The 144179-nt window shown below is 38.7% G+C and overlaps 1 protein-coding gene across 1 annotated transcript; it reads left to right on the top strand.

The window, feature by feature from the left end:
• The first annotated feature begins 26867 nt into the window (after positions 1 to 26867).
• LOC149302953 (synphilin-1-like) lies at positions 26868 to 127117 on the top strand. Its single transcript, XM_089481720.1, has 11 exons — positions 26868 to 26924; positions 34118 to 34190; positions 45978 to 46789; positions 49531 to 49710; positions 54217 to 54330; positions 55215 to 55340; positions 56820 to 56989; positions 57659 to 57751; positions 59065 to 60127; positions 125185 to 126564; positions 126926 to 127117. The coding sequence occupies exons 1-11, from the start codon at positions 26868 to 26870 to the stop codon at positions 127115 to 127117; spliced, it is 4260 nt and encodes a 1419-aa protein (XP_089337846.1).
• The last annotated feature ends 17062 nt before the right edge of the window (positions 127118 to 144179 follow it).

Raw genomic sequence — 144179 nt, 5'->3', positions numbered from 1 at the left:
AGCATACGTTTCGGCTACCAGGATACTATTGTTTGTTGTTACGATTTATAATTTATTTACAGTTTATAATTCTAACAAAATCTTTATCATATTTTACTCATTCGGAGAAGAAAATATAGCATCAGCTGGTAGAGTGCAGATCTGAGTTGCTCTCCTGGGATGACAATCAATACCCTCAGATTAATTGATGATGGAAGAGGATAGTGGGGGGTTGAAGGAGAAAACCAGTTCTCCAACAGATAATTATCACCTCTTTTAGTGATACATGATGATGAAAATGGCCATTGAGGGTGGGGTACCTCTAAACTGCATTACTTCTGACTTCTTTAACAAGTGAGTAGCTATGAAGACAAAGAGGCATTTAAAATCCAGCTTCAACTCAAGATCAAAGTACTTCTTACCTTTGCATTTTGTTCACAACTCTGATAATTTACCTTCTTTTGAACACAGGCCACTTGGACCAATAAAAACTAAAAAAATCAGTTTCATTTAATTGCTCTGTTTTATGTAGAAGAAATTTATGTTTATGTTGTAATATGCAGTGTTGAAAAAAACCTCGTAGAGATGCCGCAATTCTGGGGTCGGATGATCACGCAAGCATCCACCTGATCCACACTTAATTCTAGGATGTGAAAGCTCTACAAGATCCAGTAGCCACGTCAGCTTTTTTTATGTTAAAGACCTCATAGAGATGAAAAACCACACTACCATATTTACCAACATTTCCTTCCTGGATCCTGGGGAAAGGGGGTGGAGCCATGTCCTTCCTGGATCCTGGGGAAAGGGGGTGGAGCCATTTCCTTCCTGGATCCTTGGGAAAGGGGGTGGAGCCTAAAGAAGGTGGGGCCACGCACTCTGCGTGATCCCGCAGCATTGAGCTTTAGGCTGCCCAGTACAGATACTAGGTCGTTTGGAGCTTATTAACAAGCATTTAGGCTATGTGTGTGTCTTAGATATACACAGTTAAAACACAATACCGTAAAAAGCCTGAATATAAGACGACCCTATAGGAAAAAAGTTTTACCAGTAAATGTTAATTCATGTAAACTATTTTTTTTTAATAAAAGCTATGATTGAGAAAAATATTTTGGTTTTATTTCCTTCTATTTTCCAACCTGCCCCCCAGTTATGCACATCTGCCCCAGAAATGCCTTATACCCCCTATATGCCACTGTGCCCCATGATATGCCTTTTAACCCTCTAAATGCCACTGTGCCCCATGATATGCCTTTTAACCCTATATGCCACTGTGCCCCATGATATGCCTTTTGACCCCCTATGTGCCACTCTGCCTCCAGAAATGCCTTATACCCCTATATGCCACTCTGGCATTTAGAGGGTTAAAAGGCATATTATGGGGAAGAGTGGCATATAGGGAGGTTTAAGGCATTCAGGAGGCAGAGTGGCATATAGAGGGTTAAAAAGGCATTTCTGGAGGCAGAGCGGCATTAAGGGGGTTAAAAGGCATTTCACAGAGCACTCTGCCTCCAGAAATGCCTTATGCCCCCCATTTAACACACCCCCCAACTTACCAGTGCTTCTGACTTCCCTGTCATGTAGCCAGGGCAGCGTGTAGATCCCACGCACTTACACTGCAGCCGGAAGGAGGCGTGGCTAGCAGCGGGGGTTGTCTGCGTCCATCGCGCAGACCTTCCCCGACTGTCAGAAATCAGGGTTCCCCGACTGTCAGAGATCAGGGTTCCCCGGCACCGGTGTGGGGAACTCTGATCTCTGACAGCCGGGGAAGGTCTGCGCGATGGACGCAGACAACCCCCGCTGCTAGCCACACCTCCTTCCTGCTGCAGCGGAAGTTGTCTACGCGAAAAAACCTTGTCTTATAATCGAGCAAATACGGTATTTTTATGCCAGGACAGACCCAAATTTGACGGGACAGGACCTCCAAAAAACTGGACTGTCCTGGGAAATTCGGGACTGTTGGTGGGGATGCGCTACAATACGTATACTTTTTATCTGAAAAAATAAATAGCTATTATGAAATCTTAAAGCTAACGTCAGTTCTAAATTATATTTGTGAAACGGTATATTCTCTTTTTCAATTGTTTTATATTATAAAAAATGCACACATTTTGTTTCTATAGACATACATTTTCACAGTGCTTACATCAACCTAAGGACCATTCATAGTCTACAGACCGTAACGTCAGTAAATTACAGTCAAGTCAGTATCTATAGCTACATATTATCCATATGTAGCTATAGATACTGACTTGACTTTAATTTACTGTTGAAAAAAAGAACTACATTTAACCCTTTTGGCCACTTATATTTTTGTTGCGTGAGATTGAATGAGTAAACTAAAGGTGTGCAGCTGCTTTTTAACTAAGCCCCGGAGAGTTTGGGCTGTATTTAGTAATTCATATAGTATTTTAGGAGTAAAACCTTAGCACTATTTATCCTTCACATCTGTTTGAACTTTAGAGGGAAAAAGACATCTGTGCTGTAAACTAGGCTTCATTTCAGAGGTCAGAAAAACAAACACTGTAAGATTATAATTATTATTTCAAAAAATATCCTCCTAAAATCGTGTAGAGTTGAGGTACCAATTAAAAAAATCTAGCAGCTGTTTAACCTGGCTTTTGAGAATGTTGTCTTGGGATTGTGCCTGGAGTTAATAGTGCTGGTGTTAGGAACAATACAAAGATTCTTGGTATACTAAGGAAACTTTGACTCCTGACCACCTTCCACCATGGGTGCACCTAGCAATTCTAATTTGACTTTCTTTTTAAAAGTTGCATTTGGCAGGCCTGTGAACTCTTGGGTCATATTGTATGTTCCATATGTGAGAGCCGTATTCTTTGCTCGGTTTGCTGCCAGGATGTGTTACGCTAGTCGCAGCCTATTGGACTGCAAGGAACGGTCTCTTTTGTAACTGGTAAATCTTGTAATATTCATGATCTCCTGTATAATTAATTATAATGTAGTTTTATATTGCAGCCGTTTGGAAATTCAATCAAAATAACCTTTTCACAGCTATTGAATTTCCAAGCTTGCGTCAGCAGCTCGTTCTGCTTCTGGAAGTGGAGTGAGGTTGTTTCAGGGCTGCTTCATGAGACAGTTTATGTCTGTGATGTCTCCTAAGCCAAAGACTTCTTGCTACTGCTCTTGTCTGAATATGTAAATGCTGAAAATATTTAATCTTTGACACTTGTCTTAATGGCAAAATATTAACCCCTTCACGACAAAGCCCGTACATGTACAGGCTCACAATACATTGTCCTTAATGAGTTAAAGGACAACCCGTCCTTAAGGGGTTAAAGGAGACAAATCTCAAAGTCCTAGTGAAGTGTACATGCTTTCTTTATTGCATTATATTTTGCAAATAATTTGCTTATTTCAATAACACAAGTCATGTGTCTTTGGCAAGTGATTTATAAATCAAATAAACCATATGGTAGCTGTAAAACTACAATAGGTATAAAAGATAGGTCCCTGGGTACACAGCTGTCTGCTTAACTTGCTTAGGCCCAAATCCAAATTGCTTAGGCCCAAATTCTCCTTGATAATGTAACTTTTAAGTCTCATCTACAAGTGGTTCTAATGCATAGCAGGAATTCACAGATATATAGGTGTCCAATCAGTGATGTATCCTGGCCTTGGCCAACTAGGTTGCACTGCTGACAAACCAGGCAACATATTGCCCTCTTAGGTGATCAACCCCACCCCCCCCCCGATCTCCCCCCCCCCCGATCTCCTGCTGCTCAATGGGCCTGTTACAGGGGAGATCTTTGATCTCCCCAAACAGCCCATTTACACTATGGAGGCTGCGCTACTTTAAGATACGGAGCACCTGTATATGCGGTGCAGACATCACTCGAGGACAGGGAGTTGCCCTAGGCCCAATTTAAAGGTAAATATGTTGCTGTGTCCATTTGCTTAGTGTCTCTAAGTTTCCGTTCTGATTAGATCATGCTACCCACAGCACAGCTGAGTAGAATAACGATTTGTTAAATATTGGATTAGCTCCAGCAATAAATGAATCAAGTATGATCTTGTTTTTGGGGCCTGTTATGAATTTGCCATAAATTTCATAACAGTTATATCTGTGCTTTTGGCTACATACTTTGTGTATATTGATATGTCTACCAGTATAGGGATACTACCCAGTTCTATGCTGCGTCTACTGATTACTTCAGTTCATCTGTTGTCAATCAAGACTTTATTTTTTTATGCAATGCAAGTAGATGAGAGAATCATAAGGCTTGCTTGTATTTGGAAGGCTTGTTTTTTTCTGGCATACAAAAGGTTAAAAACCATACTTAGTCATTCCTTTTTCAGCTAGTCCACACATACCACTTTGTCTCATAAGCATTTGCATGTTTTAGGCTAGGTTTCCACTTGGTTTTTTTTAGCTAAAAACGCCCATAAAAACGCCAATAGCGCCACCTGGCGTTTTTTTAGTGAAAAAACGCAGCAGCCAGATGTTAGCTGTTCTTCAATAGGAAATCGCAGAATGCCATATCCACTTGGCGTTTTTTTGTTTGGCGTTTTTTCAGTCCTCTTTGGCGTTTTTCTGCTTTTTTGGGCTCTGTGGCAGTTTTTCAAAATCGCAGCATGTTGACACTCTGGCGTTTTTTGCAAGGAAATCTTGGCGTTTTTCTCCAATAGAAGTCTATGGGAGAGAAAAAACGCCATGAAAAAGCCATGTGGGTTTATTGCCTTGGCGTTTTTTATGGCGTTTTTTCCACAGTTACAATGCAGAGGATGGACCCAGTATCTGTGTGTCCTACGAGAAATAGGCTGGAAACAAACAGTTTCACACAAAACAAAGTTCATATTGAATTCTACACCATTTGGAACAAACATGCCATTACAAACAAACATACGCGACACATCAACTGGATCCTGCGTGCCAAAAGCAACAGCAAACAATTTGCACCATCATTTGGGGCCAATCTTCCTAGAGGAGCAGACATTCGGAATAAAGCATGCCTTACAAACCACAGAAAAGTGACAAAAGGGTCCGCCGGGGCGTTTAAGTAGAACTCTACCAAGTAAATGACATCAGGGGGCAGATACTTGCCATTTATCCTAATCCCTTTTAGCTGGGTGAAACTTCTAACTTGTAAAGGCTGGAAAAACTGCCTAAGGTCAAAAAAAGCAATTTCCACAGAAAGGCTAAAACGCCAGAAAAAACTCCAGAAAAAAACGCCAAAACGCAGAAAAATGCAGTGGCAGTTTTCTTGGCGTTTTTCATCAAGAAAAAAAACGCAGAACAAAAACCCAAGTGGAAACCTAGCCTAATACTGTTTATTAGACTTGTGAAATGGACCAAAAACAATTAGAACAAATTTTTCATTTCTTTTTTGATGTACATATTTCATTTTCTGCCCTTTAGGATTCGATGAAATTCAGACTGCTTTTTCCATTCAGAAAATAAATTTGTTGTCACCCACATTCACTCTCTCATTCTCTCGCTCACTTTCTCCCTACCTTCTCCGCTGACCACTTCCGTGACCCCATCTCCTTTCCGCAGCTCTGCTTCATGTCTTGCCTCTTGTTTTTCTCACTTTTGTCCTCTGCTTTGCCACGTGTCTTTTTTCTTTGTTTATTCTCTGTGAACCTGGTCTCCCAGTAAACTTCTGCAAAGGGGAAGAGCCTCTGGACGCGCTCTCTCCCCCAAATCGGGGGAAGGTGTGCACGGAGGGTCCCCACTTTTGCGAAAGTGCCGCTGGAGGCCAGAATAATGAACACAAATTTGCCTCTTGGTGTACTTCTGCATAAGGGTTCTTCCCCCGTTCCGCCAATCGGGGAGAGGGTGTGCCCAGAGGCTCAGCTCTTTTGCGGAAGTTCACTGGGAGGCCAGGTTTACAGGGAAGCGGACTAAGAAAGAAGACAGGGTGAGAAGCTGACAAAGAAAGGAGACAGAAGAAAGAGCACTGAAGAACAAGAAGAGCCAAGAGAAGAGTGCAGCATTAAAGTAGACAGGGGTGTGGAAGCAGTCAGTGAAGAAGGTTGGAAGACATTGAGAGAGAGTGTGAGAGTGTGAGTAAGAGTGAAAAAAACCAACAAAATGTAAATGAAAATTCGGAACTAATTTTGCTTCATTTTCGCTGGGGGTCCCTTCCTTGTTTTCGGACATTTGTACAAATTGACAAAAATTACAAATCTGAATTCACAAGTTTACTTATCAAGAGGCTCGTCCATCCACATCTTTCTTTTTCTTCACTTTTTTTTTAGAGAAACAGTTTTAAGGGATTAGGTTCTGTTGATTAATATTTCCTAAAAAAATAGTGATTATTCTTTTTAGAGAGCTTAAAAACACTGCAAGCACTTAAACCTTCTCTTCTGCAGCAAAACTCATGGAATTGCAGTACCCCTATGAACTGTTGAACTTTAAAACAAGGAAAAACTCTGAGTAAACCTTAGATGGGATGATATGATACTCTGCATGGAACTTACTCATTTCAATAACATAAATCACGTGTCATTGGCTGCAGACCCAATAAAAAAAAGAAGAAAGAAACCATTGCTATTTTTTTTCCTTTTGTTACTTTCCTTTGTGAGTAATTGTAATTATAATTTTCAGGAAAACCTCACTTGACATGAAAACCAGAAGCAAGAACTTCTGCTTGCAAATCTAACTTTTCTGCCGAAGTTCTCAGGCTTCCATTATACCCATAGAATTAAGCCCTGGGCGATAGTGTCTGTGTAATGCTTTCTTTTTTAAGCTTTGTTTGATGTAGAAAACACTTTACTGTAATATTTTATGCTACATCAGTCTGTCTATATATCCGAACATTTTGCTGCATTATATCACAATTCAAGGATAACCTTTGCCTGTAAGTTAAAGAAATGTTACTTGCAAGGTTCCGAGATATGGAATAATTTATTGACAGATGATAATGTCTCTAAAATTCCTTATAATGTAGAAGTTAATGTTATTTGTATGCTACAGTTAGGTTACAGAAATATTTTAAGAATATACAGCTTGTAGTTATTATGTCAACCTAGCAATCAGCGCACACCCAACAATTACTGTTTAAAAAGCACCTATCTGAAGCATAAATACAGAGGATTCCCTACACTCTATAGCCTTATATTGCTTAGCCCACCACTGCGTCAAAGTACCCCAGGTTTTCCGAGGCCTATCTAATACTAACATGGCTATATTGCTTACCACGGAGAGGATTGATGTAGTGGTGGGCTATATGGCCATATAAGAATCCCTTATATTTATGCCTCGGATAGGTCCTATTTGTTGGGTGTGCACTGATTTTTTTACTTTGTTGTAGATACCAGATGAATCCTTGGGTCTCAATGAAGAACTAGAATGACTGAAACATAAGTTCTTGAAAACCAAAAAGAATAAAGCATACTTGGATGTGCCAATATGGATGATGATGGGAACAGTATTCATGTATTGCATTCAATGAAACAAACTATACGTTAAAAGGGGGAAAAAGAAAGTTCCTTAGCTGAAAAAAAGGTGACTTTTCTTTTTTTTTTTAAAAGGCGTAATTAAATGTTGAGTTTTTTTGGGAAAAAATTCCCCTAGAAATAAGGGAAAGGTTCTTACATTTAAAGCCTGTTCTGTGGTATCCTGTGGTATACTTACAGGGTAAAGGAAAACTTGCAGCCTTTTTACAATTCTGAAGTGCATATTTGAGGGAAAAAGACCTACAAATCGAGATTTAAATCAAAGAATGGCTCCTTAGAGTGTATATTACATAGTAGCGTCGTTAAAGAATGTTCAATGTCTGGAGTCTGGGATATTTAATCTACTATGTATGATCTGATGTCTGGTATTCTTTTTTTCTTCTTAATTTTCAAATTTATCATAATTTAAATGTTGGCACTAGAGAGGGAATGGTAAAATGGAAAAAGGGTACGTTCTTCAATTCACAACTGTCTGAATGTCAGTAACCAGCCCAATAAGTCTCTTTAAAATCACGGCTCTTTTTATTCAATCCAAAGTAGCTTTTAAACGTTTGCTTCCCCAGGTGCAGACTTTGTAACATTGAAAGGAATTTGGCACATTGACCATGCGTGGCCAACGTACAACAGCATTCATCGAACATAGGGGCCCAAATAGCTAGAATTTCTACGCATGTACTTTGGGGCTTTACTGAAAGCGTGTTGTCCTGCATGGTTATTTAAGACATATTTGCTGAACCTATTATATAGAACAGGACTGAGACAGACTTTGGATTAAAACTGTCCCTTGCACGTTAAGGCCAGACGGACAGTAAGGTTCAAGCCCAACTCCTAGATTGTCCCAGCTTGTTAGACACTTGCAAGCAAGAGCCTGCTTTCCTTACGTAATGAGGGTCTGAGCTCAGCTGCCTTGTGTATCAACATAAAGGTAATAGAGAAATGCATAAACATTACTATAAAGCAACTTATTCTTCTTAAAACACACCTCATAAAGGCTCATGTATGTGTGCAATGGGCCGCTCTCTGTGTTGGTTTGTATGTCATCTCTTAGAGTGATTTGAACAATTTATGAAATGGCTTTTTCCTCCCCTCTTCTTCATTATCTATTAATCTCCACATGGCCATATGGGACACCCTGGGGAAAAAAATGCAGCATTTTAAACTTGGTTTATAGTTTCTTTTTTTGTGCACATTATGGACTATATATATATATATATATATATATATATATATATATATATATGTTTTTCAGGTTGATATTCTCCTGTGTTCAATGCAACATATTTGTAAGCATATAGTAGCGTCATATTGTAAAAGCTTACAAATGTACTTATGTGAAAGTAAATAGAAAGCCTTACCATATTAATACTTGTTAAAAGCACATCAACACTGGTTAATAAAATAATTTCAAGTGTCATTTTATTCATTTTGCATATTGTAGTAACTTCAACAACCTGCCTAAACTCATTACCGTTCCCTTTCAAAACGTTTATGGTTAATTATAGCTTTTTAAAAGGGGTAGCCATATCCTTTTATTCATCAATTTCAACTTTGACCAGCACCAAGGGAAATGCTTTAAGATACTACATATTTCTTATTCATTTTATGTACCATTATGATATTTTTTATTATTTACAAAACCCGAAAATCTGAAATATATATACAGTAATAAAATATTATATTATTTTATAAATATAAAAAACATAAAATATTTATCCAAAACATTTTAATATTTCAGGACCATTCCAATCTGATATAATTTTAAGAACTACAAGACCATGCAATCTCTGCCAGTAATTTACTCGGGTCACATTCGTTTCATATAATGAAAATCCCATGCTTTCAGATACCCTAATTCACATTTTAAAACATTTAGTTATCACTTTGCGGTTAGTTGTCTATTTACAGTCTAGGTAATGTATTGCAGTAGAATTCGCAAGGGGAATTATTATTATATGTTGCTGTACTGTTACCATGTTTCTAGGATATTTAATTACCAGGTATACGTGTGTTTTTCTTTCCATCTTCTCGTCCCATGATAATAACACTTTACCCCCATCATCACAGTCCATTTTGCTGCTTCACAGCATGCAGCATATTCCATATTTTTCTGGCTCTGAAGGCTCATATGTCTGTCTCCACTTTCTGTACTGCTTTTAACATGCTGGCAAGTAAAGGTTCCGTTAAATGCCACTTAGCTACGGAGAAGTGACAGAGTACATTTGGAAGCTGTGGGGAAGATCAAAATGAAGCTTTCGGCAAGCATCATTGAAATAATTGCCTGTTGTATCTTAATCTTTTTGAGCATAGTTGGAAATGCCATATTGATTTATTGCACCTGGAGATGCATTAGGAGACGTCTGCCAACATCCTTCACACTTATTTTTAGCCTTGCAATAGTGCATCTGCTCAAGAACTTGGCAGTCAATACTATAAATATTATTTCCAGTGCGGGGATTTCTACTAATGCCACCTTCTGCAAAATAGGACTATTTTCTTCTTCACTGACCACCACTTTGGAGATCTGGTTTACACTTTACATGGCTGTGTTCTATTGTGTTAAACTCAACAGAGTTGTCCACCCTCGACGGACTCCTCCAAACGGCAAATGGCGTAAACATCACGTAATGGCTGTAATCGCTCTATGGATTACTGGAATTGCAGTTTCTTGCCCATATCTAATTTTCGGGGAGAGTTTGGAAAACCAAAGCCTGTTAAATTCTTCTTTATGCATTCAACACGGTTTCCTTTACGATCAATGCAGCTTTGCATTTGGAGACCCCCAGGTGGAACTGTATTATCATAAAATATTTATGGTTATTATAGACCTCTTTCCCCTGCTGATACTAGTGATGGTCAGTTGTCGCATACTTCTCCTTTTTAGAGAGCAGAAGAAGGCTACTTATGGGAATATTTGGATTGGGCACGATGCTTCAGAGACGGAAGTTTTGCGGGCATCCAAAATAATAATATTCTTAACGCTTCTAATCACATCTCTTTGGGTCTCCCATTTTGTGTTAGTCTCTTTCTTGAAAATTGCCATGTCCTGGTATTTAACTCCTACCATCCTAATTCTGCTGTGTTCTGTATATTCTAGTTTAAGTCCCTACTTACTTATGCTAATTAATTACAAAATCAGTTTAAAGATTAGGGGTCTGAGTTCATTTTGCTGTGCAAATGCAAAGAAACCCAAGTTGTCTGATGGTGAAAAGTCATCAGTACCTGTGGAGTCCATTGCTCAAGACTGAATAGCGGCATATATATTTTTGTATGACATTGATGGATAAAATGGTATTGACTGTTTTTACAAAAGACAATTGTACAGAAAGTTTTGTGGTGAGCAAATGGAAAGGTACAAAACCATTAGGACTAAATGTGTTCTATAGCACACAGAAAATGCATTGCTCCTTATCTATTCTTTTTTTTTTTACAAATAAATTGTATATTTGACTTCACTTATTATATACGATACTTAAAAAGCTTTCACTCTAATCCCTGTGTGCGTGCCTTATTCCGCTATCTTCAGTCTCAGTAAGTAAGTAAAGCCTTTGAACCAGCCAGATGTATAGTGTTAAAATGTAAGCCAAATGTCAAAAAGCATATACTAAAAGCACAAGATTTTAATGTATTTTTGAAAATGTTTTTAAAATATTTGGAAGGCTGGTTTATTTAGTGTAACTTGTAGAGGAAACTTTAGCAGTGAACTGGATAGACCAGAGGCCCCTCAACAGTCAGTCTATATGCTCACAAAATGCTCTAGTTCTACTCTTGTTTTTATATTGCCAATTTGTAAAATATCAGTGTTGTGTATGCTCATTACCAAGGCACGAAAGCCATATAATACTTTATAAAAATGTTATTTTATTATTTGGCAAGATCTCATACTTTTCTTGCTTCTGTCGGACTTTGCTTGTTAGCCTTAATCATCCTATTGAAAACTGAATATTTATAGCCTGTGATACCTTTTATTTGACTCATATTCAAGTCTCTTGTGTAAGGAAGTTTGCAACCACATAGTCTGATTTTTACAAAACTGCATGTGGTCTTTCCAAAACTGGGAACATTGTTCCAGTGGCTGGAAACCCAGTGCGTGACATTGTAATTCATGGCATGTGCTAGGGAGTATAATCCTTCCAACAATTGAAACGTAATGGTTAGCAACACTGAAAAAGGTCTGTACTAGAGAGACAACCTAAGATTGTTGGCATATTGGAAAACATCACACTAACAAAGCTCAGTGTTAAATACATTTTTCATAATACATACTTTCTAACTTTTCCCGCTTTGGATGTGACAGCCCGTCTTAGAGAACTAAATTCTTCTTTTTCCTTTCTGATGTCCCTTTTATCTAGAAGCTCTTGGTGTTTGCTGGACATTACAGTGTTCAAAAGGAATAAAAGTCTAAATAATGTGTATGCAAGCAGTCTAAAATTGCATTAATAGAATTTTTGTTTTGAATCCCTTGCTCAGATAAATAAATACATAACAGTTGGTTAGAGAGTCACATGAAAAGTCTCAGTAGAGCGATAGCCTCACAGCTAGCCAACCCTCATTGGTCATTAGAAATGTTTAAAACAGGAAAAAAACACTTCAACATGGTTTACTTTAAAAACACTGTTTAGCCTTTGTTTTTGTATATTTAATTACTGAAGTCATTCGAAACAGGTATCATTTGTGGCAGCTTATAAGTTTTGTGACTCATAGGTTCTAGGGAGTAGTGTAACTACAAGGGTCAGAGCAGTCGCGACTGTGACGAGGCCCATGCCTCTAGAGGGCCCGGGGCTACCCCTGCGACCACTTGTTCCTGTCTTCTTATACGGGTTCACAATTGCCCAGAAAGGGCCCTTCTGAGCTGGATTGGTCTGGTCTAGGTCAGAAGGGCCCTTTCTAAACTATTTTAAACCAGCACAGAGAGACAACCCAGCAGGGGCATGTTACATCCTGTGATCCTGCTGTAAAACCGAGGTACAGTGTGCAAGCAGCCAAACAAAAAACAGACTGAATGTCTGTGTATAAATGTATGTGAGCATGAATGTCTGTATATAAGTGTATGTGAGCATGAATGTCTTTGTATAAGTGTGTGAGCATGGATGTGTTAGTGGTGTGAGATTGAGTGTGTATTAGCATGAGTTGTGTGAGAGGGAGTGTGTTAGCATGTGTAATTTGTGTAAATGTGTTTACATATGTGTGCCATAGTGTATGTTGGAGGGGGTGGGCAAGGGGCAATGATGACACAGACAAGCTGTTTGGGGGCAATGATGGCACAGGCCAGCTGTTTGGGGCAAAGATGGCACATGTAAGCTTTTTGGGCGGCACTGACAAGCTGGGGCAAAGATGACAGAGGCAGGCTATTTTGTGGTTAGGATGGCACTGATAAGCTGCTTGGAGGCAAAGGCATTCGCAAGCTGTTGGAGGCAAAGGTGGCACAAGATGCTTGGTTTAGTTGGGGGGGGACTCCAGCGCAGTTTTCGGTCCAGTGCCCTGCGGTTTCTAGTTACGCCCCTGGTTCTAGGTCTGTCCTTGGTGGTTACCCAGGGATCTCAAACCCCAAACTTCGAGTGGACCTTACAAAGGTTTTCTAAATAACTCTTAATGTTGCATGGTTGTAGTTAAACATTGTATTAATTATTCAGTTTTATCTTAATAAATTAGAAAAATTGAGAAAATAAACTGAAGGGCTCAGTTTAATATCTTTGACATATTTATTTACTTGCAGAGATTTGTAACTTGGTTAGTTGTGGAAAGTTATCTTGGTTCTTGATTGAGCATGTAAAATGATAACATAGCAACATTTCTTTATTTTTGATTAGCAGTAAAATTTTGGACCCATAGCAAGCCCTCAAAAATCAAATTATATTGTATTTTAATATATTTCTAATGGAAAATGCATTCTTTTCAGAGCAAGCTATTTTTGGAATCCGGCAGCAGTTTCTAAACTGGAATCCGTCTTTGAAAGTCAACTTTCTTCACAGCCAAAGACATAAAATATTTTTTTGGATTCTCCAATTTTCTAGCAGTCCATCTGCACAACAAACAAAAATAGCCAAGTGCAGATCCTGATCGAAACCAAAACGGAAACAAAATGTAAAAAATATAATGGGATTGAATTGCTTTGTGTTACCAATACTTTTCAGAAGTCTTCAGCAAGTAGAAGTTACCACATTGCATAGTTATTTATTGTGGCAAAGAACTTAATATTGCTGCTTGTATTACAGTACTCAAGGAACTGTTGTAAATTTCTTTGAATTGTGCTGTTATCCTTTATTGATTAATAATTTCAAAATATTACTATAATTACTTTTTTATTTATGTAGCACCAACAATTTATGGAGCTAGAACTGACAGACTAAGACAAGCCGATACATTAGGTAAAGGGGACCTTGCTCACGCGCTTACAACATAGAGGTGTCACACCAAAAAAGAGATTTATAATATACATTTGCTTTGACTTAGTATGGAAAATTAATTTTGTTGTATTTCTGTATAGTTATTGTTTCAGTTTTTGTACCTTTTTCAGTGATATTTCTTTGAAAGCTGCTTGTATTTTAATCTCTTTTATTGATCTTGACGTTTAAAGGTAATATGACTGCCTTAAACAGCTTGATTCTAGTTGCTAACACTTGTATGGTACTACTCAGTATGCTATTATCACAAGACTTATTGACCCTTGTGTAAAAACTCAAACTAGGTTAGAAAATGAAATCAAGTATAAATAGGGATATAAATAACATTAATATTTTAGAGCTTCTTGATCCAAGGAGAAATCCGATTGCCTCTTGGAGTCAAGAAGGAATTTTTTTCCCCTGATGGCAGAATTCAAAGTAGCTTAATTAGGGGTTTTTTGCCTTCTTTTGGATCAAGAATAGGAAAGTTAGGTAGAAGGGTTGAACTTGATGGACTTAGGTCTCTTTTTCAACCTTATGAACTATGTAACTGTAAGTAGTAATATTTAATATAAAAGAAACTGGGTCAGATAATGATTAGTTGACAGCAGTATACCAACTAATCATTAATGCATTATTTATTTTTATTAACATCTTTTTCTTAGAATACTTCATTTATGGGTTTTCAAAATTTGGATTATTTTTCACACCAATGTCCATTGCAGCTTGCCACTCTAGAGTTAATGTATTATTCAGTTTATGCTATCCTGCCTTTTAAGGGTGTATGGTTAGGGGGCTTCATCATTGCAGCCTATTGATTGCTGTTTATAAGCAATTTTTAAAAAGAATAATAGTTTTCTTACAATATTTAATATAGAAACGTATTCTTGTGACTCTCAGGGCTGTAGTACACTGTTATACGACGATACTCAGCAAACATTCTGACCACCCAGACAAAAGGGGCATAAAGGGAAGAAAGAGGTACAGAGCGTTTGGGGTCCAAAAGAGGGTCTGCCCTTCGAAAAAGGGGAGGTATGTTGAACATTATTTGTATGATCATTTTACCGGCAAATGCCATATCAAACTGTTTGTTAAAAACATAACTCCATTCACAGCGTTATGTAAAAATAATACCCTGTGTCACCATTCATGGAACCTAGGCTGATAAAAGTGCGGACAGCCTTTGCTTTTAGATTACAGTTTTTGTAGTTGATGGTTATCACCAAAGGATAAAAACATTTATTTATAAATACTTATCTGAAAAATACAGATATGTTATGGGATAAGCTACTATCAGAACATAAATTCTAGTGTTTTTTTTTAAATGTAATTTATTATCATTTACTGATTTATATAGCACCACCATATTCCGCAGTGCTGTACAATGGGTATTCAGGACATAACAAATAGTGCGTAACATAATAATTTTCAGTTACAGAAAGCGAGGTTACTGGTCAAACCCTTACGAAAAAATTACTGCAGTTTTTATGAAGTAATACTGCAGTTTTTTGGACATGAAAAAACTGCAATACTGCACTTTTACTGCAGTATTACTGCATTTGTACTTCACTGTACTGCAGTTTTACTGCAGTTATTTCTGTACGGAAGTACAAATGCAATAAAGCTGCAGTACATTGAAGTACAACTGTAGGTTTGCAATATAAAAAAAAAAGTGCAGTAAATGTGCAGTACAGTGAAGTACAAATGCAGTAAAACTGCAGTAAATGTGCAGTAATACTGCAGTAAAAGTGCAGTATTGCAGTTTTTTCATGTCCAAAAAACTGCAGTATTACTTCAGAAAATTTTTTTGTAAGGGAACAAGCTTACAATGTTGTTTCCTATTAAATTTTGTAAGGTTCAGCTCTCGTTATAACACCATACAGGCTACTTGTGAGTAAAACATTAAAATGCATTATTCTCTTTTGCAAATCTGCATGTGATCTGTGCCTGGGGCACTTCTGACCTCTGCACCGTTTATCATCTGTCTTTCTTCTGAAACATGTCTATGGTGCCACAGGGAATTCCCTGGATCTTTGCGTGAGGGAAATTAATACTCTGAAATATCATTCCCCTGCTTCTGAAACGAATGTTTGTGATTTTCTCCCAGTGATGTCATGCCATTTTGCTAGTTTTATGCCTTCGTTCAGTAGTTATATTGGATTATGTGGGTATAATCATTCTAATCTATAAGTGTTGCGTCTCTGATTGCTTAAAGCTATCAAACCATTATGTAATGTTTTGTACCTTATCCAAAACATACAGTAAGAGATCTGAGCCACTTGCGTGTGAATGCCATACATTACATACATGAGAAATCTTTATTTACTCGAGAGACTCTGGAAATCACAGGTAATTACTGGGTCCCAAGGACATATGCCTATATTGTGGCCATAATCGAGTGATTTTCAGACTGGTTTTAGGCACAATATGCAAGGAAATACATAAATTTTATAATATATTACTGATATGCCAACAAACTCATTCCTGAACACATTTTTGAAAACTAAAGGTCTTCAAATGTTATAACTTTATGGTAAACCACCCTCTTAATGAGAGCAAGGACATCTTCACATGTGTAACCCCCATATTGAGCATTCATGTGATACAAGATGTTGGCACACAGGCCTTCCTGCTGTATGAGGAATTATTAGGGGTGACTAATGGGGCTGAAACCCCAAGCTTGTTGGTGATTGAAGTATGAGAGAAGCTACTAGGTAGAAAGGAAAGTTTCTTTTTACTCAAGGAATATGTCATATGGTCATGGCACCCAGGGACGCCTCTCACCTCGGTTCAGACGTGGTGTCCTGCTGTGGTCAGCATGTGGACTCCATGCCATGGGCCACACTGCTCAACGTGAGCGAGCCGGCAGGCGCATTTGGGTTGGCGGGGTGTGTGCACATCAGGTGGGGACCAGGAGGCCATGCCTACGAATCTGGATCACACTGCTACGGCTGGGAAAACTCTTCCTTCCTTACCCCAGCAACAGGGCATTCCTGCTCACCTGGAGCTATAAAGCCCCTTTGAACTGGAGCAACAGACGTGTTTTTATAAACATAGAGGCTAAGATCAGCATCTAATTAATCCTGAAACACATAGACATCAAGTATTAGACTGTAGAAGTCATCATTAAGCATGGAACTCATATTAAGTATATTAATATTGGTTTGGCCAAACTAGACTTCTGATTAATAGATGAAATGCTCTATGAAAAAAACAATATGTAAGCATTTGTGTTTTAGGTTTAAATCCATTTATTGTTAGGTATTGATGTTTAAAGGTCTACTGTTACAACCATGGGTCAGGTCACCACAAATTAATAGCGATTCATTATTGTAGAGAAGAGATTGCACAAACATGTCACTGATTGCAAAGCATTGCAATGACACAAATCAATGTAAGTGGAGGGGGCTGAGTAGATTCCCATAAGATGTAGACCACTGATTTCCCAGGAAGAGTTCACTGTGTATTCTATACCTTATACCTTTTCTAGCTTTATCAGTACTTATTGTGGGTAATCAAAAAAATGCAACACTTAACTATGTATTTATATGATGCATGTAGTACATGTTCCATGAGCTACACTGATTAAACCTAAGAGAATGTATTTATGGTTTCATTGGATATAACCTAAACAGAAAGGACATATATCTGTCAAATGATCCCAAAGAGTAAGAAATGATTGACACACTTTTCATTTTGCCTTAAATCAGAAATCGTTTTTTTCTTCTATTTCTGGATGTATCTATGTACAAAAACTTTTTCCAAACTTTCTTCCTGAACTTTGTGGGCAACCATAAATATATTTTTTAGGGCACCATTTTTTTTTATTCAGGGGGTTAATGACCACGACTCCTTGTTTGATGGTGTGAAACCTTGTCAAATGGTTTTTGTTTTTATATTTTTTATAAATCTACCCCTACAAGCTTTAATATAATCGGTTCCTTGTATCTATTACACGTGTACAAGATGACTGTCCTAGAGAAAAATAAAAAAAATGTAAAGCTATGAAAACTTCAAAAAGATCAAATTCTTTAAATATGTATGCTTGTGATATCTAGATCACAGCTGTGTGAATGTTGTTTCCCTTATTAATTTACATTTTCTAGGCTGGAATAGACAGATTTCCTCACCCTGGCTCCCCTCTTTAATTATGTATGTAATCATCTCTGCAGGGAGCTTCTATTATTGCTGTTTACAAACAAGGCCCGAGGGTCTGCTTACTCAGGGGTTGAATTAGTTTCAAATATTAAAACAAGTTAATGAATCAATTGATTTGTTCGCATTTACCAATATTTCCTTCGATGGATCCTCTAGATTGTAAGCTTGATTGTTTATATTACTTAGTTTGTCTCAGTCTGTCGATTCTAGTTTTGTCATAATTAATCTACTGTATGTGTAGCAAGAAGTGCTGCGTAAACTTAAAATGTGGTGTCCCCCTTGCACGTGAATGAGAGGATTCTCCAGAGATGTGTTCGGCCGAACAAGTCTTCTGACACGTGATATACTTACTGACAGCTCTATCGCTGTCTTGGTGAGTGTTGCCTGGTGGAAAAACGAGACACCTTGTGCGCATGCATGAAAAGCGCTCCTATTGAAGCAACCAATTAGTAGTGCAAATCTCCGGAGCATAGAGGAGGCAGAAAGCCGCAGCTTCTCCTGAAGGTAACACCTCCATACATTAACTATGCATTATTGTTATGGTCACCAACATAGGTTACATCGTGACATTGGGGTTTTTTGGTCTCATTTGGGGACAGAAATGTCATTTTACCACTGTAATTTCAATTTTATTTACTTTATATAGTATTGATTGATATAGCAAGATGGAATTTAGCATCTCATTTACAACTCTTTGTAAATAAACCCACAACCTAAATTGTATGCCTTTGCAAGGGGAACTGCCCAGGGTTGGGTGGCTGCCTAAAGCTCCACTCTCATGGGAGTGTGGCTGTGATCATGGGTAGTGCTGGTTAGGCAGGAGTGGGGAAAAGAGTGGGAGAGCCTCAGTAATGAGTGGGCATGACCAAACACTACTCCCCTGCTATATGATATGAAAATTTTAACCTGCAGCCCCGAGGAAGCAGAGCTTCACTTGGAGACACCTGGTGAAACTCGGCAAATTCCCAGATTTAGAGTGGCCTATTCTGAAGCATCCTTGAAAATGTCAGGTAAATCACCTTTTGTGACAGGATCTATAGCTTTTAGTCCATCTAGATTGGAGGTGACCCTCACGTGTTTTTGTACACCGCATCCTACTAGAAAGATTCATATGTTCTGTTATGATGCTTCATTGTTTTTAGCATTGACTGTCCTCTCATCCCAGGCTTCTGTATGTGGCTCTCTACATTAAAGAGAAATAGATGTAAAATACACCATTTGGATCCCCTTTTCCTAATTCCAGTAGTTATGCATGTATGAATCTTTCCCCCCATTCTTCTCCCGTTCCCTTCTGTATTCCTGCCAGATACTTTTATTGCTTTCTGAGCACTGCAATGAGAATTACTTCATGTCATCAGCGATTGAATTACAGCTCCTGAAGCTTCCGTACTGCTGATCTATGGAAGCCACTCGATACTTCCTGACAAGCACCAGAACTAATCCATTCACTTCTACACAGCCAATAACAAAGAGCTGGACACATCATATATGTACATAGGATTTTTTTTTGAATTTGTATTTTTTATGTAAATTCTGTATAGACCACAATGGGAAACAGTTGCAAGTAACTAAAGCTATGATTCATTTTATACCAGATACAGTGTCCACATTAGTAGATTATAAACTGGTTTGACTTTTTTTATCTTTGATTTCGTTAAGTCAGAATTTCAATGCTCTACTTGTTATGTCCCGTTTTACCTAACGTACAGCACTGCAGGATATGATGGTAATATATAAATCAAGAATAATAATTTGATATTTTGTGGGCTGATTCATAAAATAAACTAAATATCAAACATGGCACAACTTTACAGCTGATCATTGGAAAATTAGAAAAATAGTGCAGCCCCCCCAAAAAATCTATTTATCCACCAAGTAAATGCCATATCAATTTCCATGATGTTAAATGTGGGTTAAAATGCCATTCTATTTCTTTCTAACCATGCTGAGCATTGTAGTCCACAGACGGGATTAACTGGATGGAAAAAGTGGTGTCTCTAGGTTTAAAATGCTCTTGGCAATGGGTTTAGTTTCTTCAATCCTTGTCCTTACAGTTGATGACTGTTTCTGCTGTTTCCTGACCAATTTAAATCTTACTATATTTGCTTAATCTGAGGTGGAATTAATGATCCAAAGCACATTCCTCATATGGGGTTAGACTTCTCCATTTCAGCCACAAACAGTCCGCCTTCCTTCCTTTCAGAAACTTGACCTGTACTTTTTGCTTTCATTACTTTGCAGCTGGCTTTTGGATGTTTCACCTGTACGACTCAATAGGGAAAACCCTGTTACCCAAGTTCTAGTGATCCAACACTACATTCTAGGCTGAAAAATGCTTCTCCTGTGAGCAGCCTTTTTTGACTGTATTGTTACATTATATAATTTATACCTACCACCATCATTAATGCAACTAACTACCAAACTGCTACACGTACCTATTGTTTTAAACCTTTCTGCCACAGAGAAGAAAGTACGATTTTTTTTCTATATCGCACAATTTAGGCTTCTCTATGCTTGAAGTTCTTCCAAGGAACTGTGAGGTCTACTTGGGATGCAGCCATAATGCTATCAAGGTATAAAACTCAGGAGAGTGTGGCCGATTCCTGAACTCTGCTTTATACATGTTAAGAGGAACCAAGAAAGAGGTTTCCATTCCTGAATTCCTGAAAAGCCAGGCTTTGTGATTGCTAACTTGAACCTGTCATCCAAAAAGTACTCAGATTCCACATTTTGTTTTAGGGTTTTCTTTCTTTTTTCATAACCATTTTGTTGTTACTAAATAGATGTAAGGACCCACTGTAACATTAAGTAGGCTATAGTTTCGCACAAAGACTTTTATGTATACAAATGTCTGAGAACTTGCTGCGTTTCTAAGACGTGCTTTCCCAGGCCTACCTACAGCCTCTGGGTGAGGGAGTTCAGCACGATCTTGCCCATTCACTATACCTTTAAAACATAACTGGAACTACTCCTGCGCTGTCATCACATCACGTTCCCAGGTATGTGTATACATTTGCTATCAATTCTCTATTAGACCAAAAACTATTTAGACAAATTATTTGTTTCATTTTTGGGAATTTACCGACAATTCTTCTCTTGGCTGTTCTTGTTCTTCTATATTTTTTTTCTTCTTTCTTTCCTCGTCCACTTTTTTCTTGTATCAATTCTGTTAACCAGGCCTCATGAAGCACTTCCACAAAGAGGTGGAGCAGGTTTGCGTGGAGGCTCCGTCCTTTTGGCCTGGTTAATAGTTCTGATACTGGGGAGAAGCGGACGAAGACAGAAGAACAAAAAGAGGCAAGAGAAGAAGCTAAGCTGCGGAAAAGGAGGCAGCCTGTGGAGAAGGTAGGTAAATGAGAGTGTGAGTGTGAAAAAATAACAAAATCCAAACAAAAATTCTAAGCTCTCTGCTTCGTTTCATCGGGGACTCCTCCTTCTTTTCGGATATTCATACAAATTGAAGAAATCTGCAAATTTTATTAAAATTACAATTTGTACGAATCGGAATGCACAGGTCTAGTTCCTATTACTTCTTATTACCCAGAATTTAGCAGAGCTGATTATACAAGTATCACAAGCACCAATGTTAAATAGGTAGATAAGATTGTATATTTATTGTAGAATAAAATGAATATAGAATAAAGAAAATTCAGCACTTAAATGAAAAAAAAATAAAAATCAAATCCTACTTAAAAACAGAGTGATATAATGATTGCATAAAAAAGAACATAACATACCCTTCTGTGTCCCTCAATCTGACAGTCATTGAAATGTCCTCTCTGTATGTCCACCTCTATGTCTAATTGCTTATAAGCCCGTGTATTTATACTTTTGATTCTATTGTTTACTTTATAATGTGCACTCATTTGTCATTCTACTTTAATTGGTTTTTTACTCCATTTTGTCTTTTGATAACAATTGTCAAATCGCATGATTTGTCATTTCATAAGACTTTTCAAATCACTTGATTTTACTACATCCAAAGAAAACAAAAAAAGATGGTCTCTCTTAGAGATAGAAGACTGTGTTCTTCTCTGATGCAAAATAAATATTTTTTCCACCTTTGGCAGGCTCAGTACTTATCAGACCCATCTTAAGTTGGCATTATAGGTCAGAGGACATATCCTTATAATACAGATGTTGGTATATTCATCCCAGGTTATTGAACAAGCAAAATAATATGTTTAACATGTAGTTTCTATAAACTAAAGGTGTATGTAAACTATTTTTTTTTATTTTTCTTTAAAAAACCTTGCCGTTAAAACGAACAAAAACATCGATAATAAGGTGTCATTAAGTAAGCACTTGGGTGGAGTAAATAGCCTTGAAAATAATTCACATATGTAGCATAGGTGCAGAAATGCTAAATATGAGAAATATGAGCTGCGTCCCCTCAGGGTAATGTCATTTGGTATAATCAAAAGGTTGTGCACATGCTTTACAGGGCATAAGTCATCTGTAGTTAAGAATCCATAAATTACAATGTTACACATCCAGTCCGTGGTTTTGAGCGATTAATTGTTTTCCAAATGTTAAACATAAAATTCTATATACCATTGATTGCTATTTAATCAGGGAGCCAGGAGCACGGGGGGCAAGGCTGGGGATGCATTATTAAGTCTCAGGGGGCAGAGTGGCATATAGGGGGGTATAAGGCATATCTGGGGGGCAAGTGGCAAGACAGGGGGCAGATGTGCATAACTGGGGGGCAGGTTGTCAAAAGGAAATCAAAACAAGAAATGCATTTTTCTTAATTATTTTATTAAATATGAAAAAATAGTTTACATGTGAATTAATATTTACTAGTAAAACTTTTTTCTATAGGGTCGTCTTATATTCAGGCATTTTCTTTTTTTAATTACCGTAATATTCATATTTGGGGTCATCTTATAATCGAGCAAATGCGGTACATTACCGTCCTATTGTGTTACATATACAACCAACATATATTGTAAAATATATATATATATATATATATATATATATATATACACACACACACACATATTCATATCAGATGACTAGCCAGACACATTACATTATCTGAGCTGTCATTATTTAACACTGCAACACTTCATTCATCTGTGTTACTAGCACAAGAACAAAATCGCTGCCAACATATTTGTTTGTATTCTAAGGGAAAAAAATGTCAGCAAACCTTCCAAAACCACTTTAACTTTGGATAATATAAAATGCCAAGCAGCAGTTTATTAACATTTAATGCTTTTTTTTTTTTTTTTTTAATACAAGAGCCTATTTGGAGTAAAATATATAGTATGTGTTTTCACTTAGTTACCAGTCTGGTATATCCATTAATCAGCCCCACTGAGAATTCTTCAAGACTACACTTGTGCCGAGAACACAAATCAATCTGTTTTTGAATCACTAAATCTGAAGCAGTTTGCAAATGAAGTGTTTTTGTATACTGCCTGTGTCGTATTGACGATGGATATAGGAATTGCTTCCATAAGGTTTTGCCTGTTATATCCCGATGGATGGTAGCGAAAGAAAAAAAGTATCAATTTGCCAACAAATCTACATCCCAATGTCTTCTGTTCGTAGCTTGGGCTGGGGTCCTAATAGGTGTTTCTGGATTTTTTGCTATGGTATAACTACAGCCAGTGCTGTAGTTATACCAGAGCTGGCCTAGGCCCGACCTTCCTCCGCGGTCACCATCCAGTAAAGGGCTCGCAACGCCTTTAAGACACAAAAAGTGGGGGGATATGACTTCATTCCTGAGCACTGTGTTTTAAAGGACATAGCATATAAAGGTTAGTTGGGGAGATCAAAAATCCCCTATTCATTGTGCAGTGGGACACTGGGGGGGTTTGATCATCCAAGGGGGCTATCTGCTCCCCTGATTTTTTAGAAGTGGACTACCGCCCATCGTTTTAGGCCTAGGTCAGGACACATCACTTACTACAGCACAACACTAGGTATTGTTTATTACTCACACTTCCTTTGTTGTTGAAATGTTGTTTCTTGCCAGTCCCCGGGATTCTGTAAACATATATAAGGAGTCTTCTTATTATTTATATTATATATTTGCTAAACTATGATTCTACTCATATCAGGCACAGTCTCTGTAGCCTTGGCCTCAGAACCAGCATTTGTAGGCGAGAATCGGGATATGATGTCATATGCTAACACTCAGAACAGAAAAAGATGGCTGGTACATCTAAATACACCTGAATACACCACTGGACCTGATCACAATTTACAAATATATCGACCTTGAAGGAAAAGTCTTTATCACGTGGGCACTGCAGATAACAGGAGGCCACTTATTACGACTTAAACAAAGGATGTCCTGACCACAAGTAGTCGGAAGGCTGTTAATAACAAAGTAGTTGTTTTTTTTCTATCATTAACATAATGCATTTAGGGGGCATTGAACTCAATGGACTGTTTCTGTGCTACCTTCCTATAAACATACATAAAGAAATACAAATCCCAGCAAGTTTTTCCTCCAAAAAGGAGCCAGACAGGCATTGAAGTGCAGATTTAAAGGCCAATTTTCTCCAATTCCAAAATGTTTCAAATTTAGCAAATTTTAAGTCCCATAGCCGTTGACATTAATGTTTTGAAGGCACATGGGCAAATTCTCAGGAAGATGAGATTACTATTTTTTACATTTTAATTGGATCAATGAGCACAGGCTTGAGAACATTTGATTAAAAAGTGCATATTTTTGTTGTGATTTACTTTTAAAAATTCTTAGACTACCATACGTTAGTCCGGGGAGTGTTCCTCCCCAGAAACAACTTAACAATATCTTTACAATTGCGCTCATTCAGAATATTGCATTTTTAGCCTAAAAAATGTAGCTTGACGAGTGTAAGTATTTTAGGAATCAAACTCCACCTATATGACATTCAGTTGGAGAAAGCTGGCATTTAGCATGTTTTCTATTCTGGTAACGGTTGCTTTTTTCTCAAATTGCCTGTTTATGGCATTGATAAATCATTTTCCTTTTCTCCTCTTGCTCAATTACTTCTGTTTTGGCAAACTTTTTGTATAACTGCACATTCGTCTTCATGAAGAAACCTGTAAGTCATAAAATTCATACAATTTCCTGTTTATAGTATTCATTTAAGTAAATTCTGTATTACAATCTGAAATGTGACTGTTTCTCATACTTTTAGCAGCATGTATTGTATCACCTTGACCATTTTTACTTATAAGAGCAATTTGTTTTCATTGTGAAGCAGTTCGTGATTGCCTGCAAATACAACCTCATAGCTGATAAAAAGTTATGTCTACCCCCATTGTTAAGTTGCTGATTGATTCAGGGCAGGTTACAAAGATATCTCCCTCTTATAGGGCAGTGGCTTCAGGATGGGTGGGGCTAGCCTTGCATTAAGGCGTGGTTAGTTTTGCGTGGAGGCAGGGTTAGCTCCAGATAGCCTTAAATTGGCTGGGAGTGGTCATAGCCAAACGCACTCCCCTGCACAAGTGAAAAGTCAGCATGAGACTCAGGGAAGTGGCACTTCACCTGGAGACTCTGGGCCAAACACAGAGGATCCAAGGTTGGCTTATTGGATAAGCCACAGATCTTAAACCAAATATCTCTAAGCACTAATTAACAAACAACAAAAAAAACACAAGCTGTTTTGAATAAATTCATTAAATTATGGTAAATGTCATGAAAGCAATAGTTCCCCATAACAAATTGGTTGTGATTGCAAAAATGAGTGATGGGGTAGGGTTGGCAAGGAGGGGCAGAGGGCACAATTGTCCCCTGGGCTGTTCTGGTTTTAAGATTTGGGGCAGCTACCTCACGCTTTTTATTATGTATTATAAGTAAGTTGCCATTTCTGCGATGTCTGGATGAATTTTCTGCACCTTTTACTGGTTTTCTATACACTACCTTTCTGTAAATATGTTTTGGTTGGTGCACATTGACTACGTTCACTGCCTCATGGGCTATAGGCTGCTTTATTACATGGCCACTTGGATGATCTTGCCTTCTGGGCTAAATGTTGCCAGTGATTTCTTGAACATGATGGGTATTGACTTGCTGCTGCAAACACCTCCCTGTTTTTGTCTCTTTTAAATTGTCCAGCATTTACCTTACCCAGTTGGCATTAGGTTTAAGCGTGGACATATTCTATATTATAATGTGTATATATAATAGAAAGAAACTCCATGCATACATACATATGTTTCCATGTCATGGAGGGCAAAGATTTATACAGGAAAGCAGGAGTTAAGAGGAGAGTTACGCTTTCAACTCCACGTCGTTATACCGTACATTACAGACATCGTTGAGTTTCAGGATACCCAGTACGGAGACTGGGTATTTTGGAGCTAATTTCCAACAACTTCAAATTTTATGAGACAGGCCCGACAAAACAGGACTGTCCCAACAAATTCAGGACCGTTGGCAGGTATGACATTATAAAGGTCAAACCCAGTTGCGCTTCCGTTGCAAGAAGAGCTTGAATTTGTTTTTTTTATAATACATAGTTAAAGCAGTGAGATTTAAAGTCACTTTATTGAATGAACTATACATTATACAGGGCTGCCAGGGATGGCCCTTTATAATGCACAATAAACTCCATGATTTGAAACCACAACCCTCTCGCCAGCTCTTTGATTTCTGAGTAAAACCTAAAGGCTTCCCTTGCTGTTCTTTCATCTAAGTCAAGAACGTCTGGGTCATGTTATGCTCAATTAAGCAACTCGGTAAAATATTTTTTTACAACCATAAAAAGCTATTTTAGCTTGAAAACAAACAATTATCCTTTTATTCTTTCCTTCATGCAACACTAATGCTCAGCATGGGGCAAGGAATACTGCCCCTGTTATAAGCTTAATTATTCTAACACTAGACCTCCCAAAGTACAACATCACTGATCAGTTTAATGTCTTTTTACAGGTCTGTAAAACTCTTCAGTGTCCTCCCAGAAAAATGCACATTGAAGAATGATGGAAGCTCCTGAATACCTTGACTTGGATGAAATTGATTTTACTGATGATATATCTGTAAGTATATTGTCACCGAGTGTATTTGAAGGTTATATTTATTTTACTGTAGTGAATTGGTATAATCTGGTCTAAAATGCTAGTATACCATTATAGTACTTGGCCACTACCATGCTTTCTCAATCAGATGCATGCATTACATACATAATTACCAATGTCCCTTGGTCCCACCTTGGACATTGGACCATGTGCAGTGACGCACATGGATCCTCCTGCAATCTGGGTGGCATAATTTAATCACACTCCACTCACATTGGCACCAGTTGTAATAAACAGGGCATTTTATGGGACAGCTAAAACATAAGAATATTTTTCGTTGCAAATTCGGGACTGTTTGCAGCTATGTACAAGATACCCCAAACAAAGATGCTGATTTTATAGCCAACAGAAACTAACTTGCCTTTTCCTACCTCCATTTGTTATTCAATTCCTATTGATAATAGGGGCCATCTCTGCTGGGAGGTAATAACAGATATTAACAACCTTGAACAACAAAAGTAACCTTAAGAAGCCTGGCAGTCTCTTCCCTGGTTATCATGCTTTTATTAGTTTGCGGTACATTTGGTCAAACAGTGTTTAAGCACACAGGACAGCTGTGTAAAGAATTTAAAAAAGATCAGTTCTTTATAATAACAAATAAGCAATTTGCACAAGGAAGAGGTTTTAAATGCTAACAGCAAATTATTCTTAATTGTGTAAATTAATTAACCTAGGTGGAAATGAGCAAACAGTGTTTGGAAGTAGGCAAAGCCAGTAGATTAGTTCTTCTTTTGATCTATATTTATACTTCCACAATGTTTATCTCTATTTTTGACCGTCTCCTAAATTATATTACACGGTATTTAGGTAATTGGATCTCTCCGGTTCTAAATAAAATTATAATTCTAATTTAGGTTGTTACTATTGGCAAAAACTACAAGACAGCCTGTAAGACATTACAGAGCAGGGCAAGGCAACCTTAGACTAACAGCTGGAAGATTGTCGGTTGCCATGAGAGTCCACAGAACTTTTTCCAAGAGGAGGCCAAAGCCAAGGGGTTATTTATAATGATACATTTTGGTTGAAAATGTAAAGGCTGGTCTTATCACCATAGCGATTAAAGCACCATGCAGCCCCACCAGAGAAGAATGCATATTAAATTGCTTTTTAAGTACGACCCTCACCGTTATCCAGTTGTCACGCCAGTTTTAGGCTGCTTGAAGCAGCCAATTGCTTGCAGCAAAGCTGCCCTATTAAAATCAGCATAAGCGCTTTCTGTGCACGAATTCTCTTTACAAGAGCTGGTTGGCAGGGAGTATATCATTACAAGCCAAGGATCAGCGGGGTGGGATAGAGGAAATAAATAGTGGGGATTCCGTTGAGGGGTTATATGTTAATTCCCATCTCCCTTCTTCAGAATCCCCACTAAGAATGTGTGCGCACAGCCCATCTGGCAGCCATGTTTGCAGCTTTCATTTGTACGCTGGCTTACTAGTGCATATGACGGCTGGAGTGTCACCTTTAGCTGCTATGGTGATAAGCCCGCTTTAAAAATGCACACCAAAATTGGTCTTTTAAAAGAACTTCCAACTTCCGTCTCAGAACTTTCCAAATAATATGGAAGAATGACTGCATATACCGGTACTTATATAATGCTATCCCAGTCAGTCTATACACACGTGCTAGAATGTCTGCGTAGGTGTCTGAATGTGCTTTTGATACTTTCATACATAATTCAAGCTCTATGTCCAGTAGGTTGACCAGATGGTCCCTTTTTTTTATGAGAAAAAGCATCGTAAAGGGCAGCAATTATTATGGAGTAAACCTATTTTCTACAAGCCTGAATTGAGCCATATGGCTACCATACCATAGAGGTCCTGTTATATTCACCTTATGTGTGCTGTTAAAATGAATTTAAATGAGGCATGGGCAAAGATGAGCTTCCTTTTTTTTGAGTCTTTCCCCAACTCTACTTAATTTTTCCCACGAATGTGTAAGCAGGAAAAGCCTTTTTTATGTGTTAAAAGGTGGTTTCCGTTTTCCTCCAATTGACACGTCACCTTCTATGACTTCCTGTATAAAGTGCCCATTGTTTTCAGACAGAGGCTTAGTCTGTTCGTGAAATATTATAACAGCAAATGCCTCTTTGCAGCACTGGAACATTATGCAGAACGAACAGCAAATTTGAGAGTTATTGCCTCTTTACTTGTCTCTCATAATTCCTCTTTTACTCCTTGTATTAGCTTGGACCCATTAAAGAACAGATTGTTGAAAGAGAGGAAAAAGCTGTTGGTACATTTCCCAGCGCACATGTTTACCCTTTGACTCCTGCAAAGAAGGATCATAATACTGTTTCCGAAACAGTAATTCTTTATAATTTCTAGAATATTGTAAAGGTGCTGTTCTAGCTACTCCTAGAAAAAGAATCAACAGATAGGAACCATTCAGCACATCTAGTTTGTGATGCAAAGATTCAAACCTTAATCAGTCTTTGGTCTCGTCTTAGATTCTTATATTAGTGTGTTAAACTCTACCACTTCTGCTGGGAGGATGGTACACTTATCTACCACCTTCACAATACGTAAACAGTGTATTCAAAAGACGATTGCTAGTTCTGTTGCTTTCCCAAAGAAATAATCCTTTCCTCTTTCATATTTTTTTTTTGCCAAGAACATTTAATTGTTATGTGACACGAAAGCAGGCTCTGATATGCTGTTACATAAAAAAAATAACTATGAAGCTGTTAGATGTTGTTTTCCCCTGTGCGATGCCAGTGACTGGTCCCTGGAGGACTTTATTGCACTCCAGCCAGGCTATCTGACAACCTTTGAAGATAACTGCTTGGATGCTCTTCATGGTTAACCATTAAGGATGGGGTCTAATACTATCTAATATACATGTCAGATGTTGTTAATCCTTCCTGTACTCTGCATATATGTATTTACATGGCATCTTCTATGCATGGGGGTCATGAAATAAGTAACATCACTGCCTCTTGGCTCCAGAGCATAGTGCCCAGTTATATGTAAGGGGAGTCTAACCCTATTTTTTTAAGAGCAATCCAGGTGCTATCCAGGTGCTATCAGGCACTGCCCAGTCAATTGCCAGTCTGTGCCTGCTGGTATTTGCACGGTATGCCTTCTACCCATGTTTTTTTAAACACCCCAAGCAGTTGCCTGTGGCTGCTGACCACTTGCTAGTATCTCATGGGCAATACAGTAGTTGAATAGGCTGTTCCCCTACCTTCCTGTTACTGCTCTTGGCACATTGCACACTGACATGGAGGAGGTCTGGGGGTTCATCCCACCTAGTTTGCTAAAACATGGGCACTGGAAGCAACCATCTTGGTTTTCTAATACAAGTGGCCAAGGTTGTGTATAATTATTTTATTTTTTAAAAGAACCACCCTATGCTAATATATCAGAAGGCTGCAACAGAATTCAGTAAACAAAATAGTCGGAGGACAGTTCATTCAAAGTTTTAAAAAAAATGATTATATTGATTAATTTTATTTATTTAAACTTAGTTTATCCCCCAAATATACAAAACAGAAATGTTTAATTGCATTGAAGATTCCAACTTACTTTGCTTGCAAACCATCCAGTAGTCAGTACAACCTAACATAGTTGGATCAAGATACACTATATGGACAAAAGTATTGGGACACCTGACCATTACACCAACAGGGACTTTTATGACATTCTAAATACATAGACATTAATAAGGAGCTGCCCCCCCCCCCCCCCTGCAGCTATAGCAACTTCAATTCTACTGTGAAAGCTTTCCACAAGATTTTGGAGCATTTCTGTGGGAATTTTTACCAATTCATCCAGTAGAGCATTTATGAGGTCAGGCACTGATGTTGGACGGGAAGCCCTGGCTCGCAATCTCTGTTCCAGTTCATCCTAAAGATGTTCAATGGGGTTGAGGTCAGGGCTCTGTGGGGGCCAGTCATGTGCTTCCAAACCAAACTCATCCAACCATGTCCTTATGGACCTTGCTTTGTGCACTGGGGCACAGTCATGCTGAAGTTGGACATACCAAGTTGGACATTCACTTATTTTTATGCCTATTTACTATTGCCAGTTATCTAAGTAGGTAATTTTGTTGTAGGTTACTTTCATATGAGAGTGTGCCTTGACTTGGCGGGTGAGCTTAATTATGCTTTGGCCAATTCATATAACCAAAACCGCTCATTTATATTATGTTTATATATTTGTTGCCAACCTTATTAGGGTGAGAAGCGCAGACAGTATTTTGGTTTTTGTATACTTTCATATGTCCTGCTTTTTTCATCTTATTTATTTACTATGTGTTGAATAGCAATGGCATTTCTAGCAGTTACGCCTTTATGAGGAAGTATGCTGTGATTTAAAATTATCCACAGCAAGTGGGCACAAAACCTATTTTTGTTTCCGCCATTTAGAAATAATCAGCCAGCTGATCATGCAAAAGAAAACAGAGGTTACAGAAACGAAAATACTGTCAATAATTGTAGTTACACAGTTACACACTTTTAGAAACATTACCAGCTAACAGTGATATAATTCGATCATAAACTCTTGGCAGATGTTCTAGTAATAGCCATAGTTCCAAGGCAACAATCCTGATGCTCCTTAGCTGAACCTGAAATTTAAATAAGGTTATGGTTTTGCTAAAAAAATGACTCCCTTTTGTATTATTGCATTTTTATTCTTGACTTTGGAATGATGAAGATGGAATCCTGGGTCATGAGAACTTTATGTAAAATGTTCTTAAATTTTATAGCCAAAAAAGACAAAAATAATATACAGATGTAACCTGTGGGCTGTACTGTTTTGTCCGCCAACATATTCCAATGTTCCTATTAGGGTGGAATAATTTTCTAAAAGGTACATTCTCTAGGGCCATATTTTCAATAAGGTAGACCAACTATGTGTTTACTAAGAACTAATTCTTCACCGCCTACAATTTTTTTGTTTTATTCACTTTTGTATTCAATTTTGGTTGCTTGAAATGCATGTTTTTTGTTTTATAGTTTTATCACTTGCAATTCCAATTAAAAATTATGTTAATCCCAAATGAGGGGGAGGATTGTAAGACATGTTTGTATTGAATTAATTTTTAAAACAAGTTTGGCATTTTCCCCAACTTTAAAAGATCCAATTCATGTACACTGTGATATCACCTACAACTCTGGTCACAAATTGGCAGCAGTATGACATCATACGAAGCACTGCTCACATTAAGTGACTTAAATTGTCATATCATGGGACATTCTTCCCACTGGGCATCTGATCTCCTCCCCAATTTGTCTTCTGCCACCATGAACGCTTAGCTTTCTGGAAGTCACAGGACATTTTCTGGGACTACCAACCACCATGTTTAAAAGGAGGATCTGAAACAACACATCGTTTAAACATACTGTAAAGTAATCTAAACAGGATTTGCTGAACTTTTCTGTTAAAAATATATTGTGGTTTTCTATTCCTTTAAGATATTTAAAACTGTGCTCGGAAAATTGTCGTCTTTGTTCTGTATTTTAGCTATAGTTTCCCTTTAATCTTACCCAAAAGACAATTTAATATCCAATAAAAGGACAAAGAACAAAGAGATACGGTTCTATGCTGGAACAAGACACCAAGACATTACCAGTGACTTCTTTATTGTGGTTGAATTATTCATTTTTACAGTCCCATTTTCTATTTTCACAATGTGCTGAAAATAGCTCTTCACTTGTAAGGTTTATGCATGTTTTTGGAAAGGCTTTGTTTTTATTTTCCACATTTGTTGTTGACTTGCATGTTTTAGATGACATTTAAAAAATGTTTTCAGTCTTTGCCTTACACAACATTGTGGTTGTTAAGGAATTTGAAATAACGCCCTTCGCGGACCGTGTTAATATTACTTTATGTTTTTATAATGATGTGAGTGGAAATCTAGAGACACATGACACATAGATTATTCAATCACAGTTATTTAAACCAACATTTCAGATTCCTTTAGGAAGCTTTATAAATGGGGTGCCTATATTTATATAGCCAACCAATTATTTACATTGTTATCTTTAAATGTTAAGTACATTAAAATTAGATAGATAGATAGTGATCCCTGCCGCCGCGGCTTCTTGCTCTTTCACACACTATATCAATTTAAGAATGCCACCAAAAATAACAAATCCAAAATATGTGTGAATGCAACACACCCTTAACAATGCAACATAACAATTTGGACTTGCAGAAACAAAAGGATTGCATGGTTCTGCACAAAGGAGTTTTTAATCTTTTAAACTATTAACCTATTATTGTCAGATTGTCCGTTTAAAACAATACATGGTATGTATGGTTAACCTTCTTTAGAAAGCTATAACTAGTGCCTCCTGTAAGACAACAATTGACAGGTCCATGCGGACAAAACATAAGTATTATCCATGCAAAATGATCACTAAACCCAGCAAACAGAAAAATACTTTGATAATTGTTATATGTATTTTTAACTTTTCTTTTCATATCTGGTATATAACATTGTAATGTAATTTATTGTTAATAATATATAAAAAAGAAACAATAACGTATTCCTTTTAAAACTGTTTCTTGTTAAAGTAAAAATTGACCGAGTCTAAATTTGGGCTGTACAAAAATATATCTTGCTGTTCATTGGAGTCCAAGGGCATACGGTTTTGGTGATACAGATTTGTTAGTCTAACTTCATTCCCTGATATTATAGTATTTTATATACACAGTGTCATATATCTGAATGTAAACTCACAGAGTAAATGGAACCAGACACTGAATTATGTTTAGTGAATACGTTTACATTTGCTTCCTGAATTTCAATTTTAGGGATTTCTTTCCTAATTATTACAACATACACAATGTTTAATTTTATAGTATTAGTGGATACTATATCCCCCTCACATCTGAAAAAGATTGAAATAAACTTCATGTCCCCCATGTGGACTGTTTAACTCTTTCAATGCTTTGCGATTTCCATGGATGAAATAATAGGGCATCTACAATGTTGGGAGAAGCAGCAGATATCCCTCAGAGGTCATTCTCCACATGAGATGGAGTTGGCAGCAACGGTTTAACGTTTTGGATCGTGCTACTTCTTTAATGCATGGAAGAGATGGGATTTTTCATACACTAATATAATATAATACTTAATTTGACTAATATATTTGGAAATATATTAAACTTAATAATCCTTTTTTTTCTTCATTTTGTGTTTTCTAGTATTCGATAACATCCCTTAAAACAATTCCAGAGCTATGCAGAAGATGTGATGCAACAAATGAAGACAGATCTGGTATGAATGTTTCCATATGGACTCACTTCTGACATTACCTGAAGAGCAGAACTAAACATGTTTTTCACAAACCTGTATATCTTGTGATATGTTGCATAACTTGAACTTGAATACAGCCGTATCTTGAGAGCAAGGGCAGGAAATTATTTTCTAATTGTCTGATATGGCCAGCTGTAGTAACGTGTAATTTACTAATGGAATGGGTGCCTTTTAAACAATCCCACACGATATAGGGATAGACACATTGGAGAGTGGAATTAAGTATGATAGTTTTTTAAATTATTCTCTGGAGTCTCACTCACAGCAAGAACATTGGGGTTTTCATTCAGACTTAATACCATTATTTGTGCATATATAACAATCCTAGTTTAAAATTAAGAAGCTCTGTATCTTGATGAGTCAATCTCTTGTTTCTCAAACTATTATTAAACCATTGGCCCCATGCATGTCTGCTCATCATAAGTGGATTGGTTGTTTCTCTGCTCATCATAAGTATATTTGTTGTTTAACAACACGTTGAGCATTCCTACTCTCTGATCCGACTGGATTTCTGGCAGATATTACTAGGTTGCTGTACCTGACAATGCCCAATCAAACAACAGTAAAGGAAGACCCAGTAACATATAATAAAATAAACGCTATAATCTTATCCAGGCAAATGATTGGTAAAGTAAGATGGTCTTCCACAAATTTACCCACAACTATCAACGTTTAGATTATAGATCCATTAACTAACTTTTTGTAGTACAGTATACTAATCATGTGTACCTATAGCCTATAGAATTTACCATCACATTTATAAGGCATAATGGGAAATGATGTCTCCCAGAATGGGGAGCCTGTAATTAGAATCACATTTTTTTGTATTAGAAAATGTTGAAATAGTAAAGTAATCCAGAACCAGGAATTTATGTTAAGCATCTTGGACTTTTTAAGACTTAACATTTATCTGTAGTGGACCATTACCTCTCATTATCTTGTACATCTTTTCAGGTACTTTGTTAAGTACCAGACAATTTAGAGAGCATTGTTTTACCGAATACAGAATAAGTATTTATGGCTTAAACTAAATAGAGTTCTTTAATTTCCAAAGTAACGCAATGGTGTTTCCGTTTAGGTGGCTTGTCTTCTGTTTGCGCATGGAACAGTTGCTATATAAGCACTTGTGCCAAGCAAAACAATCGTTACATTGTAAGATATTGTTTTTGTAAGACTAAGAAATGTTGTTTTTATGACAACAATCTGTGTTGAAATTAAGTTAATAGTAGTAGACATGAAATTAAGTATTAATGTATAGTTTAACGGGGCCACTGCAGCTAAGGTCGTTGCATTTATTAAATTTTAGTATATACTCAGCAGGCGCTCTGCAGAATTAGAGGAAGTATATTATAGCTGTAGTTGAAGGGTCAGTTGAAGATACAGTTTCACGCACACAGGTATTTGGCTAATGTAGAAATGTCATGGGTTAAGCAAGCAGGAAACGTATGAATGAAAGTCCCTGGGATTTGAACAAGTTATATATATATTTGTTTTTTCTTTCACTAATGTGTTGTGTGGATTAATGATTTATTGAAAGATTTATGAACATTGTACTGAGCCGATGCTTACCAGCAGGTAACGTTAGGACTGCAGTGGCCACATCCTTTTCTAAGAGTTGGCTAACAGGTAGCCATCAATCCGTTGGTGCTCAAGGTGCTTAAAAACACAATACAAATTTGGGTTACTAAAGCTTTATTTAGAGTAACTGACTTTTTTTATGTACAACTTTTGTTTTTCAGGACTTCATGTTCATCAGAGCTTTGTTTAGGCTAATCCAGTATTTTGTTAGTAATGTTCTTGGTACAGAATACATGTGGTCACAAACTATCCAAGCACAGATACATATAATAATATGTCTTTATATGTTTAATATATCTTTTTCCTCTCCCCATAAGACATGAAAACGTGATTGTTTATTGGTATTTATTTATTTTATGTATATTTTATTGTCTATCCATGCATACTTAAAGCTTCCACAACTTCTGCTGGGTAACCTAAACAACGCCTTCTGAGATTCAAAATCACTTAAGTCAGGAAGAAAACAAAACATAAGCCCAAACTTTATTTATCTTTTATACATTTTTTGAGTTTTAGCAACCATATTATTGAGGTTTAACACCTACAGTTTTTAAGGTTCTCATACCTGATGCTAGATATTGTCACAAAGGTTCATAAACAGCGTCTGCCTGCGTCTTGTTTACTTTGTTCCCTGTACTGTATGTTTTGCAGAAAACACCCATTAAAGATTAGATTAAAGTCGTGTTATTCATTCAAAAAATGCGATAATCTAGATTCCCCTTTCTAATTTTCTGGATATTTTCCAAAGAATAATAATGTTGCAGTTGGCTTTCTAAAAAAAATGTGCTCTCAGCTTTCTAGAACAAGAAAAAGTAGTTTTTCTTTTAAGACTAAAAGACTGGAAAGATTAGAATGTCCTGAAAAAATAGAGGATTTATAAACACTATAAGCTCAAGTGATGTATCATTTTGTAGTAAATATGCAGACAAAATCTTTACTACAAACAAACAGCCCATTATCTATCGCAAATGTTTGGACTGAGAAGGACACTAATTATTCTTATCCAAATCTGGCAACCATGCTATTATAAGAACATAATCCCATTGTCCAGTCATTGGAGGATCGTGCGAGGGAACGGCGCCACCTACAGTAGAAACTAACTGGTTAAATATTATTTTGTATTAATGTTATTTAAGGTGGTGGCCACAAACCATAAATCATCCTTAAGCTAAATGAATTCTTCACGCTGTCCTGGGACTACAGTTGTCAAGTGAGTTTGGCCAATCATGGCAGGCGTTTTTAAATGTAAGATTTTAAGTCACTTGGCTTCCCTTGAAGCACGCTTTTAGTATAAAACCTAAAACTTTTTTTTTAACTGAAAGTGTGTGCCCTTTTTATTGCAGAAAAGAAATATATAATAATTTTCTGGGAGACAGTAGCAGTAGTGGACAGCAACAGAGTTAGTGCTGATTGTTTTGGGTAGATTAGCCTAACTGGTGAAAAACACCCATATATATAACCAGAGCCGGCCTTAGGTGTTCTGGCGCCCTGTGCGGACTACTCCTCTGGCGCCCCCCCATCCCCAAAAAAGAAAGGAATAAAAACTTGTAACAAAACTTGTAACAAAACCCCAATCACTATATACTACGCCAAACATTGATGTGGTGTAGGCCTACCACTTCATTGTCTGGCTTAGTAGTAGGGATGCACCGAAACGAATTCTGGACTGAAACCGAAAGTGCAGCATTTACCTGGCCAAAACCGAATATGACCCCCCCAACACCATAAAAAATCTAACACTTTTATTTAAAGTAAGTAACACACCAAAATAGGACAAAACAATTAAATAATATTATATATAAATATATATATATATATATATATATATATAAAGTCCAAAAATAGTTACCGGCACTCCAGGGACTTTCCAAATAACCACACAAACAACTTTGGTTTTCAAGTCTATATATATCATATATATATATGATTAACAGCAATCACATTCCTATCATGCCCAGGCATACCCAGATTCCAGGATTTACTCGCAGACTTGGCATGATAGGAGTATGATTGCCCTATCTACCCCTTCTCACTCTCTTCTGCCGTATCTACCCCTTCTCACTCCCTTCTCCCTATCTACCCCCTTTCCCCTGTCTCACTCCCTTCTCCCTATATACGCCCTCCTAACTATCTACCCTTTCCCTCTTTGAAGTTCACTTACCTTTCAGGAGTCCTGCGGTGGGGTGCAAGGCCTCTGCCTCCCAGCTCTGCCACTGTATGGAACAGTATAGAATGATGGGAGTTATGATGTACTTTTAGAGCATAATTAGATCATGAAAAAGACATTGGAAATGGTACAGCATAACACCCATCACTCTCACACACTTACCAATCCACACATATACTAATCCACACGCATACCAATCCACACGTATACCAATCCACACGTATACCAATCCACACGTATACCAATCCACACGTATACACTAATCCACACATATATACCAATCCACACACATATACCAATCCACACATATACCAATCCACACGTATATACCAATCCACACATATACACTAATCCACACATATATACCAATCCACACACATACCAATCCACACACATACCAATCCACACATATATACCAATCCACACATATATACCAATCCACACATATACACTAATCCACACACATACCAATCCACTCTCACTGAATGCTTTCCTACCTTTCCTCTTTTCTCCTTACAGCTCCTTTTCCTCCTCTTCGTTCTTCTTCTTCAGTTCTTCTATCTTCTGTCTTCTTCCGGGTCAGAGGGCACGGACAGCGGTGGGCGCGGCTTCAGTGTTGTGCGCCGGGATCTGACTACAAACCCCGGCGCACAGCAGCTGTTGCCGCGCGGATCACAAGGGAGCGGTATCGGAGGTCTTTAACAGACCTCCGGCTCCCTTGAGTGATGTTAAGCCGGGTTCAAGGGAGATCCTTGAATCGGCTTAAAATCACTCAAGGGAGCCAGAGGTCTGTTAAAGACCTCCGATACCGCTCCCTTGCGAGCCTGCTCCTCCAGCGGCGGACATTACTGTCCGTCTCTGGAGGGGTGCCGGGTGCCCCCCTGATGAGCGGCACCGGGTGCCGCTCGCCCCCCCCGCTAGGTACGCTGCTGGCGGCAGCGGCGCCCCCTGGAGTGTGGCGCCCTGTGCGGTCGCACAGGTCGCACACCCCAAAGGCCGGCCCTGTATATAACGAATGTTTTATATAATGCATTTCATATAATGCTGCTTTAAAAAAATTAAAAAAAAAGATGGTAGCCCCAAGTATGTCTAGCCCGCTGCTTCATGTTTTACTGTACTGATTCCTGTTTTTGTGCGAGGTTGGATCCAGTATTCTTTAGCCTACCTTGGTAGTTTTTAGTCATGTCTACACTCATCATACACTCCTCAAAAGTGGTTTGGTTTGGAGACATTTAACGGGTCCAATATGTTGAATTATGGCCATGCACATTGGAACCCACTATATGAACTTCTAAATGTACTCCACGCGCCAGGGAAATTGAGTGTTTCCTCCAAGTGTCCTTGCCATCATGCATGATATCACCGGCAGGCTGATGCCAAAGTGAACACAGCTCATGAATCTGCACTGTATCTTCGTACTGTCAACATTACGGAACTGTATTCAAGACTAAGGACCAAGTGGGGTGGGAGTTACTATCCTAAAAGCCCTTTCAGAAACCTGAAGGGAAAAGTGTAAGCAGCTCGTATGATGCATACATATGAGTAAAAAAATCAGCATATGCTGATGTCAACGCCACCAAAAAGAGTAAGAGGTGCATTAACTAATTAAATTAGGAACTGTGTCACTTTCCATGTGAGTCAAACATTTCAACTGCTTGAACGGTATATTATGCAGTGCCAAATCTGCCCTTCTTGCAGACACTTCATGGGGTTGGCACTTCAAAGCACATAGCGCAAACTCCCTGGTTGGAGAATCCTTTTTTAAGTTTTGAATCTATTAAATATTCTATTTTAAATATTAAGACGGGTTCCAAACAGCAGAATGTGATGGAATGCTTTCACTTAACTGCAATTCCAGTGTGTCACTCACTCCTAATTAAAACAATCCATTATTTGTAAACTGCCTGATGCTTTTCAGGACCCAACAAGATTAAAGGTTAAATTAACTGCAACTGTTCAACAAACATGACACCATCTGCTTCATACAGTCAGAAGACGCATTACCCCACGTAAAGAACAACAACTCCCAGCTGGAATAGGCAAAGTAAGATCACAGTTTGAAAGCCACACTCAGTTCATTGTAGAGAAGATCATGTACAGAAGGTTCGTTGACTCAGCTGCCTTGGACCTCTTATACTAGGTCCTGTGTCATTGTTCTAATCAAAGAAGTAAATACATGGTAGCTCGTGAAATAGCAGCGCCTTAAGTTCATGTTCAGGTTAGAAGCCAGAACAGCAGATCTGTGGCTGCGAGATTGACAAGAAGCTGAAAGTGTAGCCGTCTCTTCCCTGCTGGCCAGACCATTGTGCAGAAAGAAGTGTTTTCATAAGGCTTAGACAGAATTCATTTCCATGCACTGCCTTTAATGGATCCTGTCAGAGAAAAACAGCTGGAAAGCATATGGTATCCATTTCCCTGTATCACTTGGAAAAAATTTCACATGTAAATAAAACCAACATAAAAGTGTAGCCCTTGAACCCGAAATCTTACACAAGACATAAATAATTCGGCACAATGCCGTCTTTGTACCGGACAGATGACTTACCATGGTCTCCTTTGTCCAGAGATAAGGCTTATATATGTTATCTTTTTAGGCCCTTACATCATTTGAGTTAACTCCTTGAGAGCCACATAGGCTCACGTTATAATGCGAGGCAATGCAATATGGCACACTACCTTGATAACCAGTTAATCCAGTAATAGCCTTAAATAATACAATAACAAGGATTGTATTACACTGTAGTTTATACAGTATGTTCCATATTATTTACATAACGTGGCACTTTATTTTTAATAGAGATAACAATGCTTACTCAGCATTAAGAAAATTCATCCACCGTACAAGAGACAGAAAGACGTTTCCTCAGTGGTGTTTATGTTAAATTTAGACACAGTAATGGCAACCAGCTCTTGCATATTGGCTCTTTTCCTTGTTGCAACTGGAAAAATATGCTTCTCAGGCACGACGTAATTTCATTATCAAATTATTTATCAGAACAGTATTACTGTAGGTGTCCAACAACAACGTTCACTTCGCTTACAGGTACAATATATCGTTAGGGATACTATAACAATGTTGGATTTGCTATGGCAACCTCAAAAGCATTGATCATCAGTCTGCAAAATTAATGGATATTTAAATCAATATCTTTTGCCTTTAGCCAGACCACATGTCAGTAGTCAGTATATCACCTGCATAGACTTTTTAGCGAACTGCAGTTACTCTATGGCTTTCCCCCACCTTGGTCAATGCGGCAGAATACTCCAGTGATTTCTTATTGATCGCTCGCTCCGCTAGCCAAACACACGAAGGGCTGACGGAAGCCACGTACAGTACAAATTTGGATTAAACCATGTCCAGCAAGAACATGTGGACACCTGATGTGTGTCACGCTTCATGCATTTAGTTATAGTCAACAAGCATATAGCTGAGTAAGATCAGGTGCTGACTAATTCAATTTTATGCACGGTAAAGTGTAAATCTGTAAGTAATTAGCAAAAGAAGAAATAAAGGGATGAAGTGCCTTTAAAATGGCAATAAAATAGATTCCTCAGGGCACTCTATTAAATACACTAGTAAATAAATTCTTTCCAAGTATCCCTATTTCAGAATGATAGTCCCTTTATAGTACAAAGTCCCCCTGCCTCTCTTTCCTTAGAATCTAAGTGTACAGTGTCGAAAAAAAGCTTAAAAACGTGTTTGTAAATCCATTTGTGTAAATAAGATACGTTATTGCCTTTTGTAGGAATAATAACCATAAAGACCCATCCCTAGCCACATCCCCTGGTATAACAGCCCTCCCCTTTGTATATTCACAATTACCCCAGGCTACCCCACAATTAGTATTAATTGTGAAATAAAGAATTTTTTTAGGAAGTTGGATGGAATGAACTAGTGTACCAAAAGAAACCTATGGTGTCTCTATTTAGTTTAATTCGTTTTTGGTTCCTGATCTTCAGCTTCAGTTCCTTACTTTGCCTGTGTGTTAGACCAACATATTATGTGTTTCTGTGACTGCATAAATGATACCAGATGAGTAACGTGTTTCTTGACAACTTAGCAGCAAATGTTTGGAAAAAAGAAACTGGCTAATCACTGGTCCCAAAGTGAAACCCCAGTTCTCCATGTGTACCAAGGAGTTGTAATGTAGACTATGTTTGTCTAGTTCTCCACAGAATCTTACACAGGGCCGGCCTTAAGGGTGTGCTACCAGTGAGGCCGCACAGGGCACCATGACAGCAGGGGCGCCTGCCCGGGACTTAAATTAAAACATTGGGGTATTTTATTTTTTTTTTTAAACTTCATTTAACATCCTTCATGTTAAATAAAGTTAAAAAAAAACCAATGCATTAATTTAAGTCCCGGGCAGGGGAGCCGAGCGGTTGCTCGTGAAGTTTTCAGCAACCGCTCGGCGCCCCTCACTCTCCGTGACTCCGTCGTGGTGCCGACGTTTCATGTTGAGCGCCGGAATATCATATTCAGGACTCCGGCAACAAGGCAAGTGAGGATAATGAGAAGTAGGAAGAGGGAGTAGATAGTTAGAAGGGGCAGGGAGGGTGTATTGAGAAGGGACAGAGGGGGGGTAGTGAGAAGGGGCAGAGGGGGGGAAGTGAGAAGAGGCAGAGGGGGGGTAGTGAGAAGGGGCAGAGGGGGGTAGTGAGAATGGGCACTGAGGGGGTAATGAGAAGGGGCGGGGGGTAGTGAGAAGGGGGCGCCAGAGGAGTAGTTCGCACAGGGTGCCAGAACACTTAAGGTCGCCTTTGATCTTACATTTGTATTCCCACAAAGAAAAAAATGACCTACATCTAGTTATTCCTTTTAATTTTGTTTATGAGTGAGTCACTAAGAGGAACTTTAAAAATAGTATGGTGATGATACACGTACCTCGCTTGTATAATACCATATGTAAACAACTGATTGTCTTACTGTTTTATGTAGTCATTTTTGCTTCTATTATTCAGAGACTTCTTCTGAAGAAATCTTGTAGATGTATCCAACCAGGGCCGGCCCTACAATGGAGCCGACTGGGGCAATTGCCCCAGGCGGCACTTCAGAAGGGGCGGCACTTTGCCGCCCCAAGCGGTTTTTTTTTGGTTTTTTTGAAGCGGAGGAGAGAGAGAGGGGCACCGAGTGGTTTTCGCTTACCCGCTCGGCGCCCCTCTCTCTCTCCTCTGCGGCGAGTTCCCTGTTCGGTCTCGGTGCCGGCTTGTAATGCAGAGCGCCGGAAGTGACGTGAATTTCCGGCGCTCAGCATTACAAGCCGGCACCGTGGCAGCACAGGGAGACTCGCCGCAGGACTGTTTAAGGGTAAGTACCGGTGGGGGGGGGGTGTAGATAATGCCGCCCCCCCCCGGCATCGGCGGGGGGCGGCATTTTAAACTTCGCCCCAGGCGGCGTTAAGTCTTCGGCTGGCCCTGTATCCAACCACATATGGAATGTATACATTATATTTGATTTAATGTCGTGCCAAATAAAAATCATTCAAACTAAAAAAATGGAAGCCTAGATCATTATTGGAGCCCTTACTGGCTACATGATGCTGGCCGAGGCTGGTCAGCCCAACTATTTATTAACTTTTCCTGCCAGACCCTGCTAAGCCAGGCTTTGGAAACATCCTCCAGACAGCATGTAGGTCCAGGCAGGTAATGCCATAGTTGGTTCAGGGTTGTATTACAGGCCCTCTCCTTGCCCTGGGAGCACATAAAAAGATTGTGAGGCTACATGGAGCTTAAATGTCCAGAACTTATCTGTGCCGGATTCATAGGAATCCCTGGTTGACTAAATATACTTTGTATGGTATGGAACTTATAATGTGATTAGTACTTAACTTACATGTCATCTTCCAGTAGAGAGCTTCTTTCTATTCTTTTATAATTTCTATAAAATCTCCTCTTTGTACATCTCAATATTTTATTTTTAAATATTTCTAAAAAAAAAAATTCCAAAACCATTTAAAAAATTTTTTAGAATGGGGTTGGAAATTTTAGGAATATTTTGTTCTAGTAAGAAATATTATCTTCTTGTTTTTATTAAGGTAAAAAATATTTTTGGTGGGCAGGTTCTTGCCAAGCATGTCACATTGAGCTACTAATGACCTTTAACCGATCACAATAAATCAAAATGTTGCTTTTATTCAGGATTCCCAAGTGGAAGATTTTCCCCTGGATATTTCTTACATTCAAGGCTAAGAAATTTATGGATGTATTATAGTTGTACTTGTCCAAGTAGGCAAAGGAAGTGTATTTAAAAACATAATATTATTTGGAGCATTAATATATCTCATCTAACCACCCAGCATTGTCTGACTTTAATATTTTATGCTTCTGGTGTCTAAACTCTTGAGGGTTAGTAAGTTAATGTACTGTTGCAAAATAACATTTCAGGAACACATGGGTTTAATAAACACTTTCAAATAGTTTTTAAACTTTTTTTGTATGAAGTGCCAGCTTATTCCTAAGTGTTAGACGTTGATGAATAATACAGACATATAGTGGATGAATTCTCAAATGTGTTATAAGCCCAAAACAGGTTTGGACCTTCATATGCAAATATACCGTTTCTCCAGTTGGCATGTTTACCCAGTTCACTGTGTGTATGTCTAAGCAACATGCAAGCCTTAAAAAGCTAAGCTATATATAAAGCACCATATCTGACAGCATTTAAGAAGCCTCTTACCCATTTGGTTAGTACTTCAATGAAGACACTGAAGTGTCTGACCCCTTAGTTTTAAAATTCAACTTCCTGCATTCCAACCATCTTGTTTTGCACAGTCCTATCGACCCCCCCCCCCCTTTGTCCTTTTTCTAGGGCTGGTGGGATGGTTAGGGGTGATCTTCTGAACTCCCTTGACCTGCTCAGGAGCAGTAAAAATTCAGCTCTCATGTAGCCTCCTTGGAAGGCAGACTCTTAAGGAAAGATAGTCCTGCATTGCCCTGCTTCCAAACTTTCTTACTTGTTTTGAAATGTTGGGAAGTGATGCTGTTTTTAGAGTATATCTCCTCTTCTGACATATAATTCCCTTGTTTAGCCCCTTTATGTATGTAGAATGACCATGTTAGATCTCTTTTGTCTTTCTTCCGAGCTGTACATTTTAAGATCCAGTATTTCTTTTACATACTATATGTGTGTATGCTATATTTACATTATATTTACATAATTTTACATCACCAGTCTAACGTAGCTGTGCCCTATACTATATAAATATTGCAACAAATATGCTATTTATTGTGATTTTGCTGAAGGTTATGGGTACAGTGAAGAATGCCTTCTGCTAACTAGCAGTGAAACATAGAACTTTAAGTTTCTAATATCTTAATTTGCATTTCAACCTCATACATTTTTTACCTTCCTCAGCTGTCAAGAAAGAAAAATAGCAGGTGGTTGCAATTTGCAAAGGGGATAAATAATGTGGAAGAGAAAGTCGTTAATGACCTATAAGTGATAATTTCCTGATTTATGAACTTTTAACCCTAAAATGAAATAACGATGCTAGTTTAGTGACATTTGTTTTCTCGATTTCTTTTCCTTCTATGATTTAAACTCTGTAGACCCTTGAGTAGCTCTGCTATCATCCTTCATTAAGCAAAGTGAAGAAAATGCTTGGTTCAAGAAAAAGTCCTCCTGAAAGGGAAATTTGCACTTTCATTTCATTGACGGCCATTTATTTGGCCTTCTTTTGAAATGATTACAAAACCTTAACTCAGCTCAGTACAGAAAGGTGTCAAATACAATTAAAAGGTGCATCCCTGCAAATTTGTGATGTACGTTTTCCACGAGTGTCCCTATTAAAGGGAAAATTAGATTACCTTAATACTGAATTCTTGCTGTGAATGGAAACCCTAGCAAGGCAAAGGGCAATTTTTCATTTTTTTTAAAAATATTTCTCAGTTTACAAACTGTTTTATTCATAGTTGTGAATGATTAATACTACTTTTTGGTTGTAACAAAAGTTACATGACTTGGAAATCTCCATAACTAATTGAGTGTTTTGTTGGCTTTGCAGTTTCCGGAGCACTGTGGAATTGTGGAGTATCAAGTCTTATTGGCAATACACAAAAGCCAACAGGGATTGCAGATGTATACAGTAAATTCAGACCCGTGAAGAGAGTTTCTCCATTAAAACATCAACCAGAAAGCCCTCAAATCAATGAAAGTGATGACCAGAAAGAGAAGAAAGATGAAAATGAAAAATATGTTGACCTTGAAAAGATCCCAGGGAGCTCCTCTGGAGATGATGTGGACTTTAAAAGTAAGAATATTGAATCAAATGGTTTGCCTGGGGAGCTTGAGCATTATGACCTAGATATGGATGAGATCTTGGATGTGCCTTATATCAAATCTAGCCAACCTATGACTTTGTTTACAAGAGTTGCATCTGAAAAACGGACTTCTAGCATCTACCCAGGAAAGGCTGGTTCTATGGGAGACTTGGAGAACCAGCCAACCAATGCCACACAGTTTTGTGTATTGTCCCCTGTTAAGAACTCTTCACAGGCTTCTGTTCTTGATCAGAGCAGGCATTCATCAGGAGGATTAGAGCTATCCCAGGCTAGCATTCAATGTGGTTCACTCCTTGATTCTGAATACCATAATAAGGGCTTCCTAAATAGGACACTTTCTGATTCCCATGCACAGAAAAGTGAAAAAAGCACACCGAACTGCCAGCATAGAGCTTTCCATCTGCAGACAACCACTGCTGACACACAACTGGATGGGTTAAACGGTAATCTCAACTGGACATTATCTGAAGGTGAAGATATGAAGAAAATTAAGAGCATAATCAATATTGTGAAAGAAGGGCAAATATCTTTACTGGTAAGTATATTAATTAGACTTGATAGAATGATCTCATCTTATTTATCGTCTAAAATATTTTTTTTCAAATGGTTAACGGTTGACAAAGCATGCATTGGACACTACTGTTTACATGACCACAATGTACTTCCAGAAAATAATTATATCTAATAATGGGGAAATAAGAAATATTACAAAAGAAAACTATGTTATATGCAAGTTGTCTGTAGCTTAGTCTGAATGCTACTTGTCATTGGCTCACCGTGGGAACACTGCGCTGTCTGTTGTCTGATGATTAGTATTCAGAAGGTTTTTTTCCAGCTTTTTGTACGAACCATTCACCGTCAGATGCTTGAAATTTCTGTCGACCCATGCTAAGCATTATGCTTGTTGGAGCTCTGTTGATTAGATGCCATGAATATGGGTTACCAAAGAAACAATCAACATCTTTTATAGCATGACACACATCGGGATGCAAGCTTAGCTCACTGATCACAAAACAGCGTCAGCACAGATGTCCGAACTAGCTTCTAGTCTCAGCGTATGTATGTATATATTACTGTCTGACGATAACTTCCACAATCATCTAAAGTATGTTAAAAACTAAATTATGTTCCTCTTGATTGAGAAAGTTAATCACAGATTGTTTAATGTTTTTAAGGGTAGATTTTTCATTATTTTCCTAGCATGACAGCTATTACAAGAACTGGGAACAATTGGAAAGTCAGCAGGAAATTCATTACTGCAATTAATCTCAATTTAGGCATGACTGTTCATACAAACAGCAGATCTAAACGTACTGCCTGTTTTGTTACTAGATGGAGTTATAATAAACGTCCAGTATCATGATTAAGAACTTGCATTAACCACAGTAATATGACCCAAGTATTCAGGAAGCTGTTAGGATGATATATTTTATCATACAACAAGAATGGAAAATGCACTGCTTTTTTGCTACATATGTTCCTATAGCAGTAAAAATCAGTTCATTGTTTTTTGGTTTTTTTCTCTATACGTGACAGGCTGTGGAGAGAATTGCATTCGAATGTTTAACGCGATTACTTAAAAAATACTAAGAATGGCTCTAAGATACATTACTGCTTTTCTATGCTCGAGGGATTTATTAGAACAGTTACTAGAATAGAATTTTCAGTCTAGAACAACAAAGTAATGTGGAACAGCAATTCTTATATATTATGATGTCTTATAAGTTCTGTAGATCATTATCAAGAGCCATGATCTCAGTTAATTGAGCAAACCCCGGTGAAAGTTTTAAGGGTAACTTTTGCCAAAGCAAAGAAGCGTGGATAGGGAAGGGAGAAACTACTAGTCACAATCCATGTGACATTTCTTGGAAGATCACATATGATGTGACATCGATGACTGCGGAAACATCGTTGTTTCTACTGGGTGAATTTTGGTACTTTTCCCCAGTGATGGGGGTCAATGGCCTTATTTAGCTTACTTTTTAGATACTAAAGACTGATCGGCGTCGGGAAGAGCTTCAGGTTTTTCTGTCTTAACCCAAGTAATAAAATGAATAATTGTGCAATAATAATAATAATTTATTTGAAATAATGGTGCCCATGGCATGTTTCACAAAAAGTACAGACATTTAACATAAAGCCAGAAGGCACAGTTTAAGAATACATATATCTAGAAAAATATCCAAGCATTGAGGGATAGTCAAATAGATCTTTGTTGGTACATAAAAAGGAGAAAGTCTATGGAATGGAATGCCATAATGTTGATAATAATTTAAGAGCTATGCCATCAAAAATATTTTTTGTCTCTCCGTGTGCATTTTATTTCCCACAAGGTGATTTTTCAAAAGCATAAATCAATTGTATATGTTTGCCAGCTTTTTTAGGGAGCTTTCTGTAAAGAAATATTTTACATTTAGCTTTACATTTATTCTTGAATAACCCCATTGGTGTTTTTTCTCCAGAAAACAGTTACAAAAAGTTAAAGAAAACATAGCTTGGCATTTATAAGATCAATACTCATACTCAATAATGTATCGCTATTATGGCAGGGGTGAACGCTGAATAATAGCCATTTCCCTGAGAGCACTGGGTTTAGGGGTACATTTTGTCAGCTGTGTTATTGAATTGGAAATCATGTCTAGAATAACATGGTGTACCTCATTACCTTGCAAAAATGTACGTGGAAATGCTCTTGTTTATATGTGGTTGGAGGGGAATGTTTTTTCGAATATCTAAATATCTGCATGAGTAAAGATAAGCAAAAGTGCAACGTGCATGTTTTTTAACTGGATTTGGAGAATACGGCACGGGCTGCTAGGGGGAATTTATTACCTTCTATGGCAATCTCTACATGTTTAGATGTATAGACAGATATATCCTATTATGTGTAATCTGACGTGGAATGATGAGTGCCCATTTTACTAAAGTAGAGGTTTCATTATAGTTCATGAACTATGACAGTTCTTCAGGGCTAGCTTGCTTTAGTTCCCCTTTTATAAAAATCCATTGATTAAATGACATTAAACATAGAATGAAGTCATCAGGGTTCCGGGCCAAACATGAAGGAGACTTATATGGTAAACCTGACGTTATTCACTAAAGTCTATCCAATGCTAAAATGCCTTCCCTTGAATATAATGTAGTTTATATATTCCCTTATGTACACCACAGCTCATACAAAAATGTACAACTTCCAAGAACATTAAAAGTGTTTTGCTTGTTAGGGATAATTTGGCTTGTTTCTTTAACTGACTATTTTTTTCTCCTTTCCCCCAGCCTCATATCGCTGTAGATAATTTAGATCAAATCCATGATGAATGCGGGAACAATCTTTTGCACCTCGCAGCAGCCTATGGACATGCTGAATGCTTGCAGCATCTGACGTCCTTGATGGGGGAAGACTGTTTAAGTGAGAGGAATGAAGAGAAGCTGACACCTGCTGGTTTAGCAATAAAGGTAATAATCCAATTTACGGGTGTCATTAATTTAGCAGTCTAAGCATTTGAATATGATGCAGTTTATATATTTCCTTATACACACCCTAGCTAAGACAAAAACGTCCAACAACTTCCAAATGTCTACAACATAAGTGCTTGCCGTCTTCCTTGTATAAAAGAAAATGTGCTTCACAAGGATGGTTGTGTAGCATTATTTTGCACAAAGAACAGTAGACAATACAGATATACTGATTTAAAAAAGGAAAAGCCGTTCAGAGGAAATCCAGATACCAAAGTACCGCAAAAGTGGGACAGGGGACAGCTCAGCGAGACTCTGCTTCTCTAAAAATTATGGCACCAAATAATTACAAATAATTAGGAGGGGGGGGCAGAAATATATGATTATTATGTAAAAACAAAGTTCTACTTAAAAGTGTAGAATGTAAGGTAAATACTGTAAGCCCAAAAAATATTAGTTCAAACATTTAACATATTTGAATTTTCTCAGTACCATTATGTAACTTATTATGCATGTTTTTTATGATGCTTATTTTTAAATGTTTGTGACATTCTTGCATTACCTGCTATTTAAATGTTTTATATTATATTTATATAGGGCCCATTGTTATGCTCTTGTAGCTGTTGAAATCAAATACTTATTAATTTAGTCAATTAAAAAAAAAAAATATATATACCTACTGTTTTCCAAATTACTTATTGGCGTTAATAATAATAATTAATAATAATATTTAAGTTATTGGAGTCTGGCCACTTCCCATTAAAAGACATATAAACCGAAGCACTTATGAAAACCTAACACCATCCAACATAACAAAACATAACTCATTACGCCAGACATAACTTTTACATGGCACCAAAAACAACATGCAGTGTATACATTGTTGGGTTTTATAAGAAATGTTTAATAAGGGTAAATTTATTTTACTTTTCTATTTAATTTTAACAAAAATAACATAACCCTGAATGAAATCTACATATTAAATGGATTTTTTATGTATATACCTGTTAACTTCCATGTTTGCAAAATAACTTATTTTATTGAATTCTCTGCTGTGCTTTTGCTCCATTTTTAATTTCTTTTGTAAAAAAATTATCTAAAATAATCAATAGCTAAATAAAAATAAATAAATAGTTATATTTACAGCCAAGTAGTTAAATGTATATAGATAAAATTATTAGAAAGCTCTGTTAAAGCCAGGAGTTTGACCATAAGCACAAGTTGCTTTCACAATCCATGCCATTCATGACCATACCTTGCCCCATAGCTACCTACCCATAGCTGCCCATAGATTTGAGCTGCTTACAGGAGGCAGGAATGGGGTGTTACTGTATTAAGGCACAGGGCTATGGAAGTGGGCAGAACCTGGGCAGGGAGTGGGACAAACTCTTCTGCCCTTCCAGGGTAGAGTCCATAAGAAACCATGTTTGACCCTGGTGAAAGCTGGTAAGTTCTCAGGTCTGTTGATGGCCTTGTACATTTTCTCCATTGCTGAAAATGCCAGCACCAAACCTAAAACCCTTTTTTAGCCATACTATAGTCTGTTTCACTTCAGTGTCAAGAATAAGTTATGTTTTGTTCAACACGTTCATCACTTCAATGTCAAGAATATGTTTTTTCCAACATGTGATCACCATACCTGGGAACTGTCAGGATTGGTCCATAAGTCACCTTTTAATCAAATATGGGTCAAAGAATTTGGAGCTGGCTCCTTTATATTCTATTTGAATTTAGTAATATCCAAGCATCCAAGTAGATGGTTTGCTCAATGATATATCCTAAATAAAATATCTTTACATATTGACATGCTATGGTTTTCACAAGGGTATTTAAACCATTTCGCACTACAATTGAATCTTTTGATGGATTATTAAAAGGTTAAAAATATTAGAAGAGTTTCATGGTCGACCTCTTTTTAACATTCCCAGCTGATTACCTGTGTTCGTCATTGAAAAAATTCAGAGTCACAAGGAGCACCCGGGAACAGGGTTTAGCAATGTTCACAATATTCGCTCCTTTTAAGATGGCCTCTAGATGAGAAAGTCTTACTCAGAGCATGCGTGAATTTAATGTTCTATCAAGTCTGCTACTAGTCCTTTATAGACTTTATAGTATTTTTTTACTGTACCCGGTCACTAAAATAATAATCATAAGATTTGTGCGCCAAAAAATCCCCTGTAGTTTTAAGTAAAGGTTCCAAAATACTACTTTATTACATGAACAAAGGCATTTTGATTAAAAATGGCGCTTGAAAGCAAATTTTATAGCGTAGTGTCTGCTTTAGTAGCTTGATTCATAATTCCCAGTGAATTTACACTGACTTTTCAATGCGTTTGCCATCAGAAACAGTTGCTGTTGGCTTTTTTTTTTTTACCCTTTTGGAAATTTTCCAAAGTGGAGTCTGTCTGGTTCAGCAGAGATTACGATATATTTGGAAAAAGAGGAACAAGGGAATTCTGCAAGACACCTTATAGTCATAAATAATATGTAATCATTTGGAAAAATATAAAATATATGGTAAGAGGTACATGCAGACAGCACAATAAACATTTTATACTTAGTACTAGCATTCATGACCTTTTCCCCGTATTCACAAATTATTACAGTCAGTTTATTATGGATTGCGGAAACATTATAATGACAAATGAATCATTTAAAAACAGCTTCCAGGGAGGGGTGCTGCATTCAATTACAAAAATATTAATATTTAAAGGTGCTGTTCTACTTACTAAACTGAATATTTCTCTTTTGTATAAAAATATAGCAATAAAATGCTACCGTTCTAATGCCTTAATGTCAAAATAATTATTCGATAAATACAAATTGGGTCATTTCTGCCTCCTCAAGAACTGCTAATAATAGCCTGAAATGGCAGTGATAGGCCGTAGGGCTTCATTGCCAAGGCATCTGAAAAGTTTTTTTGTACATCTTTTTGTATTATATTTTTAAAACTCTAGGGGAAAGAATGGGGCAAACATTGAAGGAATAGTAAAAAAGAAACCGACATATATGTTTATTTGTTTTCAACTACCATAAAACATAGACATGAATATAAACAAAGAAATTCCTTGCTGCAAAAGGGTTTTCTAATGATAAATTAGCCTTAAACTTGCATTAGCACAACGTGCCATTGGAACACAGGAGTGATGGGAGTGATAAAGGGCCTCTGTATGCATATGAGGATATTCCCCAAATGTTTGAATGGTATATATATATATATATATATATATATATTTGTATATCTAGATAGATAGATAGATACTGTATATATAAAATATTTTTTTAAACTACAATATTATTTTACTTTAATGAAGCAGATTTCATTGGCGAACAGTAACATAATTAGCGTAATAATTTCCAGTCCTAAGGCAAGTATCACAGAAAGGATATATGCCAACAGCATGTTTGCTTGCTATCCGAGTTCAAGCAGAGCAGCATGATACTCATGACAGCATGGTGTTAGGACACGGCTCCAAACAACCCAGCAGTGCAAATAACAGTGCTTAGAAATAGAATGAGATCATCCATCAATTTTATGAGAGGCACCAAACAAAGCGGTTACAATGATCCAAACCCAGCAGGAACAGAGCTCAGTCATACAAGTAGCATAGAATGAAAGTGACCAATAAATTAGGTGAGTCCTCAATGAAACGCTATAAATAAGGTAACCATTTCTCAATGCATAACAGCTAACCGCAAGCAAAATTTAGAATAGTCAGACTGACTATGTATTTGTCATAAGCAGCCAAGAGATAGAAAACTGGAACACCATACATCAAGGGACTGATCAAGGTTGATTCATACTGGCATCCAAGGAACCCTAAGAACTCACCTGGGTGTTTAACATTAAAAAATGCGAAGTTTAATAAAGCCAAATATGAATTAATATGCCTGGTCAAATACAATCATCCCTTTAATTAGTTCAGTACATGAAAAAAAGCAAAAAAAAGCCTTACTAAATTTAGAGCATGCTATATATATATATATATATATATATGATGTATCCGGGACTGTCTAATTCATTGATCTTGGTCAATCAGGAGTTAGGTGGTCATGGGTAAATGCGAATGATGTATAGTTAAAAGGGCTGTGTTGGGCCACTGGTGTGTTGTAGCCACTTGCCAGGTTGCCCCTTTCAGAGTGACCCATTAGCATGAGCAATGTATGTGCCTGTGGATTTATTGATGATGTGCATGGTATTCTGTATGCAGTGACTTATTGTATATTTTTTTGAAACTGAACCAGAGGAACAGAGCATTAAATCAGTGGCCTTTGCCAGGGGTATTTTGATAACTCCGGTAACAGTGGATTCCCAAAGCAAGATAACTGCTTAGATACACATTCTGTCTGGGTGGATTTGCCAGAAACTATTAAAGCAAAGAATCTATAAAAATGATGCATTAGCAGACGGACTTGTGACAGTTATTCATGTTAAGTTAATGTTTATTGGGTGGGTGATGATGTTTGAAGTTTATTAACAGCATTACCACATTCTCTTAAATGCAGAAAGGTCAGCTGGAGTGTGTACGGTGGATGGTGAGTGAAACAGAAGCCATTGCAGAGTTAAGCTGTACGAAGGATCACCCGAGCCTTATTCACTATGCAGCCAGCTATGGCCAGGTATACAATTTATCTGAAGTATCATAGCTGTTTAATATATGTTTGTCCTTAAATGTTCTGATACTTAACATCACAGAGTCAGTGTTTATCTAAGTAAGAACAAACTCCACATGCATGGTTATTGTTGCGTTTAGTGGCATTTATTGTTAAATCACCATTTCGGTCTCATTAAGCCGCCATTGTTATGCACGCAAAGTTTCAGCCAATGTATTAAAATGCCAAAGGCTCTGAGTGCGGAGTCCAAGGGATTTGACTCCACCAGCTTTTGTATGTCCCTTGTGCTGCTTAAAATCCTGAAAGCTTTTCTAGATTTTTACGGAGAGGGTAGTAGATAAATGGAACAGCCTCATATCACAAATAGTAGATGCATGGGATAGGCATAAAGCTATATTGAATCTAAGACAAGACCAAGGACTGTTTAAGGTCTGAGTCTCTAGATCAGGACAAAAATAGTCGAAGTGGTTCTTATATGACATCAGATTGTATGTATTTATGTTTCTGTGTAGTTGATTTGATATTCTTACTAGATGGACTGTAGGGGCCAAGTGAACACTTTTTCTTAATGTTATTTATCTGTGATGAAGACCCTGCTGCAGGTTTCCTCATTTCAGATGAATAACACCAAGAAAAGCTTATCCTGATCTGAGCGCACACAAGTGTACAATAGTGTCTGCAAATCTCATTCCAAGTTTATTCCAGCCTGATGCACCCACCAGAGGGAAAATGAACCTCGAAATATATAATGAAAAACAGTTGTTAAGTGTCTTCATAAAACATCGCCTCGTCCTTCTGCCAATACACCTAGGCTGTAGTAATCTCTGTTTAACAGCACTTGGGTGTGTGTTCGAAACACTGAGCATTATCCTGCATTTATTCTTACTTAGGAAAAAATACTACTGTGGCTTCTACAGTTTATGCAAGAACAGGGAATTTCTTTGGATGAAATTGACAAATGTGGGAACAGTGCTGTTCACATTGCATCTCAACATGGATACTTGGGTTGTATACAGGTAAAAACAAGTTGCTTTTTTATTAAATGTTTGTTAAACGCCACAGGTTGTCTGAAATAGTTGCCAAAATTTTTTCTTTGACTTAAGAAAATGAAAATGGAATTGCAACAAAAAATACTATTTTATGTTTTTAAGCTATATTTTTATACTCTCTTTTTTTATAAATGTTTTTTCCTTAAGGGTAGTCTTATATTCAGGCTTTTTCTTTTTTTCCTAAATTAATTCAAATTTTGGGGGGTCATCTTATAACCGAGCAAATACGGTATTATTGAACATGGCTTGTTTTATGTCAGATGTGGCTTTAGAATTCCACGGCTCCCTCTAGTGGAAATCCAGTTAAATGTCTGGGACCAATTAAACATTGCTCTTGGTATGGTATTTGGTCGGGTTAGTTAAGGATACTTTACCCCCTGCCTGATTATATAACACAAAAACTAGGCTTGTTCATTACTATACATGATTGGATTTGGGGAATTTTATAGGGTTAGCTGTAAAATAGTATTCATATTAAATTGGTATTTCTCCCTATATGTGCAACTACTCGTACACCAGATTCTGTGCAAAGACAGCCAAATAGTAACTGGTGTTCCTTTACTTTAGTCTTTCAACTTCTGTGTTTTGGGAAGACTGGGCACAACTTGATGTTTTAAGCAAGTTCTTACTTTGGCGTTACAGAAGGGACAAGCCAACTACATTGCATCAGGCCTGGACAGGCCATCTGGCACACTGGAAGTGCGTGCTGCAATGTGCGGTCATCCGCTGGATATGAGAATAAAAACATAGCATAAGGCTGCGCATATCCGTTCGTCAGCCGCACTTACATCATCAGATGACCTCTGGCCTTAAAGTGCCAGGGCCGCCTGGTCATCGCCTGAATCATAACTCCTAGGTTGCTTAGCCGGGCACAAATCTGGCTGACATCACTTGGATCATATTCCATAGTAGCAGTTATGCTATAAGTCACCTAAACCTAAAAATGTCTAACATATCAAATCTATATGTGTTTCTCAATAGTTAAGATACCTTTTTTTTTTTTCTTTTGTCTCTGTTCTATAATTGAAAACATCAGAAGAACTCTATTCCTTGATAGTGTACCAAAGCAAATGCCAAAAGGTTGTCTGAATTTAATGAGTCAAGTTTTTGGCAATGACTAACACATTAGCTGTCCTTTAAAATATACATTAATATAGAATGGAAGGGCCAAAATTCCTAATGCTTTACGTTTACTGCCAGATATCATAAACTGACAGAGGATTTTTTTTTATCACAAGAGCTCGGATAGCAAATGTGCACTTTGGCCATGTACATATTAATTTGTTTTTTCAGACTAAAACAATTAGTTGTATTATATTTAATGTTTACCATAATCATACATATACCGAAAGAACTTCTTTCTTAGGAGAAGTAGATTTAATAATTAATTTGTGGCCAAAGATCCAACCCAATGACAATTAAAAGAGACCTTTTTGCCTTTTGCAGACTTTGGTAGAATATGGAGCAAATGTGACTATGCAGAACCATGCCGGGGAGAAGCCATCTCAAAGTGCCGAGCATCACGGTCATACTGTGTGTGCCAGATACCTGGTGGTGGTGGAAACCTGCATGTCGCTGGCATCGCAAGTCGTCAAACTCACTAAACAGCTAAAAGAGTAAGAGGCTTTAATAAATACACACACACATATTCATGACATGAGTAGGGCAGACTTTTATAAAAAATAAAATGAGACATTTGCTTAAGTTCGTTTGCTCAGATTAATTTATCTGTAATTACTTTATGTCTGTAATAAATTACAATGCTGATTTGGAAATAAGGAGGCGTGGGAACTCCTGGAGGTAAAGTGGGGCATTTGGACCCATGTTCTGTCCACTCTTTTAATTTCATATACATCTAGCTCCACCCCTTTAATGTAGGCACACCTCCTCTAGCCACCTATAGGGAGCAATACAAGAAAATATTGAGGGGGGGGGCATCCCAGGGGTCTCCCTGGCATATTCTGAGATATGGAAAAAGGTAAACAAGTAGGTAAACAGAGCATCTGGTATTCACTGACCATAGACATTAAACAAAATAGGCAGTAACTGAAAAGCTGCTTTTGTGTGCAGTTACCATAATTTCCAGAGTGTTTCTCTGGTTAGGATCAGATCACACTTCATATGCTTCCATTTACAAGTTGCTTAAATTGTTAAAGGTGAGAACCATGACCATAAAAGCAAAAAAAGGCAGTTTAGAAGCATGTGGATTTGAGCTACAAAGAACCTAGTGTCATGGAAGGTTGGTGACACATAAAACTGCAGTTTAAACTCCCTATTCTTTACAGGCAGACGGCAGAGCGTATCACTTTACAGACGCACCTTCAACAGCTACTGGAAGCACAGAGGACTGAGAGCAGATCCCTGCCAACTTCCCCTAGGTAATATAATGGATCCCGTTCATGCGTTGCCAGATGATGAAGAAAAAGAAGAAACTGCAGAATGTCACATAGGAAGAGAAGCAGATAATAAACACAGAGAGAGGGCAATGTTAAAGTCTGGTTTGCTTTTGCAGGAAGCTTGCATTTCCCGACTTACAAAATGCTCTTTTACACGCCAGACAATTATATCATACATTTTGATGAACACAGTTCTTTCCAGGGATGAGCAAGATCTTGGTATCCAGGCCAATGTGAACTATACCCCACTTAGTGTTTAGATAGATGCTCCATGGAGTTGAAGTCCACCTCAACTAAACTACTAGAAGTGTATCTCATCCAGTGACAAACAGATGAACCAGTACAGCTGTCAGTGTTGGCCATAGTGGTCACAGCAAGTCATGCACATTCCCTATGCAAACCTTTGCTACTCGTTACTGAGTACGTAGGTGTGCATGGAAACATACTTTGTGTATGTTCATAGGTTTATATTCCATCTGTGGTCAAATTATGCTTAATTGTGGTTAATTATTTGTATGTATCCAGTAAAGAAACACGACCTTCATGTATCTTTTGGTTGTGTCAGTATTGTTATTTTGCAAACCCTTCTACAATAATGCAGCATCTCATAATAGTTGGTTTTAGGAAGAACTGTCTGGGAATATCTACATCCTTGCCATATGCTGTCTAGTTTTGTTTTTACTCTACTCTCAAATTCACATGGATTAGGTGTACATTTTTACAATCTCGAGTTTCATATCTTGAAATTCACTTATGAATGTTATCTATAAGAGTAAAGTTAGAGAACCTATTATTTTTATAATGACTACCCAACCAACTACAGTGTGATAGGTCAGATATACAGAAAACATATATGATTTTTCATATATTCTGTGTTTTTAGGATATGTATGAACCCCTCATTTCCTGACCTGATTCTTCAATTTAAAAAGATGGAAAATAAGCAACCAGTTAGTAAGAGGAGGACAGTTTCTAAACTCTAGAGCCATTAATTTAAGTGCAGTGGCTTCTCAAATATATCATGAAGAGTTCTGAATATAAGAATTTTGATTCAACATTAGGGATGAGTATAACGCAGATTGAATTTCAAAACAATACTGATTTGTTTTCAGCTGCAAGATATATCCCAGGTGCATTTTCAGATTGTGCACATATTATATGTTATGAATGATGTGCTATACAGATTATTACTGTCTGTGATAAGTATATGTGTTCCAGCTGCCTTGTATGGTGTGTACATGGTGCTTAGCCAAAGGGCTTTTGGGCTTCCTTCATCTGCTCTTGTCTTTTTAACAGTTCACCTTCCTCCCCTGCTTCGAGCAGCGGCCAATCGAAAACAACAGAATCTGATGATGTGACACAAAAGAACAAACTCAACAGTATTCACGAAAGTTATCAAAGCCTAGGGTCTACAATTCCTAGCAGACTACGGTGTAGAACACTGGATGATGAATCTGATAAAATCTTGCGCCAGCTACTGGGGAAGGAGATTGTAGAGAATGCCTCCACACTGCCTGTTTCTGAAAAATGTACACTAGAACTTCAAGATAGTCAAACAAGTCGAATCGGGAAAAAGATACCACCTGAAAAGAGAGAGTTTAAGCTAGCACGTCTACGACAACTTATGCAAAGGTCTCTCAGCGAGTCTGATACAGACTCAAATAATTCAGAAGATCAAAAGAATACTCCAGTCCGAAAAATTGATAAGCCAAGACCACAACCAATAGTAGAAAATGTGGAAAATGCTGAGAATCTTCAGCTAATGATAAAAAGACATACTCAATCAAGCAATGCAAATCGACGATTTCCATTTGCAATGAAAGCTTCCAAATCAGTGGATGGTCATAGTCCATCCCCAACATCTGAAAGCAGTGATCCAGACTATGAGACTCATTACCAAATGGGGAGCCTATCACAATCTTTAGGACCAACGGAGTCTTCTAGTCCCACAAGCGGCAGCTCCTCTGCCCAAAAAACAACTAGCCCTAAAAGTGCTTTAAAGTCTCCCTCTTCGAAACGCAGGACTTCACAAAATCTGAAACTTCGAGTGACTTTTGAGGAACCAGTGGTTCAGGTGGAACAGATTGAGGGAGAACCACATTCAGAAAAAGATAAAGACAGTGGCAAAACTGTTCAAAAGTCTTCTTCTACTAATGAAACTGGTGAACATCAAAAAAGACCATTTGGTGCATTTCGTTCAATCATGGAATCTTTTAGTAGCAACCAAAACAACAACAATAATTATCAAACAGTCAATGTTGCCAAAACATCATCATCACTACCCTTTGCCTCAATAGGAAAGAAGTCAGCTGACACAAAGTCATCTTCTACAAATGGCACCAAAGGAAAGAATAAAACGGTAAGTGTACATTGTCACTTTAGAAAAGGTTACATGTAGGAACATTTCTGTAACCAATGGCTGTTTAGGAAGAAATTTGTACAGGTTAAGAACTGCAAACCTGCTCAGCTTGAACTTGTGAGACATTTGGTGGGGTTGCAAAAAAGGGCCCTAGTTCATCCCTGAATAGCCTTAAAACGTATATATTATAGATTTTAACACTGTCAGCACTTTTATTTGGAAAATGAAAATTAACACCAGGTTGAGTTAATGTTTTTGCTAAATACGGTTTTGTTTTCTCACACTTAGCCATTGCACAGTAGATCTAAAGCATTCTGTTGGTTTTGATATGGACTGCATTCTGCATGTTGCATGCACTGATATCTGTATTGCAATTCCTAGGAGCCTTTCACCTGCTATGCCAATCATTGCTCTAGGGTACTGCTTGAGGACCTCCTTCCTAATCATGCATGGTATGTGGTGGGGTTGATTGAAGGGTCTTTCTTTTCTCCTCTGTATCTGCACCGTACTTTCAATTGCTTTTCTTCACATGATGATAAATAAAGGGAAACCAAATGCTTCTGCCTGCTCCAATTGAAACCATATATCCACTTTTCTTGCTGACAGTTCTAGCGATGCAGATTTGGCTGTATTGGTTACTCTCGTATAAAAAGGGAAGTCCCACTCGTAAATCCAGATTGCTGCGTACTACATCTTGGCATAACACGTAGTCTCTGCTGAGCAAAAGTCATTTTGCAGATGATATGAATGGAAATTAAATTTCCTGTCATGTGTGGGAAAGTCACCTCCAAATTATGAAAGCTGTGGTGTCCGACCAGGAGATAAATTTCCGTTTTTTCATTCATTTTCAACATAGTCAGAGAGCGTCATATACATGCATCATATATGTATATATGGAAAAGAATATAAAGAACCTGTTTGGCCATTGGTAAATATTCAAGATAACCTTATAAACATCTGTTTAAATTCCCTTGCTGTATTAATATCTACCACTTCTGCTGGAAGAATGTTCCACTTATCTACCACTTATAGGGACACTGAGCAGTTAGAGTTGGGGAAATGAAACATATTCATATTACAGTCTCGCAGAGGTGCGTGTCACTTAGTGTTCTGAATCATAGGGCAAGGAAGAACAGTGATGCTGAAGTCTGTGCTTGCCCAGTGAATAAAAAAAAAAAAGCCTAATTGTATTAAGGTAGACAAGTCGCTAGGAGTCAAGTACAGAAAAATATTTAAAAATATTTACATCTTTAACAACCCATATCTTTTTCAGTTTTTTGGATAATTGTAATTAAAGATTTTTACCTACCTAACATGAAACTCTTTGGACATGTTGCGCCACCTCCTACTTTGTGTGTTATATTTACTAGTTATAGGATAGAATAGTGTGATGTTGTTTCTTCCCCATCTGTTTTTATATGTATGTTGTCCACTGCAGTTACATTATCGGAGAATTTTATTCTCTTTCACGGATACCCTGGCAAATGTTTTGTTTCCGAGTACATACCAGAAATGTTTTTTTTAGTTTTGTTTTCTGAAATAGTCATATGTTTTTTAAATTAAGGGGCTTGCATTCATCACTAGCAGACCACATTCCCAATGTTTTAGGACAAATTAAGCATAGCAAAACAAGGCATGGTGTGAAAAGTCTGGTATTTGTTACAGGAGCATGTTTGAAATACTTCACTGTCCATTGGATATATTATAAGCAGCCATCTCTAAATGAAAAAAAAATGCTCCAAGAAGGAAAATTAGTGCCCTTCTCCTATTTTTCTGATTAAGGAAATTATTTTGTGCCAGCATGATATAATGAGTAACAGTTCCGTTTATAGACATTGCTCTAAAGACTTTTCACGTTAGCACATTGACACTGGAGGTCTGGAATGTCCAGATGCCTCTCCCAACTGTTTTTTTTACAAACCAGCTAATTTATGTCATCATTCACAGATACACCACCATATTAGAGAAGTAAACATCAATTTTGAAACTGTGTGGGTGCTAGCCACAAATCCATTTTTCTACTAGATGCTTTCAATTAGTTTTTCTTCAGACACGCAAAAACATCCATAGTACATCTGTCTTTTATGACATCACATTCTAAATACATAGACATTAATATGTAGTTGGCTGAAGGGGGACATACCAAGACATTTTGGACAATGCTATGCTTCCAACTTTGTGGAAACAGTTTGGGAAAGATCCTTTCCTATTCCAGCATTACTGTGCCCCAGTGTAAAAATGTTTTTTTGTCTTATTTCTCTACCGGTATACTCGAGCGCCCCCTAGTGGTCTTTCCCCATACAGACATGATCCATACAGACATGGTTGGATGAGTTTGGTGTGGAAGAACTTGACCGGCCCACACAGAGCCCTGACCTGAACCCCATCGAACACCTTTGGGATGAATTGGAATAGAGACTGCAGGCCAGACCTTCTCGTCAAAACTTCTGTAGTATATATATATATATATGAACAGATTTAAAGATAAAGATAAATAGGGTCCCTGTAGCACCACTGTAGGCCAACTAAAACTTAGATAATTGATTTCTGTAACCAGCGCAATAATTCTATGGAGGACTGTCCTGGGTCAGCAAAGCCTCCATATTTCACCTCAGCTCGGCACTGCGTATTCCTAAATGGCGGAGTGTGGGATATGACATCATACACCGATGGTCAAATGGAGGCCAAGGCATGGAGGGGCCACTGGTGGCATTGCCCAGGCTTTAACACCAATGGGTAAATGTTCGAATGCATTAAGAAGGGAATACTGTGCATGAAAACTGCACACATTCTATAGTACTGTCCTGATTTTATTCATAAATTACCGTATTGGCTCGGATATAGGCCGCCCCCGTATATAGGCCGCACCCTAAAAGTTTGGTGCTTTTTTAATTTGGTGGGACACCTTAGTTCTCAATTGAGAGAAGCTTGCTCCCAGTGTTTGGGTCATGGGGGTTAGAAAAATCCATGAAGCATTCATATTCAGCCCCAAAACAACAAAGCACACCTCCTGCAAGCAAAATAGCTGGCGAGAGGCAGGCGAAACAGGCAAATGCTCATGGGAGTTTGCGAGCAGGGCCATCTCCACCTAATCTATCTGTCTGTCAATTCTCGTCTTGTCATACCCCTTGAATATATGTATTGTATTAAGCGCTGCGTAAATTGTTGGCACTATATACATAAAAGATAATAATAATAATGTTTATAGGCTATTTATAAATGTAAAACACTTAATCTATAGATTGTGTAATGCATCATGTAAGCCACCAGGACATCAAACTTTTCACAGTTACAGTTTCTATCTCAACACGCACTATTTTATTCTGGTAATTGTTAGGTTATTTTATTCTGCCCATTTTTTTATTTACTTGTGATTGATAATTCCCATACTTTTGCTGTATTTATTGTACTTTTAGGAAAATGGCAAGAGAAGAGCTGTAAAGACGATGAGTATATCCACTCAAACCGGGGGAAACTGAACGTAGTCGTCAGGGAAAGAAACCACTTAACACTACAACGTAACACATGGAGGGGAAAAAACACTACACGTGACATTTAGTTTATGTTTCCCTGCATTTTTTATAAAATAACAAAATCAATGATTAAAACAAAGACTGATTTCTTATTAGTAATCCATATTATGCATATTAAGCTTCCATACCACACCAGACAGATGCTTAAATCAATGGAAAAGCTAAAACAATGATATAATTTTTGTCTGATTATATTTAATTAGAAAGTCTTTCTATAGTCACTCTCCCAAATATACATGTTTATTGTTATTCAGTTTCTGCTTCACTTATAATGTATTTTCTTACAAACAACATCTGCTGTCTAAAGATTTTTGGGAAATCACAGAAAAAAAAGTAAATTTGACATTTTAATGCTCTTGGTGTACTTTCAATGGATGATCCATCATTCTTAATGAAAAATAAAAATCTATCTAAATGAACATCTGCATGTATAAGTTTGATAGCCCGCCAAATAATAGTGCATGTCATTTCATAACCACATTAACAGGTTAAAAAAAAAATCTTGATTATTATTGAAAGGACTATTCAATATTTTGTAATTGGATAACGAAAATATATTTTTGTAAATTATCTTTTAAATCTTGGTGTATTGGTCTGTGTTCTACAAGCTGACATCATTCAAAATAAGAACGGGGTTTGTTGAACGAGTTAACTTCCCCACAGCTGTATCATCCACACAACACGCCAAAAACACATCACAGATGTGCTTTGCACACTAAGCACTTTTGCAGTTGTGTCGTACAACATCTGACAGCTGCTTGAGTTCTAAATTCAAAAATTATGCATGTTCAGTATTAATCCACAGAGCACACACCAGCATTATGTATGTGAAATGCAAGGTTTCCATACAGCCAAGCCAGGCTCTTAAAGGGGAACTTCCACTTCATTTTGTTACTCCTAGTATTTTTTTTAGGTTTTTGCATAATATACTGTTTATTAGTTGTTTTACGTGTTCTAGTTGTGTTATCTTAGCCTAGTCTACTAGTCAAGCACCCTGACATCTTATCATATTGCTTTGTGGTAGAAGATGGAATGGCTCAGCCTCAATCACCCAGCCTGACGCTCTGACTAATGAAAGTATATGAAGGAAAGGATTTTATTGTACAAGAAGGACATTAGCATTGCCTCAAGTAATCAGCTCAATGTGACATTTAGGGCAGAAAATATCATGTGACAGATAAAGGAAATTTATTTGGGCAAAATGAAATAAAACCATGTTTTGGTAAATATTATTAAATATAATACTACCACTAAATTACTGTAAATAGGTGCATTTTATGCTCAAAGAATATATATTTTCTTCTCCTTCAAAAACTAAGCTGAAAACCACTACATGTTGTTTGTTTGACAGCTAAGCAGAAATAAAGTTTTAAGTCGTAAACTGAATTATTAAACAAAGGCAATTAGTGCGTTCGGTAAGTAAAAGCATAGAGAGATTATTAGGAAAATAATCTTTTCTCATTAGGCATGTTCACCCTTTAACTTCTTTGCAAATCTAGTGCTGTTACCGTGGACATATTTTACATCAAATTTGTTGCTTTGCTATTTGTATTTGGAAAAGTCAAAGCTGTAACTAATTTCATTTGTAATCTAGTATGACTAACATAGGGTGATTGCTAGATTGCTCTTCTAATCAGTGGTGCTTAAAACCCCATGCAGTGGGTCATAATTGTACTATAGATGTGCAGTATACATTTTTCATAAGCTTCCTAGGTAAAAACGAGAGATATCTAATCACACCTTAATTGGTCAAATTCATGGAGGTCTCCTAGGGAGTACTTCTTGTGTGAGTTTGCACAAAATTGGACAAAATGCGAATAAGGTTTTAAGTTGAGTGTGGTTAGGGACAGAAGAAAAAGGAGGTGGATCAGGTATTATTATAGAAGATACAAACACCAATAACCGCTCAGCTGGAGAAGAAGACAATGGTGTAATTCTTAAGTCCAAAAGCATCATTGGTTTCAATGACTTCTACTCATTATTATATTAAGGGAGGCAATACAACTGTTCAACTAATTTCTTGTTTAGATTACCCCCAGGTTAGCTCCCTATTGTTTGATGACCTGGTTCGATCGGATTTAGATTTTTTCGATATTTATCTGTAAAACAATAGTAAGGTTTCTGGACATTACTGAAATTGTTAATAATGAGGCTTAAAGACACTTTCAATAAAGGTTTTATGGATATATTCATCAATGCGAACACCAAAATGTCAAGCTAATATGTTGACACCTTGAAGGACAGCATGGTGTTATAGGGCAAGTACAGAAAAACTCAAAATAATAATCAACACTTCTTATATTACAATTTCATTTCTGCTTTCAGGCGTGATGCAGTTGATGGGACTTTAAAGATTTTATACAATGGAAATACTGCAGAAGACGAAGAGATGCAAGAATTATTTCTCTAATTATTTGAAAATCTTCAAAATGAACAATCACCAGCAATATTGTGTTTTTACAGATGCCTTACATTTATAATGTCATTGTGTTTCCAAGGTTGTAAACATATAAGTTGTTTTTGGGGCAACTTTCTCATTCCCTACTAAATGTTAGGTAAACATTATTTGGTTTTATCACATGTCCACAAAAGGTCTGCATCTTCTGACTCAGATTCGCTCATTTATGTGCCTCATATTGCAATGACTTTTAAATAATGGTAAATAGTATTTATTGTTGACAACAAAGTATGTTCTGTTGCTCATAACAATATCAGAATATGTGACCTTTATAATATTATTCTGTTCTGTATGTACTCTTCGTAAGGCTACCGTTGCACCTGGTGCATTGTAGTTAATTTGTTATTAGAGCAATGTTTAAAAAAATCAGTATTTATTTTTGAAGATAATTCTTCTAATTGCTGGAATAAATTCCAGGATCCCAAACATTAAATTGCCCTCAAGATAGAAGTACAACACAGAAAAAATCTACTATAAGAGAAAGTATTGGAGTGTCCATTTAACTATCATCTTGTAAACTAAGTAGATTTCTTTTGTTTGCTAATTCACAGATTGATTAACCCATTGTCACCAAAAAGTGGCGTGGGACTAAAGTACTAAAACCAGTTAGTGTTTATTTATAAACTAATTTTATTAGTGTGCTGATTTTGAGGACGATTTAAAAAACAAACAAAAACATTAACTTGAAAAATGAAAGATAACATTTCAGTAGAAACTTTCTAGGGAGTATTTCTTTAAGAGACATTTCATAGGTAAAGTCTGGCTAAATGTTGGATCATGTTCGGATCTGTTTGTGTTTTCTCCTAAGGCATTTTGAGCCCACAGCCTGTTACTGGGTTTTTATGAACTTAATTAACCCTTGATTAAAGATATGCCTAGGGGTAGAACTTATGGAACACAAGTGAGGTTATTTAGTTGTTTGTTGCTGATGGTTCTTTTAAAATCTGACCAAATCTACAAGCTTATTTCATGCTGAACGGAGAGAAATACATTCAGGGCATTAAAAACCTACCACCGAGATGGCAATTGGTGATTAATTTACATCTTACACAATTATACCCTGAAGTTTAAGGTTCAGTTATGTAAAAGTACAGTTCAATTATTGATGCCATATAAGATAATGGGACCTTTGTCTCTCACACTAAGAATCTAGAGCGGTAATAGCTTATGCTCTGTTGTTTTGCTTGGTGGTAGAACAAAAACATTAAAATTACACACTAAGAAAAGGCATAACATTGCTGTTATAAAAAAACATTGTACACTTCCTTTTCCCACAGTTAGATTTCTATGGAACATTTAAATGGTACATTAATCAAATAGCTTAAACAACCATATCATCTGAAAAACAAAATATCTTTGGGTTTTATCTTTGGGTATAAATTTAATGCAGCTAGTAACAAAAAAATGTTCGGTCAGGGAACAACATGCACTAAATAATACTAGTTCATAAAAAAGTGACATTTGGACTTCACAGAAAAATTGAACTTTCGCACAAACTTCTTATTGAAGTTTATAATGGTGTAAAGTTTGAAACAACATTAGACTGTCGGTAACAGCGGGTCTCAGACTGAGGTCACTGGCAGAAACAAGAGGTCACAGGGAATTCAACTGTGTTCAGGCACTCAACCCCACAGTGCCCCGATGCTATGCACCAATCGATCAGGTTTCTCTTGTGATATAATATTATGATATAAAATGAGGCGAGATCTGTGCACCCAATGACATAATGCAGTACACCTAGTCACTCTGCGCCTGCAGAGACGTACTCATTTCCACTAGACAAGCTGATTAATAACCATGTATTGCGGAACTTTATGTAAGCATGTATTGGGTTCAGGTCCCATTCAAACTTACATGGAATCCACCATTGTACCCCTAGGACCTCCTCAGTGCTTTCCTAGTGGCCCTGGGGTTTATGCAAAGTGGTGTACATGGTATGACTTTATGTGAAAGATACAAAATAAGAGCACGGTTTGTTAGGGGTTAAAATAACCCTTGGGTAGGGGCGTGATCCCCAAATCTAAACTGCTTGAGAAGCACTGGTCTATGAAAAGAAATCATCGAAATAAAATGTAATGGTCATGCACAAACAGTGGTGTATTATCTGTTGGGTACAGTACATTGGGCATGTACCTAGAAGCCCAGAGGGACTTAATCTGGTATTGTGCACTCAATGCATTATGGTGGACTATAAAACTGTTTTGTGAAATTACAGTGTGATTCGTTTGTGTGAAAATAAGTATATTTATAAAGTTGCATGGGGTGAGTTTAGAAGAGGTTTTGTATTAAAAATGTAGTGTTTTGATTGAACGTTGTCTTCACAAAACAATTTTCTAATCAAGGAATTTTCTATTATTGATAATAGTATTTCTGAGCCTTTTACACTTTAGTACTAATAGAAAGAAATCATCGAAACGAGTAGGTTTTTAGTCTGTAAGCCTGTAGTTACTTTGTAATTAATAATAGCTTTTTCACATTAAAGAAGTGATCACTTGATTTTACTGTAAAATACTTTATAAAAGAAAGCACCTTTTCCTTACATGGTTAGAAGTGTTGGCATTGCCATTGTTTTACGTGTTTTAAATGACTGTGTCTTTTGGATGCAAATAAAAAGAATTTGTAAATAAACAAAAATGTGGTTTTGCTCCTTTTATGGTATACCAATTACTAAATGATTTTTTTTATTGATTTATACCATCATATCCTGCAGTAATGTACAATGGGTAAACAGGACATAACTACTAGTGCCATATAATACTTATAGAAAAAGATGAGACGGGCCCAGTTCTAGTGATTTCCTAATCCACAGCACAGCAGTAATAAGGTCTATGGTAACATAGAGGAAAATGGAGCAAACAAGGAAACGTCCCAATATTTGTTAATAATAATAGGTAATGCATACTTAATGCTTTATTTTTGAGATTCCCTTCTTAGCCTTAAAGGCTCTTGAAGATCAGAACACTGTTACAAGTGCGGCACAAACAACGTAACAGGCAACATAATCACATGTTTAAGGATGCTGTTCGACATCCCACATAGAAACTGTTTATTGCTAAAAATCTGGAATTGTGTTCATCAATAGATTTATATATAAAGTGTCTGGCATCAGTGGAGGACAGCAAATAGAATTTGACGTTGACCCATTCGGCCCATCTTATCTTCCCATTGCTCCTGTTGTAAAGATTTAGACCTTAACTAGTCATTGATCTCATCTAATCCCATGCATAATCCCTTGATGTTTAAATTCTGACCTTCTAGTTTTAGCTTTTGTTCCAACAGTTCGCCTCCATTGAAATAAACGTTCTTCCTGTACACTAATTTTCAGTTTACAATAACGAACAACACACAATCTGTTTTAACTATTAACACAGAAATTATTGTATTGTTCTTGTCCATATAAAATACATCACTCAAGCATTCGCAGTGTGGAGTGTTAAAATGTATGTGAACCCCTAGGCTAATCACTTTGAAAAATGTTCATTGGAGTCAGGAGTTAGCAAACGTGGAGTCCATTCAAAGAAACAGTATTGGAGGTGTGTTGTAGAGATACTTTGACACTCATACATTTTGAGTTAGCTATTCTTAAAAAAACATGCCTCACAAAACAAATTTCAGAAGACCTACAATCAAGATTTGTTGATTTGCATAAAGCTAAAAAGGGTTACAAAGTAATCTCAAATAACTTACATACTCATCGGTCCACAGTTAGACTAATTTAGAAATGGAGAGGTAGTACTGTGGCTACTCTCCCTAGAAGTGGGCGCTCAATCAAGATGACTCAATGAGGTAAAAAATAACCCTAGAGTAACAGCTAAAGTCTTGGATGGATCATTGGAACTAGTTACAATCTCTGTTTCATGAGTCTACCATACTCTAAACACTGAACAGAATGGAATCCATGGCAGGGCAACATGGAGGAAGCCGCTGTCTCAATTTAACATCACTGGGTAGCTTGCCAACACTGGATAGCTTGCCATCATTGCAGGGACAAGGAATTCCTAAGTTTATGAGGGTATCATACATGATAATGTCATGGTAACTGTCCGCCAGGTAAAACTCAGCAGAAGTTGTGTAATGCAGCAGGACAATGACCCTAAACATCAAACTAAATCTACTATAGAATGGCTTAAAAAAATTAAATCCGCCTTTTGGAGAGGCGCAGTCAGAGCCCAGATCTTAGCTGATCTCCAGCTACTGGAAGTTTTTTGAGGTTATTGCTGCCAAATGACATTTGACCAGTTATTAAGGGTTCACTTGCTTTTTCCACCTACACTGTGAATGTCTAGTGGGCGTGTTCAATAAAAACATGAAAGATTATCATTGTTTGTGTCATATTATGCTTGCCTTAAATAATTTCCTGATAATTATTTTTCCTGCCAACTATTTAGCATTTTAGTTACCTCTCCTGAACTCTCTCCAAAATCAATATAACTCTGGAGGTGGGATCTCCAAAACTGTACATATTACCGTATTTGCTCGATTATAAGACAAGGCTTTTTTCAGAGCAAATGCTCTGAAAAATACCCCTCGTCTTATAATCGGGGTTGTCTTATAATCAGACCTCAAATAGAGGTCTGACTATGAGACTAAGATCCATATCCCCACGCAGCGCTGCAGGGGACGTGGATTCTCCTGTCTTATGCCCCCCATTTAACAGCCCCCCCCCCCCAAAAAACCAACTTACCGGTGCTTCTGACTCCCTGGTGTGTAGTCGGGGCAGCAGGGATTCACGTAGGCAACTTCTGCTGCAGCCGGAAGGAGGCGCGATTAGCAACGGGGGTTGTCTGCGTCCGTCTCGCAGACCTTACCTGGCTGTCAGAGATCAGAGTTCCCCGCACCGCTGCGGGGAATTCTCTCTGACAGCCGGGAGGTGTATGCGTGATGGACGCAGACAACCCCCGCTGCTAATCGCGCCTCCTTCCGGCTGCAGCGGAAGTTGCCTACGTGAATCTTGTAGACCTCTACCTGGTGCCCCGACTACACACCAGGGAGTCAGAAGCACTGGTAAGTTTTTTTTTTGGGGGGGGGAGTGTTAAATGCTTTATCGTTTGTCTATTTACATGAAGTCCTTAGAAATAGTTACTCCCAAGGAGTTGTCTGTTGTCTCTGGCATTACAGTGCCCACAACACAGTATTTTCTCTTTGGATTTTTAGATCCCAAGTGCATTATTTTACATATATCAACATTAAACTGCAGCTGTCAAACTCACCACCATTCTAATTTACATAAATAATTTACTATTTGGCTTATTACACCAGAAATTTCTACCTTGTTGCAAACTTTTGTATCATCTAGAAATACCTTACCTTTGAGACATTTGAGCCCAGTTTAGTCTGGCTGGGAGAGGTGACAGTGGAACACTGAGGGAACTAAGGACATTGATGCAAAAACTTCATACTATACCACCAACGATAAAAGAAAAATAGAGGCCAGGAGTTACCTTTAAAGCTACAGTCAATGGATGGAAAATTCAACTATGCTTTGCATAGAAATAGTACAGACATATTAAATACAGTTTGTTATGAGCACCTGTATTCTCTAATTAACCTATTCTTAGAATGAATATAAATGAATTATAGTTGTGTTCTATGGAAAGACACGGTTTCCCTCTGGGATTTCTGCTGTTATTGACTTGCCTGCAGTTCTTTTGTAGTGGCCAGCAGATGGCAATTGTCGAAGCACATGGCTGGATATTTTCAGGAATGCATTTAGTTTGATGTGGAGTTCAGTGCTGGATGTGAAAGGTGAAGGACCTCTGGTAAGCAGTGATTGATCAAGTGTGCAGAGGAGTGATGGAGCATCCAGGTACCCCAACTTCCATGTAGCAGAGGCTAGTCTATGATTAAGTCAAGTGCGGACAAAACGTAAGAGATATCCTTGTGAACGAAAGTTTGATATTTTTGGATGGACACATACGCGCCCTATATCTGCTCATTTATGTAATGCAACTGACAGGTGGAGCGAAAATCCATTTGGTGCTGCCCCAGGACTGCCGACTCTGCTAACTTATAACAAGCGGGTAAGAAGCCCTTACCGTTTGGTTGTCTATTTGTATCTAGAGGCTCAGGATTGGCCTGCAGAGCGTAAGGAGGTAACTGGGGTAACGGGCCGTAGTTTTTCTGGGCTACGTAAAACCCCATTAGTTATATTTAATACTGTTAAATCTCCCAATATTCTATTGTCAGATTTTTTCCCAGTTGTTTTGGCAACAGTGGGATGATTTAATTTTATTTGATTCTTTGCCATTTTGAAATGGTAGACATAAAACATATGGCTTTGTTGATGTCCAATTATTAATTGACTCTCATTATATCGCAACGTTGAGATAATAGGTACGTCCGTATGGCAGGTTGTAGCATTCTTTTTTCAAAAATACCCTCTCAGCTGTGCATCTTGTGCCAGAAGAAAGCAAAACAACTGAAAGTAATGTGTTTTGATAACATTTGGCTTACTTTGAAGCTTTTATTAGTTTCAACTTTAAAGGGAAATGTTTCTGTCAGTGTTTAGTTACCGATTTCTTTTAATGACATACTGATTTCAAAAAGAGTTGCCTGTTTTAATGCTTTATTTTATACAAATCCAATAACTTGTTGCTTGGTAGAAGACAAGGACGGGAAGCTATGCCTACTAGCTCATATACATACTGGGAACTCTTCGACTCCAGCCATCATATACACTTTAATGCTTATATGTATGGAAAGCGGTGCCATGCATTTCAATGGGAACAATTTACCTATTATTGATTAACTGCTTCAATCTTGGGTGGAGGGCAGCTACTGCAGCAGGACTGCAACATCTAGGTTAGTTAAGCGCTGCATTTTTATTATGATTTTCTTTTGGAAGAATGCATATCAAAGTACTTTAATCTGCATTCTTCTGTACTGGAGGTGTCAGGGACATTTCTATTTCCTGTAACTATCTTAAGTCTTATAAAGCACATTAATAATGTATTTGCCTGATTATAAGACAACCCTGATTATGAGATTACCCCTAAACTTTGGTTCTTAAGACAACACTATTGGGGGGGGGTCAAAACCACTTTTTTTGCCACTCACTCAAATGCACACTTACACTTACTTGCTCATATGTACACTTACACTCTGCTACGCACTCGTACTGTATGTACACCTGCACTCTGCTACTTACTCATGCACACATTTATGCAGGTAAAGGATGTGCAGGAGTGGGGTATTAAAGTGAGTTAGACAGATAGGGCTTTCTTCTGAGACAATTTTGTAGAGGCTTAACCCATTGTTCACAGTTTAAAATGCAACAAAGGATGTTAAAATGAAAAAAAATTATAATGTTATTACTTTACTTTCTTTTATGTGCAGGGACACAGTATCTCACAGTGTGTCAGTAAGAGAGAGGGAGGATTTTAACAACAAAATTTAGAACACTGAGTTGTAATTTATTGCATGTGATCACTGTGATTGTTTTTTTGGGGGGTCTTCATTTTTAACCGCACATGCCTGGGACTAACCAAAAAGTTACTTATAGCAGAGTAAATGAGACATATAAGTTCATATATTGTTTATGTATACATGCATTTTTAGAACCAGTGTATATTCTACATGCATTTTTGTTATTATTATTTTTATTTCGTTTTTCCCAGTATTTGAAAACAGTGTTTGTTTGTGGATAATATTGACACAGTTGGCACATACATCAGCATTTGAGCTGCATAAGTGTCTGCAGCATTTATTTATCTATTTAAAGTTATTTTAGGTGCTTCTTTCACTTTTGTATTGTCCAGTTGTAACTAGACAAAATGATAAAAATGTCAGGAACAAAGAAGCCGGTCATTGAAGATGCAGAAGACCTTATGAATGAAAGAGCCAGAGAATTTGAGGGTAATAGAACAGCCAGAATCCATCAAAATTATGGAACATCCTCAGTACAGATCTTCCAAAATCTACTCTTCCAAGAAAACCAATTTCCTTCCTTGATAATTTGCTTCCAGATGGGGGATATGCATTTCTAGATGCCAGTGCTGGAATAAAGCTTATTATTAGTAACTACTAAACTATACCGATAAAACAAGCATACCAGCTACATGGAGAAAATGACAAAAACCTATGTTTAAAAACTGCTTATTTTACACAATTCTTGGCAATAGTTTTAGCCACGGAGAGATAATTCTCTAGAGTCAAAAACAAAAAATCTCTTGTTAACAAACTGGCCTGAAATCGTCTCTGGTGCGTAGAGCCAAAATATAGACATTTGCGAGGAACTAATATGGCAGTTCAAGTCAGGAAACAGACAAAGACATTTACTGCATGTAAACACCTTACATGCAGAACACATTTGTAAAAGTGTAAAAGAAACAATTCGAGAAGCATCTGTAATAGAGGAAACATTTTGTAATGAACGATGATAATGTTCAACTTAATTTCACCACATAAAAAGGTTGTATTGTTGTTTTTGCCATAGAATTAATAGGATGATTCCATAGTTACTCCTCTAACATGCTCAGCTGCAATTAATGGTGTTATCAAAAATATAGATTTTTGTAGAAATACTGTGTGTATATTGTATCAGCGGCCATAGTGTTTTGTAATCACTAACACATTGTATAGTAGTGTATATGTTTCAGATACAACATATAATTTAATGTCAGATAAGAACCATTCAGCACATCTAGTCTACTTGTTTTTTTGGCGCTATTACAAGCTGATTTGGCGCTCATTGATGAGGTAAAGTGGGAGGGGCTGTGTATATTAACCCCTTAAGGACCAGGCTGTTTTAACACTTGCGGTGCTTGTGTTTAGCTGTAGTTTTATTCTCTCCCATTTAGTGTACCCAAGAACAAGAAGGGCTTTCTTCAGATATATATATATATATATCTTTTTTTTTTTTTTATCAGATCATTTAATTTCCTATAAAAAAATATATAAGGTGAAAAATTGGAAAAAGCACTTTTTCTCCCTTTTATTTGAAAAATCCTTTACATAATAAAAAGGTGAATCTTTTTTTTAACATTTTAGATTAAAATGGGCATAAGAAGAGAAGTAATCAGATATCCAGAATTCTTGAGGTCTATGCTTATTTAATGTACCAAATCTCAATGAGCAGAATCCCGTACAAGAACAAGTAAAAAAAAAAATGGACAATTTATAAGCAGGACCCTCTTCTCCTATTGTGCCAGTTTGTTATTGTCGCACTGCCCTGCAACCCCTGGCAGCGAACCTGCATATTTCCGCTTCCTTCAACGCCTGTGATGACGCGAAGATAAGGTAGGCTAGATGGGGAAGGGACCGGGGAGACGAAGATGAAGACGATCACAAAGATTCTTCATGTTGTGTGTCTTCGTCTACGTTTTACCGCCGTTCTCTTTTCTTCTTCGTGTCTTCGGAACGAACACGAAAACGCACTCTTCGTATTCGTTTTCATGTTCGCCCGAAGACGAATGCACAAGTCTAGTTCTCATTAGTAGAAAGTAGGGGTACTTTCACATACTGCTGGCATGCAAGCATGATTACATTGGAATGACTGGGAGCACGCCAGCAGCAGCCAGACTTATGACCAACAAAGTGGGAGTCTAATGCCTTAACCACTACTCCAAGTCAGATACATGGTAAGCCCCCTCAAGAAAAGACTATTGTTTGAATAGGGAAACAAGCTGCTACTGCTCTGCCTATTGCCACTACATCACTTAAAGCAACTTAAAGGAAGCGGTTGAATGGAAGGGGAGTGGGCTGAAAGGTGTTGCTTATGTTATTGGGAGGGGGCACCAACAATGTAAAGGGGGGGGGTAATGGCTGCATCCTTACAAGATTATTTCCTTAATACCTTTGTGTGCTCAGCTCACAAGATAAAGGTACATATGTAAATATTTTAATTGTTTCACATAGTGTAATATTTCAGTGAAGATTCATTAGCAACACAGTTAAAGGTAATGAGCTCAACTTGGCACTTAAAGGGTCACATTTGTTCGGGTTTTTTGGCCTTTAATGCATTTTTTTGCTGCCAATTTCTATATTAAACTCTCAGTATTTTATTAAGCTTGTTAAATGTTATAAAGTTTTATTTGGTTCTTGCTTGGGCTCAGAAAGCAAATTGCAATTTAATTTCATCTTGACTTTTGTTATATTAAAATTATTTCTTTACTACTTTTGTCCCTGTTTGTCTTAAATTTAGAAATGCTTAACGTTCTCAGCTGAAATGCAATTATTTTATAAATGTTGCTGTACAACTTGCGGGTTATTGAGAGAAAGAAGTCTGCTGAAGGATGACATCTACGGTACAAGCCACAAAAACGTTGTCATTCGGAAGCCTGTCACAATTTGCGGAAGAGGCTGGGCCGGATTATCTAAGGAGCACATGTAGCAATTGCTCAAAGGCTCAAAGAATGGTAGGGGGTCTGAGCCCCCGCATCCTGTAGAAGGCATACTTTATTTATAGTAGCCGACGCTGCTCCACTGGTGTCATAAACTGTGCTGCCTGTGAACTCTGGATTAATGTGAGGGGCCAGCCCTGCAGCAGGTATGTGTATTACCTAAGTGTGTATGGCTGTATGGGGGCGACTGCATTGGGGTAAAAGTGGAAAGGGGTTGAGTTTGTTGTAAATGTGTGGCATAGCTCAAAATTGGAAATGTGGAAAGGGGCATTGGGATTGGAAGCACCGCCCAGGGGAGCAGCTCGGTGCAGCCCAGGTCTTTAGCATATATTTCTTATGATTTCCATCTTCCATACTTGATGTAGGGCCTCCTTTTTTTAAAAAAATAGCTAGACATAAAACATAATAATTATTAGTGATATTATGTAAAAAAAAAACACTAAATACTAAAAAAGTAAGAATTTTATGGGTACATCCTAAAAATCATCTTGGCACAACTGTTAAGATGTATTGGCATCTATCCAGTGCAGGGTCAACTCCACTGTCCCATCTGCACCCAGACAAGAAGAGTAGGGGGGGTTGCATATTTGTTTAATGTTTGCCTGTATACCTGTCCTTCCCTTTGGTTGTCCATCTGGATCTACCGTTACCTAGACCCAAGGGCCAGGCCTGGCTATGGATCCTGTTGGTATGATTTGCACTTATTCTTGTGCGTAATACAAAAACATTTGTCCATTAAGTAATGCGGTAAAAGCAAAACATGTTTTTATCTATTTTATCTCAATAGGTTACAAAATCACATAAAAATGACTTGTTTTGTATTTTTTTGTTTCCTTCCCAGATTGTGGATTATATCTCATCAGGATTTCTGTGTATTAAAAAATGTAATAAGATTTTTAAAAATGCCTTATTCTCAACCGCACCTGTAACTGCAACCCATGAAACAAAAATGCCATTCCAAAATTATATTTGTGTCCCTATATCAAGAAATGCAAGCAAGTAATATGTCAGAGTTTCATGAGCAACGTACCTCAGGAGAGTGCCTGGATATGATGCCCACAACAGTTTCATTTATTTTTGCTTTCTCTACATCCAGTAAATATTGTGCTTTTAGATCCTACACCGTGATGTTTTATCTCTTATATACACATATATCATTAGCAGGGAAAACACAAAAAGGTGCATTACAGTTTTACAGGTGCTAATCCACTTACATACACAGAACAAGGATTATACTGTCTATGTATCTATACTATCTGAACTAGTAAGTTAAAAATCAAACCTTAACAGATCTGTCGTTTTATTTTATTCTTTCCTGAAGGTTTAACCAGACAACACAAAATGTTTATGAAGCCTTGAAAGTCTTGTTGCAACGTTTGACTGTTTTGTGTCACCAGATTCACTTTAATGCATTTAATAGTTGAGAAGTCCATTTAAATTTTAATGTGGTTCCCTTGAAAACGCGTGGAGAGATTCTCCAGAATCCCCCTATATGCATTAGCACCATCTCTCTCCCCTCCGAACACATCTCCTGCCAGGGGAGGGCTGGCAGCCTAAGGCCTGGGGGGGGCAACTCTAGTCAAGTGGCCCGTTGCGCCACCGAATCAGCCCACCATCCATGCCCATCTTTTCCTGATTTTCTAAAGCATATTGATATAATGTGATGGGATTGTACATCAGTACACTAAAAAAGGTCATAATACACGTGATGCCTGAAGCCACAATTTACTGCCACTAATCATTTTTAATAAAATATAGATTAGTGGCAGTAAATAGATTAAATAACACAAACCTTTACTTTTCCTCTCACTGATTTCTGGGCCTAGAAAGTTTTGTCCTCTGAATTGACTGCAAATTCAGGAGGGAGTTTTATCTCTGGATAAATAAAAAATAAATGGTTCAACTTATTCCTACAGAAAGTAAAGTGCCTGGAAACAGACAACCAAATACACACACCAGGACAAGATCTGCCACACCGACACCCAAACACACACACCAGGACATGCTCTGCTACACTGACCCAAAAGTGTTAAATTCACCAGTACTAGTTGAAGCAACACCCTTAATGCAAACTTAAAATGACATTCCAGCCATGAAAACCTTTAATGCGTATGATAGCTGAAAGGTCTTTTTAATTTTACATGGTGTCCCTTTTGTAAATGCAGAAATCTGCCTCCGTACAGGATATATCTTTGCTGACTGCAGTGTCCCTTTAAAGTCACCTTATCAAAACCAGAAGCATGTTGACATCCATTTTTTAACCCCATAATGACAAAAGGTTGTCCTTAAACCCATTGATGACAATGCATTGTGAGTCTGTACATATACGGGCTTTGTCATGAAAGGGTTAATGAAATATGAAATAACTACATACATGAATCAGTAAAACCTAAAGCTACGTATATTTTAAGGCAGTTTTACTGACATAAACATTAATAACCTCTAAGAGCAAGATTTAACCTGTCATGCACTTTCTGGATTGGTTCCACACATTGTATCATTTTAATTCTTCTTAACATGTTTTTTCAAACTCATGAACTTAAACACGAACCGAGGGGGAAGCATGAAGCAAGGGAAATCACATTGTTTGCGGCGCCACCAGTTCTCACAATCACAAGATTCAAAAATATGAAGGCAATTGTGATTTCGCATTTTCGGACCCTTTTTTTTTCTAACCTGTATCAGTTACTAACACAAAAATCTAACAGGTGTAGCAGGTTGATGCTTGTATCCCTAACCAGATACGTCCGCCGGATTTTAATGTTTTAAGTTATCTCAAGAGCAAGTTTCACTTTGCCAGAACATCGGGCTTGTGACATAATTCTAAATCACCCCTAATGTGTTAATGCATTTACACTGTTGACCATTTAAAAAATTCTAAATTAAAACTTTTTTTATGTGTGTAATTATATGACTGTTTTACATTATGCTATCGTGTAGGTAAATATATAAAATAGTATTTAGTTAATGAAATAAGCCAGTGTTGCAGTAAAATGCTTGTTTTCTATTTTAGTTATTCTAAATGATAAACTTTTTTGCACTTTCGGCATTGTCTCAGAGAACTCCTTGGCATGTTTTCTCCACACTGAATAATTGAAGAATACAGATTTTCTTTCACATATGGAGACAACACAATCAGTGTTGCTTTCAATAATAAAATCCACACAGCCTCAGCGGCCCCTTGTAATTTAATTAAACAATACCCACAGGACAAATAGAGATTTTATGAGCTGCTTTCATGAAATGTTGTGAAAACAACAGAATTACCACTAGAGGGTGACATTGTCACACTAATTTACATGCTTTTACTGGTTAGAACAATCTGTAACTTAATGTATATAGATCCATAGGCAATATATGTAGATTTATTGGTCCAAAAGAGAATATAGTCTCTTCAATCAAGGTTTATATCTTTTGATGGGTCAGTATAGAAAAAAATGTAGAGTCACATAAACAGCTGTCCATTATCTGGCTACTGCACTCTTACCCGAGTTTTGTCTAAAGGCTTGTACAGGGGCAATTACTTTCAAGGGATCCATGTATAAAGTGGATAAAGAGGCAAAAGGTGATCATTGTTGACCTTATTTGCATGCGTCTACCCAGAATCCCTTGTGGTTGTGGCAGCACCATAAGATTTCTGAGGGAAAAACAAGCCTTCTGGCTTGTCTGGTGTCTGTAGATGAGTGTTTAATGCTTCTGTAGATGAGTGTTTTAATGCTTCTACATACCCACATAAACTTTAAGAAATAAAAGATGTAGTGTCTTCATTTTTATACGAAGAGATCTCTTAGGTCCCCAAAGCTTATGTGACTTCATTTTTTCAATACTAGCCCAATACAATGTAACATACACAACTGCTGTATTTTGTCCTCATTGACTTTCGTCCTGCATGAAAAAAATATATTCTATTCTCCAATAGTAATTATATAAGTAAAGAACAATCTTATATTTGCATTGTTACATGTTTCTTACTGTAATCAATTAGCCTTTGTAGACCACGCAATATCTTAAATATAAAAGTTAGAAGACAAAGTGACAACAGGAAATACTAACAGAAATATGTAGCTCCTTAAACAATACATGTGATTGAAATCGGTTTTTCTGTTATTAGAGAAATCTTAGCAAAATATGGTAGTTCTTATGCCATATAGTTAAAATATGTTTTATTGTTAAAAAAAAAGGTCCTTTGTTACGTGGGTAAATACAATGCAGAAACGGATGGTAAAAAAAAACATTTCATTTTGCTTTAAGTGGAATATATAAAATTGATTTTTTTTCATCATTTGCTGCATGGATGTCAAATAACATGTCACGTTTTAAAACTATCTTGGGAGCCACTCAGACAGAAATATTATCCTATTTAATACATATTCGACTTGTATGATTTACTACATTTCTTGGTTAAGGGCTTTATTATTTAGAAATGTGATCACTGATTCCCCATGGACTGTAGTTAACCCTTTAATCACCCGGGACCTCCATTACAGCTGTTATTGATGCTTTTGTCAATAACGATCCAGTCGCCATTGTTTTTTTTTTTTCCTCTCATAATAAAGAGGGAAAAAGAACAAAGGAAAAAAACTAATGTGTTCCTTACTAATTCTGAAGAATTATGTTTTGAATACACAGTATAGCGGCAAGGGAAGATCAAACTAAATGAACGATTAATCATCAAAACACATGCAGGGCTTGATGAAGGAGGTTAATGAAGATACTATAGGCTACATAGAGGCTATATAGGCCTGATGATGTCACACAGTTATTGGCTTGTGGACCTCTGTGGTGCTGCTATATCATTACATTGGTTTATGTTCTAAAGCAAAAGGTGTGGGAGTATGTGAAAAAGGGCAATAGAATATGTAGTCAATGACCGAGAAAAGGGTTGGACAGCCATTTTATGTTTTACAGCTACATAGACAAATGCCATATCCCCCCAATCTTCATCAGCATAGGGCAATATTATGTTTTCCTATTCCAGGTGTAGGGTAGTTTGGCGAGAATGAGAATGTGATAGATATACAAACATATGGCATTTTCAATATATGTAATGTATATGTATAGTGCTATTGTCTGTGACGGTATGTGTAAATTGTAGTGTGCATGCATATATATATATATATATATATATATATATATATATATTGCTGCATTTAGTCTGTGAGGGTGTGTTTGTATACTATAGTATCAGTGTGTATGTGCGTTTATGTAGAGTACTTCAATCAGTGTGTGTAAATGTATAGTGCCAGAGTCAGTATGTCTACTGTATTGTAGTGCCAGATTCAATGTATAGGTGTTCATAGTGTTAGAGTGTGTAATTTTATATATGTACAGTGTTAGCCAGTGCTTGTGTATATAAGAGTGTGATCCTTGCGTGTACGGTGTCTATGTTACATTATGGCATCAGCATGATTGTGTATGTCAGCATATAGTGTTAGAGTGTGGGTATCAATGTGTGGTGTTAGCATGTGTGTACATGAGCGCAGAATGTTAGTGTATGTGTGTTACTGTAAACTGTTAGAGTGTGTTAGTTTATGGCAAGGCTCGACAAACCTTGGGTGCCTGTGTTAAATTCCTGCCCTACTTCTAGAGTTAGGGACCATTATACATAATTATTAAAAAAAGGCTTTAAATAGCTACTCACCAGGTGATCACAGTTTGAATTGCAGTACAATGGAAGCAGTGGGAAAATACATTTCACATTTGTGTGGTCAACAGCTCCATCATATGAGTCATAGACCCCCATAAGTGCATAATATCATAGAGGTTGCAATAGGCTTATTGGATCCTCCTTTATTGTTTTGGTTATTTTAATATTAATAATGCAATGCGGTTTAGTTGTTAGAATGCAGTACAGCAAAAAAAGATGTGTCTACATTATCAACAACTCACTGTTAAGTCAAATAGAACCAGCCAGGGAACTCAAGGAGACTAAAATATAGATCATTTTGAGGAAGAAAGACTTTGGTTAGAAGTGCTGCGGTATGGTACTGACCTCCATACAAAGGGGAAGGTTTCACAAGTAAAAAGAGATTGAAAATAATGAGAGATTATTGACCCAGTGAATGAAGAAAAGTGGGTCAGGTCTTATGAAAAGAAATGGCAAAGGTAGATTTATATAGAAAGAGACAAGTGTAAAGTATGGTTTTTATGTTTAATTATCTCAGTCTAAGTACGAAATAAACACTCTGTATGCTTGGATTATATATATATATATAGTAATGCAAAGTTTGATACAATATTTGATGTATTTCATATTTGTAAAAATAATTCACACATATATTTAAAGAAGCATCATAAACACAATAAACATTTACAAATACATCTGTAAAGATTTCAAATACTCGTACAAGTCAACGATATTACAAATAAATGCTGAAAATAAAATTGCTCGGTTCAAATTTATTAAATGGTTATTCCATGTAATATTTAAAACGTAGCAAAGTCCAATTCATCCTTTTTTCCATGAAAACACAGACATGCATTATTTGTTAACAGCAGAAATGCATCCAGTCCAAAGTATACAATTCTCTAAACTGAGTCAATGAAATGTAATAATATCTCTGCATTAAGTAGCCTACGCCTCATGTTTTATTTCATACAAGTTTAAATGTAAATAGGGAAAGGATTCCAGTGCTACGTCCAAGTTCAGTGATGGTCCTTCTGTCGGTTAAATGTGGCCGTATGGGCATGAATTAGTGATTATTTAATATCCATTAAATGACACATTTTACTTGTCCACATCATAAAAATGTGTTTATACATAGGGAAGAAACGTGGCACATTACTTCACTGTTAATGTGTGCCATAACAACGAGTGCAATACCCAATTTCCATATTGCATTTGGAATAGTGAGAAGTAGGTAATCATGGTATACTTGTAGTCTGTTGCAATTTATGAACTGAACCCATATTAATTTAGCAGCCATAACTAGTAATGCTTTTGCCCTTAAGTAACATTGCAGACATTGTAGTAAAAGTTAGAAATTGTTTATAGATTATACAAACCGAGATGTTCTCTGATGTAATCCAAATATTTTCTGCTTTTGTTATGTTCTAGTTAGAAAGAACAACTTTGGGACTTGACTGTTTCTTTAACACATTTTTATTGTTGTGTATATACTGTATGTGTATATATATATATATATATATATATATATATATATATATACATACACCGTATTTGCTTGATTATAAGACGACCCTGATTATAAGACGACCAGGGGCGGGCTCGGCCGGGGGGCAGGGGAGCAATTGCCCCCCAGGCTGCCCTAAATCCAGGCCGGTGGGCCAGACGGACGACCGGCAGACGAGCATTCAATGCAGCCGCAAAGTTAAAAACTAAGCGGCCGCGAGCAAGATTGAATGCGACCGTCATGCCAGTAGCGTACCTGGGAGGGGGGCGGTTCGCCCCGGCTGCCGCTCATCTGAGGGGTGCCACCATGCCGGCACGCCTTCAGAAACGATGTGCGTGGCAACTGTGGCTGTGCGCCGGGACTTGATGTCAAATCCCGGCGCACAACACTGAAGCCACGCCCACCATCTTCCGTGCTCAGTACACCGGAAGGACAGAAAGAAGAAGAAGAAGAAGAAGAGGAGGAGGAGGAAAAGTGAGAGTTAAAGAAGAAAAGATAGGACAAGATTCAGGGAGAGTGGATTAGTAAGTGTGTGAGAGTGATGGGTGTTATGCTGAATGTAAGTGTGTGAGAGTGATGGGTGTTATGCTGAATGTTTGTGAATGAGGGTTTCAGATAGCATGGATGTGTAAGTGTTGGGGGATAGCTTGGCATAGGGAGTCCATAATCACATTCCTTTCATGCCCAGATTCCAGCATGTAGTGGCTGCCTAGGCATGATAGGAGTGTGATTGCTGTTATAAATTATTTTTTGGTCCAACTTTGGTGTGTTAACACTTTTATTGGACAGAATAATTCAATGACAGTATTAATATATATATATATATATATATATATATATAATTGCAAACAGCAATCACACTCCTATCATGCTAAGTCAGCCAGCACATGCTAGAACCTGGGCATGATAGGATCGTGATTGTTGTTATATATATGTGTGTGTGTGTGTGTGTATATATATATATATGTTAATATTGTTATAGATTTTTTTGTCTAATTTTGGTGTTACTTTTAATAAAGTATTTTAAAGTTTTTTTTGTTTTTTTTTCAGTTTTGGCCAAGTGAATGCTGAATTTTCAGTTTCAGTCCAGAATTTTCAGTCACTAAAGTGGTAAGCCTACACCACATCAATGTTTGGCTTAGTATATAGTGATAGGGGTTGTCAGTGTCTGGCTCAATGTATAGGCACACATTGACGGTGGTACTGCATAATCCCTAAGTATATAATGATAACAATTTTGCTGTACCCCTGTCAATGTTTGCCTAACCATAGTGTGTGTGTGTGGGGGGGGGGTGCCACATACAGGATCTGCCACAGGTGCCAAATACTCTAGGTACGCCCCTGCATCATGCGGCTGTCAGACCCAACGGCCATGCCTCAGCTCCTCTTCCCACGTCTTAAAAGGGGTGTGATGAAGAGCTGAGGCATGTGGTGCGTGCCCACCGGCCACTTTAATTTCATTAGGCGCTGGTGGAGTGACTGCCGCACGACGGCCGCTTTCAATGTCGCTCGCAGCCGCTTTGATGGTGCAATGGGCCAGTTGACTAGACTTGCCCCCCAGGCCTTAGGCTGCCAACCCTCCCCTGAAGACGACCCCCCAAAATCTAAATATTAATTTAGGAAAAGAACAAAAAAAGCCTGAATATAAGACTACCCTATAGAAAAAAAAGTTTTACTAGTAAATATTAATGCACGTAAACAATTTTTTAATATCTAATAAAAGCTATGATTGAGAAAAATATATATTTTTTTTATTTCCTTTTATTTGCCAACCTGCCCCCCCAGTTATGCACATCTGCCCCCAGGGTTGCCACTCTGCCTCCAGAAATGCCTTATACCCCCTATTTGCCACTCTGCCCCATGATGTGCATTTTAACCCTCTATATGCCAGAGTGGCATATAGGGGGTTAAAAGGCCTATCATGGGGCAAAGTGGCATATAGGGGGTTAAACGGCATTTGTGGAGGTATATATATATATATATATATATATATAACTGCTAACAGCAATCACACTCCTATCAAGCCAAGGCAGCCAGTACATGCTGGAACCTGGGGATGATAGGAGTGTGAGTACAGCCTCCCTATGCCATGCTACCACCACCACCCACCTTACACATCCATGCTATCTTACACACACTCATTCACAAACATTTAAATACTCATTCATTCCATTAATCTCACATACTTCACACATTAATCATAAAAACCCTCCCCCACCCCCTTACCTGAACTGCAGATCTCTCACTCGAAGACTTCTGCAGGAGACCGGCTGTGCCAGCAACTTCTCTGGCCCCGCCCCCAGAGGAAGGAGGGGGGAGGCAGAGTTATGTGACACTCTTCTAGCTTCCTGTTCTCCTGTTGCTAGAAGAAGAGACGCTGCTCGCGACCAAAGCACCGGTAAGCAGCCTGGCAACCTAATCGAGGTCTGATTAGAAGACGACCTCGATTATAAGACGAGGGGTTTTTTTCTGAGCATTTCCTCTGAAAAAAAACTCGTCTTATAATCGAGCAAATACGGTATATATAGTAGAGGCATTATTAAATGCTCATCTACATCCACCAAAGAAGCCAGGAGACTTGCTTTTCCCATAGAAATCTCATAGTTCTACCACTGCAAGGGATTCTGGGTGAGTGTATGCAAACAAGGTTAACAATGATCACCATTTTTTATGCCTACAGTGAATATAGAGGCAGAAAGGGTGATCACTGGGTGGGACTGCCCACCTATGTTAGAGGAAGACCAACTTTCAGAGCGTCACAAGGTGTTAACGTGGGAGCTGTGATGAAGTTTTCCTACAAGCTAAAAGCCAGCAGTTTCCACTCTTACTCACTGTAACATGTGGCTGATCACATTAAATGAAGTCAGTCTATCTAGGCCCCACATCACCCAGGGCAGGCTGCCCAGAGCACTCCATCTTCTGGGCAAGTGGCTTTGTGAAGGGTATGTGCTAATCACACATAGGGGCAGGGTTATCCCCAAATAATGGGTGGGACTAAAAGGCAATTGATTGAGGAGCAGACAGGAAGTGGACAGGAAGCAGTTATGACCAAACACTGTACCCCTGTACAGAGAAAGAAGAAACTGACCCAGGAAGCAGGAAGTTATTCTTCTCCTGGCATGTGTTCTGTCCGATGTTTGGCTGCATGCCGCTCATACTGATTCCAATGGATGTGCTGTTGAGCACGTGCACAGATAAAAGCTTCCTGCTTTCATTAGAGGCAGGCGGGAAGGAGTTAATAAAGAATTAGTCTCCAAAAACTAAACAATGGCAGTAAATAGCTAATTTACATGCAAAATGACTCTGATATGCAGTTAACATGAAAATAGGACTTTAAATATGCAAAAGATATATATATATATATATATATATATATATATATATATATATATATATATATATATATATATATATATATAAAATTCAATATAAAATTGTGAACTTACACCGCAGTCTAATTTCTTCCAAGGCATTCAGTATAACAGGGAAGTTTTTTATTTTTATTTTTGTTTTGCTTTTCGGGGACTTGAGATATAGTCCTCCATTCTGTGTAATTGTGATTAATTTAGTACCTCTTCATGAGACAATGTTGTCTGTTGTTTAGACTACTTTGTTTTAAGGTCCAAAGTGCAAGATACAAATTGTATTTGTGCAATGCATAGGTCAACTTTCTGCTTCACACTTTATATATCCAGTCCATTACTTTCCAATCCAATTGTCATTTTGATCCTGAACATCACTAGAAAGATAACAGATAAATGCAAGATATTTAAGGAGTATATGTTCCCTTTAACCTCCTCATCCTGTACATTCCTCTCACGTCTGCAAAGTGTGCGCCTTAACCATGTTACTAAAGTGTGATAACCTTAATGATAAAATTGCCATTACTAACACAAAAGTGAATCAACACGTGCTGATCCATTCTCTATCTGCATTACACGGCGCTGCCAAGTCTACTAAAGTGTGCAAGCAGTATCATATCTGTTCTGTAATAATATTGTAACACCACATTCTTTCTGTCACCACTCTATAGAAAGCCAAAATAAGGCACACCTAGAAACCAGAACTAGAAAAACCTCTGATATAAACTTCACACCCATGGGACATGGTAGGGTTACCATCTGTTCCAGTTTTACACACAGTCTTAACCATCCCCAAGTAGTGCGCAGCTCACACCTGTGCTATTTAAGCACTATGGAAGTGCTATGTAGGAGATTGCACTGTATACATGTGTAAACTATACTACAGCAATGTAGCGAACCTCAAAAACTATTCGGGTTTCTGAGGCTGTAGTGGTATACATATAAATTTAGGACCAGGGAGGTATAGGAGTGTTCCACTGTGGCCATTACGCTGTTTCAAGACAATAGTCCACAGTTACCTGCTCAACCTTGACCTAGAGAGTAATTGCAATATTACTAAAGCAAAATGGGGCTCATTTCACAAAGATGTTAGTGTTTTATATATATATATATATATATATATATATATATATATATATGCAGGAAAAAACATTTTTGTGTGTAAATAATTAATCATTTTGGTAGTGTTTTGAACGTTGCTATGTAGGGTGAGAACAGGATCCAGATCCCTTTAATGGTTTACGTAGCAAGAACTGTAAAACTAATTCACGGATGGATGTGGTGCCAAGTTAGAATGCATTAACAAGGTAAGGCTGTAGGGTCTCTAGGTAAGATAATATATTGCTTTCATTAAAAAGCAATCTGCATGGACCATATCCACTAACACTGGATAGTCTGTAGCTGTCACCTTTATCAAGGGAATAAGAGCAAGCCACTACATTTTAATCACTGGAGTTTGTCAGGAACGAAAAACAGTCTGCTCCCCACTAATCAACAGACATGTATCCTGATAAGGAGGGTGAATTGGAAAAAGACAGTTACACAATGTACCACCACTTCTATTCTGGAATGAGCAAAACAAGGCAAACGTAGAAGTTCTACCAACCAGATTATATCCTACAATTGGACACAAGCTCATGGGACAGTCAAATCTACAGTAGTTCCTAGAACCTACATGTTTATGGACTATTAGAAGGTTCCAATTATACATGCATGTTTTCATTTCATAGAATAATTAATTAATTGGAAAAAAAATAAACAGAATTAAACAAAATATCAAAAAACGTTATTCTGGACCATATAGAAAGTTTCTAGATTTCTTTATAGTGATACTCTATTAAGTATATGTTTACATATGTTATATGTAGTTATAAAAGAGAACATTTTTGCTTGGTTGAGAAGGTTTACTTAAATTGCCTGGGCTGGGTTATCATTTGTAATCTTTGTGTTTTATTATACATTTATACTGTCAAAACCTGTTAGTATAAGCAATTTAATTAAATCACCGTATTTCGCTCACTAATTATGTACAGATATAACAATATACATGATAAATGATAAAGTAGTAATGACAAGAAATACTTCAAGTGGAAAGATATGAAGGGCATATTATAGGCCATGTATTAAACACCAGTTCATCTTTTTTTAGGTGATGTGTTTCTTTTCCTACTTTAATGTAATTTGAGCTTAAGATATGAGAAATATTTTGGAATATAAATGTTGGTTGGAAGAAATAGAAATAGAATATAAATATTTTAAATGTGATATATATATATATATTTAAAGACACAGGCATGCATATAGATGTATTTTATTTTAAATTACTTTAGTTATAATGTTATACCAAAAATACTTGTCACCTTGACTTTCTCTACCCTGCCATGTGTTTCTATGTGAAACCTCCTGCAGCCCCTCTTGTCATTTCTGGCAAATTGCTTTTGTGACGGTTACAATATATGGGGGAGACCCTGGGTTCTCTAAAATACTTCTCAGTCGGGTTCAATCGGCAGACCACTGCTACCCTATAAGCCTTTCTAGCAGTATATATTACCTCATTTTGGTCTCTAAGCTAAATTCGTGTGCAGGAGGGACATTTCTTTAAATGTTCGGCAAAATATTGTTGTGACAATATTAAGGTGAAATAAATTGCAACCCTTGTGTTGACCTTTTCTTGAGATTTTTATGGTCTTAATTAATACAATACTCACAAGTCCCAAAAAGTTATTTTCAACAATTTTCTCTTCCAGGAAAAAATGTATGTAATTCATCATGAGGAAAACAACTCTAATGTCTAGTAGCTTTTCGGAACAGAGGAAACATTTTTCCACCTCTAATTTTCCTGTTGGGATTCTGAGTATTTGTTGTTGATTGCTTGATTGGCTGCAGTGGGACTCTTTAAATAAGGTGGAAAATATTGTTTTAAAAAAAAATCCTGTACAGATCGGATATGTGCAAACATCAATCACACACCCAGATTTGAACATGGAAAGCTGTCATTAAAGGCATTGAATGCAAAAGAAATTAATTTCTGCCATTGAATACAATAGCTCTTTTTCATTGGTTTTGTGTAAATAAAAGCGATTGTATTAAATTTCTGGTTGGAGTTTTAGAAGCGTCCGCTTGATTTCCTGTTGTCTACTATAAAGGCTTGATCTGTTGCTTAATTTTAAATGTAAATACCATATAGCTGTAATGTATTGCACCATCTTAAGTTATATGGTGTTAACTTTTATATAATAGTTTCTATTCCATTTTATATAATAGCTCCCCTTCTAATTCCCACATTTGGTTTGAAATAAAAATGTTGGGAAATCTGCATTCTACCGTCTATCAAAAAAATGTGCAAAAACGTTTGTTGAAAGTGAAAAGGCCACAGATGTCCAGTTACTTTCTAAAAGTAAAGATTGAGGGAGCGACGTTTAGACACACCCAACTCCCCGCCCATGGCTATTTCCCCCTCCCACTCCATACAAATGTAAAGCGTTTGGTACTGCTCCACCCACAACACCATCGACGTGGCTCTGGGTAGCCGGTGCCTGGATCTTCCCAGGTATGAGAATCGGTTCCTTAACCACAACAAAAAAAACTAACTTTAATGTTTCCAAGTTCAAAAGCACAAAATATAATGCATGAAGTAATAAAGAAGTAAAGAGTTAAAAAGAACCCTACATACCCAACTACCTCTGACTTTGGGTCCCTGAGTGAATTTTTATTTAGTTAGCATAGAAAGTGTTTAACCTTATTTTTTTTAAAGCCGTTTTATTGCCACCACTTTAAGTCTTCCATTGTCCACCTGTAATTTTAAATAAAAATTACCCCCACTAATTCCTAATGGGATGAAAGAAATCTTTTTTTCTGATGTACGGAAGCGAAGCATAAAAGAAAACCAATATCTCTTTGTAGCAGATGACTATTTAATTCAGCTTATTTACATATGGCCATTTTAAATGTCACCAAAGTGTGCTGCATGAACATCATGACCACCTTAAGAAAACTAGAGAGGTTTATCTTTGGCACCTTGGATGCCAAGGATTAAAAATAATGATGTCTTTATCTCATCTGAGGATGCCCTATTCTTATACCGTGCCACTGCGCATATCCAACACTGGGTTGTTTGCATGAGCATATATTAAAGTAAATGGAAGGCACAAACGGCATGGGCGCACCAGGCATTTGTGTGCCCAATGGCTCGTCCGGACCTTTGCATCTTATAATAGGCCATTGCACCCCTGACACATTTAATCATGGTACATGCACAGCACCATTACTGTACATGAGAACTCTCCAGGTTTTGCCCAGGGACCCCGGGTGAAGTGCTGCTTCTCTGGGTGACTGCAGAGAATCTCCAGGTTGTGGCGGTGGTGTTGAGGCACTGATGTCAGTACACCAGCCCACCCATACCATCCCATAGACAAAGGTTGTCGGAGCCTGGATGTTCCAAGTATTGCAAAATACTTTAGGACTCCGCATGACAAGACCCCTTTTACATTACATCCCATAGAATGAAACTCTAATAGTAAATCAGGGTTACAATACATCTTGGTAATGATACATGGGATACAGGCCTAATAATATTTTAGTAGAATATCTGTAGGAACAGCAGGGACACATCTCTAAAAATCATAGTGAAGCCTGTAAAACATTTCTTCTTTTATATTACTTTAATCTGCTGTCAGAATGGGTGTGTATAGAAACATGTTTGCATTTATAAGGCCTATTTTATTTCTCAGAACAATAGGGACACCATAATTGCATCACTTCTCTTTTTAAATATTAGTTATTAGAAGAGCTGTGATCAATATTTAATCATCTCTTATGCCTGACATATGTCACTACACAGAAGAAAGAAATCATATGTGCGAGGATCAAACCTAATCATATACACTCACATGCACATTAGTGGGTGAAAGATCATTTAACTTTTTAAAATGTCCTTCAAAGATAAGGTGCGCTTGGTAAAGACATTGCAATTTGGTCAGACAAATTAGGCTAAACTTTTTTTTTATCTCCGCTGTTTTGCACATGAACTGATTAAACTAGTATTTCTTCCAAAGATTGCCAGAGAAGATAAATGGGCAACAATAGCAATTAGAGGAAGGAAAAACTAAAGATTGGATGACATGATTTAGGTTTACTGTTAAAACACTTTGTCATCTTGTCTGTATAATCTCTATCAGAATTGACTAAATCAGTAAACATAAATCATTATACTAATTTATTTCATCACACTATGGGCCGGTAGAAGAGGATTTCATTTTTTCTCTGAAGACTCAAGGGAAAGAGGATGCTATGCTGGGCTTTATTTATTTATTTAGTTATCCAAAAGATCAATAATTACTTTCTGTGGATTTTCTAAACCATGTTTTCATTCGGTTGAAGAGACATGTTGTATATATACTTGTAAACACTAAAGAGCAAGGATGTTTTCAAAGAAAAGGAAAAAAGTTTCTAGATTAGTCTTGCTATATGTACCAAAAAATGATTTACTGAAATTGCTGCCTCGGTCAATTACTCCGATACCGAGAAACCAAAGGGGGTTTAAAGAGCAATGAACATGCTAATCATGGATCAACAACAGCATGGAAACACACCTATGAAAATTTAATAGCAAGGGCAGCTCTAGTTTCTTTGAGGGCCTACAGTAAAAAGATAGCCCCATGTGTAATTTAATAAAAATAATCATGATAATGTAAGCTAAGGAAAATGTTTTATCCAAAAAGATTAAGGTATTATAGTAACATGACTGCTTAAACCTGGAGCCTATACCCATTACCTCAACTGAAAACCCCTTAAATAAAAAAAGACACCAATATGTGGGTAGGGCATTGGCCACAGCTTTATTGTCCCATGCCAGCATAAACAATCAACCAGGGGTGTAACTAGAAGCCTTGGGGCCCCGGTGTCATAATCTACCCCTTCTCACATCATCTACCCCCTCTCCCCCCTTCTCAGGCTATCTACCCCTTCTCCCTCCCTTCTCACTATCTACCCTCTCCCTACCCCCCCTTCTCAATATCTACCCTCTCCCCTTCTCACTATCTACCCTCTCCCCCTTCTCACTATCTACCCTCCTCCTACCCCCTCTCACTATCTACCCTCTCCCTTCTCACTATCTACCTACTCCCTACCCCCTTCTCACTATCTACCCTCTCCCTACCCCCTTCTCACTATCTACCCTCTCCCTTCCCCCCTTTACTTACTGCACTTACTGTGCAGTCCTGTGGTGGGGGTGCGAGGCCTCTGTCTCGCTGCTCTGCCGCGGTGCACACAGCTTCACTGCTGAGCGCCGGCATATGACGCCTCACGCTCCCACCTCTGCAGTCGGGGCAGCACTGAGGCAGGCGCAGAACTTCAGGGCCCCGTCGCAGTCTCGACCCCTGTGACCCCGGTAGTTCCGCCACTACAACCAACACAAACATTAACCAACAACCCGCCAGCTGCAGGGACTAGCCATGCAGGTGGTTCTCACCTCCCCAAGCCCAGTTTGGGCACCTCTTTGGGTAACAGAACTTCCACGCTGGCCATCGGGGGAACTCTTCCGCTGTTGTAACTACAAATAATAAGAAAATGAGAAAACAGCAACAACAACAACATATACAATACCTCTAACCTGTCCAGGGAGGATCCAAGCGGGAAAAGGGTAGAACCCTACCTGCACCCCCTTTATGAACCCTTAAAACCTTAAAACAATGTTGAAGGCACTCATCACTAAAGTGATCCTTTAAACCGGCTCAGGCCAGCAGTCATATTCCCTTTCCTTTTTTTGTCCAGGGGGCCCTTTCCATCCCATCCCCTGTGAGGGAAGCACTTACACCACAAAAAAAGCTACTTGATATCCTGACATAATAGCACTATTCTTGGTAAGTCGTAACAGGTGCATTTTTTTATAATTTGCCATAGTAACTGCATGGCAATAATTTTTCCTGCTCTGGTCAGTAGTATGTGAACATGGGCAACATGGTCAACAGAGGTGTATTTAACTAGAGTGACATCCTAGGCCTTACCAAGGGCAGCAACCACCTCTGTGGCTGCAGTTTTCAGTGTGGAGTTTTGTGCCTTAAAGGCATAAGGCAGCAAGTTTTAATATATCATATGGAGACTGCTCAGCACAGTTAAAGAGCCAGTTGGAGAGATTTGAAGCCTTGTTACCGGCCCATTGAGCAAAGGCACAGCAAGGCGCCTAATCATACAAGACTGTGATCTGCCCTCGGTTTTGCAGCAGCATGACTGGTCCCCCCTGGATCTGCCATCCTAGTCGACCTAGTCCAGAATATGTCATCCTACAATAGACGTAGGTATAATTTTCAATTCCACCGTAAGAGCATTGCACAATATTGCAGCAAATCCTGATGATATCCAGACAGATGAGAAGAACAAGGCTTGCCAAACCCTGGGTGCCAGGTCACAACCAGGGTTCTGCAGGACGAGGGGGGTAAAAACCTGCCAGGGCCACCTTTCTTTATCCAGCACCCTTTGCTTTCCTGCGAGGGTGGCCTTCAGGGTCAGGTAATGCTCAGGTGCCCATCAGGGTCAGGCAATGCTTTACCGTTCTCCTGCAGGAAGGCAAAGGGTGCTGCATTCACAATGGCAGGAGATAAGCAGGTGCCCGGCTGATCTCCAAGAAGTGAGAGAGGTAGGGGGAGTTATGTACGTGAGTGTGTGTATCCTGTAGTGTCATAGTCAGTGTGTATGTGTGTGCATATGTATAGTGCTGGAGTCAGTCTCTAAGCATGCTGTTTAAATTTATTTAAAAAGCACCTCACGTAGTCCACAGGGTGGAATCTCAGAATGGCTGACAAACGTATACATGAAGTAAAGTTTGGTCCTGCTCAAAGACGGGTACGTACCTATGCCATACCTTATATTTCTTTTTTATTTCACTTCCACTTTATTGTAAGCATTGTAATGTATAGAGATAGATTGATATTTCAATTAAATAAAAAATGAATTGTTTTAAGCTTGCGACATTCTTAAATTGAGTTTCCTCCAAATGCTGTCATCCACTCAGTGTTTAAAGATTGATATTTCTCCAAGATGAGTAAATAGTTTTGATGTGTTTCAGAATGAATGTTTCAATATAATTTACTGAATGATTGACACGAAGAGTCATATCATAGCTCTAATATTCCCATGTTATTTCATCATCTGACTGTCAAGCAACATCTGCTCCTCTGGCACTGAAAAGGCTTATAAACCAAACATTACATTTCACTATTTAGCTGGAAAAAATAATGCATAACCAGCTACCATTTTTCTATTATAATTATAAGTTTTTATTAAGATTTTACAATTGTTGGTTTTGATACAGTCACAGAAATACAATACCATATCATATAACGGCACAACTGATGAAATCTGCAGTATGGTATATATCCAGATGTTGCAACACCTACATAGATACACTCCAAATCCAAAACGATCTAGAATTACAAGTCCTGTAATACAGAACACTTGGAATTACATAACTGTATCTGATATTGGCATAATAATCAAACAAAATACTCTGGAACATATATGTCCCAATTAGGTAGATAACATGGGCAAAGATAGTGTAAAAAAAAGGTCAGTTAAAGAAAGCACCCATTTTACCAATTGGCTGGTAGAGGTTTTACTAAAGGTCAATAATAGTCTCAGGTAAATGGCCAAGGCATTTTTTATATAGAGAACCTTATATACAAAACGTTTAAAGTTTCGATGTTCTTGTGACATATCATATTATATGGAATAATTCAACTGCTGCAAAGCCAATAAAATATTGTAAAAGTAATGGCAAAATATTTCACAAAACGGAACATTCAATAATTGTTTTTCAATATTTCTGTTTATTTCCTTCTATTTTGATCACCAAACACATAGTGCCAAGAAGCTTCTGTTTTAATAAAACTGATGAATTAGGTCTTATTTATTGAAAACAAGTTGAAACTAATCACCATGGGAGTAATTTGATGCCTTTGAAGACCCCGCCAACATAATTGGTGCTAGTTTGGTAGTTGAAAGAAACATTTAAGTTTGTAACAGCAGGACACCATGCAGCATGCGAATGGCGGAGAATAGTACTCCATCTGACAAGGGGAGTCATATATGGATTTTTGTGTCCATTGTTTTCTCGTATCTGTGTGTGCATTTTACTCAGTCAATCAAATATAATTGACACCACTGGGTTCTCTTGTTTCGTGGATGACAAGACCTAAAGCCAAAAGAAAAAAATGTGCAAGTATATCTCTTCACTGAAAGGCTGTAAAAAGGTTTTCTTTTGGTTCTTTAAATTACTATTATATTAATTGATGTGACTGCAGTATCATAACCCTTTCAGTATCAGAAGGGTAATCAATGCATGGTATGACTTCAGGTGCATTGTTTAATACTCTGTAGGTGAAATAGAGTTATTTGCATCGTAAATAAATTAAAAACTAGAGGAGGCTCTTTAATGGCATGAGCCATGTTGGGGTTGGCTTGTCCACCTCTAGTTTTAGTTATACGCACCAAAGGAAAGGAGGTGTGTTCACTTTCGGATTAAGACATTGAGGATCCTAGACATGCACATACACACTCAAGAAATCTGATTACCTTTTAGGAACCTTACTCCACTCCTCCAGAATACTCTATAAAGCTGGCGTACTTGGTGTGCCTACTACATAATCTGGCACTGGGTTTTTCAATTGACTCAGCTCCTGCTTGTCTTCATATGGGTTCTGGTTTGTACTGATCCCATTTTCCAGGCTTTGCTGGCTCAGTCAGCTAAAGATAGTACACATCTATTAATACTAGTATTTTAATGTAACAGTATTTATTTACTAAACAGTGAGTCACTGTGAGATAAAATATTTCATCAGAACAAATCAAACACAAATGTTGAGCTTGTGTTTGTATATATGATTAATAAGTATATGCTTTAATTTTTTAACAAAAAAGAACACAATATACACGTATAAGAAAAAATAAAATGACAGCATTTCACACCGTAAGCATAAGGATCCAGATTAATCATAAATATACAAATTCCGTGGATATATAAAGTATACTTATACCACTTCTCATGAATTAAGGAATCCCCATAGCACTGCACACATATCAGCTGTGCCCTGTCCCAACACATCGATCACTTAATAGGGTGGCTTTAATCAATATTGTTCCTTCTGGAGTGGGAAATATATAAACACACAACAAAATAAAATACAATTATAATAGAATGCTCACACAGTTTCTCATAAACCAAAGTGCACCAAGGTTATATTTTTTATCTCAATTATGATGTGTAGTCTATTGACTCTATATCTATTATTATTATTATTACCTTTTATTTATTAAGCACCAACAAATTACACAGCACTGTAGAAGTTAAATGGGGCAGTTAACACACATTATTATTATTATTACTATTTTTATCATTATTCTCATCTTTTATTCATAAAACATTTTTTTCATACAGCGCTTCTTACAATACATATATTCAAGGGGTATGACAAGACTAGAATTGACAGACTAAGACTAACCAATACATTAGGTAAAAAGGGCCCTGCTCACAAGCTTGAGGGAATGGCTGAGGGACAGAGAAAGGTGAGAGGTATATACATATATGCATTAATACATTGGGGCCAGAGCTTTAACGTTAGAATGTGGATGTGGTTACAATTTTTGAACCAGGAAATAGGCCAACCAGGAGATTTGGTAAACTATGGTTCAGCAAATTTTAAAGGTCTGTGTTGTGATTCAGAATGTCTACCAATTTACCAGCATCTAAGTGAACTAATCATCATTGCATAGCCATTCCCAACCTTTCCAGATTCCAGGGACCTTTGCTAGAAACTTCAAGGTATGTTTGAATACACTACAAATTATTTTGCTATGACAAAACATTTCTTACATAAATGTGATCAATAAAAAATGTAAAAGAATATCTAGGATCAATACTTGAATGAACGCAATTCATTATTTACTCCACTAGGGGTCACATTACACATTTATCGCATTACTTTCAATTTTATAATCCCACACATAGTACCAATTGTAAAATATAGGCCTCCCTTATGAAAGTATGGCATAGATGTAAATTTAAATATTTAGTTCATCCGGATTTTACTTAATTGCCACTTATCTAAACTATTGACTCTACAGAATCACACAGCAATTGTACTGTGTGTGGCTAGTAAGACAACTTGCTTCTACTTTTAGAATTTACCCTTAACCTGGAGGCCTTGTAATAAGATCCAATTTCAAGAGGTTGCAGGGGTAACCCAGAGGATTACTAAGTATATGATTATATATTTTACCCTTTATTTATTTGTTTATTAAAAGCAGACTGTCATATCCCAGGTTATGGCTAATCCTGTTTATTAGACTTTTGTACTTGGATCAAAAAATATTTTTTTGTTTTGTTTTTTGTCCATTAGTTTTGGACCAAAAATTTCTTTTCCTGCCCTTTTGGTTTGGAGGGATTTTTTTAATTCGCCACTCACTCTCATACTCTACCCTCTCTCACACTCTCAATGTCTCTCTACCACTTCTGTGACTCCTATGCAGCACCTTTTCTTGTTCTTCTTCTTCTCCTGCCTCTCTGCTACTCACAGCTCTCCCCTGCATTAGCCTCTCCTATGTAATTGTGCAACAGGGCAGAGCCTATGCGCACACCCTGATCTGTTGAAAAAGAGCAGTCTAGAGACGCTTCCACCCTGTCGCAGAACTACCATTTTGGCCAAAGTTGCTACTGGGTTATGTCCGCAGAGATTAAGGGTTGAAGACAGAGAAGAGAAGGGAGGATATGTGTAAGCGAAAGTGGTCATCAGAAGTGGAAATGGTCGGGAGAGAACGTAGGGAAACTGAAAGCATGTGAGAGAGAGAGTGAACGAGAATGAAAGTGTGAGTGAAGGTGGATAAAAAAAGAGCTTTTTGTTTAGTTTCCGCCTGATTCGTGGAGGGTCTGGTCTCCTTTTCAGGGCTTCATACAAATCGTTGAGTTTACCAATATTAGGTAAATTAGCAATTCGTACGAATCTGAATGCACAAATTCTCTGTTTATTATAACTACTGTATATACTACATAAAGTTCCTTTTCAGTTAAGTATTTTTATGAAAATGACCTTTTCTGTTGTGCATTGCATAAGAGTTGCCATCTTGGTGTCATATCATATGTTTCTGTGTTTTTCTCTGATATTGGTGATAATAGCTTAACAGAAATTACACGATTGTAAGCAATTTCTTGTAGAGTTCAGGAAGTTATGTTTCTTGCTCGGTCTCCCTGTTCCTTGCTCTGTCCCCCTCAGTGGCGTTGCTACAGGGGGGCAAGGGGGAGCAATTGCCCACCCTACATTATTCCTTGCCCCCCCTGTTGCCCCCCTCACCGATTCATGGATTCCAGCATGAGTAGAAACGCTCTTTTTTTTTACGCAGAGGAGACAGAGGGGCGCCTAGCAACCGCTCTGCGCCCCTCAGTCTCCTCCACGAGGCCCCTACCTCTGTCGTGGTGCCGGCATTTCATGCTGAGCGCCTGAATATGAAGTCATATTCCGGCGCTTACCAATGAAGCAGTGCGCACCGCGGCAGAGCAGGATGATGGAGGCCTCGCACTCCTACCGCAGGACTTCAAGGTAAGTTAACGACATAAGGGGGAGAGGGTAGATAGTGGGTAGGGTAGATAGTGGGGAGGGGAGGTGGGGAGGATAGATAGTGGGTAGATGAGAGGGTAGATAGTGGGTAGAGGGAGAGGGTAGATAGTGGGTAGGGGAGAGGGGGTAGAAAATCATAAGGGGAAGTAGAGGGGGTAGAAAATGATAAGGGAGGCAGAGGGGGAAGAAAGTGATAAGGGAGATAGAGGGGGAAGAAGGTGATAAGGGAGGGAGAGGGGGTAGATAGAAAGGGATACAGAGGGTAGAAAATGTGTAAGGGAGGGAGAGGGGGGTAGATAGTGAGAAGATGGGTGTAGATAGTGAGAAAGAGGGTAGTAAGAATATTGAAATAAGTAAAGAGTGTGAATGAGTGAGTATGAATTAATGTGTGGATGAATTGTCTGAATGAGGGAGAGACCTAATGAATTAATGTGTGGATGAATTGTCTGAATGAGGGAGAGAATTAATGAATTTGTCAGAATCTATTAATGAATATGTGTAAATGATTTGTGTGAATGTGTGAGAGAATAAATGATTATGTGAATGAAAGTGTGAATTAGTGAGTGACTGTAAAAGTGTTTGTGTGTACTGGGTGTGGAAAGTGAAAAATGGCACAAGCAGGGTGTTGGAGCCATGGGGACCAAGATGCCACAGGCAGGGTGTTTATGGGACAAAGATGGCACAGGTCAGGCTGTTTGGGGATAAAGTTGACTCGTGCTGGGCTGTTTGGGGCAAGTCCTATGTATATAATTCGGGTTGGCTTTGGGGTGTGCAGCCTGTGATCTATGCCTGTAATTTAGTGGTTTTATCTATACCTTTAATGCTGAGTTTTTATGTGAATTCCAGTTGATCTATTCCTACAAAGCCGGGTTTTTGGTGTTATTCTGTAGATCCATATATGCTATGCCATATTTCCATACATTATTACTGTATACATGCAAATACAGGATTTGTATGTCCGATTCTGTTTATTTGATCTATACCTTCAGTGTGGAGTTGACAAGTGAATTTCAATTGATCTATACATGCAAAGCTGGGTTTGTGTGTTAATATGTTGATATAGCTGCTATCGGCATCAGGGTCTAATATTTATATATATATATATATATATATCGGCCAGCAGGGTCTAATATTAATACATATCAGCAGCAGGGTCTGATATTTATATATATATATATCGGCAGCAGGGTCTAATATTAAAGAAACTGCCAGTTCAGCTGTTATTTTGAAATCATATTTCATTTTAAGAGATAAATACTTATTATGTAGTTAAAAATACATGTCTAATGCGTATATGTGATGGTGCCATCACATAAATCAATAATAAGGGGAGGGGCTTGCTGGGGGCATTAATACAAATAGTGCTGGCTGGGGGCGATCATACAAGGGTCTGGGGGCACCACATTAATCTATACTAAAAAGGTGCTGGCTGAGGCATCAATACAAAAGGGGCAAAAACACTAAGGGGGTATCAATGTCATAGATTGTGTCCTGCTGTTTGTGTGTTTTTGGTTATCAGTCTAGCAGAGCCTGTCTTTATGTGTGTGTGTGTATGGGTGTTGGTGTGGCAGAGCCTGTCCTGGTGTGTGTGTGTGTCGGTGCAGCAGAGCCTGTCCTGGTGTGTGTGTGTTTGGGTGTTGGTGTGACAGAGCCTGTCCTAGTGTGTGTGTTCCGGTGTCGGTGTGGTAGAGCGTTCCTGGGGTGTGCGTTTGAGTGTCGGTGTGGCAGAGCCTGTCCTGGTTTATGTGTTTGGATGTGGGTGTGGCAGAGCCTGTCCTGGTGCGTGTGTGTTTGGGGGTCGGTGTGGCAGAGCCTGTCCTGGTGTGTGTGTGTCTGGGTGTCAGTGTAGCAGAGCCTGTCCTGGTGTGTGTGTTTGGGTGTTGGTGTGGCAGAGCCTGTCCTGGTGTGTGTGTTTGGGTGTTGGTGTGGCAGAGCCTGTCCTGGTGTGTGTGTGTTTGGGTGTCGGTGTGGCAGAGCCTGTCCTGGTGTGGGTGTCAGTGTGGCAGAACTTGTCCTGGTGGGTGTGTGTGTGTCTGGATGGCGGTACTGCAGAGCGGGGAACGCGCCTGAGTGACGTCATGCACGTAGGCGTGTCGTTCACGAGCGGGCAATTCAAAAACTGAGCACTGAGACTCATTCAGTGCTCAGTTATTGTGCTGTGCAGTTCGTTAGTTTCTCGCCCTTCGTTCCTGAGTTTACCCTTTGTGTACCAGACCCGGCTTGTAGTAGATTGACCCTTTGTGCACCAGACCTGGCTTTGTATGAGATTGACCCTTTGTGTACCATACCCGGCTCGTCCAAGATTAACCCCTCGTATACCAGACCCGGCTCCTGTTCCTCAGACTGCTTCCTGCTTTCCGGTCTCCACCTGTATTTTTTTTAGGAATTCCTCTAGAGTTCCCTACACCTGGTGTGTGTGTTTGGTTATCTGTTTCCTGGTACTTAATTTACAGTAGGAACTATTCCATTTTTACTTATCCAGAGATAAAACGCCCTCCTGAATGTGTAGTGACTTCAGGGGACAAAACATTCAAGGCCCTGAAATCATTTAGCGGAGAAGATAAGGTATTGTGTTATTTACTCTATAATATTTATTTCAAGAATTAGTCGCACTAAATTGTGGCTTCAGGCTTCCCATGTTAAATGGCCAAGTATTATGTATGTATATGTATATATATATGCTTTTTCAGTAATATGATTAAATGGTGGAAATTATTAATGTCCCCCCAGTTTTGACTGTGGTACCTTATGTGCCCCCATTATATTATTTCTAGAGTCGCCACTGGTCCCCCTTACTCTCTCTGACCTCCTTGCTTGCTATGTTTCTACTGTTACTCTGCTTAGTTCCCTTACTCCCAGCCTGCAGCATCCTGCTCATTTCTCTGTAGAGCTATGTCTCATGCCTGCTCCAGGGGGCCTGCAGCATATCATCAAGTTTTGTTTTGAACTGGACAACATCCGCTGCTCTGTTAGGGCCCTCATATGTGGCTGCACCACCCTAGGTGCTTATCATCCAGGACAGTGCATTCGCCCTGCATTAGACCCTGTCCAACTCCGCTACTGTGCAATAACTCCTGAACACCATCTTTGGGCGCTCTGTTCATTACAGTTGTCTGTATGGACCAAGTCCCTGACACATATTGGAGTAATACCTCTCAAAATGAAAGCTCTGTTTTTATATGTATTTTTAATTTTTTGTTTTCTATAATTCACCAAAACTAGTCTCTAAACGTTGTAACTCTTGCTTGAGATCAATAACTGTATAGGAGTACCCATTCCAAAAATCTTTTAAACATTGACCATTTTGCTGAGGCCACAGCAGGGTTTTTCATACACAGGAACATCATTTCTGTATGTGTTCTTCCATTGAACTTGTTTGAAATAAATATTTGCCCATTATGTCAGGTCAGGCATGCTATGTGTCGTCATGGCTGAGCAGCCAAGACCAACCTTCCAAATGTGGGTGGAAAGTCCACGGAGAATAGGCTTAACTGTCAAGTTCTTGAGCTGTCAATGTTCTAAGCAACAGTTAAACATAGTATTTTTAAGCATACCAACAAGGCTTCTTCCTGCCTTTCTACTGACAATATTTAATATCAGTTAGAATTCCTACAGTTTCTTACTATTCCACAAGGTCCAATTCTGTCAATACTGTTCATATTTATTAGAGTGGTGTGGAGAACAGAGCTTCTTATTCATTTTACTATTTGACAGAAGTTTCCCATTCAACAGGCAAGTTCCCTCCTGGAGCACATTGCTTTTATGCCGGCTCATTCTAATGTACAATGGGCAAAATCCAGCAGCTTTTCTGATTTTTGTTTTTTAATTTCCTTCATTTGGGATGCTTTTCTTAACAATGTATTGGGAAGAGGTGGAGGTGGGTCGAAATTAAATGAGTTAATATTTTAATAAGCCTTTTATCCCAATGTCAATAAATTTAAATCATTAATTTTTATTTCCCACAATTTGTTTTACAAATGATTTATTACTTAGAACGAAGATATGGAAACTGTATATTCACATATTTATAACAAACAATAGATTATTTCAGAAAATTGGTAGATTAGTGCAAATACATTTCATCAATATCAGAGTAGAATATTTGTAGAAGCATTGTAGTTTGCAACGGATCGTCTTCATTTTTCTGCTTATGTATTAAGATGGATTATAGGCTAAATGTCTGACGACATTTACTTACCTCCATTGCCATGGTGCCAGATGGGCTTCTACCGCTACATGAATCTACCATTTTAACAGCCAAATATAGACGTAAAACTATAATTCCTGGTCCTGCTGAATGCCGAAGCCATTCTAAATATCAAATCTTTAATCAAACATTCATCTTATATATTAGACGGTAACATTTTATTTTCACGTGACTGCCATACTCCAGTAGTACTGCAAACTAACATTATGGCTTCTGCTGCTCCAACTAGCCATATCATTCATTAGCACATTGATGGCCCCCAGCAGCTCAGCAGTCCTTATCATTTAGGTTGTGGTCACTAATATTAAAATGATATGTTTCCTTTAATTGAGTATAACTAGGTAATTGTTTTCCTTTATAATTTAACATTCAAATTATGCAGAGTGATAGACAACAACAAGGGAATTCTGTTTTTTTTTAAATTGTCAAATCATTTCCAGAATTAAGTCTTCAGATTAGACTTTTTTTTAAAAAATTAATTGTCAGACTTTTGACTTCAATATAACACACATTTTTAGCTTGTTATTAGAATTCATAAAAGTATTTTGTCCTATAATGAGAAAAAGATTTTGCTGCTGAAGTTTTCCCAGTAGACTGCTGATCTTACAGATATTCCTCTGAAGGTAAGTCAAAGAGTTGTGTGATGTTCTTATATCGATTGTTGTTTCTCTGTATACACAGGGGTGTGGAAACAGCACAGAAATGTTTTGATAGAAAGAAGTTTGACCTTTTCTATAGAGGCATTTTAATGCTGAACGATGCTCAGGAACCAAACCAAGAGCAAAATAAAACAGCCTCATTACAAGAGACCAAATACTATACACCATGGAAGAGGCAGTGATACCTGTTGTACTAAAAAAATGAAAAAAGGCTCTTTTAATGAATGACTGTTTTGTTTTTACAATGCTTAATAGACTTAATTATAAAAATATAGCACAAAAGCAAAAATGTAGAATTATAAAGAACAACAAACATAAGCTGGTCGTAGCACATATTTGTGAGTAAAGCTAAATTATATACATAAAAAAACATTTCTTGCCCAGAAAGATAAGAAGGAAGTGTGTAGATTTTTAGGCCATATTGAATAGCCATATGCTACTTGTACTTATTGCCCTATAACTTGCAAAAACAAGCCATAAAAACATTGAGTATTTCCAAACTCAGGAAAAATATCAGGATCTATTTAGCAGGTTTTTTCGTTCGCTTTTGGAGATGAGTAAAAGATTATTAAACTAAAAATCGGAAAATGTGTTTTTATAATATATTATATGATCAAAATAATGGTATCCAAAGAAATCTATTCTTGTCCTGAAAAAACCCAATATATAACTTGTGTGGGTTCAGTAAATGAGAAAGATTACAGCTAAACACAAACACTGCAGAAATGTTAAATCAGCCATACTCATGAAGGGTACAAAATGGTCTGGTCACGAAATTAGGTGTATTATAGTCTTGGCACCAATATGGAGGATACACATGCCAAAATTAGTAAATCAACAAAGATTGTATTTCTTAACATATATTCAGTAATGTTTTTTGATATTACAGTACTTTTGAGAATGAAGATATTTCATGTTAATATTTTGCAGTGATTCTCTTTGAGTGTATTACAGTGTATTACAGTTTTATTTATGTTGGTATCAGGATTTTATTATACTGTTTATTTTTTCTTATCTTGTAGATTCATCCTGTTAAGTTTATAACTACATGCTAAATATGCGGTGTGTGTTTCATATACTTTACTGCTGAATGTTATATATCTGAGAAAAGGGTCATCTGCTTTAAGAAATATATATTTTTTTTAAATCTATGCATTGTCCTTTAATACATGGTGTTTCTGGGGTGCAAGTCAGATGGCTTAAAATATTTCATAGATATATATTACTGTGTGTCAACTTATTTATATATGTCCATTTTTCCAATCACATTTTTTAATAGTTTTCATGCTGGAGGTTGTAATTTATATTTTCTACCAATGATACAATAAAACTTTACACTCTTAGTATTAATAAAAAGGAAAAGTATCTTATGGTTGGATACCTCTTGATGACATCCGCTTTTATGTATGTTCTTTTAAGAAAAGAATCATTTTTCAGCAAAATGTAGCACTGCTTCACTTAAAAACAAACAGATAAGATCCAGATGACAAACAAACACATTTTTAAGCCTGAGTAGTGTATGTAAGGTATTAATGCAATAAATCTAGATACTGGGGCTAAAGCATTTACACAGAGGATAAGATCTATATATATTCATTTACAGCACTGGCAAGCTGATTTCCGATGTTTCCACTTTCCCGTATCAGCATGGACATGCAAGATATGAATGCTACTGGACAATGACTATGTGTTAGCCTATCCACTTTGGAACTTTCGTATGCATTCTACTGGCAGCATAATGCTCACTTCTGTAATGATATGACAAAGGCTACATATGTTGGGATATTTTAGACAAGAAATGCATAGAAGCATAACAATTCCTGTGTCATATAGAGACTTAGGGCTCACAGCTGCACTCCTACAATCCTTAGTTTCTTAGTTTGGATGTCAGAAAGGGACATAGTAGCCATATAACCTCCTTGATGTGATTATGATTTAACATTTTATTGTTTTTATTTTCGGTTACATAAGGAGTAGGTATATTTGTAGAATGTGTTTTACTCTAAATTTTAAAAAATCTCATATCAATGAAAAGGAAGCAGTCCAATTATTCAGGGTGTACAGTTCATATAGACAGCATTTAGCATCTTCAAAGGTCCTTCTCCTTTTTCTTTTTTTCTTTAAGCATTGAATAGCCCACTCTTGTCCACAACTAGCCCCTCCCCTCGCATGGCTAATCACATGCATTACCTGGCTAGCCCGGCTCTCCTGGGTGGTTAGCCCCAGCCCTCAGAAAGCAACTCCTTCATTAGATGGTTTTTAGGTTGTCCATTCGAAAATATGGAAGCCAAACAATGTTATTGGTGTTAATGGTTTATTTGATAAAGATAAAAATCTGTATGAAATGATCTGACTGGCAGGAGTATTCTTCACCATTGGCCCCCTTTGAAATCAAGTTGAGTACACCATAAACAGCAACAGTTTGCAGGAGAGTTCATGCAACAACTCATAGACTAAAGTGCTAACTTTGTCAAGTTTCTCATTGAGAAAGGACTGAGGTAGCCATGCATACAGCCATGCATACAGCCTCGATTAGTAGGCGATTTTAAAGACCTCTCACTGATTTAATTGTGCATAATACAGGGTCGGCCAAGGTCTTCCTTCAAGAGAATCATACTATTGTTGGCCATTTGTAGTACATGGTGGCATCAGTGAATTGATGGCGATTCTCCTGCAGACCCCCTCTTTTGTGAATAAACCCCATAATCTTCTGAATACTAATATACCATAAGTCTACTTCACGTAATATTCATGATATGATTATGAAAGAATGGAATGTTATACTTTTCTATACGTTCTATACATCATGGAAATGGCAGGATGCATCATTATGCTATTATGTTATTGGTAAGTTTTGTGAGGGTTTTTTTCTATAATTTTCACAATATGTGTTGGATATTTTCAAGGTGCTTCTACTTTCTTGCTCTTTTAATGTGTTTATATTGAATGACACATCACTCGGTATCATCCCTTGTGAGGGTGAAATATAGAGGTAACAAAACCCACCGACTCAAGTTTGTCCACGTGATTCAGTGGTTCCCCACTGACTGCTGCTGCTAAATTGTTAGTGGCAGCTTATAGCAAAATCAGGGACCCAGGGAATAGGCATTGCGACAGATGGCGTGTAAGCCATTCATCTTGTTGCTGAGTTTATTGACGGATATGTTTAAGGAAATGGCACAAACTTTATGCCAATTTAAATGTCTTTCGTAGTAACAGTATTGAGATCCCTTGAAACAACACATTGCAAATAATTTACTAAATCTGCTTAAAAGCAAAATTAGTAAAATGTTTATATATATATATATATACTCTTTTTCAATTAAGTTTATTCTTAAAGGGGAACTGTGAAATAAGTGTTTACTCCATAGAAGCTTACATCTGTGTCTTGAATCTGTAAAACCACAAAAAAATGTGTGAGACTTAAACCAGTCCTAAAGTATAATGAAATACTAGCGATAGATTGAAATTTAGCAATTTTGGGATAAAGATTTACAATTGCAATTGCAGCCAGGATTTTAATGTTCTGCTACAAAACAAACTTTAAAAAAATAGTTACTTCTTATTTATTAGGCACTTAAAGACAAGGGATATAATATTACATCTCCACAGATGACTTAATATTAGATTGTTTAGTATCTTAAATAGACAGGAAGATCTCCCTGTAGATCTACTTGGTCTCTCCCCTGTCAGCAGAAGCCAGCATTTAGCACTGTTACACTGGGATTTAAAATGACTTAAGAGGAACCCCTAAAGTGTGAAGTGTCCTACTAGAGCCACTAATGACCTTACTGCAGCTGGTCACACTGCATCATCAACAGGCATGGAGATTTTGATAATAAGAAAGGGAAACAAAGCTTCTCCATCTTCAAGCTTCTGAAAGCTTATGAAAAAATAATAATACAAAACAAATTTCAAAATTATACATGCATATTTAAAGGGCTTCCAGCAGAGGTACCCATTTGTTGTGAGGGGGATCTCTGGTCTCTACAATGATTTCAAGGGGCTCTCGAGTCATGTCACCGTTTCCTGACATGAAAAACAGTACAAAAACTTTGGGAAAGAAAATAGTAAAAATTAAAAAAAAAATCAAGGGAGAGGTCGAACAAAGGCAAAGCAAAAATGTACAATGGCCCAAATTCTTAAGGGGTTAAATGCAGCTAAGATCAATGGAATGTAGTGAATTGTTATTTATAATTATCTACCTATAATTATGTATTTTTATTATTCTCTTTTTTTCATTTTTTTAAAAGTTTTATTTCAGGACAACATGGGATATACAGAGTATCGTCAAAATTTTGGTCTACAGATACAAGATTCTCCAGGTTCTGAGGAAGAAAGACATAGATAAACATTTCAACGCACAGAATGAGATTCTGCAATTCACTTTCCACCAATAAAGTGTTTTGCCTGTTTAAGATATGCATTATTGTCACTGCTTTTTCTTTTTTTCTCTTTCTGATTATTAGCTGATATGTAGATTGAACATACAAATCCTAAAATCCTCTAACTCTAAATAAAATGAAAACAGAATGTCTCCATTACTCCTACCTACATGCTCGGAAGTAATATTCTTTAAAATGTCCCCAAAGATGAAGGTCAGCATTGTTTGTCATCAAGAGCTAACTGAAATGGTCATAATTGGGCAGAAACTAGAAAATGATGGTATTATAACTGGGACATCTTGTCTGATTAGTTTTAGTGGTAAGTCACTATGGTAATTAATAAACAGTTACCAGTTTTTAAATAATAGTTTAGTTTGAAATAGTGGAATGATTGGTGGCTTTGCATGTATCCATTGGTGGACCACCAGTTATTTTGTGCCACAGCAAATATAATGTGTCATAACTTTTTGTGCCTTGTGAAAAGATTCCTGCTCATCGGTGGGATGGCCATTTCAAGGGGAAGTTTATTTTGGGCACTCCTGCTCCCATCCAAATTGTTGTACCAATTTCCAGAACCATCTAACCTCGGGACATGACCACATGCAATGAGAAAGATTTGCATCAGGGTCACCGCACTTTGGCAGTCTGCTGATTCTTAAATGTCTATCCCAAATTGTTGGAGGTGAAAAGTATGCATAATGGCCCAACTTGAGGTCCATATCCCTATACATGGTAAAAATCTGCACAGATATCCACCTAGAATAAAGCATTTTAATGGAGTATGCCTTATCAAGCTTTTTATTAAGATTGTATTTTAATATCTTGGTTGATTAAAGTTATTGGCCCATAGACCTTTATGGAAGCTGGGTCTTTATTTGGTTTTAATAATTGAATAGTTCTGGATTGTGTGAGTGATCCCCTGTGATTATCTCATTATAGAATCTATCTAGATAGAGCTTTATTTCCGACAGTAGTAGTTTATAGAAATCCTATTAATATCTGTAAAGCTGTCCAGACCTCCGAATGAGTCCAACTTCTTCTTCCGTCACAAAGGGGTTTTTGCAACCCTGTTTTTTCAGGACCTCAATACCAATGTTGAAGTTATTGAGATCTATCATATAGGTTAGTAAAATGTTGATGGAAGGTCCTGCAAAGATCAATGGATGTTAATAATTACTTGGTTATTAGGCAGCTGGACATGTGATATAGTAGTTTGCGATTTCTTTGGCCTTGACATATTTGCCAGCAGTCTGCTTGATTTATTACCCCATCGATAGAATTTATTTTTAGAACAATTCAATTGGGTTTGGGCTCTCTGCAGGAGAAAAGTCTCCATAAGTTGCTTAAGCTGTAAGTACCTTTTTATGTTCAGAGGAATGGCTTTTACAGTGTCTATCAAAGGCCTCAGAAACTGGTATACTGTTGTCCCATCAGGTTCAGCCCCCTCCATGGACCAATTGCAACCTCTGCTTCAAAATGACTAAAGTTCTAATACTCAGTTAAATGTAAGGCTGGTCATCCCTTATTTGCCGATGTTGGGTTCCTGAACTACAATATATCTCTTCTCATTACCCATCTGAAAGCAGAAATACTATGTATCTTCCCTCAGGGTCTACACTTTGAGAATGAATAGTATGATTTAAATGATTTGCTAAAAATTATTGCCACCCCTTTGGATTTGGTGCAGAAATACATTCCTGCATCCATGTCTCTCTCAAACTTCCCCCCAACTTCCAGTGCATTATCCGCCGCTCCACATATAGACACATTAGTGTCTAGAATATATGTCTTACTCTCAAGGATAAGTTGAAGCATTGATGGATACAGTAGGGTAAATTTTGCTTGCTTTTCGTGTAGCTGTGTGCAGATCCCAACGAAATCCTTCCATTTATCAGTGACGAGAACTGAACAGTCCTGAAATATGAGGATCTTGTGCCTATCTGTATGTCACCGGAATGTTTGTCTTGTAGACAAAATAAAGAAGCTTGAATAAAAAAGGTCGAGGTCTGGAGTTCTGGGGCTGCCTCTACAGTCCCACTCTGTGTGCCTGTACGATCAACAATGCAGAGTCTTATGAGTATTTGACACCAAGGCATCTTATATCTACTTTTGCAAAGTCCTCAAAATCGGATTGGGGTTTGATGCTCTGGAATCCGTACGTTATTTCTTCTACTGTGGTTTTCAAGGTCATCGATCTTGGTTAGGAGGGATTGAATAATAGCCTGGGAGCTGGTTGTCTCTTTGAGCTGTATCACCTCATCCTCCAGGTAACTGTGTCTATTTTCCAATAATGTGATTCTGGTTGAGTTTTGGACGAAAGGCTTTGCATGGCACTGTGCTTAGGCTATGTTTATGTGAATGCACTAGCAGCTTGCAGTGCTAATTCCCTTGCAAAAAGTTATGCTCTATCTATGTTTTAAGATGTAGCACATCTTGTAAAGCTTACTATAGATATCAAGATTGGTTCAAAAGTAATTATGTAAATTATGTTTCCTGTATGTTAAACACCGATAGATTGTATTTTTTGCCTGATATATAAATATAGTCTTTGTCAGAACCACTTTATTGCCTGAAGTCAAGAAGACAAATTATGAAGAATGAGTTAAAATAAAGCTGTTTAACTAGTAACCAAGGCACCTCATTATTGCTGCTGATTGACATTATATATTGAGACATTTGATTGATCACAAATTATGCGGTATTTGTTTGTATTAAATTCAGAACTGCAACTTAGACCTTCAAGTGTGTTTGTATTCTAGGTGTAAAGCTGTACAATAATTTGTTTCACAACCAAAAGTTGACAGAACAAATCCAAAACATCCATGTGTACATGTTTACATGGGATACGATTGGCATCGGCGGTGTATTTGAAGGTGTGCTCCAAGTCCCTGATGCTTTTTGTAACATTTTCAGATTCTCGGCTGTCTTCCACATGACAGGGAATCTAAGTTCTCTTTCCTCTTGGGGAATCTTTATTCACACACAAGTCAAAAACCCTTGACAAAAAGCAACCAAGGGAACTCATTGACCTTTCAGCCGCCTGTCTAACATCAGTGCAAGTATTGCTTCTTGATAAAACCTGAAATTCAATTCTAGAGAATTTTTTGCCATCATTTGACTAGGCTTTCATTTCAGTTTGGTTCTCAGGCTGTCCTTCAAACAGACAGCATGTGAAAATGCAATGTGCATTTTTCATTTCAGATTGAAGGAATATTTTAGAGCAAGGAGATAATACCTAGAAGATGAGTAACACGATTCAAATAAATTATGGTATATAAAATCTGATGTCTATAAATATGATGTTCTACCTACTCAACTACTCAGCCTACTGAACAATTTTATTGCTTCTATGACTAAATATTGTATGATACATCATCTCCAGCTGAATGTCCAAACCCTGCCCAAATTCTCTTTACTCATGTCAACGTTTTCCTCATTCATAATTTCTTAGGGAATACTCACATCATATAACCATACCTGGGAACTCTGCTTCTCTGGGTCACTGCAGAGAATTTTCACAACCTTGCCAGACTGTCCCTGAAAAAAAAAGAACCGGGCGACCAACCTGCTGTGACTTTGCAGCGATTTTCCTGTTGGAGGTAAGCATTGGAATTGCTAATGCATTTTGGTCACAATGAATAATGCATGGAGTTTAAGGCTATTGTTTTTTTTTTGTGAGTTTTATTATTGCATGTATATATTTGTGCTTAAACCTTTATGTGTGTGCAGCACTGAAGAAGATATGTTGTCTGTATTCATATTGGCGGGATTGTTATTCATCAAACACAAATATAAGATATAATTAAATTAAATGAGGCAATAACATTGAATGATGAGTGGTGAAACAGATCTGAAGCGCTTTGTGGCAAGGAGGTGTAAACAGAAATAAAGATATAGTAATGGATAACCATTTATAATCCCATAATTACCAGTATATAGCTAAGGTGAAATGCATGTCATATGCACATCTGTCTAGCGTGGCATTTTACATTAAATGGCTTTTATGGGCAATAAATAGCTATTAAAGGTATAAAATGCAACAGCTTAATAATGACAGATATCAATAAATCTTGGCAACATATAATTTCTATTATTATGTACAGTATGCGTAATATTTGGGAAGTCTTTTATATATAGTATTGAACACACATGCCCATTAATTTCTGGCAAGAATGAATCTTGAACACTTTGAGATATACTGATGTTTTTATATGAACAGCATTGTTTATGTCAGTGAAAAGCCATATTTAAAATACATTTTTAAAAAATCTTTCAAATATAGTTATTCCGTAGGGCTTCCATATACAGTTGTGTAAAAAAGAAGCGCACTGTGCACCCTATTTGAACTCTATGGTTTTACATATTAAGAATCTTCTGTTCCTTAGAAAGTCCAAAAATTAGGTAAATCAGATGAAAAACATCACATGACATATTATAGCGTGTCTGTCAGGATTCGGCCCCAGCCCTGCAAACTGTCAGACGTGGCCGCTCCTTTAAGAGGTCTGCATGGATTTGAACTCCTTGGGGCAATTACCCCACTCGGCTCCATTGTAGGGCCGGCCCTGCATCTGAGGATGCTTAAAGGAGAAGTGTCTGAGGATCTCGGCTCCTCACTCCATCCCCTGTGTTCTTTGCCTTGTTCCCTGTCCTGTGTGGCATCCTGTACCATGTATGTCTTGTCTGGTTATGTTTAGAATGTGTGTTCTGTGTTTTTATGTTCAGCTGTGTTGGTTATGCTATATCCATGCCTCTCTCACCTGAAGCCTATGTAATTACCACACCTGACCTAATCAACAGGCTTTATATCCCTGCCTCTCAGTAACAGAGGTGTGAGTTCATTAAGTTACTTTGGAGCTATAGTTCATGTCTGACTCTGGATCTGTCACCTAGATTTACCCCTTTTGCTAGCCTGTTACCTTTTTGACCAGGACTGTCTATTGGATATACCTGTTTTGTTTGCTACCTGTCCCAAACCCTTTTGGATTCTTACCTGGACTATTCTAACTTCATACTCCCCAGCAGTCTGTATACTTGATATGCCTCCTACTCTGCTACTTATGGTGAGATGTATCTGCTTTGTTTAATATACATATAGTCAAACATTCAGCTTTTGTCTTATTTCTGAAGGGTGTGTCTCATTGTGTGCGTTCTTACACTCCTGCGCTCTGGACTCCAACATCCAGTAAGGGCTGAGATATGATGAGCCTGACAGTGTCATGATTTATTCAACAAAAATAAAGCCAAAATCGAGAATCCATGTTTGAAAGTAAGTACACCTTATTATTCAATAGCTTGTAGAACCACCTTTAGCACCAATAACTTGAAAAAAATTGTATTCTGTATGACTTTATCAGTCTCTCACATTGTTGTGGAGGAATTTTGTCCCACTCTTCTTCATTGAGATTTGCAGGCATTTGTTTATGCATGGCTCTCTTAAGGTCCCGTCACAGCATTTAAATCGAGTCTGGATTTCGACTGGGCCATTGCAAAGCCTTGATTTTTTTGTCCTGTTGCATGACCCAATTTCCACCAAGCTTTAGCTGTCTGACAGATGGCCTCACATTTGACTCTAGAATACTTTGGTATACAGAGGAGTTCATGGTCGATAACTCAATCACTGCAAGTTTCCCAGGTCCCGTGGCTGCCAACACGCCCAAATCATCACCCCTCCTCCACTGTGCTATGAGGTGTTTGTGCTGATATGCTGCATTTGGTTTTTGCCAAATGCGGCGCTGTGCATTATGGACAAACATCTCCACTTTGGTCTCATCTGTCCAAAGGTCATCGTTCCAGAAGTCTTGTGGTTTGTTCAGATGCAAAGTTTAGCCATGCTGCTATGTTATTTTTAGAGAGAAGATGCTTTCTCCTGGCAAGCCTTTGAAGCATACCATATTTGTTCAGTCTTTTTCTAATAGTACTGTCATGAACTTTTAACATTTAACATTCTAACTGAGGCCTGTAGCGCCTGAGATGTGACTCTTGGGTTTTCTGTATGATCTTACCGTGGGGTGAATTTGCTGGGACACCCACTCTTGGCAACTGTCTTGAATGTTTTCCACTTTTGAATAATCTTTCTCACTGTAGAATGATGGACTTATGACCCTTATGACCCTTTCCAGATTGATGAGCAGCTACAACTAAACTGCTAAACATTTGGCTTTTATAGAGGTGGTCACACTTGCTGGTGATTAATTAATCAAAAAGATTTGAAAAGCAGCACCTTTCTGCTGCTTGGCATCTTAATTCCTATGGAAGCAGTAAGGGTATAGTTTTTCGCACATGGCTTCTTCATTTTGGCTTTATTTTTTGTTGAATAAATCATGACATGGTGTAATATATCACATGTTGTTGTTCATCTGAGGTTGTATTTATCCAATTTTAAGTCCAGCTAAGGAACAGATGCTTCTTATTATGTCCTGATATGTAAAGCCATAGAATTTATGTGTGTGTATATATATATATATATATATATATATATATATTATACTATTTGAAGAAATATATAGATATATATTGTAGATAGGTCAAACCAGTCATTTTATAAGCCATAAGTACCTGTATGAACAATTGTTCGTGATGTGTTCTACTAGCATCGACTCCTAAGTGTTAATCTAACTTGTGCTGTGAATGCTGTTCTTTTGTAACATGCGTAGCACTTTTTTTGACAGGATATCCATTCTTTGCTAAAAGGTTCTGTTCATTTTATTGGAGCATAGTTAGATGTTAAATCTGGCACTCAGGTGAACCAGGAACTCTGTGAACCATTTTCAGAGGAAAGCAGTAAAGCAAGTCCTCTAGAGACTTCTGTGACAGGCCAATGCTCACACTATTGATCCAATAGATGAACATGCTTCTGTAGCATATACAGAGCAGAACTGGCTGCTTTCGCAAAGACCTTTTCAAATCCCTCTATAATCACTACCTGCAAGCAGTAAATTAAAGCAGTCTCAACTATCGAAAGCTTTAACAGACATGATGAACATACCAGGGCTTGGATTGTTGTATTGTTAACTTAAAGTGTTTGCTGCTATGACAGATACTAGTATCTTTACATAGTTTTATTACATAATTCCAGCTTGTCATTTGTTTCTGCAAATTGTTAAACATGAAATCCTTTTCACAGCAGGTTTTTCTTTTGTCTCCGTACACAATGTGGGTTATTGCTATTGACTAACTGTGAACTGCTGTCTGGAGGGATACATTTTTCCTGATGACAATATATGTATAACATTTGGCTTCACTAAGCACCCTGAAATGGAATTGCAAGTTATGTTCAAAGTATCTAAAAGAAATCTGCAGAGTGATCTTAAATTTGCCTTCAAATCCAATAAATAACAGTATACTGGAAATGATCATAGCCAGTGGAAATTCTGTTTTGAAGTGGAACTGCCACAAAAAACCTTGTACTTTTAGGGCAGATGACATACAAAGTACATTTCAAATAACTGACCATAGAGGGCCAGTGTAGTACTTGTTACCTCATAGGTTAAATAAGTAGAGACGCTAATCACAAAGTTGATGCTAGAAAGAAGTCTGTTTTATGGATGCCTGATTTCTTCTATATTAGCAGGAGCTAGTATTGCTAGCTAGATGCCAACAGATTTACTGTTATAGCGCCCTGAGCTACCAAAGGAAGCATTGATCAATGTAAAAGGGTCCTTCACATTAAAAATGAGTTTTCAGAAATATTGTGCAGTTTTCTTAACCAAATCCAATAGACAAACATCCTACTAATGGTCAAAGGCATACCTAAAGTATTTGGCACCCCCCATAGGCCCTGGTCACTCACATATGCACTGGCACACATTTTACACAAACTCTCACATTTGCACATACTTACACACCCACGCTCATACACTTTTACACGTACTGATCCATACGTACTTTACATTTACATTCATGCTCTCTCACACATAAACAATACACACCCATGCTCAGACATACACATTCATGTTCACACACAAACATTTACAGATGCCTGCTCACACATACACTCATGCTCGCACCCACTTACGCATAGACATCCATGCTCGCACACACTTACACATAGACATTCATGCTCGCACACAAACATTTACACATCCAAGCTCACACACAGTTTAATTTAATAACATTTAAAATTCACACTACTTTAATCCTAATTTCTTTAAAAAGTCATTAGACAAAAAGGTACATCAAAATTGTATAACATTCTTTTGGATTATAGCTTGTTCTGCTCATTATTATCTTTTTTTTTATGAAGCGCCAAAAAATTACACAGTGCTGTACAATTTAAGTGAGGCAGTTAACACACTTCACAAATATATATCAATACAGACATACACATCCCTACCCGTGACCTTGCCTTCTTATGGTACTTTTATACAAAGTTCCAGTCAGCTCTCTTGTAGCAGTAATTAGGGCTTCAGTATGAAAAAGAAAATGCCTCTGGGCAGGTTTTTTAGTGCTTGGCTTGAGATGGTAGTAAGCAGAGTGCTCTGGCTATTTTGTATTTTAATGTTAAAAAAAGAAAAAGAAAGTGAAGAGTGCTAATGTAAAAAAAAACAAAAAAAAAAACAGGAGCCCATTTCCACTATTTTGTAAACCAGAAATACATAATACTAAAACAGCATGATAAGGTAACCTCTTGCCAACCACGCCATGAAAAAATGGCCAGTTAACACCCCATAACGTGCCTTGCACATCATGGCATTAAATGAGCTTAGAAAGCGAACTTTGCATCATATCACATCATATTTACATCATATTTGTATTAATACAAATAATATTTCTAGAACTGGAGATAATACAAAAACTGGTAATTGAAGGATTGAATCATGTTGACTGCTTGGCCAAACAGTTTCTTTACTTATCAGTACAAGGCCTTTTTCAGTAGAATTGTTTATCCCTAGGACTGAACAAATTACAACAGATCACAACCTAAGATTAAAAACACAATATTTCTTAAATAGAGGAAGGTTTTCTTTACAGTGATAGCAGTAAAGCTCTGGAATTCACTACACAGAGAAATCATAACTACAGGTAAGGGAAAGCATTTGTTGTGCTTTAAAATAATAAAGTGTTACTCCAGACAGAAATCTAACTGTAAATTGGAGATGCATGAATTATTGTTTCATACCAACTGAGGCAAAATTGGATTTCTTGAAAAGGTTGAATATGATGGAATTATGGCCTTTAACTTTAGTAACTATAGCTCCAGTTTTAAACCTCAATGTGTTAATGATAAATCACAGCAAAAGCTGTATAACTTAAAAAGACAGTATAGGGTCCCATACAGCCTCATCAATCAAGAATGCATATGAAATGACTTTGATCTGCTTTTTTTTAACCTGTTAAAAAATAAGCTACTTTAGGAGGAGTTTCAGCCCCAGAGGTACAGGGCAAATCCCCCTCTGCTGTCCCATTTTTATTCCACTTATTGGCTGCTTAAAGCACCAATGGTGGTGGAGACGGCAAATGTTTTTGGCTTGAACACAGCTCCTGTAAGATAAGGGACAGGTACATAGCAGGGGATTCTGCAAAATTCTTCCATGCATTTTGTATTGTTTAAAGTGACCACTCTATACGCATGCATTTAGATGCACATTTTGTCATTTTACATTTAGATAATATTGTCAGTGATATACAATGCCATTGTCACGGTTTCACCCTTGTAGGGACTGTCTATATTATTAGGTGTTACATCCCTTCTATCCTGTAGAAGCCACCCTTCTGAGTGTGAGAAACTGGAATAAGTAATATGTCAGCTGATATTATGTCTTCAGGCATGTTCCTGTCTTGTGCCCTGCTTCAGCCAAGTTCTTGTCTGTGTGGGCTAGCGCCTCGCCCGCAAAGTTGGCTAGTCCATGGGAGTCTGGTTAGGGCAGACCATATGGGGGTTTTCCGGTCACCCAATGAGCACAGAACTCAAACCTACCCCATGTGTCCTCTGCCTCAGGGGGTTACTGTGACATACCCTGCCTGTGCCAAGTTGAATATTGGTACTCTATCTGCTTCAAGATCTGTACCCTATCCACTCCAGCATCTGTTTCAAGATTCGTGTCCAAAATCCGTTTCCTGTCTGTACCAAGGTTTCTATATGAATTATGAATCTGCCTTTCTCTGTGCATTATCTCCTTTGTTTAAATCAGTTCTGTTTGGATCTACCTGATCTTCAGGCACACTCCAATATAGATCGTTTCCTATCAGAGCCGGCCTTAGGTGTTCTGGCGCCCTGTGCGGACTACTCCTCTGGCGCCCCCCCAGGCCAAAAAAAGAATGGAATAAAAACTTGTAAGAAAACCCCAATCACTATATACTACGCCAAACATTGATGTGGTGTAGGCCTACCACTTCATTTTCTGGTTTAGTAGTAGGGATGCACCGGAACGAATTCTGGACTGAAACCGAAAGTGCAGCATTTACCTGGCCATACCAATCCACACGCATACCAATCCACACATATACACTAATCCACACATATACACTAATCCACACATACATACCAGTCCACACATATACTAATCCACGCACATACCAATCCACAAATATACACTAATCCACACACATATACACTAATCCACACACATATACGAATCCACACACATACCAATCCACACGTATACACCAATCCACACGTATACACCAATCCACACGTATACACTAATCCACACATATACACTAATCCACATTTACCAATCCACATGGGCGTAGGAACCCCTAAAAATCTGGGGGGGATAGCATTTTTACTGGTAGGGTATATTCTTGTTCAGTAAACTGGGAATTGTTCATGGCAAATTTTATATAAATGTATGTGTGTGTGTATGTACAATTTCCTCACAAAAAAAGTATCATGTTCAGTTTTCACAGAGAAGCTCTTTATTAAACAAACAGGTCAAAGAAAATTAACCAAAAGTTTGGCCTATATTTCAGTTATTTCACTTAGAACAACTGGTAATAATACTTTAAGTAATGCACAATTGCCAAAATTTTTACAAAAGATCCTACAGAAATACAATGATGCAATTAACCCTTTCCGCATTAGTGGTCTGGGAGCAGACAACACTTAAATACTCTTATAGAAATATTTTATTAACTGCAGGCAGAGTAAGACCCTACAACCAACGCACTGTAGTGGTTATGGTGCAAAGTAGCTGTTTTGCACACTGGGGCACAGTCATGATCCCCAAAACTGTTCCCACAAAGTTAGAAGCATAGTGTTGTCCAAAATGTCTTGGTTTATCACCTTCGGCTCATAAAACGTTCTACTGGATGAATGGGAGAAAACCACAGATGGACCCCACTGAACACGGCCACAAAGACTACTAGGAACTACTAGGAACCATCTAAGACTCCTAACACGTCATACACACAGGAACATATCCACACACTTAAACACTTGAATAACATACACACGCATGCACACACTTACATACACACACACAATGTTAAACATGTGTTACAGGGAATCATAATCTTCCCTTTAAGTACGACATGCCTGCTCATACACACATATGCACTGCTCTTACGCATGCCTGCCCACAAAAACACACGTATACGCTGCAATTGCCTGCACATACACACTTGCCAGTACTCACACATATGCACTACCCTTATACACGCCTGCCCAAACATACATAATCTGCTCACACACACACGCCTCCCCATAAATATACACTGCCCTTGCACATACTTACAAAGACGTATACACTATAAGACAAATACACTCCTTATATACACACATATACACTGCCCATACAGACGTACACATATACACTGCCTATGCAGACATACACATATACACTGCCTATACAGACGTACACATATACACTGCCCATACAGACGTACACATATACACTGCCCATACAGACGTACACATATACACTGCCCATACAGACGTACACATATACACTGCCTATACAGACGTACACATATACACTGCCTATACAGACGTACACATATACACTGCCCATACAGACGTACACATATACACTGCCCATACAGACGTACACATATACACTGCCCATACACACATACACATATACACTGCCCATACAGACGTACACATATACACTGCCTATGCAGACATACACATATACACTGCCTATACAGACGTACACATATACACTGCCCATACAGACGTACACATATACACTGCCCATACAGACGTACACATATACACTGCCCATACAGACGTACACATATACACTGCCTATACAGACGTACACATATACACTGCCTATACAGACGTACACATATACACTGCCCATACAGACGTACACATATACACTGCCCATACAGACGTACACATATACACTGCCCATACACACATACACATATACACTGCCCATACAGACGTACACATATACACTGCCCATACAGACGTACACATATACACTGCCCATACAGACATGCACATATACACTGCCTATACAGACGTACACATATACACTGCCTATACAGACGTACACATATACACTGCCCATACAGACGTACACATATACACTGCCCATACAGACGTACACATATACACTGCCCATACAGACGTACACATATACACTGCCTATACAGACGTACACATATACACTGCCCATACAGACGTACACATATACACTGCCCATACAGACGTACACATATACACTGCCCATACAGACGTACACATATACACTGCCCATACACACATACACATATACACTGCCCATACAGACGTATGCACATACACGCACATATACACAGCTGCCCTATACACATATGCCTGCCCAAGTGCCCATACACATGCCTTACCATATGTATATGCACACACAAATCTACCATCAGACCCCCCCACCTTCGTTCTCCACATCAGACCCCCCCACCTTCGTTCTCCACATCAGACTCCCTCCCACCCACCTTCATTCTCCACATCAGACCCCCCCAACCCACCTTTGATCTCCACATCAGACCCCCCCAACCCACCTTTGATCTCCACATCAGACCCCCCACAACCTTTGTTCTCCACATCAGACCCCCCACAACCTTTGTTCTCCACATCAGACCCCCCCACAACCTTTGTTCTCCACATCAGACCCCCCCGCACAACCTTTGTTCTCCACATCAGACCACCTCCCACCCACCTTCATTCTCCACATCAGACCCCCCCAACCCACCTTTGATCTCCACATCAGACCCCCCAACCCACCTTTGTTCTCCACATCAGACCCCCCCACAACCTTTGTTCTCCACATCAGACCCCCCCTAACCCACCTTTGTTTTCCACATCAGACCCCCCCCCACAACCTTCGTTCTCTACATCAGACCCCCCCCACAACCTTTGTTCTTCACATCAGACCCCCCAATAATCAACCACCCACCCACCTTGGTTCTCCACAAATCTTACCTTTTCTTCCTTCTTCCTCCTTTCTGCTTTCTCTTCCTGCTTTCTCTTCCTGCTTCCTCCTTCCTCCTTTTTGATTTCTGTTCTAACTTTCCTTCTGTTTGCCGCTCGCAGTCTGTGCAGTGCGGCTGCGCACAGCTGTTTCTGCTGAGCGCCGGGGCTGGATATAATCGTCATATCCCGTCGCCCGGCGCTCAGTTACAGACAGCTGGTGAGTGTGACCTTAATACAGCTGCAGGACTGGTTGGGGAGATCACAGATTTCCCTAACCAGTCCTGCAGCCTGCAGCTGCCGATCGGGCAGCTGTGAGCACCCTCACAGCTGCACCCGAGTGCACTCACCCTGGGGGGGGATTTCTATATTATCGGTCCCCCCCGCATGATTTCCTGGGGGGGATCCGTCCCCCCCGTCCCCCCCGGTTCCTACGCCCGTGCCAATCCACACACATACTAATCCACACATACTAATCCACACATACTAATCCACACATACTAATCCACACATACTAATCCACACATACTAATCCACACATACACCAATCCACACATACACCAATCCACACATATACCAATCCACTCTCACTGAATGCTTTCCTACCTTTCCTCTTTTCTCCTTACAGCTCCTTTTCCTCCTCCTTCTTCAGATCTTCTGTCTTCTTCCGGGTAAGAGGGCACGGACAGCGGCGGGCGCGGCTTCAGTGTTGTGCATCGGGATCTGACAACAAACCCCCGCGCACAGCAGCTGTTGCCGCGCGGATCACAAGGGAGCGGTATCGGAGGTCTTTAACAGACCTCCGGCTCCCTTGAGTGATTTTAAGCCGGGTTCAAGGGAGATCCTTGAACCGGCTTAAAATCACTCAAGGGAGCCGGAGGTCTGTTAAAGACCTCCGATACCGCTCCCTTGCGAGCCTGCTCCTCCAGCGGCGGACATTACTGTCCATCTCTGGAGGGGTGCCGGGTGCCCCCCTGATGAGCGGCACCCGGTGCGGACCGCCCCCCCCCCCCGCTAGGTACGGTACTGGCGGCAGCGGTAAGCTACGGTGGCGTTGGACCCCGCGGCGGACCCCGCGGCGGCGCCCCCTGGAGTGTGGCACCCTGTGCGGTCGCACAGGTCGCACACCCCAAAGGCCGGCCCTGTTTCCTATATATCCAGCCTTGTGTGTGTTTTCTCTTAGCCTGTGTGTACCTTCCCATCCACTATCATGCATCATGGGGTACAAACAGAGACCATTAGATCCAATGCATCGAGGCTCCTTCTTGGATCCTGAGCCAGCCTGAGGGATTTTTTGTAGCTACGAGATTGTTTTCATTTTACAATTAATGTTTTGGGTTTTTGTTTTTTTTACTTTTGGGAGAAATCACTTCCTTTGATGTTGACAGGTAATACTACGTAAATAGCTAGTGAGATCATGCACAACAAAATCATTTTTATTTTCTCAAGTGATTAAATTATGTGCTTCTGGTGCAATATTAAGTGCTTATTGATTTGACATTGTGATAATAAATAAGGTTATCATGATTCCTGTCTTTTACAAAAAGAAACTATGTGGCAAATGAATGAAACTGTAACTAAGAAGGATTGGGTTCAACAAACCATGCAATTAAAAGCATTATGTTGTCTAATTTAATACAGAGAATAGTTTTCATACACCAAAGTTAAATAAGCAAAGTTGGTATTTCTGGAAATCACATGTTCTGATAAAATTTCCCACTAGTTTATATAAACCAAAACCACATGAAAACCCCTAAAACCTTAGAGGACTACTATGCTCTCTCTATCTTAGATGTGTTTACCACATTACAAATTGGCGTTGGTTCTAGTTTACAATACCATAAATCTGTATTTAATACTTTTTAATCAGTTTGTCTGTGAATTCATCCTTATCTATTCATAGGTGTCTTCTAATAATGTTCTATAGAGCATTTCTCCTTGACATGACAAACTGGGTTTAACATATACATCATGGGAGGCTGACAACTGATGGCGGAGTTAACCACGTTAACTCATTAACCAGAATTCATCAAGGCAGATCAACATAATTATACACATAAAGGCAGCAGGAAAAAAATCATCATGATACATAGCGTCGGAATGCAAAATGCCAAATGTATTTTCCAAAATATATTACATATATATAAATAATATATCAAAGCTCAAGACTTTGACCTCATCAATGGCTGTATTTGCCTCAAAGTATATTTATACTAGACAACATGCTTACTTATGTCTGCTCAGTCGTGTATATACATCATGTGTGAGATACAGTTGTTCCGTATTCTATATTTCCTTTTAACTTGTTTCCCATTGTGATAAAGAGGTTGGCACAGAACTAAAATGTTAAAGAAAACAGAATGAAACCAGCAGAGGGCAGGCAGCAACCAGGTAAAATATACATTCGCATACTACCATACTACATTATTAGCATTCAACATGACTGTTAAGACTTTGTTGTTTTATAACTATTATGACAGTAAGGACTGAATCTACTGTGTCATCAACTGAACTAAATGATATAAAATGATTGTTTTAAAATATTCATGTATTAAAAATTCAGCATATAACATTTTCATTTAAAATACACCTAAGGTGAAAGCACTCGCATAAGTGTCCATCTATGAAAATAATTTAAAAAAATATTCAATAAATTATACATCTGAACATACCTGCAGACAGGCCCAGACTGGTCATTTGGCTCACTGGGCAAATGCCAGGGGCAACTGGCTGACAGGGCTCTATACACGGGTCAGGTGCTGCTGTGTGCGGCCACCACCTGGATATGTCAGGCCGGACATGAGTTATGAAGCCCATGGAGCAGCGCAGCTTAGGCGGAGTGGGCCTTGACAGAGCTAGGTGGTGTGCAAAAAGGAAGGATTTAATTTAATTGGTTTAGAATTGTTATGGGTGGGGTTATTAGTAAGGTATATAAGTGGCAACCATTTTGTAAACTGTCACTTAACTGCTTATCCAAATCCTGGTTGTTCTGTATTGAGCAATTTGGTTCGGAGAGGCTTTTGCTTTCTTTTTCAGATGGAGCGGGAAATTGAGGAGATTCTGGAGGGGCTTCGGATGGCTACGAGGGAACGTGGTACCGGTTGGCTGAGGGAGCAGTTGGCACCTGTGTTGGACGTCGCGGCGGTTCCTTCGTCGGGTCGGCCTGTGCGGCGCACACGGCCTCCGGAACGCTTGAGCCCGGAGTTGTCATCTGGAGGACGTCAGGTCCGGAGCCGTTCAGGAGACAGGCGTGACGAGAGTGTTGGAGGCCGGAGCGGAGTTGGTGTTCGTGGGAGTGGTACTTCGCGGGCGCCCCGTGGTTTTCAACGGGCCCTGGCGGAACAGCAGAGGTTGGAGGTCGACATGGCTGGTGTGGGTCGCGGCTACGTTGGCAGGTATGAGGAAACGAGTGCGGCGGGCCCCGGGAGGTCGAGGGGTGCTGTTAGGTCAGCGGGGGGTGAGATAGGTGGCAGCGTGGTTGGCGGTGCATCTGCCCCTGAGGTGCGCAGTGGCGGGAATTCTCCGTCGTGCTCGGAGGAGGAGGAGGGAGCGGTTTCTGCAGCGTTGAGGGTTAGTGGCAGCCCCCGAGCGTTTTCTGCGGGCCTTCGGTGCGGAGAAGGTGCCGTTTCGGCGGCTGAGCAGCTGACTGGAGGTGGTGAGAGTTTCGCGGCGGGCCTCGGGCGGTCCCGTGGTGCCGTCTCCGGTTTTACGGCCACTTCATTGGGCCGGGCTCAGCGTGTGACGCAGGATGTTGGGTTGTTGGTTGAGGAGGCTAGTTCTAGGCAGGTGGGTCGCGGTGGCCGCACTTTGGGGTTTGAGAGTCAGGCGCAGGATGTTTCTTTTCTTCGGGATAGTATTGAGGCGCTGTCTTCATCGGGGGGTTTAGGTAGAGGTTTTAATAGGGCTTGTGATAGGTCTAGGCCTCCCTGTGGTAGTCCGGGGAGGGAGGTTGGGGATGTTAGTGGTTTTCGGTCTCGGATTCCTGTTCGGCGTGGTTCGTCTGTTCGTGTGGAATCTTTTTCTGTGCCTCGTATTTTATCTCCTTCTAGGTCTTTCGGTGCGGTTGGAAGTCATGGCCCGGGTCCTCAGCGACGTCCTTCTGCGGCGGCTGGGGGTGATGGGAGTGCGGCCTTGCCAAGGGATTCTCATGATGGCGGCGGCCAGGATGCAGCCTCGGGGCTTGGAGCTGCAGCCAGAGGTTCCGGTGGTGAGTCTAGAGCTATGGTTGAAACCCGACAATTGTTAGACGGTTTGAAGGGGTTGTTGGGGTCTCTGCAGAAGGGGTCTCAGGTGAGTTCTGGTTGTGGGCAGGTGTGGTCTTCAGTTGGCTCCGGTGTGGGAGCAGGCAGTGCGGTAGTTGTGCCAGCAGTGGAGGGAGCGGATAGTGGTGAGGCTTTGGTCTCGGGGGCTTCTTCGGTTAGTGTCGAGAGGGCAGAATTGACAGGTGGGATTCCGGATTCGGCTAGGCAGAATGCCTATGTTTCTTTTGCTGGCCCCCTGGGGGTTCATCTGAAGCAGGATGTTAAGGATAAGATTTGGAAAGGGGATTTTGTGGAGATATTTTCTTTGTTGCCTTTGGAGGAGTTTATAGATTTGAAAGAGGAGGATAAGAAGGATGCTAAGAAGGAGGAGGAGGAAAAGAAAAAGCGTTATAGGAAGATTCCCAAGTCGTTTGGTAACTGGTTGAGGGCATTTTGTATATTGGCTAGTGTTATTGGGGAGAAGTCGCCTAATTTGTGCTCTCCCCTTTTTTGTTACTTGGATGGTATCTGGGAAGCGTATAGAACGTATGGGGGTCTGGCGTGGTGGAAATACGACGAGCAGTTTAGGCAGCGGTTGTCGGCTAATCCAGGTATGCGGACCAGATGGACCTGCCATTGTGGATGAAGCTTATGATGGCGCAGAAGGTGCAGCCCTTTCAGTCAGGGGCCGGCGCGGGCGGGCACGGTTCCGCGTCGGCCGTCAATAGGAAAGGTTTTTGTTGGCTGTTCAACGACAGCCATTGTAAGTGGGGGTCTGCTTGCAAGTTCAAGCATGAATGTTCCGGTTGTGGGGGCGCCCATAGTTTCACGAAGTGTTTCAAGAAGGGGAAATCTGGAGGAGTCCCGGGAACTACGTCTTCCGGGTCCGGGGCCGCTTCCTCTGGGGCTAACCCCGGTGAGGTTAAACGCGATGCTACCCTGGCTAAGCCGTTACGGTAATCGTGAAGCGGCTCAGTTGTTGTGCGACGGTTTTCGGTATGGGTTTTACATTCCTTTTTCTGTTAGGCAATTTAGAAGTTGTAATCGGAATTTGAAGTCGGTTTTGGAATTTCCAGAGGTGGTGAGGGACAAGTTGGCAAAGGAAGTCTCTTTGGGCAGGATGGCGGGTCCTTTTTCTTCTCCCCCTCTGGGTAATTTACGTCTGTCACCTTTGGGGGTGGTACCTAAGAAGGAAGTTGGGAAGTACAGGTTGATCCATCACCTGTCATACCCGAAGGGTTTGTCGGTGAACGATGACATTGCTGAGGTGCTGTGTTCTGTTTCCTATGCATCATTTGACCAGGCTGTCGAGTTGGTTAGGAAGGCGGGCCCTAATGCCCTTATGGCTAAGGCAGATATTGAATCGGCATTTCGTTTGTTACCGATTCACCCGGATTGTCATCATCTGTTGGGTTGTTATTTTGAGGGTCAGTATTTTGTCGACTTGTGTCTCCCTATGGGTTGCTCCATCTCTTGTTCTTATTTTGAGACGTTCAGTTCGTTCCTCGAATGGGTGGTCAGGATGGAGGCGGGGAGTCGGTTTTTGGTTCACTATATGGATGACTTTCTTTGTGTGGGTCCGTGTGGATCTGGGGAGTGTGGTTACTTGTTACGGATGTTGGAATGGGTGGCCGGGTCGTTTGGCGTCCCGCTGGCTGCGGACAAAACCGAGGGTCCTACTACCTGTTTGAGTTTTTTGGGCTTGGAAATTGACTCGGTGGCGGGTGAATGCAGGCTGCCGCAAGATAAGCTGCGGGCGCTTAGGGATGTGGTTCACGAGTTTCGTGGTGTTCGGAAGGTGACCTTACGGCAGTTACAAGCCTTGATTGGTCGTTTGAATTTTGCGTGTAGGGCCATTCCCATGGGTAGGATTTTCATTCGAAGTTTGTCACGGGCCACTTCGGGCGTCCAGTTGGCGCATCATTTTGTACGGGTTTCGGCAGCTATGAGAGCTGATTTGGAGGTATGGGAGGTGTTTTTGCAACATTTTAATGGTACGGTGTTTTTTCGCAGGGAGTCGGTGTCCGCCGAAGAGTTGGAGCTTTATACTGACGCTTCGGGGAGTGTTGGTTTTGGGGCGTATTTTCAGGGCCATTGGTGTGCGGAACGTTGGCCGGATTCTTGGAGGGATAGTCCGCTCATGCGCAACTTGGCGTTTTTGGAGTTTTTTCCTTTGGTGGTCGCCTTGTCTTTGTGGGGCGATTCATTTCGTGATAAGAAGGTGGTGTTTTTCTCGGATAATATGGCGGGTTCATGCGGTAAATCGGCTGTCGGCTTCTTCTATGGCGGTGGTTCGGTTGTTACGGAGGTTTGTTCTGCTCTGCATGTCTCTTAATGTGGTGTTTCGGGCTGAGCATGTCCCGGGTTTCTTAAATGTTATAGCGGATTCCCTGTCTCGTTTTCAGTGGGATCGGTTCCGCGAGGTGGCGCCCGGGGCTCAGGATTCAGGTCTGGTCTGTCCGGACGAGATGTGGCACTTAGGGACGAGTTGCTTGCTGGAGGCGTGAGGGCATCGTTGGCGCCGGTAACATGGTCGGCTTATGGTAAGGTTTGGGCCGATTGGGACAGGATGGTTTCCTGTGTGGGATCTGTGCATACGGCAGCGGAACAGCTGGATGTGCTGTTGTGGTTCCTGTTTGATTTGGTTTCAAAAGGGGCTTCCCCCGCGGTCTTGGGGAGGAATATGTCAGCTTTGGCGTTTTTGTTCAAGCTTAAGGGTTGGAAAGATCATACTAAGGAATTTTTGGTTCGTCAGGCTTTGAGGGGTTTTCGGAGGCGGGTTGGTGTTGGTGACAATAGGCGCCCGGTGTCGGTGCAGGTGTTACAGAAAGTGTTGGATGTTTTGCCATCAGTGTGTTTTTCAGTTTATGAGTCCAGGCTGTTTGGGTTGGCATTCATTTTGGCGTTTTTCGGAGCTTTCCGGATCGGGGAGCTGGTGAGTAGGAGTCGGGCTGGAGGTGGGGGTCTTCAGGGGTCTGACGTGCTGGTCAGCGAGGACATGGTGTCTATTCGTTTACGGCGGTCCAAGACGGATGTGCTTGGGAAGGGGTGTGATGTCGTGTTGTATCCATGGCCTGGGTCCATGATGTGTCCAGTTCGGGGTTGTTTGGAATACTTGGCTCATCGCCCTGCTGTGGTGGGACCTTTTTTCTTACATGAGAACGGGTCGGCTTTATCGCGGTTTCAATTTTTACGGATCTTCCGTGTATGTTTGGAGCGCGTGGGTTTGGATCCGCGTCAATTTGGTACGCACTCTTTTCATATTGGGGCTGCTACGGTAGCAGCCCAGATGGGGTTCAGTGATGATTTGGTCAAGAAGTTGGGGCGTTGGGAGTCGGTTCGTTTTAGGTCGTATGTTCGGCCTGAAGGTCTGTTGTGAGCTCTGCTCTGCTGGAGGGTTTTGTTTACTGTTGTTTTGTTTTTCAGGTTTGGTGGCCTGGATCATGGGCCATTCCTACGTCTATTGGGCTGGTCAGAGAGCTGCAGTTCGTGGGACGTGTGCGCAACTGGGCTTTCAGGAGGATCGGCTGTTGCTGCGATGGATCGGCCTTCGAGGTGCGGGATGGAATGATGTGTGTGCGGAGCTTTGGCGACTCTTGAGGGATGAAGGGGTTCCGGACATTGTTTTGTTCCATGCGGGAGGGAACGATTTAGGTGTGGTTCCCCAGAAGGAATTGGTTTGGCGAATGAAACGGGATGTGGAGAGGTTGAGGGCTTTAGTTCCTCGTGTTTTGGTTGTATGGTCGGAGATTGTTCCGAGGTTACACTGGAGGCATGCACGTGATGCGGATGCCCTTGCGCGGTGCAAGGGTAAGGTGAATAAGCTCATGGCGAGCTTTATTAGGCGTTGTGGTGGCCTGGTGATACGGCATTGGGAGTTGGAGTCCCTGTTGCCTGGCTATTTTAGGGAGGACGGTGTCCACTTATCTGATGTGGGCCTGGATTTTTTGAATTTGGGTTTTCAGGACGCGTTAACCCAAGCTTTGTTTTTTCGGTGTGGCGGGGCTCAGATGGCTTGAGGGGTTCAAGGTCTGGCCTGTGGCGGGGTTAGTTGGGGATTATTGCCTAATACGGTGTTTTGTTATGTTTTTGGTTAATAATTTGACTTGGTTCAAGTTATTGGTGTAGGTTTCGAGCTGGTCTGTGGCTCAGAACCTGGGGTGGTGTAGGGGTGTCTCGGTATGCCCCTGCATTGGTGTGTGGTTAAATTGGTGGTGTGGGGGTGTCTCGGTATGCCCCTGCAGTGGTAATTTGGTTAAATCGGTGGTGTAGGGGTGTCTCGGTATGCCCCTACATAGTTATAATTTGGTTAAACGGTCTGGTAGGGGTGTCTCGGTACATCCCTATTGTGGTCAATATGTTAATATGTTAATGTGGAGGCACCTGGTATGTGTTGGTGCCATTATATGGTTAATTTATTGGTTATGTGAGGTCATTGTCAGTGTTAATAAGATTTGAGCTGTTAATAATGTTAACCGGGGTGGCTGGGTTGACAATGACCTCTAAATATTGTATATATGTTAATAAAGCTGTGGACAAAATATTTTGCACCCAAGTAAAGTGTCAGAGTCATTATTTGGGTATGGGGGTATGAGCTTCCTGGGGCACAAACTCAACTATGCGCTTGTCATGAAGCCCATGGAGCAGCGCAGCTTAGGCGGAGTGGGCCTTGACAGAGCTAGGTGGTGTGCAAAAAGGAAGGATTTAATTTAATTGGTTTAGAATTGTTATGGGTGGGGTTATTAGTAAGGTATATAAGTGGCAACCATTTTGTAAACTGTCACTTAACTGCTTATCCAAATCCTGGTTGTCCCACCCTCCCTCCCTTTAAGGTGGGTTGTGGGGGGTGACTGCCCCGTTTTGTCACAGCGGCGGGGTTAGTTGGGGATTATTGCCTAATACGGTGTTTTGTTATGTTTTTGGTTAATAATTTGACTTGGTTCAAGTTATTGGTGTAGGTTTCGAGCTGGTCTGTGGCTCAGAACCTGGGGTGGTGTAGGGGTGTCTCGGTATGCCCCTGCATTGGTGTGTGGTTAAATTGGTGGTGTGGGGGTGTCTCGGTATGCCCCTGCAGTGGTAATTTGGTTAAATCGGTGGTGTAGGGGTGTCTCGGTATGCCCCTACATAGTTATAATTTGGTTAAACGGTCTGGTAGGGGTGTCTCGGTACATCCCTATTGTGGTCAATATGTTAATATGTTAATGTGGAGGCACCTGGTATGTGTTGGTGCCATTATATGGTTAATTTATTGGTTATGTGAGGTCATTGTCAGTGTTAATAAGATTTGAGCTGTTAATAATGTTAACCGGGGTGGCTGGGTTGACAATGACCTCTAAATATTGTATATATGTTAATAAAGCTGTGGACAAAATATTTTGCACCCAAGTAAAGTGTCAGAGTCATTATTTGGGTATGGGGGTATGAGCTTCCTGGGGCACAAACTCAACTATGCGCTTGTCATGCATTTCGCAGCTGTTGGCTTGTGCCATGGCCGCTCAGTCATCCCCAGTCTGGCTTTCAAAATTAACAATTGAGAGTTCTCTCTAGGAGTTTTATCTCAAGTCTCTGGATTGTTACTTTTATTTCACAACGTCAAGGGCAATCGCCAAATTATGTGGGTCACTCAGCCCTGAGCTTTTGTATTCAGTTTAAATAGCAGTAGCATATAGGGGAATGACTGGTTCAGTACTGCCAATAAAGAACAGAATTAGCAAAGATTGTTCTGCAAGATTAACATAAATGATAAAACAGCTTTTATCAAGTCCACCTTCATAACGGCGTTGGCCAAACCATAGGTGCTGGCCAACTCCAGCCAAAAGTGCCCTGCAGCTTCTACTAAAGTGTCTTTATTTTCTCTTCACAGCTTAAGAATGCATAAAACATACTTACTAATTTATATTTGCATAAGTTTTAAATGTCCTTTAAAATAAAACATATCATTATTAAAAGTCGCATTATCATATAACACAATTTAGAATCATCCATTTGCTCAGTAAAAGATAGATTAAAATGTCTTCCATTGATATTTTGGTGCGATGATGAATCATTGTTCTATTTCAAAGTGTCTCACATGATCTTTTACACATGGTCGAAGATGATATTCTGTTATGTTTGTACAAACATCAGACATTTACTCTTTTCTTCTGATTAATAACTGTTTAAGCAGAAAGAGTATTGCTGTTCAAAGAAAAGACTATTAAGTCAAAAATGTAAGGAAATGTTTTCACCGTCCACTCTCCTGGCACCCAAAGGATGTTTGGGTGGACCTTATCAGAGGATTGTTAAGCACATGCACAGAAGTGATCCTTAATTCCCAAAAGGTACTTTTAGAAAAGCCGCCCCCCCATCCCCCTAAGATAGGGGTTATACTTGGGAACTATTCCATCCCAGGTTGACTTAATTAGCCCCCATTTTACAACACACAGGGTGGAGGATGTGCTGGGGTGATCATCAACACCCTTAATGGGGGGGACCCTGGGGGTCCTTATTTTTTTTATATGCGTCTACAGAGGAGGAGAACACACCAGATATGGCGAATTCATATTTATCTACATGTAATCAAGTGGGATTTTACATTCAAAATGAGATTTCCCGCAATAATAATTCCCAGAATCTTTTCTGAGTGAGATGGAATATTCAGCAGCCTTAACCCCTTAATGACAATTGCCGGTCCTGGCACGGCACGGAAAAGCATGTGCTTTACGACAATTGACGTGCCAGGACCGGCACGTCTTTAAACGGGTGCAGAAAGCGATCTACTATCGCTTTCTGCACCCAAAAAGCGTTGCTGAATGCCTCGACCTCGAGGCATTCAGCAACGCCGCGATCGGCACGAAGGGGCCATCTCTGGCCCCTCCACGGGGCGTCAACATCCGCCATACTTTGTATGGCGGCGGACGCCCGTTTTAAAAGCGTTTAGGAGGCGATCGACGATCGCCTCCTAAACTTAAATGGCGTCGCTGGAATGCCTCGATCAGGAGGCATCCAGCGACACCAAACACTAACCTTTTGATGGGCTGTGACCGCTCCGGAGAGCGGTCACAGCCGCAGCTGCCGGCAATCTTCGCCATCAAGGAAGATGGCCGCCGTCCTGTAACAGGAACCACAAATTTTAAAAGTTCGCTAGATAGTCCAGACCATCTAGAGAACTTTGGCTCCACTTGCAGGTTGAATACAGGTACTGCATTCACCATGCAAGTCAATGGAGCCCAGCTTTCTAATCACAGTGTGATTAGTAAAAATAAATTAAAAAATAAAATAAAATTAATAATAATTAGAAAAAAATAGTAAAAAAACAGTAAAATGTAAAAATCATTTCCCACTGATGTCACTATCAGGGGAACCTCCAAGTTGAAAAAAAATGTTAAATTTTTTTTTTAAAAAAATAATAAAAAAAATATATATATATATATATATAAAAAATATATTTTTGTGAGCAAGTCCTAAAATTAGCATATTAGCTTAAAACAATTCTCGCATGGAAAGAGTTAAAATACTGGCATATTAAATGCCCGTGGGGTGTCTACTTTTAAAAAATGTATGATTTGATGGGGTAAATTGAATGGGCCAGGTTCAACAACGTCCCAATTAACACGGGGGGAAGGATGGCCACACATCTAATTTCCAATTAGAAAAATGCACACGTACCAAATGTGGCCTTTTAGTTCCCCCAAAAAATGACACACCCATGCATGTGGGGTATCACTGCACTCAGGAGATGTTGCTGAACACATTATGGGGTGTCGTGTGACAGCGGCATATACCAGGAGCTGTAAATTCATACATAAAGTAGGTGTGTGTGGGAAAAATACACACACAAAAATATTACTGCAAACTTTGAAAAAATGCTGGTGGTAAAATATGTGCATGCAAAGAGTTAAAATACCAGCATTTAAAATACCCTGTGGTGTCTAGTTTTGAAAAATCTATGGTTTTGTTGGGCACACTGAAATGGCCTGGCTCAAAGATGTACCAAATAGGGCATGGGCAGTGGATCCCAAATGCCAAAGTTCAACATTGAAAAAAGCGCATGCCCCAAATGTGGCCCTTTTGCCCCAAAACAGCCAGGCAAAATCATTCATGTGAGGTATCGCTGTACTCAGGAGATGTTGCTGAACACATATTGGGGTGTTTTGTGATAGTGACATATACGAGAACATTTTAATTCATACCTGAATTAAAATGTGTGTGGAAAACCAAATGCAAAAAAATGACTACCACAAAGTTTGACAAAGACTGGTGGTAGATATGGTGCATGGAAAGAGTTAAAATACTAGCATTTGAAATACCCTGGGGTGTCTAGTTTTCAAAAATATATGGGTTTATTGGGCACACTGAAATGGCCCGGCTCAAAGATGTACCAAATAGGGCATGGGCAGTGGATCCCCAAATGCCAAAGTTCAACATTGAAAAATGCGCATGCCCCAAATGTGGCCCTTTTGCCCCCAAACAGCCAGGCAAAATCATTCATGTGGGGTATCGCTGCGCTCAGGAGATGTTGCTGAACACATATTGGGGTGTTTTGTGATAGTGACATAAACTAGAACATTTTAATTCATACCTGAAGTAAAATGTGTAAGACAAAACAAATGCAAAAAAATGACTACCATAAAGTTTGACAAAGACTGGTGGTAGATATGGTGCATGGAAAGAGTTAAAATACTAGCATTTGGAATACCCTGGGCTGTCTAGTTTTCAAAAATATATGACTTGATGGGGTAAATTGCATTGGCCGGGTTCAAAGATACCCGAAATGGCACATGGGGGGAAGAATTACCAGATTTGGAAAAAATGGCTTTGAAATAGCAAAACGCTACCTGTACTTATTGCCCCATAATGGGTAGAAAAAAGCAAAAAAACATAAAAACATTGGGTATTTATAAACTCAGGACAAATAGTAGAATCTATTTAGCAGGTTTTTTCATTACCTTTTATAGATGAGTAAAAGATTTTTCAACTAAAAGTTAGAAACAGTCATTTTTTTCTAAATTTTTCACCATATTTTATAATTTTTTTAATAGTAAATAATATGATACAATCAAAACAATGTCATCTAAAGAAAGCCCTTCTTGTCCTGAAAAAAACAATATCTAATGTGTGTGGGTTCAGTAAACGGGAAAGAAGAAAATTACAGCTAAACACAAGCAGCGCAGAAATGTTAAAAAGGCCATTGTCACAAAGGGTACAAAAAGTAAAATCAGCCTTTGTCTCGAAGGGGTTAAGTAATACTCATACTTCCTATGTAGTTATTGAAATATTCTGTATGCCAGTTCTTCAGATACTAAAAACTGATGTATGGGTTCGTATTTGGATTGAGAATAACTGGATTCGTGCCTGTGTTATGTTTTGAAATTGTTGAGACTGATATGAGGCTTCTACTATAAATTATTCCACCGTGGTTCAAGTAAAAGGAATGTGACAGATTTAATACCTAAAATAAATTATTAACTGTAAAGAAGCATAAAACATTATTATAGTCAAATTTTATCTTCTCATATATAAAGGGGTTATCTAATTTTTTTAAGTCATAGAAAAGCCTGTGAAATATGTTTTTATTTTATTATTTATTCAATTGTTATTGGCTTCTGGGAACTCACTTTATAGATGTCATATATAATTTTCTCTCTAGAAACATTTTTTTCTCTTGTCTTTGCCAGCCCTGTTCACAGCATATTTCTATGTCTGACCTTCGGACAAGACTCTTCCCCCTACTCTCCATCATGTATTTTAAGTGCAATAATGAATATTAAAACCCCTTATACAGGTGAGTGACCAGAAACCACAGGGCCCCTGTGTAAAAATTGCCACGGGTCCACCAACTTCACCAAGCAACACGTGCCACCTTTGCCTCTAAATAACTTGTTTGTACCGTCATTGCCCATTTGCCCCTTCCAAAATACACTATGGCAAACATACGTAAACACACATGCTAACACACATTTACTCATACCACTCATACTAACACACACTCCATACACACCACATACACATCCATGCTCACACATTTTTACATACACATTTATGCTTATACATACCTATACATAGACATCCATGCTCTCACAAACTTACACATAGAGATCCATGCTCACATACACTTATACATAGACATCCATGCTCACATACACTTAAACATAGACATCCATGCTCACATACACTTATACATGGACATTCAGACTCACAAACATACATACCGCTTCCCGTCTGTACCTCTTTATCTCTCCTGCAACTTGCGGTCCGCTGCTCACACACTGTGCGTGCTGCCTTGGTTTCACCACGGGGTCACATAATGTAAGGTAACGTAACCCGCTGCGTTCTTATCTCCCTGTGTCGGTACAAATTTGTTTAGAAAAGACCCATCCAACCTGGATCACCCCAGGACAGGTCAGAAGGGCCCTTTCTGAACACTTTTAAACCGGCACAAGTGTCACGTTCTGCCCAGGCTGCGGAGCTGCATATCTGTCTTGTTTCAGTTTCCCTGTTTTGCTTCGATCCATTCCTGGATTTCCTTTTGCTTTGTTCTGATCTTCCATTCCTTGCTTCTGCTTCAGCTCTGTTTCCTTTATAAGGTGTGCCCCACCTGTGTGTTCCGTTTGTCTCAGTCTTCAGTCTAAAGGTATGTCTCAGTGCTATGTGTTTGGTTTCCATGTTTGGTTTGATTCGTACCACTGTCAGCAGGGATTAGTGTTAGGACCCACCGTCATTGGAGTACTTTGGCGTAGTGGTGGGCTAAGCATACTATGGCCATATGATGTGACGGAATCTCCAATTGTTATCATATAGTTCTAGGCTAGTTCTTGTATTCATGTTTGTTTGTCTCTTATGTACCTTTCCCTTCTTCCTTGTATTATCTGAGGATTCTGGTTCCTCTCTCCTCTCCCTATGTCCTAGTTTATTTGGCCTATCCTTGCTTAAAGGAGAAGCGTCCGAGGATTCCGGCTCCTCACTCCTTCCCCTGTGTTCCTTGCCTTGTTCCCTGTCCTTTGTTGTGCCCTGTATCATGTATATCTTGTCTAGTAATGTTTATTCCTTGTCTGGTTCACTGTAGTGCCCTGTAACATGTATGTCTTGTCTGGTTATGTTTCGTGCCTGGTCTCCCTGTCCCTTGCTTGTTATGTTTCTGCTATACCCTTTGCTTAGCTTCCATACTCCCAGCCCGCAGCATCCTGCACGTGATTCTTGTGTGATGTCTCATGCCTGTTCCAGGGTGCCTGCAGGATTTCACTTTGTTCTGGACTACATCCTCTGCCATATCAGGGCGCTGGTGTTTGGCTGCACTACCCTAGGTGCTCAACACCTGGGTGAGTGTGGTCACCCTGTAACCAGGCCCTGTCCAAACTCCACTACTGCACTGTGACTCCTGCATACAATCATCGGGCGCGCTGGGTCCTTTAAGCCATCTGTTTGGACCCAGTCCGTGACAACAAGGAAACGGGAAAAGGTGGTCGCAGCAGTCCTCTAGGGGGATGGGCCCAGTCACAGTTGCAACCTCTGTAGTTACTACTCCTACAAGCTCAATGCCCTTAGCAACCTCTTAGTTCACCTATAGGGTGGGGTCAGCCTTGGTAGTATTCTCTTGTATTGGCTCCATAGTCATACTAAAGGATGTACTATCAAAAACTCCAAAGAAATCAGCATGTTCTAAAGAAATGATCTTTGAGGTCTTGAAAGCTTAGTTGACATTGTTACATCTTTGTTTACTAATTGAGACATGCTAAATGTGATAAAGCTAGGACATAGTAAACCTTTGACTGTCTCCAAGAATAGTTTTCCCTGAATATGCATCTTTACAAGATATTTCCCAGACATGACAGGGTTTAAATGCCAGCCTATTATTAAATGTCCTTTGAGGCATGAAACGTGTAAGGTGGTTGTCCTTCTATCCATACCATTGACAAACAGTGTTATGGTATCTTATTTATGTTGATGGCCTTTACCTTTTCTGGATTTTTTTTGAAGTCTCCCACTATCTGGTTGTCTTGTGACAAGATTTTGCTACCCAGCTATTTGCAGCTGTTATAGGAATACAGGAACAATCACCTCTATGCTTATCCTTATCTGTGTTTATTATAGACATTACATGATTCATACATATATAGCCCCATGATTTGTTACATGGGGCATACATTTAGCTCCCCAACTGCAGGGAATCTACCCCAATTATTCCCTGAAAAAAATCATTTCATTATCGGCATATTCTGGGGCGCTAGGAGAGAGAGAGAATTTGGAAAGAAGGGCAGGCCAGTGCTAAGATTATGGGTGCCAGTAATGTAGACATTAAAAATCACTGTCCACTCCCTTTGCTCTCAACTGGTCCAGTTCCTGTGGGTCATTACCTTTTCAGGGTCCTTCCAGCAATGTCAAACAATGTCTTTGCCTCCTCCCCATTAGCTTACCTAGGGCCTGTCTTCCTCAGGAGTAAAGTTAGTTTTTTTCTAAAGTGATATATTTCTACTAATGTCCCATTAACCCCTTAATCTGGAATTTTGTGTATACAATTCACATACGTCCAGTCCTGAACACAGAGTGATGTATATGTATAATGTCAGTCAGCTTTTGGCAGTTCCCACAGATTTCTGACAGATCTGGTCACACTCTTTAGGATTTTAGCCTCAGGAAAGGGTGATTAGAGCCAGAACGCTACGGGAGTCTGGAGCACCATTATATTGCATGTAATATTGCATTATATGTCCCCCCAGTAGCAACACCGTAGCTCTTACTCTTTGCAAGCAAGGCACAAGACAAGGTCCATGTAAGTATCTGAGTAATAGAGAGTGAAAGTGAGTGAGACTGTCTAAGAGAGAGAGCGAAAGCGTGCGTGTGTGTATATTGGGGGTATGGACACAGGTGCTGGCATGGCACATCCCTTTGCTTGCCCTTAGGCCAAAGGTTGCCAGCACTCCTCTGCTCAGCCTGCATTTTATATTGTGCTTCCACACACACCTACTAATGTTCTCAATAATAAAAATTATTTTGACCTAGCAAAGATAATTACTGGACATTCAAAATCTGCCTGAGCTTGTGTCAAGAGCCAAAGAGGATGTTAGTTCCTGTATAATGTTTGCTTGAGTGCAACTAACTGCTGGAGCCTGCAAACTGTTAAATAACCTGTTTCTTATATCAGCCATCTCAGGAAATCTGGCAATTTACAATCAATATAGAAGAAAACAGTATGGTGTATTAATCCCATTAAATATTTGTAACAGTTGTAAAGTTTAGTAGTTAAATTCTGTGACAAACCACACGCTTAGTCTTTGAATGATACATGTTTCTTGTCATACAGCTGCATTCCAGACAACATGAAGACTTTTTGGTTCTCCTGTCGAGATATTGTATCCCAAATTCCAAATGCATTGATAGTAAGGGCGGAAAAGAACCAAGTGGCCCATATAGTTGCATAGAATAATAATTTTTGACGTATTCATTAATTAGGATAGCTTTTCGGACAACACAAGATTTCTTGAATTATTTTCCTTTTTATGTCTGTATATGAGCGTCAGAAAAAGAGGGCATGATTTGTAATATAGTTTATAGAGGATTGGAGAGTGAGGGGTAATCTCTAGGCTGTATGTTGTAGTATCTTATATCAGGGAAACAGAAATTATGAACTTGGCTTTCTAGAAGAAGAGCTGAATAAAGTCCTAGACAGTGTAACAAAATAACGCATTTCCCCCCCAGAAGAGCCGCTCTGCAGAGATAGGATTTCTACGACAGGTTAATGCATAGAATAGTTGATGTAGTAATTTTTCATTTAAAGGGACATATACTCATAACAATAACAAACGCACCTGAAAGTATTTTACAAGTACGTTATTATGTATTTGTTACCTGTACATAAAACAAAAATAAAACTAATTTCCTTTGGGATAAGTGTGTGTGGAATCTTGTTAGACCCCTGGAACTCTCATGCAAGCCATTCCAGGAGTAGGCTTAGAGTATGCTGTTTGTGCACAGTGGAAGCATGAGTGATCAGCCAAATGCATCTCCTGCAAACCAAAGACCTAGAGGATGGAGAAGGGGGGCAAATGCATAGAGGGGCCTCCATGCATTTAAAAAGCAAAGAAAAATGTAAGTTAAGGAAGAGACTCAGCTGTCATACCCATTGAAGTGCATAGGAAGACTGGATTTCCCCTTTAACCACAACTTATGAATTGGTAACTTTGGTCTTCTCTACTTTGTAAGAGGTCGTCATGGGTAGATTTGATAAATCATGGGAAAGCAGTGTGACCGCGGCCTGCCTTGTCAAGTTCACAGCAGGATTTGCACACTGAATACGTTGGACAGAAAGATGGACGAGTCAAATTCATATATGACTTCTCTCCTCCTGATGAGTCTTGTACCCACAACACCTGAGCCATCTCATCTTGTCCCCATGACTCACTAAGAAAAGGTGCATAGACAAGGAGGGCAATCTAATTTGTTTAAACACCTGTGTTTGAAATGACATCTTAAAGTATTGTCTATGAGGGTTTTTTTTTATCATGTCTTCCACACTTCAAAATCTGTCACATTTTCTCCTAGTGTTACAAATACAATACATTTTATACATTGTATTATTCTGATTATGCTATTGTTTTGAAGTCTATTGACTTTTTATGCAACAGATTATTATTTCCTCTTGTCTGCAAGAACTGTAATAAACCTTCAATGGCTGTAGAAGTTCTCCTCCGTTATCTCACTAATGAAGTGAAAAAATATTCCTGGCTTTGCTGAAACAAGGTATCCTTCCATCCTCATTTGATGTGCTCGAGGGCGGTTTTCATTATGTCATGCGGATAATTAAAATAAACTGTTTTTTTCCAGAAGGATAACAAGCTTCATTGGTTACAAAAGCAGTGTGGGATTAAATGAAAGCTAATTTGATCAATTGCTTACAGTTACAGAGGTCTCTGGATGAGACAGAAGCCAGTGTACACACTTTGGCAGATGACAAATCAGTGCAGTCAACACATGCCGTAAATGTAATGAACATTCCTATGGACTTCATTTTTTATCCAGTAGAGGGGAGAAAAAGATTAATCCCAATAAATGAGCTACTTAGAGTCCTAAAGATACAATACAGATAGCGAGTGGGTCAATTCCACAAAATACTTAGCCATATAATGTTTAACAATTCTTAGCCAGCATCTATTAACTGTTGGTAGTCTGGGTGTAAATGCGGCAGCTTTTGAAGTGCTCACCACTGAGGTTTCTTACCGTAGTATAAAATACATTAACTATAGTTGAAAAAGGAGTGGGCATCTAGTAAAAACTCAACTGTGCTTAATACTTGCTTTCTCTGTTTTCTTCTTGTTTTCAAATTACCATTGATTCTGGGATTCACAGTGTAAATAATGTGACTGGTAACAGCTAGATGGCACAATAATTAGACACTTGTACTTAAACATTTAAGGTAATAATAATGACGATAATAAATAAAATATAAACTAAACATAAAACTAATACTAACTATAATAATAATGTGATCATAGTACACTACGAGGTAGTATAGAGTGAGTGTAGATATATAAACAACAATATATATTTGGACAATAGGTAGGGAGTTGCTGGCTCATCGAGACAACAATTTATCTAAAGCACTGGCTCAAATCTGGATTTCCTATTTGACTCCAAATGCCATTTTTTTTCATGCCCAATTCCATTTGTTCCTCTGATGGCCCTTGACGGTGCTTCTCCATCATAGAAGCCCCTGTGGAAGTGCCGGCAGCGGAGGTTGTCTACGCGCATCGCGCAGACATCCACCAGCCGGACCCCGCTAGACACCAGCGAGTCTGGAGGTGCATTGGTAAGTCTGGGGGTGGCATATCTGAGGGGCAGTGGGCCATATCTAAGTAAGGTGCATTATGAATTAAGGGGGGACCTTAAAATGGCTATTGGTTTTCCAAATTTCTGTTTATATATAACATATGCTGACTAACCGCATAATAGATACCAAAAATGTTAAAATACATGTATTCCTGTTTATTAGGTAAAATACTGTTTTACCATTCCATTAATGTGTTGTTTTTTTTATTTAAAAATATTTTTTCTTTAAAATAGCACCAAACTTTTAGGGTGCAGCCTATAATAGGGTGCGGCCTATATTCGAGCCAAGACGGTATATAGTAACATAAATATTGCAGAAAAGATTGGCAATAACATTACAAAGTCCTGATATAGGCTGACATTTGAATTTGAAAGTAGAATTTTGTAACTTCAATTGTGTAAGTAAAATGTTGATAATTGGTAAAATGTATAAATTAACCTGTTTTAAAAGATAACCAGTTATGTTTATAGAGTCACAAATGCTATTGTATACAGAGTGGTAGTTAATCTAATATAAGGGAAAATGCCTAGGATCAGTATGGATATAATGGCGAAGAAGATCTCGCAGGCAGGTACAGGAGCTCCAATTCTTAAAATACACCAGCAAACATATGTTCTCCTTCATATTCTTAGGATGCAGCTTGATGATGCCAACCAAGAAACTTGGTATAAAATCGAAGAAGAATCTTGCACTAAAGGAGACTTAAATTATATTGTCTGGGGGATACAAAAAGAAAGCAAACAAAAAAAAATATCTATAACCAGCGATAATATGATTTTGAATCAACTAATACCTAGCTGGACAAAACTAAAATCGAAATTAGGTCTTTGGAATAAATTAACCAGACATGTCGATATTAAAATTTTAGAACATTGTATGGCCGACCTAACTATTTCGGAGTGGAAAAAAAGAGGAATTAACTATATTGGAGATCTGGTACTTAAGACAAGTGTGAAACCCTTTGAGCAATTAAAATCTGAATTTAATTTATGAAACGACGATACATTTAAATATTTAAGGGTTAAAAATTTCTTAAAAAACCATTGTATCTTAGACAATGAATCAGCAAATATTAAAGCGATTCAGATATTAGAGCAAAAGAAAATTAAAAAAGGTGCTTCAAGATTCCTAGATGCCCTTCAAGCAGAAAAGTATCCGATAAAAAAATATAAAACTATAAAAAAATGGGAAAACCTACTAAAAATCCAGATTAATCCAGAGGATTGGTATAAAGCTTTCAAAAATGTTTCCAAGGCTGTAAGAGATTTGTCTTTATTTGAATTACAGTTTAAGCTTTGTAATAACTGGTATCTAACTCCAAAAAGACTATCCCATATATATCCTCAACACTCTAGTATTTGCTGGAGATGCAGAAAGGAAGAAGGAAACTATCTGCATATGTGGTGGCATTGTAAAAAAATTAGAAATTTTTGGGACATAGCTTTTGATTTTTTAAAATACACTATGAATATTATAATCAAAAGAGAACCAACAACAGCATTGATACATCAAAGTTGGCCTCCTCTTACCGCGACCCAGAAAACGTTTACGATACAATGTTTTTTAGCAGTTAAAAAAATAATTGCTAAATATTGGAAACAAGATGTAGACCTGTCTAGAGCCTTATTAGTTTCACAGGTGAAACACCAAATAATAATGGAAGAAAAAGTTAGTTGGATCCTAAACTCATCAACGAAAGTAAAAAAAATGTGGAAAGATATATCTAATGTTATAATCAAAATCCTTTGAGATACCCCTGAACATTCAAATGAAATATAATTCCTGATCACTCTCTAAAAACTCTCTCTAAAAACTTCTACTAGCCGGACCTGCACTCTCTCTTAAAGAATGTAATAAGTATGACATATATGTTAAATCAACAACCATTTATATGTCCTGTTTTTGTTTTATGTAATAAAGGAAAAAAAAAAAAATAGCACCAAACTTTTAGGGTGCAGCCTATAATAGGGTGAAGCCTATATTCGAGC

This window comes from Sceloporus occidentalis, unplaced genomic scaffold (assembly GCF_023333645.1).
Source record: "Sceloporus occidentalis isolate IW3139 unplaced genomic scaffold, rSceOcc1.0.p SCAF_16, whole genome shotgun sequence".
Classification (NCBI taxonomy): Eukaryota; Metazoa; Chordata; class Lepidosauria; order Squamata; family Phrynosomatidae; genus Sceloporus; species Sceloporus occidentalis.
Note: the sequence above shows the minus strand (reverse complement) of the source record. Positions and strands in the feature narration are given on the sequence as shown.

Coding starts and splice junctions, on each gene's coding strand:
- LOC149302953 (XM_089481720.1), top strand. CDS start 26,868: ATGGAAGCTCCTGAATACCTTGACTTGGATGAAATTGATTTTACTGAT. Junction 54,331..55,214: donor ATGCAGCCAGCTATGGCCAG/GTATACAATTTA, acceptor ATTCTTACTTAG/GAAAAAATACTACTGTGGCT. Junction 55,341..56,819: donor GATACTTGGGTTGTATACAG/GTAAAAACAAGT, acceptor TGCCTTTTGCAG/ACTTTGGTAGAATATGGAGC.